The 132,383-nt window shown below is 35.0% G+C and overlaps 26 protein-coding genes, 1 long non-coding RNA gene and 2 pseudogenes across 38 annotated transcripts in view; 10 read left to right on the top strand and 19 right to left on the bottom strand.

The window, feature by feature from the left end:
• Positions 1–1,432: 1,432 nt before the first annotated feature.
• Positions 1,433–4,576, top strand: LOC108806236 (protein IQ-DOMAIN 28). Of its 5 annotated transcripts, none has more exons than XM_018578327.2 (6): positions 1,433–1,595; positions 2,085–2,428; positions 2,529–2,726; positions 2,814–2,894; positions 2,974–4,270; positions 4,341–4,576. In XM_018578327.2, the coding sequence occupies exons 2-6, from the start codon at positions 2,147–2,149 to the stop codon at positions 4,370–4,372; spliced, it is 1,890 nt and encodes a 629-aa protein (XP_018433829.1). In that variant the 5' UTR covers positions 1,433–1,595; positions 2,085–2,146; the 3' UTR covers positions 4,373–4,576. The 5 variants fall into 5 exon arrangements, with proteins under 5 accessions (XP_018433829.1, XP_018433822.1, XP_018433804.1 ...); XM_018578320.2 differs by having other exon boundaries at positions 1,433–1,599; XM_018578302.2 differs by having other exon boundaries at positions 1,433–1,604.
• LOC108806266 (probable serine/threonine-protein kinase PBL2) lies at positions 4,550–6,674 on the bottom strand. Its single transcript, XM_018578338.2, has 6 exons — positions 6,290–6,674; positions 5,864–6,213; positions 5,647–5,782; positions 5,419–5,555; positions 5,197–5,320; positions 4,550–5,106 (listed from the first exon to the last, which is right to left on the bottom strand). The coding sequence occupies exons 1-6, from the start codon at positions 6,342–6,344 to the stop codon at positions 4,628–4,630; spliced, it is 1,281 nt and encodes a 426-aa protein (XP_018433840.1). The 5' UTR covers positions 6,345–6,674; the 3' UTR covers positions 4,550–4,627.
• Positions 6,675–9,264: 2,590 nt separating this feature from the next.
• Positions 9,265–11,830, bottom strand: LOC108806276 (probable serine/threonine-protein kinase PBL2; annotated as a pseudogene).
• Positions 11,831–12,344: 514 nt separating this feature from the next.
• On the top strand, positions 12,345–14,141 carry LOC108808994 (UDP-galactose/UDP-glucose transporter 3). The gene is made up of 7 exons (XM_018581114.2): positions 12,345–12,502; positions 12,604–12,701; positions 12,783–12,913; positions 13,010–13,040; positions 13,144–13,247; positions 13,329–13,450; positions 13,554–14,141. The coding sequence occupies exons 1-7, from the start codon at positions 12,399–12,401 to the stop codon at positions 13,957–13,959; spliced, it is 996 nt and encodes a 331-aa protein (XP_018436616.1). The 5' UTR covers positions 12,345–12,398; the 3' UTR covers positions 13,960–14,141.
• Positions 14,142–14,247: 106 nt separating this feature from the next.
• LOC108808987 (transcription factor MYB124) lies at positions 14,248–17,177 on the bottom strand. Its single transcript, XM_018581101.2, has 10 exons — positions 16,832–17,177; positions 16,686–16,732; positions 16,492–16,548; positions 16,334–16,406; positions 16,176–16,231; positions 15,926–16,093; positions 15,544–15,841; positions 15,310–15,452; positions 14,946–15,228; positions 14,248–14,848 (listed from the first exon to the last, which is right to left on the bottom strand). Exons 1-10 carry the CDS (start codon positions 16,919–16,921, stop codon positions 14,750–14,752), a joined length of 1,314 nt encoding a protein of 437 aa, XP_018436603.1. The 5' UTR covers positions 16,922–17,177; the 3' UTR covers positions 14,248–14,749.
• An 11,363-nt stretch (positions 17,178–28,540) lies between these two features.
• LOC108841934 (uncharacterized) lies at positions 28,541–29,647 on the bottom strand. The gene has a single exon (XM_018614724.2). The coding sequence runs from the start codon at positions 29,367–29,369 to the stop codon at positions 28,776–28,778; it is 594 nt and encodes a 197-aa protein (XP_018470226.1). The 5' UTR covers positions 29,370–29,647; the 3' UTR covers positions 28,541–28,775.
• Positions 29,648–37,393: 7,746 nt separating this feature from the next.
• LOC108815311 (F-box/kelch-repeat protein SKIP11) lies at positions 37,394–39,468 on the top strand. The gene is made up of 2 exons (XM_018587956.2): positions 37,394–37,595; positions 37,925–39,468. Exon 2 carries the CDS (start codon positions 37,946–37,948, stop codon positions 39,194–39,196), a length of 1,251 nt encoding a protein of 416 aa, XP_018443458.1. The 5' UTR covers positions 37,394–37,595; positions 37,925–37,945; the 3' UTR covers positions 39,197–39,468.
• Positions 39,469–40,111: 643 nt separating this feature from the next.
• LOC130510842 (60S ribosomal protein L10-1) lies at positions 40,112–42,384 on the bottom strand. Its single transcript, XM_057007519.1, has 5 exons — positions 42,339–42,384; positions 41,635–42,136; positions 41,521–41,557; positions 40,426–40,470; positions 40,112–40,330 (listed from the first exon to the last, which is right to left on the bottom strand). Exons 1-5 carry the CDS (start codon positions 42,346–42,348, stop codon positions 40,262–40,264), a joined length of 663 nt encoding a protein of 220 aa, XP_056863499.1. The 5' UTR covers positions 42,349–42,384; the 3' UTR covers positions 40,112–40,261.
• A 428-nt stretch (positions 42,385–42,812) lies between these two features.
• Positions 42,813–44,706, bottom strand: LOC108814022 (uncharacterized). 2 transcript variants are annotated; one of them, XM_018586583.2, is made up of 8 exons: positions 44,529–44,706; positions 44,233–44,346; positions 43,973–44,139; positions 43,779–43,854; positions 43,633–43,705; positions 43,460–43,533; positions 43,280–43,373; positions 42,813–43,181 (listed from the first exon to the last, which is right to left on the bottom strand). In XM_018586583.2, exons 1-8 carry the CDS (start codon positions 44,647–44,649, stop codon positions 43,115–43,117), a joined length of 786 nt encoding a protein of 261 aa, XP_018442085.1. In that variant the 5' UTR covers positions 44,650–44,706; the 3' UTR covers positions 42,813–43,114. The 2 variants fall into 2 exon arrangements, with proteins under 2 accessions (XP_018442085.1, XP_018442086.1); XM_018586584.2 differs by having other exon boundaries at positions 44,233–44,343.
• A 159-nt stretch (positions 44,707–44,865) lies between these two features.
• Positions 44,866–47,252, top strand: LOC130510830 (uncharacterized). The gene is made up of 9 exons (XM_057007505.1): positions 44,866–45,030; positions 45,150–45,272; positions 45,364–45,561; positions 45,686–45,764; positions 45,976–46,121; positions 46,220–46,333; positions 46,438–46,569; positions 46,659–46,772; positions 46,876–47,252. Exons 1-9 carry the CDS (start codon positions 44,977–44,979, stop codon positions 46,939–46,941), a joined length of 1,026 nt encoding a protein of 341 aa, XP_056863485.1. The 5' UTR covers positions 44,866–44,976; the 3' UTR covers positions 46,942–47,252.
• A 339-nt stretch (positions 47,253–47,591) lies between these two features.
• On the top strand, positions 47,592–49,458 carry LOC108823585 (sphinganine C4-monooxygenase 2). Its single transcript, XM_018599930.2, has 2 exons — positions 47,592–48,024; positions 48,697–49,458. Exons 1-2 carry the CDS (start codon positions 47,794–47,796, stop codon positions 49,252–49,254), a joined length of 789 nt encoding a protein of 262 aa, XP_018455432.1. The 5' UTR covers positions 47,592–47,793; the 3' UTR covers positions 49,255–49,458.
• Positions 49,459–50,354: 896 nt separating this feature from the next.
• LOC108816328 (protein PHYTOCHROME KINASE SUBSTRATE 2) lies at positions 50,355–51,860 on the bottom strand. The gene has a single exon (XM_018588932.2). It carries the CDS (start codon positions 51,836–51,838, stop codon positions 50,513–50,515), a length of 1,326 nt encoding a protein of 441 aa, XP_018444434.2. The 5' UTR covers positions 51,839–51,860; the 3' UTR covers positions 50,355–50,512.
• A 462-nt stretch (positions 51,861–52,322) lies between these two features.
• LOC108840457 (uncharacterized) lies at positions 52,323–54,498 on the top strand. Of its 3 annotated transcripts, none has more exons than XM_018613285.2 (10): positions 52,323–52,602; positions 52,719–52,810; positions 53,019–53,126; positions 53,210–53,292; positions 53,384–53,517; positions 53,608–53,657; positions 53,760–53,852; positions 53,928–54,019; positions 54,119–54,225; positions 54,329–54,498. In XM_018613285.2, the coding sequence occupies exons 1-10, from the start codon at positions 52,387–52,389 to the stop codon at positions 54,371–54,373; spliced, it is 1,020 nt and encodes a 339-aa protein (XP_018468787.2). In that variant the 5' UTR covers positions 52,323–52,386; the 3' UTR covers positions 54,374–54,498. The 3 variants fall into 3 exon arrangements, with proteins under 3 accessions (XP_018468787.2, XP_018468795.1, XP_056863481.1); XM_018613293.2 differs by having other exon boundaries at positions 52,562–52,602; positions 53,015–53,126; XM_057007501.1 differs by lacking the exon at positions 52,323–52,602 and having other exon boundaries at positions 52,713–52,810; positions 53,033–53,126.
• LOC130510827 (uncharacterized) lies at positions 54,495–56,398 on the bottom strand. The gene is made up of 7 exons (XM_057007503.1): positions 56,118–56,398; positions 55,932–56,003; positions 55,539–55,606; positions 55,325–55,466; positions 55,126–55,209; positions 54,963–55,055; positions 54,495–54,822 (listed from the first exon to the last, which is right to left on the bottom strand). Exons 1-7 carry the CDS (start codon positions 56,334–56,336, stop codon positions 54,721–54,723), a joined length of 780 nt encoding a protein of 259 aa, XP_056863483.1. The 5' UTR covers positions 56,337–56,398; the 3' UTR covers positions 54,495–54,720.
• A 5,264-nt stretch (positions 56,399–61,662) lies between these two features.
• Positions 61,663–64,048, bottom strand: LOC108843219 (probable apyrase 5). Its single transcript, XM_057007489.1, has 8 exons — positions 63,454–64,048; positions 63,163–63,275; positions 62,958–63,065; positions 62,812–62,854; positions 62,566–62,694; positions 62,354–62,451; positions 62,059–62,255; positions 61,663–61,973 (listed from the first exon to the last, which is right to left on the bottom strand). The coding sequence occupies exons 1-8, from the start codon at positions 64,046–64,048 to the stop codon at positions 61,847–61,849; spliced, it is 1,410 nt and encodes a 469-aa protein (XP_056863469.1). The 3' UTR covers positions 61,663–61,846.
• On the bottom strand, positions 63,938–67,965 carry LOC108843009 (probable apyrase 4). 3 transcript variants are annotated; one of them, XM_018616274.2, is made up of 9 exons: positions 67,075–67,964; positions 66,555–66,667; positions 66,338–66,445; positions 66,027–66,069; positions 65,690–65,878; positions 65,522–65,619; positions 65,237–65,433; positions 65,054–65,154; positions 63,938–64,076 (listed from the first exon to the last, which is right to left on the bottom strand). In XM_018616274.2, exons 1-9 carry the CDS (start codon positions 67,673–67,675, stop codon positions 64,057–64,059), a joined length of 1,470 nt encoding a protein of 489 aa, XP_018471776.2. In that variant the 5' UTR covers positions 67,676–67,964; the 3' UTR covers positions 63,938–64,056. The 3 variants fall into 3 exon arrangements, with proteins under 3 accessions (XP_018471776.2, XP_018471622.2, XP_018471697.2); XM_018616120.2 differs by lacking the exon at positions 63,938–64,076 and adding an exon at positions 64,554–64,775 and having other exon boundaries at positions 67,075–67,965; XM_018616195.2 differs by lacking the exon at positions 63,938–64,076 and having other exon boundaries at positions 64,782–65,154.
• Positions 67,966–70,521: 2,556 nt separating this feature from the next.
• On the bottom strand, positions 70,522–71,838 carry LOC130510812 (uncharacterized). The gene is made up of 3 exons (XR_008944575.1): positions 71,637–71,838; positions 70,856–71,536; positions 70,522–70,746 (listed from the first exon to the last, which is right to left on the bottom strand). It is a non-coding gene; the product is annotated as an uncharacterized LOC130510812 (long non-coding RNA).
• LOC108814100 (E3 ubiquitin-protein ligase MPSR1) lies at positions 71,549–72,558 on the top strand. The gene is made up of 2 exons (XM_018586595.2): positions 71,549–71,683; positions 71,784–72,558. The coding sequence occupies exon 2, from the start codon at positions 71,842–71,844 to the stop codon at positions 72,457–72,459; it is 618 nt and encodes a 205-aa protein (XP_018442097.2). The 5' UTR covers positions 71,549–71,683; positions 71,784–71,841; the 3' UTR covers positions 72,460–72,558.
• LOC108834947 (uncharacterized) lies at positions 72,490–74,573 on the bottom strand. Of its 2 annotated transcripts, none has more exons than XM_018608261.2 (2): positions 74,370–74,573; positions 72,490–74,184 (listed from the first exon to the last, which is right to left on the bottom strand). In XM_018608261.2, the coding sequence occupies exon 2, from the start codon at positions 74,038–74,040 to the stop codon at positions 73,114–73,116; it is 927 nt and encodes a 308-aa protein (XP_018463763.1). In that variant the 5' UTR covers positions 74,041–74,184; positions 74,370–74,573; the 3' UTR covers positions 72,490–73,113. The 2 variants fall into 2 exon arrangements, with proteins under 2 accessions (XP_018463763.1, XP_056863452.1); XM_057007472.1 differs by having other exon boundaries at positions 74,258–74,387.
• Positions 74,574–77,845: 3,272 nt separating this feature from the next.
• Positions 77,846–80,371, top strand: LOC108834946 (KH domain-containing protein HEN4). The gene is made up of 6 exons (XM_057007460.1): positions 77,846–77,990; positions 78,333–78,943; positions 79,070–79,405; positions 79,475–79,729; positions 79,806–80,003; positions 80,084–80,371. Exons 2-6 carry the CDS (start codon positions 78,353–78,355, stop codon positions 80,117–80,119), a joined length of 1,416 nt encoding a protein of 471 aa, XP_056863440.1. The 5' UTR covers positions 77,846–77,990; positions 78,333–78,352; the 3' UTR covers positions 80,120–80,371.
• A 962-nt stretch (positions 80,372–81,333) lies between these two features.
• Positions 81,334–81,997, bottom strand: LOC130510801 (photosynthetic NDH subunit of lumenal location 2, chloroplastic). Its single transcript, XM_057007463.1, has 2 exons — positions 81,811–81,997; positions 81,334–81,554 (listed from the first exon to the last, which is right to left on the bottom strand). Exons 1-2 carry the CDS (start codon positions 81,976–81,978, stop codon positions 81,456–81,458), a joined length of 267 nt encoding a protein of 88 aa, XP_056863443.1. The 5' UTR covers positions 81,979–81,997; the 3' UTR covers positions 81,334–81,455.
• A 6,834-nt stretch (positions 81,998–88,831) lies between these two features.
• Positions 88,832–89,910, top strand: LOC108837141 (2-oxoglutarate-dependent dioxygenase DAO-like). Its single transcript, XM_018610209.2, has 2 exons — positions 88,832–89,188; positions 89,346–89,910. The coding sequence occupies exons 1-2, from the start codon at positions 88,842–88,844 to the stop codon at positions 89,908–89,910; spliced, it is 912 nt and encodes a 303-aa protein (XP_018465711.1). The 5' UTR covers positions 88,832–88,841.
• A 2,495-nt stretch (positions 89,911–92,405) lies between these two features.
• Positions 92,406–93,998, top strand: LOC130496261 (2-oxoglutarate-dependent dioxygenase DAO-like). Its single transcript, XM_056988218.1, has 3 exons — positions 92,406–92,780; positions 93,210–93,531; positions 93,631–93,998. Exons 1-3 carry the CDS (start codon positions 92,437–92,439, stop codon positions 93,874–93,876), a joined length of 912 nt encoding a protein of 303 aa, XP_056844198.1. The 5' UTR covers positions 92,406–92,436; the 3' UTR covers positions 93,877–93,998.
• Positions 93,999–95,468: 1,470 nt separating this feature from the next.
• LOC108856008 (probable fucosyltransferase 8) lies at positions 95,469–98,348 on the bottom strand. Its single transcript, XM_018629872.2, has 3 exons — positions 98,217–98,348; positions 97,006–98,144; positions 95,469–95,744 (listed from the first exon to the last, which is right to left on the bottom strand). The coding sequence occupies exons 1-3, from the start codon at positions 98,323–98,325 to the stop codon at positions 95,469–95,471; spliced, it is 1,524 nt and encodes a 507-aa protein (XP_018485374.2). The 5' UTR covers positions 98,326–98,348.
• Positions 98,349–98,846: 498 nt separating this feature from the next.
• LOC130512857 (fucosyltransferase 6-like) lies at positions 98,847–100,845 on the bottom strand. The gene is made up of 2 exons (XM_057011289.1): positions 100,573–100,845; positions 98,847–100,489 (listed from the first exon to the last, which is right to left on the bottom strand). Exons 1-2 carry the CDS (start codon positions 100,811–100,813, stop codon positions 99,036–99,038), a joined length of 1,695 nt encoding a protein of 564 aa, XP_056867269.1. The 5' UTR covers positions 100,814–100,845; the 3' UTR covers positions 98,847–99,035.
• A 1,665-nt stretch (positions 100,846–102,510) lies between these two features.
• On the bottom strand, positions 102,511–104,332 carry LOC130509705 (fucosyltransferase 6-like). Its single transcript, XM_057005895.1, has 2 exons — positions 104,156–104,332; positions 102,511–104,046 (listed from the first exon to the last, which is right to left on the bottom strand). The coding sequence occupies exons 1-2, from the start codon at positions 104,265–104,267 to the stop codon at positions 102,587–102,589; spliced, it is 1,572 nt and encodes a 523-aa protein (XP_056861875.1). The 5' UTR covers positions 104,268–104,332; the 3' UTR covers positions 102,511–102,586.
• Positions 104,333–107,735: 3,403 nt separating this feature from the next.
• LOC108834406 (phosphate transporter PHO1 homolog 3) lies at positions 107,736–114,050 on the bottom strand. Its single transcript, XM_018607773.2, has 12 exons — positions 113,356–114,050; positions 110,305–110,647; positions 110,179–110,227; positions 110,042–110,113; positions 109,812–109,941; positions 109,607–109,727; positions 109,229–109,487; positions 109,035–109,139; positions 108,732–108,926; positions 108,362–108,643; positions 108,149–108,285; positions 107,736–108,039 (listed from the first exon to the last, which is right to left on the bottom strand). The coding sequence occupies exons 1-12, from the start codon at positions 113,984–113,986 to the stop codon at positions 107,940–107,942; spliced, it is 2,424 nt and encodes an 807-aa protein (XP_018463275.2). The 5' UTR covers positions 113,987–114,050; the 3' UTR covers positions 107,736–107,939.
• Positions 114,051–127,387: 13,337 nt separating this feature from the next.
• Positions 127,388–129,349, bottom strand: LOC108843582 (phosphate transporter PHO1 homolog 3-like; annotated as a pseudogene).
• Positions 129,350–129,541: 192 nt separating this feature from the next.
• Positions 129,542–132,383, bottom strand: part of LOC108808698 (phosphate transporter PHO1 homolog 3) — a 76,797-nt gene continuing 73,955 nt past the window's right edge. Inside the window, exons 2-12 of one of the 2 annotated variants that reach the window (XM_057007404.1) lie at positions 132,038–132,242; positions 131,902–131,950; positions 131,743–131,814; positions 131,515–131,644; positions 131,309–131,429; positions 130,958–131,216; positions 130,757–130,861; positions 130,447–130,641; positions 130,058–130,351; positions 129,837–129,976; positions 129,542–129,716 (exon numbers count right to left, since the gene is read on the bottom strand). In XM_057007404.1, the coding sequence (XP_056863384.1) occupies positions 129,665–129,716; positions 129,837–129,976; positions 130,058–130,351; positions 130,447–130,641; positions 130,757–130,861; positions 130,958–131,216; positions 131,309–131,429; positions 131,515–131,644; positions 131,743–131,814; positions 131,902–131,950; positions 132,038–132,242 (1,622 nt within the window). In that variant the 3' untranslated portion in view covers positions 129,542–129,664. The remainder of the gene's footprint in view (positions 129,717–129,836; positions 129,977–130,057; positions 130,352–130,446; positions 130,642–130,756; positions 130,862–130,957; positions 131,217–131,308; positions 131,430–131,514; positions 131,645–131,742; positions 131,815–131,901; positions 131,951–132,037; positions 132,243–132,383) is intronic. The other variant, XM_057007400.1, reaches the window with a different exon arrangement.

The raw sequence follows: 132,383 nt of genomic DNA, 5'->3' as shown, positions 1-132,383 counted from the left end.
TGGTGTAGTGGTTTAAACCCTTTTTTTTGACCCATGTGTCACGAGTTCAAAACACATACATAACCCTTTTGGTTATAATAAACCTAGTTGTGACCCCTATAAAATCTAGACCTAGCTCCGCCAACTTGTCTAAATAGTAAATAATGACGAAAATAAAACATTAAAGAAGGTTTCAAGCGTAAATGAAAGACTATCATAAGCACCAGCTCAAAACATTTAAAGAAGAAGCTGCTCATGAAGCTCAAAACAAATTTTCTTTTTCTTTGGTCGCAGTTTCCAAGTTTTCTTGAGACTACCATAAGTAATCATGATTGAACGATATTTTATTCTTAACAAAAGAAAGGGAGGGGTGGGGACTGGAGCAAATGCGAGTAAGCACATCACATGCAAACTGCCTTGTAAATAAGCGACACTGCCAAAAGTATCAACTAATATCATATTCCAAATATATTTTTTCATTTTGCTCTAGTATAATTTAAAGCCTTTTTTGTTGGGCTTATGGGTTGTAAGAGGATAATGTTTAAACCTGGTACATATCAAACTTATTTATGCCCAAGAAATAAATACATCTTTAGGGTCCATATAATTAGGTATAAGCATAGATCACACAAAACCTAAGTATGTGTTAAAAACAAACTTTTTGCCATTAGTTTATTACTCCTTCTGTTTTTAAAAGATGCATGTTCTGGAAAAAAAATTTGTTTCAAAAATATGTATTTTTTATGTTTTCTATATAAAAATTGCAAATTTCAATAAACAATGCATGATTAATGTGATTTCTTAATATGTGTGAAAACTCTAAAACATACATTTTTAAAAAACAGAGGGAGTATTATTTATTATAAAGATATTTTATTTTTTTGAACATAATTTATAAAAAATAACTAAAAGAACATATTTATAAAAATATAATTAAGATGCAAAATTGTAGTTATTTCCAACAATCAAATAATTTTATTATTAAAATAAGTCCATTCCTCAAAACTGAAAATATAATTAGTGATATTGCCCCCCATAATATTCATCTCTAGATCCGCCACTGATTTTCCTAGGACATTAAATATTTTTTTTAAAAATCGTTTATGAACCGGGAAAACTATACATGCATCAGTTATAACTTACAGCTTAGAATAGACCAGTACATCGTTATCAAGAACTGGTTAAACATGTAAATAATTGATGCTTAAGTACTAGACGTCTGAATTTAGCGGACTAACCACTTGGATAATAATGACACTCGATTTAAAAGAAAAAAAGAGTTATCATCAACGCTATGGTCCAAGAAAGGTGAGGGTACTACTGTAAATCCAGCTCTATTGACTCCTTTAATTGGGCCCAGAAAGCCCTAATTTTAAACTTTGCCAACACATAGATGCCCAACGACACCGTTTTTAAACCGAAACTTAATTAATTGACTCTCTCTGTCTCTCTCTTCTTCTTCTTCTCAGAGGCTTAATGGGTATCACTGTCAGTGGAACCGTTGAGGAGTCTAATATCCACTGTGACCTACTCTGCTTTTAAGCCTCTTAATAGAGTCTTAGGTCATTGATCTTGTTCGAAGACTTTTAAAGGACAACCCTCGAAGAACAAGAAGAGTAGGTTCGGTACTGATCGTTCATTTTGAGGTTGACGTTTTTTTTTCCTTTTCCTTTTACACTTTTTTTTTTCATAAATAAAAAATGTCTGCTTTTGGTTTTGTAGTTAGATCTGGCTACTCGCTCTTGCTCACCATCTTCTATCTCTGATCGCTGATTTTATTTTTGTTTTTTTTACCACTTTCCTCAACTTAATTGCTTCGAAAGGTTTAGACTTTTTTTTGTTTGCTTTCATTAGAACTTCACCTGCTCTGTTTTTTTTTGTTCCTCATGATTTTGCTCTGCTTTCTTCAAGATCTCTGCTTTGTTTCACTTTAATTTAATAGGCTTTTCCCTAGTTTTGGAATTAATTACATGTTGAATAGGTCTTACTTCTTCATGTTCATTGGCTTGGCTTACTTCTCTGTGCTGTTAATCTGCTATGTTAGGGGGCTTAGCTTGTTTCTTTGTTTTGTGGGAAAGTCTCAAACTTTGGGCTTGTTGTTGCAGGTTTCTAGATTTAGCAACTTACTCAAATCCAGACGCATCTTGCATCTTGCTCTCTTAAAGACATGGGAAAGACTCCTGGTAAATGGATCAAGACTTTGCTTCTCGGGAAGAAGTCACCAAAGTCTAATCTGGCTGTGTCGGTGAAGGATGGTTTTTCCAAGTTATCCCTTGATCCTCCTCCTGTGCCTCCTTCATCACAACCGGATACTACTGCTTCAACTGCTCAAAATGTGGTTGTTGCCCCAAGCAACGGTGATGATCTTGAGCAGCCAATGAATGGCGTGGATGAACTCAAGCTTGAGCAGGCTGCAAGTAAGATTCAGGCCGTTTTCAGAGCTCGTCAGGTACTTAAATTCTCTTTTGCTTTAACAAAGAGGCAAATCTACTTAAAACTTGTAAGATTTTTTAGTAACTGATAAAAAATTGGGTAACTTTGTACTGAAGGCACGTAGAGCAATTCGAACACTTAAAGGTATCATCAGGCTGCAAGCAGTTATCCGTGGTCACCTCGTCCGAAGACAAGCTGTTGCTACTTATTCATGTATATGGGGAATTGTCAAGTTTCAGGCCCTTGTTCGTGGCCGCATAGCTAGATCTTCTTCTTCTTCACTTAACCTGATTCAGCCTCAGAAACCACATACGGTAGAATCTCTGATTCAGTCACTCCTTAGTGTTATTAATGTAGTTGCCTTATTTACTAATCATATGTAATGTTCTTTCTTGTATTAGGAAGTGAATGATTCTGAAGCTTTGCAAGTGAGCACGTATATCTGGATGGATAATCCCACAAAATTCATCATTGTTGATAAGGTATTTTAAACCTCTTCCTTCTTCATGGTGCTTTGTGTAACAATCTGAAAACATTTACAACATTGGCTGCGTCTTTCAGCTTCTGGCTTCATCACCAACTGCATTGCCTCTGAAGATTCAATATGGTCCTGAGGAGCCTAACTCATCCAAGGTTTGGCTTGAACGCTGGACACAGATGCATGTTTGGTCTCCTCCTCCACGCCCAGCTAGGAGGACTCTTGTTCCAAAACCTAAGACAAAGAAGCGAAATTATCAAGCAGTGGTGGATTCATCAGAAAAGCCAAGGTCAAATCAAGGTGTCAAGAAACAATCCGGCGGCTCTACTAGTGGAAAGGTCTCTAACCGCTCTGCTGCTACTGAAAATGAGAAACCTAAACGAAGTGTGAGGAAGGCTTCCTCCACGCTTGGTAAAGATCCCCTGAGAACTGAGAGTGACAAGGCGAAGCAAAAGTCAAGAAAAAGTAGAAGTGCCTCAAAGGAGGAGGTTAAAGAAGAGAAGCCTAGGCCTAGTCTTAAAAGATCTTCTCTTTCAAACACGTCGTTGAAAGTCACCACCCGTAAATCTGCTGAGAAGAAGAAAGATGCTGTGCAGATAGAGCCTGAAGTGAAGGTTTCAGATATTGTTGAAGTAGGAGAGGATGTTGAGTCAGCTGAAAAGGAGAAAGATACTGCAGATTCTGTGCCGGTAGCGCCTGAAGCGAATGTTTTAGATGTTCTTGAAGAAGGAAAAAGAGACGCTGTTGAGTCAGCTACAAAGGAGAAACATACTGCAGATTCTACGCAGATGAAGCCTCAAGTGAGGGTTTCAGAAGTTCTTAAAGTAAAAGACGCTGTTGAGTCAGCTGAAGAAGAGAAAGATACTGCAGATTCTGTGCAGATAGAGCCTGAAGTGAAGGAGGTTTCAGATGTTCTTGAAGGAGGAGGAGGAGACGGTGTTGTGTCTGCTGAAAAGGAGAAAGATACCACAGATGTAGTTGCTAAAGAGCTTGATGTCGAAGAAAAAGAGAAATCACCAGAGGAAGATGAACTCAGAACTACAGAGACCAATGATAAAGGTGAAGAAGACCTCAAATGCTCAGATGTGAAGGTAAGCTCTGGGAATGCTTCTGATAATTCAAAGCCAAGTGAAAGACGAGTGTCACTGCACGCAAATGATGAAGGGAGTACACATAGCGGGAGGAAAACCCCCAGCTACATGGCCCCAACTGCATCTACATTGCGGCGCCATTCCCTGCCTTCTCCAGCCAATGGTAAGCCGGGTGTTACTACTACTACTACTACTACTACTACTCCAAGGGCTAACAAGCTTCTCCTAGCCTCGGCAAAAGGATCTATCAATGGCGACAAATCTGTTTCTTCTTCGAAGACCAAAAGTGGTATGCAAGACTAATGCTACTCATTATATTAATAACCTTCTTAACTCATTTTGTTATTTGATTATTTCAGATAAGTCAAACAAAACAGAGTGGAAACGGTGAAAAGGTTCAGGCAAAGAGATTTCATCCCATTGTCAACCTTAACTACTTAGTGTGATCTTTCTCTTTCTTTGCGTTTTGGTTTGGTTTGGTGAGTTTAGAGAGTGTTTAGTCAGAATTCACGTTCATTTCATCCGTTGCTTCTGTTTACTCTTGATATATGTTTGACGACACATAAAAGGTTTGAGTAAATAGTTCTTCTCTGTATACATAGCCTGCACTGCAACATACACTACAAATACAAAAAGCTATTTACTTTCATCTTACACGAGGAGATTGAGTGTAAGAAGGCAAAGGCGATGCACCAGGAGTTACGTTCAGCAGAGGCCGATCTTGACTATATCTTCTAACCGGAGATTTCTGCATTACAGCAGAGGAATGACGAGCTCTTGGAGATTCTTCCATTTGAGTGTGTTTGGCTCCAGGTTTAGCAGCGGCTTCTATCTGTTCTAACGTGGACAAAACCACTGACATTTTAGGCCTGAGCTTTGCCTCGGGGTTTAAGCACTGCAGCGCGAGACTAGCAGCTGCGTAAGCTCCCTTGTGTGGATACTGCCCGCCTAGTTTTGTGTCCATTACGCGAAAAAGCTTACGCTTATCGTCAAGGTATGGTTTAGCCCAGTCCACAAGACTATACTCGACTCCACCGTTTGAAGTGTCCATGGCACGTCGTCCTGATATTAGTTCTAGTAGTACCACGCCGAAGCTGTACACATCACTCTTCGCCGTCAATCTACCTGTAGATGATGAAGATGGACCATTTTAGAAAGTGTCTTAAGAAACAAAACAAAAATACTCAAAACGTTAAGTGAGTTTTGAGAACAAACCAGTGGCGACATATTCAGGAGCTGCATAGCCCTGAGTACCCATGACATTTGTGGACACATGTGTTGCATCACCAGTAGGACCTGCTTTCGCCAAACCGAAATCCGAAAGCTTAGCATTGAACTCCTGCATTCATCCAGCCACAATACGGTTACGAGAGTCGAAGAGAATCAATCACAAAATGTGCTTGAAGAGAGAGAGAGAGAGAGAGTATGGTGTATTACAGAGTCTAGTAGAATGTTAGCAGCTTTGAAGTCTCTATATATGACTTGTGACTTTGCTTCATGAAGAAAAGCAAGCCCTTTAGCTGCACCTACTGCTACTTTCATCCTTATTGCCCATGTAAGTGGCTGCGCCCCACCTGCAAGAAACCATTTGACCGGACAAGATTATATAGCATATTGAAGAACCACATACACAAGATTAGTTTTTGTTACAGCAAAAAAACATACGTCTAAAAAGATGATTCTCCAAGCTTCCTTTAGGCATGAACTCATATACAAGAAGCCGGTTTTCTCCTTCCGCGCAGTACCCAATCAGTAATACAAGATTTGGGTGAGTAAGCTGACCAAGATAGTTTACTTCCGTCTGAATAGAAAAGCAAAATCTTAATACAAGACACACATCAATCAAGCACAGCAAGGGGAGAGAAGTAACCGGGGGGCTTACCAACCACTCTTTATGACCTTGAAAGCCTTCAGGTTTGAGCTTCTTAACAGCAACAACGATACCGGAACCAGGTCGTGAAGCAGCGAGGGTTGTTTCATCGATCCATCCTTTGAATACGCAACCGAAACCTCCTTCTCCTAGTAGACTATCATGACGAAAGTTCTTGGTTGCGTTCTTTAGTTCGTTGAAAGAGAAAGCTTTTAGGTTTGGCGATGAAAGTATCTCTCCTTCTGTCCTGTGCTGCGTAGGTAATGATCCTAAACTACTGTTTCCCGTGCTGTAAGAACTTGTGCTTAAAGGAACTGTGGAACGGCTTGTGTTGTTGCTCGAAACTTTTGAGGCCGAGGAAGCTATACAAATGATACGATGGAACATTAATACAAGTAATAACAGAGAAATTCGAAAGGCTTTAGAGGAAGTATTTACCAGAATTGTGGCTGCTGTTATCCACTTTAGCTGATGAGTCTAAGCAATTACCCATTTTAGATTAAAAAAAAAACCTAGTTTAGAGAAATAAAAGCAGCTTGAAAATTCTAGGGCAGACAGAGCTCGTGTTCTTGTGGAACAAGCAACTTGAAATTCTCGGGCAGATAAAGTTTAGGCGGTGTAATGTCTGCTAATATAATGAAAATGTTAAACAACAAGAAAAAAGAGAGAGAGGAAGGACCAAGGAAGGTGGAAGAAGAAGAAGAACATAGGATGATCATAGGCAAAAAACAAATCAATAATACAAAGTCGTTCTGTGTTTTTGTTTTGTACTAACAATGCTTTAGTCAGAGTTTCTTATTTTCATATGTGAGTGAGTCCCAGAATCGTTTTTTAGTAATTTATTATGACCTAGCAGCCATGGGACAGGAGACTTTATTAGTTCGAGTTCAACTCGGTTGCCTCATGCTCACGCCACTACATCCACGACCGTTAATTAATTGTTTAGAGAATTAGTTCCAGTAACAGTGTGGTAATTATTACAAGAAGGGAAAGTGGTGGTGGTCGTCGGCAAATAAAAGGTATTGTTCCCATCTCATTGTCTGGTTATCTTTTTTTTTTTCCCGAAAGATGGCTTATTATCTGGTTATCTGCTACCGTTTTTAGCCGCCAGAATTAATTAGAACAAGTTCAACTCAACTACAATTACATTCATTTCATATGTACGTAGCCTATTGTTTTGTAAATGTTTTCATTAATCCCAACTTATATGAGTTATGGAATAAACAGAAAACGAAGGTTCTATTTTGACTTTGTTGACGTATAAAAATCCGAATTTGTCAGTTTTGCTTGTTGTTTATTGTTTTTTTTCTTCAACCAATTATGGTCTTCCTTGACAACCAAAATATTATTTTTATTAGAGGATAATAAAGATGGCGGGCTGCCTATATCGTTGAAACTTTGATGGCTAACCTTTTTTTGATAATAACTTTGTTGGAGATTTTACAATAGTACATAATATTATTTGAGTCACGACCGATGATCAGTGGGATTCCCCGGCCCCCTAATAAGTTTTTTAAGTGTATACGTTTTAAATTTTGGAGTTATTTTTCCTAGATCTTTAGATTTTATGTTTTTAAACAAAACATTAGTTATGTTTCAGATGTTTTAACGTCCATTTTCAAGTCGTGGAATATCAAAATAATAAGTGGTTTAGACCTTTGTTGCACGTGACTCATTTACTACTCTCTAAAGAAATTTTTTCTAAATTTACTTTTTTTGTTTTATAATGATATATATTTTAAAATTTCAAGGTATTTTTAATAGTTAATATTGATAAATTGTATACTTTTAAAAAACATTTATTGAAAATATTTGAGTTGGTTAAATAGTATTGATTGATAGTTATTGAAGAATATATAATAAAATAAATAATAAATTTAATTTTAAACATTTGTTATTTTGTAAATATTCTCAAAATCATTTTTTTTTCTGGAAGAGAAGGGAGTATTAGAGTATTGTACATTTGTCACAAAATTATAGTCATCTATTACATAAAAGAAGATGTTAGTTTGAGAAGCAATTTATGAGTATATCGTATAAAGACATATCATCAACGCATGAATAACCAAACTCGTAGTTAGCGTCTTGCATAAAGTTATTTTTTCGTGTATTTTTTAAAATCTTAAATGGGGGATATCCATGGCCATGCATTGACCCCAAAAAAATGACGCGATCTTAGTAGTATTCACATTGCTATTGACCGGAGAATTCAAAGCGATGCATATTGAATATTATTTGGCACATGTGGAGAAGCACCAATTTGGCATTTTTTACAGAATTCGCTTAATAGAAGTAACCTTGTAAATTATATATAGTATTACTCCATCGCACATGTTATTATATTGATATATTAGAGAATGTGACCAAGTGACATGTATCCAGTAATGTCACGAAATCTTTCATATCCGCTCAATATAAATAAAATTATAGTATACATGTGTAAAATGAGTAATAATCACTCTTTTGACTCTTCAACCAAGATAGGTTTTCCGAAAGGATTATGTATGCTTTGCAGTTTCGCATATATAAGTTAATTACTATCCCCTGTATGACTTAGTATATGTTCATTAATTTTATTAGCATTTGTAATATAGATGAACTTTTTTTGGAACACTAATATAGATGAACTAAATTACTCAAAACATAGTGAAATTAATTTGAGTATTTACATGATTAATAGAGCAATTTACCATCAACAAAAAAAAATTATACCATCAACAATATGGCTGACAGAAAACTCATTTTTACTGTGGAGTTTCATTAGTCAGAGGGGACACAAAGAAAAACCGCGTGAAGTTTTCGTAGAGACAAAACGTCAAGTAGTTCCAGCTTCTATCTCAGACAAGGATATCAGTGTGACTGTGTGACCTGGATTTCACAAACTACTCCACGTCCCGTGGCCTATGAGACACCACGTCAGTTTATTCATCCAATGATACACTTCTTCCTCTGTGACACCAATAGGCAAAGCAACACATCCCTGTGCCGTGAGCTTCTTTTGATATCATGGTATTGTTGTTAGCTATCTACATTTATGCATGTTTTAGAGCTTTTGCTGGTTCAAGCTGTTGTAGCCTTCTCGTGCTCAAACTTTTGCTCTCCGGCTTTGGCAGTGGGGTCCATCATCTTCCCTGTGCGTGCTCGGTTTCATGTCACTGTAGCGAATTTATGTAAGCTTCTCTCTGCCTCTTCTCATTTACGGGAGTTTCTTGGTTTTGTTTGTTGTTTATTGCTTTTTCAACCAATTATGGTCTTCTTTGACGACCAAAATAATATTTTTCTTAGAGGATGATAAAGGTGGTGGGTCTGGATCTCCCATATGTTGAAACTTTGATGGCTAACCTTTTTTTTGATGATAAATTTGATGGAGACTTTACAATAATAATACATATTGTCTGAGTCACGATCGATAATCAGTGGGATTCCAATCTATTCAAAATTCGAATGTTTTTATATTATTTACTTTCTTCTTACACGCGGAGATTGACTCTAAGCAAAAGGAATGCACCAGGAGTTATTATGTACAGCAGAGAAAAGAGGAGCTCTTAGTGAATCCGTTTAAGTGTATCTTGACTTGTTGAGTCCAGGTTTAGCGGGCGGATTCTAGCTGGTCTAATGTGACTAAAACCTCTGACATTTTAGGCCTGAGCTCTGCCTCGTGGTTTAAGCACTTCAACGCGAGAGTAGCAACTGTGTAAGCTCCCTTTTGTGGATATTGCTTGCCTAGTTTCGTGTCCATTATGCGAAAGATATCCCGCTTATTGTCAAGGTACGGTTTAGCCCACTCCACGAGGCTGTGTATGACTTCATTATTTGAATAGTCCATTGCACGTCGTCCTGTTATTAGTTCCAGCAGTACCACGCCGAAACTGTACACATCACTTTTTGCCGTCAAGATACCTGTAGATGATGAAAATTGAGCTTTGAGAAAGTGATATAACCTGTTTGAAACTAGAGATTTGGGTTCGTGGTTTGCAGAACAAACCTGTCATGATATATTCAGGAGCTGCATATCCCCGAGAACCCATGAAAATCGACGTAGATACATTTGTATCATCATCTGCAGTAGGACCTGCTTTCGTCAAACCGATATACGAAAGCTTGGCATTATACTCCTGCATTAGTTCAGACACAATCTCAAACGGTTAAAGAGTCAAAAGAGGACCAATCCCCAAAAAAGTGGTTTGAATAGAGAATCTGGTCTGATACAGCGTCGAGTAGAATCTTAGCAGATCTAAAGTCTTTATATATCACTTGTGACTTTGCTTCATGAAGATAAGTAAGCCCTTTAGCTGCACCTACTGCCACTTTCATCCTTATTTCCCATGTAAGTGCCCCCGGACCACCTGCAAGAAACCATTGACCCGAAGCATATTGAACAGACACATATGCTTCAAAATCAAACTAAATGTTTGTTTTATTACACAGAACATACGTCTGAAAAGATGATTCTCCAAGCTTCCTCTAGGCATGAACTCATGTACTAGAATCCGTTCTTTTCCTTCGGTGCAGTACCCAATTAGTAATACAAGATTTGAGTGATTAAGTTGACCAAGATAGTTTGCTTCAGTCTGCAAAAAAATAAATAATAATAATAATCTCAACTTCAGCAAGCAAAAAAAGAGACACATCAATCAATCAGGGCAAGGGAGAAAATGAACCGGGGCTTACCAACCAATCTTTATGACCTTGAAAATCGTCAGGCTTAAGCTTCTTAATAGCAACAGCGATACCTGAACCAGGTAGTGAAGCATTGAGAGTTGTTTCATCAATCCATCCTTTGAATACGCAACCGGAATCTCCTTCACCGATTACGGTATCAGGACGAAAGTTCCTGGTTGAGTTCTTTAGTTCGTTGTAAGAGAAAGCTTTTAGGTTTTGTGATGAAAGCATCTCTCCTTCTGTCATATGCTGCGTTAGTAATGATCCTAAACTACTGTTTAGTCCTGAAGGAACTGTGGAATGGGTTGTGTTGCTCGAAACTTTCGACGCCAAGGAAGCTATAATAAATGATCGGTCAAACTCAAACAGAGCAATTTGAAAGGCTTGAGAGGAAGTACATACCTGAATTAGCATGTCGGCTGTTATCCACTTTAGATGATGAATCTAAGCAATTACCCATTTCAGATTTTTTTTAAAACTAATTTGGAGAGACAATGCAGATAAAAGCTCGTGTTCTTGTGGAACAAGCAAACAGATGATCAGGACAGGAACAGAGCCTCAGAGTAATGTCTGCTTAACCAAATATAGTCGTCGGTAATATAATGAAAAGGTTAAACAGTAAGAACGAGAGAGGAAGGACCAATGAAAGGTGAAGAAGAACAGAGGATCATAAGCAAAACAAATCATAATACAAAGTCGCCGCGTGCGTTTTGTCAGTGAGTCTTTTTAAAAAAATATTTTTTGTCAGTGAGTCTTCTTTTAAAAAAATTAATGATCTAGCAGCCTTAGGACAGGAGAGTTTTGGAAATTCGAGTTATATCCGGTTGCGTCATGCTCACGCCAGTCGCCAGTACACCCACAGGAAGGGTGGGTGGTGAACAAAAAAGTCGTGTTCCCATCTCTTTATTTTTCTTCCTACTGAAGCAGTCGGATTTAATTAGAACAATCAACCGTTTCAAATTTTGCATGCGAATGAGTTCTTGAGTAAACAAAATTTTCTTGTATATTCTATCTAAGTTAGAATTCATTAGGTTATATTCTAGAAAGATGTTCTTAGTCTCATTTAAGTTTGATCACAATTTATAATTACGATTCTATGATTTACCTTTTCTTATTTATGTGTTATATATTCTATCTGTTTATGTGTCATCACATGTTATGTCTTTTAACTTATGTTACACATACAGAAGAATAAACTTTTAATCATTCTACGGCGTTCTGCACAACGTACAATATATATTACATCCAAATTACGAAAATATGAAAACTTTCATATTTCGGTTAATATATTTTTTAAATCTACTCTAAATCTATCATAAATCTATAATAATAAATTATCTCTCACATTTTCCTTTTGTTTTTTTACCTTTTTAATATTAAAACAACTCATATTATTACTAATTTATATTAATTGATTAATTTTAGAGGTATTATGGTATTAACATGAATCTAAATCATATTTTCCTATATAATTTTTAAAAATTTTATTGAGATAAACCTAAGTTCAAAGTGTTTTTTCGATCTTTCCTAAGTTTAAAGTGTCCATTATACTATCATGAAATGAAAAATGATTTCACTCTACAACTATAAGAAGTGTGATCATTTGAACAAAATGAATAAATGATGCATGGAGAAAAATGTTAAATACAAGTGGATATGGAAATACAAGTGTGTTGATCAAAAAAAAAAGGAAATACAAGTGTGTGACCTGGATTACGCAATTAATCCACGTCATGTAACCACACGTGGAAAATCCACGTGTTTCTCGCTCCACCGACACTGTAATAAACTTCCGTTTTCACTTCAGGATTGATCTCAAATTTAACCGTAAACTAACGAATCGTCGCCGGAGTATAACCGGAGAATAATAATAAAAAAAAAAGCGATGGAAGCTCACGGATCCGGTCTCCGGCGAGTTCTGCTGCTTTCGTTCTGTGTCGCTGGGATCTGGGCTGCCTACATTTACCAAGGCGTTCTTCAGGAAACCTTGTATGTAGAAATTTCTCAAAATTCGAATCAATCAAATCTCTTTTTGTAGCTTGTTCTTAGATCCAAAAGGATTCAAATTTATATGGGTATGTGATGATTAGGTCGACGAAGAAGTTTGGGGAAGATGGGATGAGATTTGAGCACCTAGCGTTTCTCAACTTGGCTCAGAATGTAGTCTGCTTGGTTTGGTCTTATTTAAGTGAGTTTTTACCAATATACTATTTTTGTTTTATTTTATTCATTACATTAAATGTACATATAACTAAGAATGGATGAGCAGTGATTAAGCTGTGGTCCAATGGAGGAAGTGGTGGAGCTCCATGGTGGACTTACTGGAGTGCTGGTATTACTAATACTATTGGTCCTGCCATGGGCATTGAAGCTCTCAAGTATATCAGCTACCCTGCTCAGGTAAGCTTAATAATACCCTCTGTAGGTTTTTGATGATTCAGCCAAACGGATCTGGTTTTTAAAATGATTTTTTATGGCGATCTTGCTTTCTTGCAGGTTCTGGCTAAATCTTCTAAGATGATTCCAGGTGAGGTTCTTTGTAAATACCATTTAATACTTGTCAACATAACTATTAGAATCAAGATTCATCTGTATATCTTATATATGGTTTTTTTCTTCCTTTCATGTAGTTATGCTTATGGGTTCCTTAGTTTATGGCATAAGATACAGTTTGCCTGAGTATCTTTGCACCTTTCTTGTTGCGGGAGGAGTGTCCATGTTTGCTCTTCTTAAGGTAAAGCAGGTCTATAATCAGGTGCATTGGTTATGATTTGTCTCTGGAACATACTAAACTGTCTTTTTGAATGGTCTCTAGACAAGCTCGAAGACCATCAGCAAGCTTGCACATCCAAACGCCCCTCTTGGTTACGGACTTTGCTTCTTGAACCTCGCCTTTGACGGATTCACAAACGCCACCCAGGATTCCATTACCGCTAGGTTTGATTCCTGACACGATGTTATATTTCTAAACTTAACCAGTCAAGGACATCGACCTCTCTTACCCTTTTTTAAACTGAATGTAAACTACATGGATATACAGGTACCCCAAAACCAACGCGTGGGACATAATGCTGGGAATGAATCTATGGGGAACCATATACAACATGGTCTACATGTTTGGATTGCCACACGGGAGCGGATTCGAAGCTGTCCAGTTCTGCAAGCAACACCCTGAGGCAGCATGGGACATTCTCATGTACTGTCTATGCGGCGCAGTGGGACAAAACTTCATCTTCTTGACGATAAGCAGATTCGGGTCTCTAGCTAACACGACCATAACCACAACCCGGAAGTTTGTGAGCATCGTGGTATCCTCTGTTCTGAGCGGGAATCCATTGTCGTCAAAACAATGGGGATGCGTGTCAATGGTGTTTGGTGGCTTGTCTTACCAAATTTATCTGAAATGGAGGAAGCTGCAGAGAGTGCAGAAGAAGAAAAAGACTTGAAAGCTGAGAATTCTTCAAGACTTTGTTTTTTTGATTTGAGAACTTTTTTACTTTAAAAACATATAACACCAAGAGGGTCTGAAACGTAGAGAAAAGAAAAGCGTAGTCACATTAGAAATATGTAAACTAAAGCATTAGAGAAAACTTATATCAAGCCAAAATCAAAGCATGATTTCCACTCATTATATATTGTCTTTACAATCACATTTTGAAATACAATATTCTTAGGATTAACATTATATTCTCTTCTTTCACAGCTGTGAGAGAAGAGCAACAGAGACAAACAGGTAACACTCTGAAAGACTTGTTTATATCATATGTTGATAGAGATTTATGTACAAGAGATGATGAACAAAACAAATCAAGAAATCATGGGAAATTGCTCAGATGATGTATCTGACTATGACCCTTTAAGAAACAAACCAAAGAATTTTTTTTCTTAGGACAAACTGGTGCCTTCCTTTGTGGATATGGCTTCCTTATGTTTAAGTAAAAGAAAGAAATCTGAATCTGAGTATATGGCAGATTCTTGAGAGCTTTCTTTGTTGGGGGTTAGAAATGTTACCGTTAACATTCTAGGAACCAACAAAGAATTATATATTAAAGAAAGAGAAAAAAAGACCGTTGAGGAGGAAGGAATGCAGATCATGGCATGCCCGCTTCACAAAAAAACTTCCAGGCCGATATGGCTGCAGACACCTAAAGCAAAAGTGAGAAGAGAAAAAAAAAAGGACTACGTCTTCATAGAGATAAAACCGCGGTTTTAGGGATGATGATGGTTGGTTTGGTTCTACAAGCTATGTAGAAGGACTCTTTTGCAAGGGGGTGGTTGTGAAGGATTGGTACTTGAGGACTCGATCCCGAGTGTTTTTAGCAGGAAGCTCCTCTCCTGCAAAAGAAAACAGTCAGTCTTTTGAGACTCAGATGTTTGATCAAAGCCTAAGTATTCTACGAATGATGAGTGTGTGTGTGTGTGTGAGGCTTACACTTTCAGAGAACTGTGGACTTGGGATGCCATCTGCTAGAGACCTGAATAATGGCGTGACTTGAATAGGGGAGCTGAAGTTTTCTTCTCCGCCCGAGATGGGCATATTCTCATCAGGATTTTTCAGGACATCATCCGTTGATAGAAACTCCTCTCCACTTTCCTTACGTTCTGTCTGAGGATCAGGCAATGATGGTTGTGTTCTGTCACCAGACTGGTCCAGCATGATGGTTGATCCTGAACTATACTCGGAGCTAGCTGGTGAGTCATGGAGATCAGGTTGCCTAAACATCATCAAAATTAAAAGGTTATACAATCAAAACCTTTATGATGAATAAAAACATTTTGTAAAAAACTATATTCACCTCCAAGATGGGTCATTGTCTTCATAACTACTCCTCAAATCCCCTATAAGGTCCCTAAACTCCTCCAGTTGAAAATCAATGTCAGGTAATCCATATCTCAACAGATCATTTTCCTTGCCTTTATTCAGGAAATCCTGAAGAACCTGGACATATATAACAAGAGCTTTGTTATCAGGAAAGCTCATAACATTTCACTATTTTCATATGCTGAGAAGTTGTAGTTCTTGGTTTTACCTTCCAAGCATTCTCCATGCTTTGTTCCGTGTTGTCTGCACTAACTTTCTGCGCCAAGGAGGTTAAGAGTTCAGCTTGTTGCATCAGAGCTGTGACTTTAGGATCATCCTTCTTAAGAAACATCCCTTCACCACCATCACTCTCCTTCACATTACTTGTTTGATACTGTTCTTCCAAGCTATCAATACCTGTGGCATTGCGTGCCAATACCGAGAATGGAGATCTTGCCTGCTGATTCAGACAAGACTCAACTTTTCCATAGTTACTCATCTCTGTATGCTCTAGAATGTGACTTCTCCTGTATATAGTAAGCCAACAAGAACCATGAAATTGTGTGATTGGAGACTTATGTTTAGTAGATCAAAAGAATACAAAACTATACCTTGTTCTCTTGGCAATCGGAGCTTCATTATCGGCTTTTTGGGGTGTACTAATACCGTCTAAGAACAACATTCTCTTGTTGTTTGAGTTGTTCGAGTTAGCCATAGCTTCATGCTTGGCTCTCTTCTTACAAAGTGTTGTAAACCTGTTCTTCACAGCATTATCCGTTCTACAAACACAATAACAGAACACTAATGAATCACTTTGGTCCTATTATGATGACTTCAAGCACCATTTGAGCGGTTTTCTACCTGCCTGAAACCACTTTTGCTATCTCAGTCCATCTATTCCCAAACACTCTTTGTGCCTAAGAAAAACAAACACAAGAGCTTAAAGATCAGATATTAAACTCAAACACCAAATCTGAAATCTTATCCATGTAAAAATGAAGTTTATAAGTGAATTATACCTCACACAAAAGCATATCTTCTTCAGGAGACCAACCTCCTCTCTTGAAATCAGAGTTTAAATATGTATACCATCTGCAAACAAAAGATCCATAGCCATATTAAAGAAAGTAAATAAAAAAAAAAATAAGTTAAGCAGATTATAATCTTTTTCACCAACCTTCTTCTGCATTGTCTTGTGCTTTTATCCTTAAACTTTGATGCAATGATCGCCCAACTAATATCATTAAAAACACAATGGAAACAACAACAACAAACATTCTTTTTTAGAATCCCTCTCTTTAAAAACAAAAATTTTCAAAAAGTGAAAATAAAAACAGAGAAGTCAAATGAAAACAAAAACAAAGCTCTCACTTTTCAGTTCCATGAAGAGTAATCTGGTCTCTTAGTATAACATCCTCCTGCAACTCAAGAAACCCATTTCAGAAAACAGAGCAAAAAAAAAACAGAGAGATTCACAACACATGTTGTATGTGTATGTATGTGTGTATTCATCACACCTCTGCTGTCCAAGTAACAATATGACGTTCCTTCTTCTTTGAATCTTCGTTACTAATATTCTTCTTCTTTTTCTTCTTCGTATCTTCCATTTTTTCTTCTGCTCTTTCTCTCTGTAAGTTTAGTGTTTTCTTCGACGCTCCGTTGCCTTTTTATAAAAATCCAAGTCCTCCTATCGCACCCACAAGGACTTTTTCCTTAGAAAGAAAAATAAATAAAAAGGAAAAAAAACAAAACCTAATGAAAGACAAACTCTGAAAAGGAACTCACTCAAAGACTCTCTACTATATCTGCTTTATTTATTATTCTCCACTGTGAATCTGTGTTTAAACTCCTTTGATGCGAAATGTTTTACAGAGATGGAGCTACTGCATAATGATAATGGTTTCTTCCTATATATAAGAAAACACAAATATCAAGACATCGTCTGAAAAATATATATTTTTTAAAGTCATTCACGGTTCATGAACACATGGGTTTTACGTTTTACCAAATTCAAAATGCTAGTAAAAACAAAAGATATTAAATTAAAAGAAGACTTGGTTTTAAAATATTTAAAGAAAAGACTTAAAATAAAAAAATGAAAACCAACGGATGGGTGAGTAAGTGCGCGGGTATGAAGGAAAGTTTGAAAAAAAATGAATCGCTGAAACCCATGACCTTGTTCTCCATTACTGCATCCCCCTCTTCACCATTTATGTTTCCTTGTCCCTCTTTTGATTAAGACTATATGCTTAGTTTTTTCTTAAAAATATTTAAAATTTGTAGTATAAAACAAAGAAACACTTGCCATTATGTTACGGTAGTAGTGTCTAGAGTTTTGTGGAGAACATGATTGCCTTTATGGGTTTCCTACATCAATATAATGATCTTATGTGTTCCAATATGATTGATTTAAAACGATAGATAAAATGTATTATAACGTTTTAGTATACCAGATGATATTAGGACTGACATTATTAATTTGTTTCTAAAAAAGTATGGTAATGTTTTTAAAAAACAAAAGAAAAATGTATGATAACGTTTTAGTTTCAAGTACGAGTCTATGGAAAGTAATCTTTTAGTTGTTTGAAGTCCTTTAACTCTAATGCTTTCTCGTAAATTCCATCAGATATCTATCAAAGTATTTGTTTATTCTATTTTTTATTTAATAACATATAGATTCCAATTACTAAAAGAAAAGATTTTGACAATAGAAAGTAGTCAAGTGAATAGTAACACAAAATGATATATATATATATATATATAATACATTTTTAGTGAAAAGCTATGAAAATTATGAGTATATGGGGGAAAGAGACTATATAACATGTAAAAAAAATATATCTTTGATTTGGATTTGGAAAAGAAAAACAAATCATGATCGAGATTGGCAACACGTCGTTGGTGTTTTGTTAAAAAAGGGTACATGACAACTTACGTGACTCAACGGCCATTATTCATTTGGATCGGTTCTTATAGTTTCAAATTTTAAAATTTCAGAATTAATTTCTGTTTAATCTCAATGCATAAAAAGTCATGTACAATGAGCTGTTTCAATTTAATTTAGTCCCCAAACAGAAGCGCCCACCAGTCACGACGAATGCAATTAATTTTGGTAACTACTTGCTACACTGTCTTTGGTCATTTAGTGTGTGTGTGTAATTGAAATAAATAAATAATACTCCCTCTGTTTTTATAAGATTCATGTTTTAGATTTTTCACACTTATTAAGAAAAACATAAAATTTTTAGTTACCAATGCATTGTTTTTATTAATTAACAATTCCCCAAAATTTTGAACCAATAAGATTTTAGTAAATACAATTATATTTTTGGGAATATACAATTTTTCATTAATTAATGTCTTGAAAATGTAGAAAATGTATCTTTTTGAAACAATTTTTTTTTCTAAAACATGAATCTTTTAGAAATAGAGGGAGTAATTGAAATGATTATTTTTTCAAGTCACCAGCACTTTCTCCTGGATTTATCATTTTATCTACTCTTTTGAGAAAATAGTTTAGTTATAAATATAATGAACATGTTTCATAATTTCTTAGTATACAATATTAAGGAAGTCGATTATCACAGTTTCACTAACTGTTCCAGTGTTACTTTAACGAAGATGATCTCTTCCAGAATTTTTTCTGAAAAATCATTTTTTTGACAGAAAACAGAATATTTAATGATTTTATGAACTGTCGATCTTTAATTGGAAAATGAGATCCAATCAACACCATTGGCGCGTGGTGCCTTGGATTTGAGTCAGACAGCGAAGCATTTCTGACATATCACATTTTATGAACAGTTGTTGTAAGAAAAAATGTATATGTATTTTTTACTGTTGCTTAAATTCTCTTTTGTCCACACCCTTTGTGTATTTATATTCGCATTTAGTCGACTCTCTCAACTCTATAGTTTATGGTATCTTCTCAGTGTCTGTTTTGTATTTTACTTTAACAACTAGTGTAATTAAACGACGTATAGTATTGACATACGATACAAAAAGGAGACTTCTTAAAAAGGGTTTATCCAAAGTTAAACATTCTCTTTTTCTGTTAATGGAAGTCACTTTTTATAAGATTGATGTGGGTTTCTCTTGTCATAATAGTACAGAGGTTTAGTTATGATATGCGAGAGTTTTTTTTTTGTTCAGTAGTAGATTTTGGCAAGGGTTATGTTCCTTTTCCACTGTACCTAATGTATTTTTTGTTTGGTAAAAACAGCTGAAAATATTGATAATTTATTTGAAGGGCTGCTCTTCTTCCTTCCAAAGTGGCTCTGTGTAATCCATGCTGTGCATTTAGATGTTTGTATGTGCATGTAGCGTACGTGCGCGTTGTATCATTCGGCCATGTAAACAGATATATCAACGTCTGTAGAATATAAATATTTCACCAGAATGAAATACATGAAAAATAACGCGTAACTATACAACAAGACCTATTTTATTAATTAGTTATTTTAAATCACTACATAAGTACATAGGGCATATACTATTATTTATTGTATTATAGAGGCGGATGTAACAAATAAATACACCTGTCAATTATATGTTCATTCTCCAAGATTGAAGTTTTCTCGGTAGTTGACAAGTGCATATCAAAGAAAATTATTTGGTTTAGATTTTAGAACATAATATAAATATGTCTACAATTAGCTTATCAAGTTAAAAGAAGTGTTGTTTTAGACTTTAAATACCATTATATCCAGATTTGTAGCATATATTTGGAGAAATTACAAAATTTAACGTCCTCGGATCGGAGGTCATCATTTCTGAGCTCGACGTCTGTTTCCAGTATGTGGGTTATACTTTCATCTGCCTGCTTGCTCTACAAAATTAAAAGATTTGTCAATGGATCATGCAAATCACTTTGAAAAGTTTCCTTATTGCATTTTGATTCACATGTAAGTGTTTTTCAAAACATGATATATTAATCTTAAATTACTCCGAGCCAAATGCAAACACACTTTAACTATGACAGTCATTCATCTTGAAAATCACTTCATTCTAGTAACTGACTGCTTCATCCTGTTCACTCCACTACTATGATAATGACTTAATGTACATGCATCATTCACCACTATTTCTCAATGCATAATCATTCATCATCACCATCATACTATTTGTTTACGCGTAAAGGTGGATGACTAGTTAGTTGCATAAAATCGTCAAATATTTTGAAAAGGAGGGATATTGAATTGATTCTCGAGCAAAACATTGATGCATGTCAACGAATAAAAACGTACCGTACGTATATTTGCTCGTGATATCGAAATAAAACATTATATATTGTTGAATCCATACGAATAGAGATATCATCATTTACGTTGCGTACGCAGTGCAACTAATTAGGTTACCAATGTTTAGAGAATTTAGTTTGAAAATCTTGTGAAAATCAGCAAAAACTAGTCTCAAATAAATAAAGTTGTATACATAAATGTTATGGACAATGGGTCGGTGGCTTGAGAATGCACCCAACTACACAAACGATGAGAATTATAAGAAGCCAGAAAAGGACTAAAGTCTATGATAAATAATGGAACCCTATGCAAAAGCTTTCCTTTCTACTTCACATTTTACACTACAAACCCCCCATTCACTTTTTTCCCTTTATATTAATCCTACAAAGTTTAAGTCTTTATAATGTTCGATGACTTTTTTATTTTTCTTTTACTGTTAATCTTTTGTAGTATTTTTTAAAAAAAGACGAAACACATCATTTAATCGGATGCTGATTTTGTATTTGTTTGAATTGTCTCGATTCTAAGGTGTTACGTGGAACGCGTCATTTGTTCTCTCGTGTTTACAGTACATTTTTCTTTTGTAATAAACATTCTATATCAAATCAAAGTTTATGTGACAACGTTTGACATAATGGAACTAATAAGTTAAACCAAGAACCTAACGTTAAACACACAGACGGAGTTTCAATAATGTAAACCGAACGAATTAACGAAACAAACTGCATGGATTAAAGTAAAAAGTGCTTATATATACATAAAGAAAATCAAGATAAGCTAGTCATGTTGTAAGTTTGTGAGAAATACTCATATAAATGTATATATTATTCTGTTAGTAATATGAGAAAGTCGAGATCAGTTTAAATGTTGTAATTAATTTATAAATATTATACCTATTAAGGTTGATTTCTCTTGAATATATTCAAATATATGGGTTTTAAAAGGGGAGAAAGAAAAGTATTCCCTCCACAACACGGGTCGTTCTCAGTTCTTTATGCCATTTTGTGTGGCTTTTTGGATCTACTGTGATTGAGAGTGAACAGACATCTTCCATCAGCATCTACAGTCTTATTGGATCAACACCTAATGATTTTGTGTACCACCTAGTATCTGTAATATAAATAGCTCAGTGACTCAGTGTTATACCCAAGCTAATGCACCTTTACCAAATCATCATGTAGCCACAGACATAATTAAACTTAGTCAGTTATATTTTTACATCAAATATTTATTAGTTCATTTGAAAAGACAAAGACAACATTTTCAGTGTGGCATGTGTACCAGTCTAGAACCGATGTCAATACTTCTCTCAACTTTGTGATTTACTTTAGACAATAAACCTCTGAATCATTTCGTTTTATTGCAACATCCCAAAATTCATTTATCTGATTAACAGACATGCCTTGGTATCACGAGCACAAGAATCACTAAGAAGTTAAATTTGAATTTCATATTCTAAACAGATAAAAGAAAAAGAGAGATAACTTTCTAATACATACAAACCTTTAAAGTACGTTCAAATAAGTGATTGATCACTTATGGGTCCATTATAGTACAATAATACAATTAAATGAGCTAAGACCTAAGAGACATTGAAATTAATAAAATAATATAAACACGTTACCGCTTCCAAATTATGGTGGATTTATATTGAAGGTATTACAATTTACAAGAGTATGGGAAGGGGTCCAGTTAGAAAAAACGAGATTGAATGAAAGAAAATTTTCAAGGCTATGGCCAACCCTATGCGGACTTTGCAGCAAATATTTTTGACTAAGTCCCTGACAATATCGCCATTGGAAAATACATATTTACAGATAAAAGATAAATCATATATGTATACACAATATATTATTTAGCTTTGTTTCGAAAGAGTAGTTCCATCCTTATCCTCATCATGAAAGCAACATTACAATGTATATGGTCTACTTAGCATGCATCAAAAGAAAAAGAATTGAGCAGTGGTATCTCATTTTTCAAGTTCTTACTAGCTAATAGATTTAAATCATTATTTTCTTTTGCTTCTTTACATGAATTAAGCCATTATGTCTAGGTACCAATAACTTGTTAAGACCGTTTTACTGGCTAATATATTACGTAAATATTTAAACTTTAGTTTGTTTTTCGTCGAGCATTATATATTATTATATTATATATAAAACGTGAAATCTTCGCTAGCAGATAAGCCACAACATTATGTTTTTTTTTTTGTCAAAGCCACACATTGGCTTTATATATCTAATTTTGTAAGATATATTGAGTGAGTGTATAGATATTTTATACCTATGCCGTTTCAGAAGCTTAGGTATGGTTTAAATTATTTGGTTCAACTGCCGTTTCAGAAGCATAAGTTTCTTACCTCGAAGGTTGTGTACACGTGCTTTTATTAGTTACAATTTAGCAATTTAACGGAAAATAGGATATAAACTATATTCAATATATTTTACTGTTTTTTCTTAAATAAAATAGTTCCTTAATAGAGTTCGCTGCACGTATTCTAATAATTAGACGAACTAATCGCTGGCTGCCCAACAATGCAAAAACCAGTTTAAACTTGGTCAGAAATACAGTTTTTATAAAAATAGTGGGATCCACCTCTTAAAAACCAAGTTAAAAACCACCATTAATGATGCTCTTAGAATCTATTCTGATATATTTAAATATAATTCTACAAAATATAGAGCAGAAATAGAGAAATTGTATTTCATCTTCTAAATATAGGAAATAATATAAATAAAATATTTATGAAAAAATAAGGGTTGAAATGAAGTAGATTTACTTCTGAATGATATTATAATGGTAATATAGAGATGAGTTGAAACTTTTGTAAGGATAAATTAAATTTTGCTCTGATAAGTTTTCCAATTTTATATTTTTGGTATTTTTCTTGATTTATTTTTGTTCTTACTTCTATGATTTTTTCTATTATATGTACAAGAATTATTTAAAAGTAAAATGGTGATTTAAGTAATTTTTTTGATTAAGTGAATATGGTGACTACAAATATGTAAGTATCTCGATTGTGTGGACAACAACACTAGCATATATCTTGATTGAAAACACATAATCAAAAGATCAATCCACCATATATTACTAATTTAGAAACTAAACTAAACTAAGTATAAAGTGGGCATTGGTGGTGTTAGTTGTTGGAGGGAATGGCCCAAGTTCCCAAAGAGATTAATTATACTTCTAATCAGATGAAAACGTTCGTGGGGCTTTTCTTTTTTATGATCTCATCATGCCATGTGGGAGAGACCTCCAAATCACATACCACTAGGCAATAACCTCCACGTGGCTACCAACATATAAAGTATATACACGTAAAACAGATTTACGAGGAGAAAAAAGTTATTAAAACTCAGGGAAACCTACCAACTTTTCTACTCTTCCTATCCACATGATCGAGTTTTAACTTTTAAGTGTGAATTGGTGTAAGCTAAGCAATTTCTATTTTTTCATTAAATTTTATAAATCAACCTGAGAACGAGTATAAGGATTTCAATTACAAACTTTGAACAAAATTTCTCAAATCATCCTATTCCCAAGCAATTTCCTATCCTAAGAGCATCTCCATTGAGAACTCTTAAGGGGGGTTCACACGTTTTTCAAAAAAAAAAATATATTAAAATAATTAAATCTTGTGAATCTCTCTCTTGCAAAGTTCTTCCTGGTGAACCCCTCTCTCCTGAGGTTCATCACTGTAGCGTGAGCCCCACATGTCATGGCGGCCCACAATTAGTCTTTTTTTTTTTTTTTTTTTTAAGAAAAAAAAATCAAAAAAAAAATAAAAAAAATTAATAATTAAAAATTGAAAAGGTGAACCCCAAGAGAGGTTCACCAATGGAGATGCTCTAAGTAAGCAACCCAATTACCTGTTATTTGAGTGTAAAACAATGTCATAAACTAGACTTTATTATTTTTGTCTTGTTGTTTCTGCTTTATACAGCCAGCCACTCGTTCTATTTCTATTTATATAAGTTAGTCCTCATCTTCCCTATTTAATAAGGAGAAAGGGCTTTGCTTTAAGCATATCAATTATTTCAGCATTTATATGTGTGTTAATTGGTAACTAAGAATATATAAAACTGATAACTGGATGCGAGATTTCAAAGTCCGGAAATGATAATTCGTACTCTATGGCTAGTAGATAGTGGTTCGATTGTGACGGGTTCAAATATATCGATCTCAAGTTGAAGACTGACATATCAATATAAAATTGTGTAGTGATTGTATAGTACTAAATAAAAGTCTGAAATTTGATACTAGCTATAAATTTAATAAAGGATATAAATATTACTTGTGATACTGATATACCAATATTAATATATCTATACAATTTGCTAAGTGATTTTTAATCTTGAAGTTTACATTAAAAGTTTTTTTACATTAAAAGTTAAAGTAATTAAATTCTTTGGTATTTTAATGAACAATTATATTTAATTAAAGTATTTTTTTATAAATGATTATAAATTAATATAATAAAAATCATCCAGAAACAAAGACATTTTAAAATTTATTAGTTTGGATAATGGATTAAAAATAATTTAAGAAAAGTTGGCCAAAAAATTAAAAAACATATTTTAAAAATAAAATATGATCTCTGTATATACTTTGTTATTATATATATATAAATATTTCAATTATAAAATTTTAAAAATTAAATAATATAAATATTCATAACTAAATATTAATCAAATAGAAATCTTCATTTACATAATTCAAAGAGAATATTGAATGGTTTCAAAAATTTATTTATTATTAAAGAAATTAGTTATCAAAATATGTATAGATGTTCAGTTTAAACATTTTGAGGATATAAAAAAATTATCATCTCGATTTTTTAATTAGTAATATACTAATAAATATATAAAAAGTAATTATTGATTGTATCTACGGAAGAAACATCTAGTAACTATTACAAAAGGTAAAATGCAGAAATTTGATGCACGTAATATTTGATATAATTATTACAAGGTTCTTAAATTTGATACACGTAATATTGATACAATTATTACAATGTTCTTATCTATTACAAATGTCAGTGAGCAGAAATTAGGTCATATTCAAGTTACAAAAAAAAAATAGGTCATATTCTCTAATAAATATGTTCTAACTTTTGACCAATTCTAAGTCTAACAATTAATACTTTTAAATTTAATCTCTAAACACCAGCTTCTATATACTACGATTAGGCCGTGCTCGTGGTATTGAGTATCATGCCGCTCCATTATCATAATTACGTTGCCTTTAATCTTTCACTCGCCACATCGTATGGAACTCATATTTTATTTAACACAAGAATTAAAAAAAAACTATACCAAAAAACCTATAAAAGCCAGTTTATGAATTTATTTGCAATTTAATATATGAAAGCCAGTTTCAAAAAAAAAAAAAACTATAAAAAGTCTCGGTATGAATGTTTTCTCTTTTTGGGGTAAATCTCAGTATGAATTTGCCGGTCCGAACATTTTCTAAAATGGTCACTGGCCCTAAACCAAAATAGAAAATATGTAGAGAAATTTACAAAAAAAAAGTTATACGTAATGGAATTTTCTTTTTTTGCGCATATGTATGTCCTAATCTTGCTTCTGTGACTTGTGCCACGGACCGGGCAATACACCACTAACAGGACATCTGGACATATCTAGATTACTATCATAATTTTAATCAATCGATGGGAATTTCATTTGGTGGAAACACAAAAAATATTAATGCATTTGTATAGTTTCGCTAATTTGAACTTATGTTTATCCCATATGTACATATGGTAAGGAAATAATCATGTAAATTCACAACACGTGTGCAAATAATAAGCAAGCAATTGAGATTTTTTGGGAGGTTTTATTGGGAATTACTGTTAACCATATATAGTTGGAATATTTACGTTTAGCAGAGGTCAAGTTGCATGGGATTCCTCTCATGGGGCCTCACTTCAGAAATTTGAACCAGCTTTTCTAGAACCCTAAAACTACTCCCCTTCTTCTTTTAAAATATTTTATTCATGTGACTAGGCTACAAAGAAAAGCTTCAAGGAATCCGATGTCCATTTTAATTCTACTTAGATCTCAGTGATTTAATTTAATTCTACTTAGGCCTTAATAATCTGATTTCCTTGGATATATACTAGCTAATGTTTCTGTTTCTTATTTTCTATATTACTCTAGTTTTCATGGCCTTTCTTAAATTATCTTTGTTTTTACTGCCATTTATCTCCTTTTCTTCTTATTTGGCTAATATAGCTAATATATACATAGACTGATAGACTCCTCAAATTCGTTAAAGATCAATGTAAAACCGCTATAGATTTCAAAAAAAATTATTTTATACGTACGGCGAAAATAAGACATTCTTGCACACTTTAAGGATGCCTGTTAGGCTGAGGTTTGACCAAAATTCTACTATGCGCCGGCCATTTTCTGTTTACTTTCTTAAAAGACTGACCAATTCAGATTTAACCACTTTCCTTTTCTGGATAAAGTTTTCTTTGTTTTGGGTAAAGCTTAACCAGTTATATTATATGTGTATATCAGTATATGTATAAATGAAAAAGAGACAGATGTGCACGTATATGTATGTGCAGGCTGTTCCCATGCATGTGTGAAACAATGTGACTTAAAGCTTGGGGAGAAAGAGAGGAATCTTGTGTCTTATTGGAAATTGAAAGTTGAGACGGCCATCTATCTTACAGTATATACATAATGCCAATATACATTCTCCAACTTTCTATAAACTCACATCACGAACCAGCTTCTAACAATTTTACTGGTATGTAGTCTTAAAATTTGAACTTGGATCTAGCTAGTCAGATTCAAGCATTTCTATACCCATTGTTTGAATGGAGATCGGTTGAATTTAATATATTGAAGTTAATAGCAAAACTGAAGCATTTGAAGAAAATAATAACCGTCTCAAATGGAATAAAACGTAAAGTAGTTTATCTTCTTCTTTTTTTAAAATAAAAGCAGTTTATCTTTTTTTTAATAAAGTAGTTCATCTTATAACTGAGCTCCACCATATCAGCAAGTACTGTGTGTGTAATGTTACTCGCATAATTAAACAAATGTACAACGTCATAGGTAATGGAGTTACTGAAAACCATGTGTTAATTTAACCAATGGGATAAAGTTTAAACAAGTAATTAAGAACAAAAATGATAGTACTATGGTCAAACTTGGAAATTGTGTAAGAGTAAGACTACCTAAGATTTGATGAGAATGTGTCAGACATCAAAGCGAAGGTGAGTGCTTTAACTCATTGCTATCGACCAGCTCATCCATTCACAAAACTATTACTATAATCCATTTATTTCTCCAAAGTATACTAATACTTTAATTTCTAACAAATTTAACTGGAAGCTTAATACATGTGGTGAACACTGCATCTGGATTCTCATGTTTTTTCTTTCTATTCTCATGTTCTGTAAAAGACAGTTCGCTAGATGTTGCCATACAACGTGCAGCTGATCCTACTCATCTCGGTCAGTTCCTTGCGTCCTCAAGATAAATTGATCTGGTTACTGGTGAAATGTAAGATCAGATCAGGCTAAGTATAATATTCCGGAGGAGATTCCTTTTTATTAAATGGTCCTTCAATTGACAGAGGAACATCTGAAGACTTTGTCCAACTCCAAATATTAAGGCCTTTATAGAAAGTTGCGGTGATTGTTGGGATCCAATTAGTTAACCATATTCAATCAAAATATGTTGTCTTTTTTAACCATACTCATGTTGTCTCCTTTCATTAGGGCCGGGCTGAACTCTCCATTTTATTATTAATCTAAATCAGTAATTGCTCAAAAAAAAATCCATATTCATTCAAACTGATTCATTCACTTGTAAGAAAAATGCCAAAGGTCATTGCCTGATTAAGTAGTTGCCTTTCTTTATACACAACTATAATGTTTATAGTTCAAAAATTCTTACACGAGCTTCATTAGCTTAACATATAGTGTCTGCCTGCCTGATGCTTATGTAAACTCATAACTGGGGGAAAAAGGTTTAAGATTTATTGCTAATGTGAAAACAAAAGAAACTATAGCATTAGTATACACGCTGTCTCACCGTCGACTCTCTCATAGATAAGATAGAACATACAAAGAAGATGAAATCAGTAACAAATATCGACATGGAACGATACAAACTCTACTGAAAAAAAAATCGCAAGACAAGATTTAATATATTTTTTTTAATTTAGCAAGAAAAATAGAGAAACAACATTTTCAGAAGCCTTTGGCACCAGATTCTTTGACAACGGCAGGTTGATCAGCCATGGACAAGCAGTACTTAGCAATCTCTCTGAACTTAGGAACGCTTCTCAGGTCCACCTTCGTCCCGTCTCTCAACGTGATGATGATGTCACCCCACTCTCCGATGAACCTCGGCACAACCTGGACGTCCTTGATCACCTTGTACGAGAAATCGCTCCGTTCTTCTCCTGTGAGCCCCGATATCACCGTCACGCGGAGGTTGGTGAACCTGTAACGGAGGTTAAACGCTCGAGACACGGCGGCTAGCGTCAGTGGGAGCCACAGGATGGTTAGGCCTAATACGAGGTTGGCCAGTAGATCCCCGTAGTGAGCTCCGCCGTCGAAATAGACAGTTTCTTTCTTCGCCGCCGGTTTGGAATCGGAAGGAACGGCGGCGGATAAGGAGGAGGAAGCTAGGAGAAGTCTTCTGTGAATGTGTTTTTGCGGTAATTTAACGGCGGGAGGCAAGGAAGAAGCGGGGAAGGAGGAGAAGGTGGTGGAGAGGAAGAGCGATTTGCGAACGACGGAGGTTGCGGCGGTTGACGGCGGGATTGAGGAAGCAGCCATGATAACAAGCCTTCTTGTTCGTTGTGGAGTGAGCGAGAGAGAGGATGAGTTCTGTGTGTTATTTTTTGCATCCTATCATTGGTACACATTGCGCCACGTGGCCAAAGCTCTATCGAAAAGACACAATCTATCCACATGAGTCCACGTGGCACGTCTTTGTCTATAGTATTCGTTTTGATACACATTTTATAACCAAACCTGACAGTTTCAACTCCAGCGGAGATTTCGTCAAAGGCTTTAGCTTTGGTTAAAGCGTCTTTGCCTAGCACAAATCATGTAGCCAGCATTGATTTCACCACGTCTTGACCACAGAGAAGCTTGAAAGAGAGACGATAGTGATGAGCTAACTGATGATGAGAGGAACTAAAGAGTGTGAACGCTATTTGAAAGGTTCGAAAAAGCTTAGTGGGCTGTTTTATCTTCTGTGGGCTTTTATTATAAACTAGTTTTAATTAATACAAATACACGTACGGTTGACCCAATAAGGTATGAGATTATTTCTCAGTCCAGTCCAGCATAAATAAATAGCCCATAATCACAAATTGTTATTAGAAATTTTTATATGTTAAAACTAGGTGACTTTTCCGTGCTCATGCACGGGTATAAATATTTATAAAATACATTAACTATAACAACCGATTACTATATACTTTAAATTTAAATTAATTTATAATTTTTATGTATAAGTTATATTAATAATATTATATTACTTTAATTAGACATATGATTTTAGATATATTATATCTAGTCGATTTAGTTATTATTTAGGTATATTAGATTACATTTATTTCTCTGAATTCAACTATAATATTTTTTATTACAAATACATTAAATTTTTGATTAATTTTCTTATTTGCATTTAGATTGGTTCTTGTCTTCTTTAATTTTAATATAATCTATTATTTTAGATATAAAGTTGATTAGTCGAGTCACTCATATTGTGAGTATATTGAGTTACATATGTATTTTTTTAAATCAAACTCAAATATAGCTATTTTTATGGTTTACGTGGCAAAACTAATAAAATTAAGTATACAGGTTCCGTTTAGCAAAAATCTAATTGATAATTAATATATAATATTTATATAAATATAATTAAATTATATCAAATTAATTTTAGTTATCGTTTAATGTGCATATATGATCATAATATTTATCAAATTATATATTCATTTATATATATATATTATATATATATTATAAAATAAAATATGATAAATATAAATTTACATACATAAGTAACTCACACATTTTTGAAGCTCCCGAACACATATCAATATTTACAATAGTTAAAGTATTATATAAGTTATAAACAATTGTATGTCTTAAATTTAGTGAAAGGTAATAAACTAAAATTTATTTTAAATAATCTAAAAATGAGAATTCATATTTACTTTTGTATTTTGATTATGGTTATATTAAACTCCACAAACATAAAAATATAAAATTTAAAAGAAAATTTAATATTAGGAAAACATATAATTGTAATAATGAAAAATATAATATATCTACCTCGTTAAAGTACTGTATATAGTGTTATGTTATTTAAAATATTTTATAATTATATGATCAAAAGATCTTTATTGTTAAAACGATAGTTTTTATATCTCTTAAAAAATAAGCAGTAAAAATTGTGATTGTATTTGAGAAATTATATTATATAAGTAAAATATATTTTATAGATCTTTTTCTGTAATTGAAAGATATTATAGTCAACTAAATATATGAAAATAAATAAAATATTTCAATAATACTAATTATAAACTATTTTAGTCAATTAAACATATATCATTTTATGTTACTTAATTATTTTATGTAATCATGTAAAAATTAGATAGATATATCAAAATGTTTCTATTACTTTGAAAAATATATTTTGTATTGTTTAAAATTATGTTTTAAAATAAATAATATTTCGTTTTCTAATATCAAATTTATCTTTCTGAAGTTTATTTTTATAAAATCACAGTATATACAAATACATATTTTATTACTTCAAAAGTATATTTTATGTTATTTAAAAATTTTTTAAAACAAAATATTACTATCTTGTAAAATTTCCTTTTTAATGAAATCATATTATATTATATACATATATTTTCGTTTTTAAATATAAATTTTTACTTTTAAAAATATATGTTATATGGAAAATTTTTAAAAAGGAAACTAAATAAAAAACAATAATTAAGGGTATCAATGTAATAAACCATCATAAAAGTTAACGTAAGCACGACACATAGGAAACTGACTTGTCAAATAATATTATAGAGATAGTCTCTCTTTTTTAAAAAAAAAAAACATATGTTAAAATATTCTTTGGTGATATTAATCATACTAGTCTATACTCTTTAATTCTTTAGCACATAAATTGTGAAAATAAATTCATGCGAAGAGATAAGACATTGTTACTTACTGCGTATTCTTCTTGAAACTTTGCTTTTTATGTAGCAAACCCTATCACAAAAAATGTTTTTTATGTCCATGATGGATAAAACTTGGATTTTATCTTTCCAACCGTCCAAACATGTAAAAGTTTTCTCGTGATAATGTTCTTTTTGTATATTGACTTGCGTAGCATAAAAATAATTATAAAATTGTTCATGAACATGAGAATTACAAAGGAAAGAAAGTTCACGAAAGGAGAAAGAAATTAAAAAAGAAAAGGACGTGCGCCTAACATTTGTCTGATCTGATGTACCGGTAAAAAAACGCATAGAACATTATTATTATTCTTGCATATGAGCCGTTGGCTAAATCGAAACTTACGTCTCTCTTTCTCCATCTCCCGTTGTTCTCTCCATGGCCACGTGTGTCATTTACTTGTTTTTGCAAGCTGGCTGTGTGTCGTATACTTAGCTAGTAAACATTTAAGATTAACTTGAATATATATACAGAAAAATTCTACGTATTGACCGGATCGTATTCGTATATGTTTCGTGAATATACAATCACGAAAACAAAAGTTCATCGCTAGAAATACCAAATAAACTATAGTTTGACAAATAGAAAAGAAATACGAAGAAGACAATAATAGTATTTTTCAAAAGAAATACTCTATAAATGGTATCGATTTCAAAAGAGGTGAGTATGGGTCCCAATAACACCATTATCCTTACCATATATGGTTAAGAACAGAAATAAAAAGGTTTGACTACATGGTCTATCTACTAACGTATATATTCTATTTACTTAGTTCGATTTCAATTTTGTAGCATCGTCAAAGAAAGATTTTGATATTGAGTTGACGTCGATCCGGTGATCTACAACGTGTTTTCATCAATCCTACCTAATTTTCTGAAGTCATTATTTTCTTTTTGTCTTTAATTGACTCTATTTTAATTAGTCTATTCAAAGAATCCCAAACCGAGTTGATATCTCCCCTCTTTCCTAGTTATACTGTTAGTTATTAAGGGGGTGATTAGTTGAGATGTAGATTTAAAATTTGTGTTGTAAACTTTAATTTGCAAAATTAGTTTTTTTTTGTTGCAGATGTATTTATTATAACTGTAAATATATTTCTAGAGCCATATATTTTTCTACAACACAAATTTTTATTTTTGATTGTAACTTTTGCTTTATTTATAGGAGTTTTACAACTATTTTTATTTTTGATTGTAACTTTAAAATTTGATATAAAACATGATTGATAAATTTAAAAGTTGTAGATAAAGTTAAGACAAGAAAATATCTACAACCCAACTAATCACCCTCTATATGTATATAAAATGTGATTATCAGTTCTTTTTAAGATTAAATCATTGATAACATTTGCCATTGTTTCACTAAACATAAAATATATTTTACCCAAAACCCACTGTTATTTGGGTTAATTTCTGGATACTAGTGTCTCTGCACATGTTTTCTGACCGAAGCAAGAACAAAACATTATTGTATGCTAATCATGTACTATTTTTACATGTCTTAACCAAATGATCACAGACTTGGAGCTAACCAAGAGTACTGCAACTTAATTATGAACTTACAATAACGACAATAACAAAACACGCAAGTGTTTTGTTATGGCGATCCAAAAAATGACAGCGTTTTGATCAAAATTTGTTTACTATAGAATACATACTAATTATTTTACATTATCCAAATAAATGGCATGAACATAAAAATAGAAGTCTCTATTAAATTACTCGGCTGCATTCATCTTACATAAACTTTGATTTTACGAACAGCACGTGTTGGAACTAGACTTTGACTTGGATGATAAGCATTGCCAAATGAGGAGAAAGTAAAGATATTAGAAGCCGCCGCTCATTTTATACGTACCATTCTAAAACAAATTGCTAATACTACTTTTAGATTTTTTTTTCATTTGGCAAATGAGAAGAAAATATATAATTTGTTAGCCTAAAATCGTTGGCAATTTTGTCTTTTTTCCTCAATAGAGATTACAGATGTAGCGTCGGCTGTCATGGGGATGGCACTCATCAAGTAATAAAATGAAAAAAGTAAGTAACTTATTCAATTGTTAGTGATTCTCTTCAGCGATGTTATATTTATACCCTGACAAAACATAATACTCAGAATTTGGATAACACTTCCTTTCACATATATAATTTAGGAATGTTATGTAATCTATCGATTAAGACTCTTTAAATCTTTTTTTCTCTAACGATTAAGACTCTTAATACTAATGTGGAAGTGCCGAAGTGAAAAGAATGTGAACACACGATGCAAACAGATCATGTGGACAGCTCTTCGAACTTCACTTTCGGACACAAGCCAACAAAGATACACCCAAAAATACAGTCACCTATTTGATCATTTTTGCAAGAAAATTAAAAAGCAACAAATATCTGTTTTCCAACCAATATTCATTAAAAACTGAAAGAGAACAGAAAGGCTATATGAAGATAGATATGATTCATTCGATATCATACAAATTCACTTTTAAGGTTAAATGCATTTCTGAGATATTAATCATATCAAAATATTAAAACTTATAGTTATTGACCGGTGATTCTCACACTTGGTCAACTTTTGAAATTTCAATAGAAACCACCACGTCCACAAAATTTATGAAAATTGTCGCCTATTCTGATCTTTTTTTCTAAACGTCGAAACTCCTATTTTATTATCTCGGTTCTATATGGTTGGTTTCAGCCAACTCATTCAAACCTGATCCTGGGAAAATACAAAATTTTGATCTCGGGTTTCCTTCCCAAGAGAGTACAAGAAATGAAATTAATGAAGCAAAAGAGGAACTTATAACTAATCTGTTGAAAATCTTCAGATTCGGCCATTAAAGCTGGCCTATTCTGCATCTTAATTTGAGAAATTCTTTAGGATAATCCATTTTAATTTCTTTTCATAATAGTTTTCAAAAAAGAAAAAGACCAATTTTTTTTTCTATTAAATGATAAATATATATGTATAACTGATATAAATTTAAGGTTCAGAGTTAAGGATAAAGATTTCGGAATGAAATTTAAAATTTATTTAAATAAATAAATATTAAAATATTTTCAAAAAGAATTTTGAATTTTAAAAAGAAAATATGAAAAAATTAGAAAAATTTTGAATTTGAAAACATATAATTCAACTATAAATATTTTTTTTATATATCTATAAAGCAAGAGATAAAAATGTCTTTTGTTTTTTTATTAAAACTATTTTTATCATTTAAAAAAAAATGGTGACGAAAACTTAAAAATACACTATTTGAAAGATTTTTTTTTAATTTTTATTTTTTGGTCAAAACCCTTTTTGTTTTGTTTATCAAGTAGTACTTGTACATAAAATATACTCATCAGGCTACTCAACGAATCCATCTAGCTTCTTTTCATTAAAGCACATAATTCTCTTAAATTGTTTTCATGAGCTTTGTGTAAATACTTTATTGATACACCCCCAAAACTTTCTTATGTCAATTTTGGTCAGCCAAGTTTATGCATTTGAACCCTTGGCCTTATGAAAACAAACAAATAAGCATGGGCATTTTTCACACATAAGTAATTTTTTTTGGTGTGACACTCACACATAAGTAATTAGTAAAAGAAATTAAGAGGAAAAGAGGTTCGATAAGATTAGTCATAAGACATGAGTACTCTTTAGTCTTTACCAAGTGATAAAGCACTTTCGCTACCGTCCAAATAATGTTTAAAATGGCTGGCTCTCACACGTGGTAGTTAATAAGTGGATTAAAGCTGGCAGGATCCACAAAGTCACAACTCGTAGTAAATTATACTCAATAATCCTTTAGTTGCACGCTATAATCTTTCGGCGCGACTCAAGGTTTGATTTACAAAAAAGAAATATAATCAGTGGGTAGAATATGAAATATAAGGGTCGTACATTTGAGCTTCTATTAATAACAAACGAAATATTTGGTAAAATTTGCTAGTACATGTATAGTGAAGGTGTTAAAATGACCGACTCTAAGACTCTTCGTTTATAAAAATCATCAGCCCAATTCTAGGAAACTCCAATTTTTAAAACGTCACTAAGATCATGCAGAATAGTCCAATTATTAATCCGGGGAAATCATCGTCATCGTCGACGTAAATAATTCTAATCATACTATATCATTTCTTAACTTGAGGATGATCTATATCTATATATGCTTTGGAAAATACCTCGTTTTTAACGATAAAATAAGGCATGCAGCATTTTTCAAAAAAAAAAAAAGGCATGCAGCTGGAAAAAAATATGATAAAACACATGTCAAAGAAAGCGGACGACGCATATAAGATAAAAGAATCCACCACATAAGTTTTCTATAGGGGTCAACGGATTAACGCCCACCACATAAGTTAATGCAGTAAATACAGTAATATCTATAATAATAAATACTAATAACCAAGGTATTAAATTAAATAAGACACTAATTTCGTGGTTTATGCGCAAAAACATACTCCCACGTGCTCCGTGAACCTAGATTTACTTTGTCGACAGCTTTCTCGTATTCCTAATTTCTCTGTTCAGCTCTTCTGTTAAACATTCATGCTCTTTCCCGTACAGTTTTTATTGTAGTATATATTTTACTTTTATTATTTATCGTATTGAAACTATATATATTCGAAAAACATAAAAGGATTATTATATTCGGTGAAAAGAAGCACTATATTCCTAATAATAATTGTTCGGAATGCATATAATAAAGTCCTTTATTTGTCCTCCAATTCATATACCACTACTATATTCCATTTAAAATAGAAATTCAAACGAAACTAATATATCTGGCCTGTAATAGCGTGGGTGAGATTTTTTTTTGCTAAATGACCTTTTATAATGATAGTACAGACGGAATTGTTTGAAAGTGAATATAATTTGTAGTACATTGGTACTTCGGTAGGATGAAAATTGAAAATGTACCTTACATACATAAATCATATATTAAGATTGTCAGACGAAAATAAAACATTTATTTGAAATATATAAAATTGATCGACTCTTTATTTGTAGAGGAGCAGTATATGGAGATGTCAGATGTGTATGCATACATATAATGATTTATAAATTAAGATGTACTTTCTCTATTCAAGTTTAATTATCGTTGTAGAATAAAATTTTATTTCAGTTTAATTATCGTTATAGAATTTAATTTTATTTCAAAATATAGATCGTTTCAGTATTTTAGTGTAAAATTTATTTATAATATTATCCACTTTTATTGGTTAAAGTATGATTATTATGTATAGATAATTATGTTTTTATTTTGAAAATATATATTAAAGTTTTTTAATATGTATGTATAAATTTAAAATGACAAGTAAAATAAAATGAAATGAGTAGATATTACAAAGCAATTTAACATCCTTTGACCAGATGAAAAACATGTAAAGTACTGAAACTTTAGAAGATTTATACTGATTACTGAACACTAGAAAACAAAAACTAAAAAACAGTTTCAGTTTCTAGATTTTAATACGTTAAAACCAGTGTGGAGAAAAGAGAGAAAACTTATCTATCAACATAACTTCATGTAGAAAGAAAAAAGCTTTATTTAAATTAGTGAATTAACTAATATGTTTTCATCACTTAAACCCCCCCCCCCCCCCCCCCCCCCCCCAAAGAATAATTTAAAGAAGAAAGAGGAGAGAGATAGAAAACGTTAAAGAGAGAAAGTTGAATTTGAGCTACAAAAAGACTCATTACCGCTTCTTCACTCCGATTCGCCGAGAGAGATACGACAGAAACGGCAAGGAAAACGAAAACAGAAAATTTATAAACTTTATTTCTTTCTGCTTTCGTTAATCCAATAGAATTCAATCCGTAAGTACCTTTCCCTTGTTTTATATTTATACATATATATAATCTCTTCTCTTTTCTTCTCTTCTTCTCCGCTGAGAAGGAATCTTACCCAGATCGAGATCAGCCATTCCTACGTGTTCGATTTTTTCATTTCTGGGTGAATTGGATTTCGAAATTGGAAAAATCTGATTATTGAAAAGCTGACATTTTTATTTCTGGTTTTGTTAGTTTGATGATTCAGAATCTATCTAATCGTGATTTGAAGATGATTTATCGAAAAAATGAGAACTCTTTCAATTGAATCTGATTACTCTGTTTCTCTCTGTTTCTCTGCATTGGCGTTATTTTAGCGATTCCGAAAAGAAGAGAAGATGGTGGAAGATCGGACGTATCTGTTAGCGAGAGTTTTCTCATCTTCTCGTCTCTCAGAATCCAAGTGGCTCCACATGCATCCACCAGAAGAACAAGATTCCTCTGTATCTAACCTCAGAAACGCCAAAAGGGCTTTCGATGATGACAACGACGACCTCAGACGACAAAGCAAATCTCTCAAACTCACGGGAAACGAGCAACAACAACAACAATCAGATAACGGTTCGCTTATCAACGACATCGGCAGGGACAACTCGATCACCTGTCTGCTCCGCTGCTCCCGGTCCGATTACCCCTCGATCGCGTCCCTAAACCGGAGTTTCCGGTCTCTGGTCAAATCCGGAGACATATACAGACTCAGGAGACAGAACACGATAGTCGAGCACTGGGTTTACTTCTCCTGCCAGCTCTTGGAGTGGGTCGCTTTCGACCCCGTCGAGAGACGGTGGATGAACCTGCCGAAGATGCCTTCGGGTGTCACCTTCATGTGCGCGGACAAAGAGTCGCTCGCTGTCGGAACGGATCTGCTCGTCTTGGGCAAAGACGACGACTCTTCTCACGTCGTGTACAGATACAGTCTCTTGACTAACTCATGGTCTCTCGGTGAGAGGATGAACTCTCCGAGGTGTTTGTTCGGCTCAGCGAGTCTAGGAGAAGTTGCGATCTTCGCTGGTGGGTGTGACTCTTTTGGAAAGATCAGTGACGTTGCGGAGATGTATAACTCTGAGCTTCAGACGTGGACTACGCTTCCTAAGATGAACAAGCCGAGGAAGATGTGCTCTGGTGTCTTCATGGATGGGAAGTTCTATGTGATTGGAGGGGTCGGCGGCGGCGAGGAGTACGACTTAGCGACCAAGAAATGGACTGAGATACCGGAGATGTCTCCTCCGAGGAGTCGTGAGATGCCGGCGTCGGCGGAAGCGCCGCCTCTTGTCGCGGTTGTGAACAATCAGCTGTACGCGGCGGATCATGCTGGTATGGAAGTGAGGAAGTATGATAAAGAGAGTAAGAGATGGTTTACGTTAGGGAGGTTGCCTGAGAGAGCTGGTTCGGTTAACGGTTGGGGGTTAGCGTTTAGAGCTTGCGGGGAGAGGTTGATAGTGATCGGTGGACCTAGGAGTTCAGGTGGAGGGTTCATTGAGCTGAATTCTTGGGTTCCAAGTAATGATGGAAGCCCTCCTGTGTGGACATTGCTCGATAGGAAACATTCATCGAATTTTGTTTACAATTGCGCAGTGATGGGTTGCTGACGAAGTTATAAAGATTATTATTATTTTTTGTTTTGTTTTTGCAAAGTGGAATCAAGATTCTTGGCTGCTTAGGGAGGTTGAAAGTTGCAGTCTTTTCTTAATTCATTTGGCTCTAAAAGATTTAATTCATGTTCGGATACAAGTGTCTTGGTGGTTAAACAGGTTTTTTACAATAACTTTGGTGGAGAAGTTTCAGAATCCTAGAGTCTTTCAGTTTTGTTCATGTTGTTGAATTTGTATTTTCTAAATACAATGTATTTATTTTGTTTTTATTTCTCGAAATATCTATTATACAACATTTATTTATTTTTTTCGGCGAAAGAAATTGCATCCTGTATTTTTTTCTTGCAAGTAAAATATTCCAAACTCATTAAAAAAGATTTCATTTATTTTGATTCTCTGTTTTGTAAGTTCTGGACCTGTTATTGGTTTTTTCTTGTAAAAATGTAGGTCATGAAATTTGGCAGTTTAAAGCTGATTTACATGTAGATGATGACTTCTGTCAATCTCTATTGGATCAATCAGCTTAATATAATTAGTGAGATATTATTAAATCATAAATGTTAAAAATGACATCCACCTAACATTAGGTGTAGCTTAGCTTTACTAATTTAAAATCCGTGGCACGGATTCCGTGCACTTTCATACATGCTGGATAAAGTGTGATATCAAAAGAAAAAATGTTAGAAATGAACATTCCAATCACCCATCTCTGTTAGAAGTTGCAATATCTATATCCATGTTTCTTTTTACATCTCTTACTTAGAAATGAATTCAATGATTATACAATTAGGCATTGTGAGCGTTCGAGGAACATACATTCCAGCTCATTTTGGCCAATTTTTGCTCTCAAATCCTTTGATTTCGCAATAAGAAAAATTCTTGCAAAAGAAAAAAAAAGGAAATTGGCCAGCATAGAAAAGAACAATATCATATCAAAAAGGTTCGGGATACTGAATGAGGTCCAACTAAAAACTTTTAAGACAAGTACTTTCAAAGACAAGTTTCAGACTGACTAATAATCTTTCACAGGAGGAAAAGAGAGTAGACAAGAGCTCTGAAACTTCAATAGGTGGCTGGCAAAAATGCACTTCCCGGCTGACGGTTAGCCAAAGGCCCATGGCATGACAGGAACTGCACAAAGGAACAAAAAAACATTTTCAAATTCAACAGCAATAAACAAAGAATCAAAGTGTGATTAAAAATATTGATGCATTAGTGAGAGATACCTTAGCATTAACACCATCAGGAACAACACGCTTCTCTTGCCTCAACTTAGGTGCTGTTCGTTTGCTCATCTGGTGATCCATCTGGGTGAAGATGCAAGTTGATGTTCGTTTTGTACATTAAAATGCTACATCCAGATGGATCACCCAACTGCATTTATGAAAACTCAGCTCAAATTCTCATCCAAATGAGGGTGAGTTTTAACGGAGCATCTGGGTGAAGGTGAGTCTTCACCAAAAATTCCCGCCAAAACCGAAAAATGTAATTTTCTATCAAAATCGAAAAACACAATTTTTTTGTCAAAACCGGGAAAATGTAATTTCCCACCAAAACCAGAAAACGTAATTTCTCGCCAAAATCGAAAAAACGCAATATCCCGCCAAAATTATTCGTCGAAAGCGGAAAAAGACAATTTTCCGCCAAAACCGGAAAACACACATTTTTCCGCCAAAACCAAGAAAACACAATTTCACTCCTCAAAACTGAAAAACGTAATTCCCCCCCCCAACCGGAAAATGCAATTTCCCGCCAAAACTGGAAAAACGTAATTTCCCGCCAAAACCGAGAAAACACAATTTCCCGCCAAAATCAAAAACCACCAATTCCCGTCAAAACCGGAAATATAATTTCCCGCCAAAACCGGAAAACACAATTTCTCGTCAAAACCGGGAAAACGTAATTTCCCGCCAAAACCGGAAAAATGCAATTCCCGCCAAAATCGGGAAAACGCAATTTCATGCCAAAATCGGAAAAACGCAATTTCCCGCCAAAACCGGAAAAACGCAATTTCCCGCCAAAACGGAAAATCGTCATTTCTCGTCAAAACCGGAAAACACAATTTCTCGTCAAAACCGAAAAATGCAATTTCCGCCAAAACCGGGAAAACGTAATTTTAATTATTTTAATTATTTTAGTAACAAGTTCATCTCGATGTAGATGCAAGTTGAAAAAAAACAAACAAACGTAGTTGCATTGAGATGATTCATCTAGATGGATAAACGAAATGTAGAGACGAACAACACCCAGATGGAACATCTGGATAAGGCATCTAGATGGACCATCTGGATGCATCTTTCAGATGTACAAACGAACAGGGCCTTAGTGAAGTCTGCTCTGTTAAACTTCGTGAAACCCCTGTAAAACAAAAAGTCATAATAAATGAGTTTAGTTCCGATGTCGTAACAAACTGATTCTCAAAAGAGACAACGTACCATTTCCTGCTGACAATAATCTTTTGACGACCAGGGAACTTAAACTTAGCCCTCCTGAGAGCCTCCTGAGCATGATGACCATGAGCATCCTTACACCTCACAGACAAAAGCACCTGCCCAATCGCAACCCTAGCACAAGTCCCCAAGGCCTTCCCGAAAGCTCCCCTCATACCAGTCTGAAGCCTATCAGCTCCAGCGCACGAAAGCATCTTGTTGATCCTCAGGACATGGAACGGGTGAACCCTAATCCTCAGGTGGAAAGCGTCTTTCCCCGCGGACTTCACCATGTACTTGTTGCAAGCGATACGCGCGGCCTCGAGCGCTTCGCTGGAGACGTTCTCCTTCTCCCACGAGACCAAGTGGACGCAGAAAGGGAACTCGTCCACGCCTTTCCTCTTCATGCCGACATCGTAGATCCTGATTTTGGGATCGGGGACACCGCGGCAGTAGCGGGATTTAGGGTATGGCTTGCCCTTGATCTGACGGTAACACCTTGCCGGTCCTATAAATGATTTTTTTCAGATTCTATTAGCCGACATTGTTTTTTTCTTTTCAGACCAAAATGTACGGAAAGCATTAGTTTGCTCAAATCAGTGAATGTACTACTCTTATTACATAGCTAATCAACTCGTGTCAGAAGAAAGCTAATTAGATAACACTAACACAGTTGCCGAAACACAAATGAGAGAGGTCGAGAAACTTACTTCTTCCCATGGTGACTCTCCTCAACCTGAACACAGGGCTGCCGCTAGGCCGAAGCTTCAGAAAATGGATTTTTATTTATACCATCTGACTGATATTTTTCTAGGTCAACTAAAAGGCTATTAAAGTTTGGGCTTGAGAGGAAGTTCATATATTATATACAAAAGAGACTTATTACGGCCCACATAACTTCAAAGGGTTGTTAAACTTTCTTCATTGAATCCATCTCTCAGAAATAATTAACGTGGTTTATTGGATTGAATTTTTTTCTATTAACTGGAAATCTGAAAAAAAATTCAAAGTTATCCAATTACTGAGTTTCTTAAAATATATTGCTACTCAATATTATTTCAAACATATAAATAAATACTCGTTATTATTATTAATCACATACACAACATACAAGTAACTCAACTGACTGATTTTACCAAAAAAAAAAGATAACTCAACTGACTGGCAAGTGGCAGGCATGCAAATACCGAGATAACACAAGACTTTATAACAAACTCAAACATCAATTTGACGCTTCTTTAGTCTCAATTTTCAAACAATAAATTAACTAGTATTGTATTGCAACATGTGATTGTAAAGACACTGTAAATGTAATTCGATTTTGGTTTGAATACTAATCAAGAAGATAGACAAATGGGTGATACTTAAAGAGTCTCAATGGCCATGGCAGGACCAACCGTATTAGTAATGCCAGAGACACTCCAATAGTGCTCCAATACCTCCATTGGACCAGAGCTAAAACCACATTGGGCAAGCTCTTCGAAGCTTAGTGTTCTGAAACCAAAATCCGATCTTGTATGTCTGAGAATGTCTGCACATCTTTTCCCCATAACCTGATATGATTCAAAGAAGGAATAGAAAAGGTATGTGTTATCTGAAATCACCTATAAGAAAAAGAGAACTAAAGAAAGAAGGTATTTGTGGCGCGCACCAACAAGTAATACCGACGGAGTTTGCACCGCCTTTATCTGCTCCCTCATCATCTCCAACATGCACTGCTCTGTTTGCTTCTACGCTGATTTGCTCTGCGACATGACACATAATATTCAATGCAAGTGTATGTAATAAGACTAATTCAAAGGAAACAACATTTTAGTTTAGGATGAATAACCTAAAGCGCATTTGAAGATTCGGTCATCAGGCTTCTCGTATCCGACTTCTGAGGATACAATCACAGCGTCAAACCTGTACAAGTGCAAAACCAAAAAAAAGATGGCAAAGCTTACTATAGCATTCTCAGATTTCAGGATTAATAAAATCAAAAGATGGGAAAAGCTTACTTACATATCTATGACATTAAGATCCTTCAATAGCTTTCTAAGGCGGGTATCGAAATTGGATACAACAGCCATCTTAACTGCAACCACATTAGCCCCCAAAATTTCATAAATCAGCAAAACAAGGAGAGAGTTCGTCACTATAATAATAACCTCCGGCACTTTTCAGTAGTGACATTGTCTCATAAGCTCCTTCTGGGAGATGCCACGCCTCACCATTCGCGTAATACTAAGGTAATAACATTAGCTTTTAGGCATCAATGTGATGTACTAATTATTTAAAAAGCCAAAGAAAGCAATTCTTAATGGTGGAAGAGCCTATTTAAAAAAGCTTCGATAATACTAACTTGGTAGACATCTTCAAAGTAGTCATTATCAGAACAACCGGTAGCTTCGGAAACAACGAGCTTCCAAAAGGGTCTTCCATCACCCTGGTAACGCAACTTCTCAGGCCAAGGAGAAGCAAAAGCTCTCTTGAAACCTTGCTTTATCTCAGCTGGAGTTGTCTTGAGACCTGAACTAGTAGAGATGCAAATATAAAACAAACTCAGAGATCATCCGAGACAGTGAAAGAAGAAAATGTAACTGGTTTTGTAAAGAAAGCGACCGTATTTTTGGCCCAAGGAGGCGTAAGTTTCATGTACAGGTTCCGACAATTGCAAAAGGGTTCCTCCAGCATCAAGCAACAAACCATCATAAGCTCTCTTCACCCGCTTGTCTTCTTCACAGTGACCCAATTTATATATAAAAAAAAGTTTTTGTTCATCAAGTTCACATTTTGATAATCGTTTATAAGAACCCTTATTGACAGATAAGGGGTTGATCAGAAAAAAAATTGACAGATTAGGATTCACTTGAATCAAAATGCATTCTCACTGAAACAGAGGAGAATCAGAAACTAACCGGTGCTGAAAGAGACAGAAGAAGATGAACAAGACCGGAGAGAACCGGAAAATTTGCCGATTGGTCTCAACGCTTCAATTAGATTGCTTCCTCCTCGTGAACATCTCAAACAAGCTTCCATCTTTTCTCCAACCCCCCCAAATGTGAAAGATTTAGATGTCTACGGGAGATAAAAATCCGACATGGAGGCACCGTCTTTGTCTTGTCTGTGTTTGGTTCGCGATCCTGGTTTAATCTTTGGACCGGTTATAATTTTTGATTTTCCTTTTCGGTTCTTGGAACCTTCTGGCTCAGCTGGGGGTGTTTGTATTCGTCACAGGAACAAAAACCCTGAGGATTCTTTTTGCGTTCGCCGGCAGAGAGACATTGCGCGCAGTGAAGTTTGTGAAGCTACACCTGAATACTCTCTCTCTCTCTACGGCGAAACTCTTCTTCAGAGACCAGAGGTATGGCGACAGAGCTAGAAGAGCTTGTCGAGTTCCTATCGTCTCCTTCTCCTCCTGTAAGCTCTTTTTTTCTTTTTTATATAACTTTGGTCTCATCTGTATCTGAGATGCACCGACAACTATAGATTATAGGGTTTGTGTTGAATTCTGATTAAATGAAGAAACAACCGTGCAGGTGAAGAAAGCTGCGGTGGAGATTGTTAGCGGATTAACTGGTTCGGAGGAAGGTTTACAATCTCTATCCAAGTATTCCGAGATTCTACTTCCATCACTCTCTCGCCTCCTTAGTGAAAGCAAGGTCCTTTTGATTATATATAACCCTAAAAAAGCTTTTTTTTTAGATTTGGATTACTATTATTTATAAAGATTGGAACTTTTTTGAATTCCAGGAGGTCTCAGAGCCAGCAGCTCAGGCTCTTGTAAATCTTTCCCAGAACTCTGAATTAACTAGGAAGATGATTCAGATGGGTTTGATCAAAGTGGCCATGGACATGCTGTATAAGCCACAGTCTTGTATCACTAGATTGCTTGTCATGCTTCTAGTGAATCTCACTCAGTTGGATGATGGCGTTTCTTCCTTGCTTCAGGTCTTTTATGATCTTTTTTTTTAGATTTTTCATTAGATGAATTTGTGTAAATAGTGTCTGGGGGTTGGTAATCTAACGGTGAGGTAGGTAGCTAATTATGTTAAAACGTTATGCCTTTTGTTAGATTGAGGATGAGAAGATGCGTGGGCTTCATATCATGAAGCTTGTTAGGTCATTTTGCAGGTCTTCTGGAGAATCTGCTGGTAATGCTCTCAGCTCTTTATTTACTTATATTTGTGATTCTGACTCCTTTATATTTGCGTTTATTTCTTTAAGTAGTTTCCAGAGCTCATAAGGAAAGGTTATTTTTAGTTGCTTACTGTTAGTGTGTAGTGCCCCATTGTTGTTATCCTTTGCTTATCTGTAAAAGTAGGAATAATTTGGTGGATGTTTTAATTTCTATTTATGCACCAGATGATCAGTTTGAGCATGTTGGCTCAATCCTAGTGAACATATCGAAAACAGAAGATGGGAGGAAAATGTTACTTGAGCCAAAGAGAGGACTACTAAAACAGATCATTAGGCAGTTTGATTCAACAAACCAATTGCGTAAGAAAGGGGTGCGTCTCTAAAAAAGTTTGTCCTCTTTAATGAACATGTTACTTAGCCTGCACTTAGAACAATTTAAACAAGGCTTATTATGCATAATGGTTTTCAGGTTGCTGGGACTATCCGTAACTGCTCTTTTGAAGCCAAGAACCAGCTGGAGAATATACTCTTGATATCAGAGTTTCTCTGGCCCGCTCTCCTCCTACCAGTTGCAGGCAGTAAGGTTTGTTGATTTCGTTTTATAGCTGCTACTTCTTTGCAAGCAGGTTATCTTCTTTATACAAGAGAACAGCTTCTGACTATTCGTTTTTTTTTTACCTTGCTTAGATATACAGTGAGGAAGATATCTCAAAAATGCCACCTGAGCTTGGAAGTGCGCTTGCCATTGAGAGAGAGCCAGTTACTGATGCTGACATTCGTGTTCAGACACTAGAAGCTATATATTTGATCATCTTACAGGTATAACAATTATCTACCTCGCCTTCTTTTTTCTTCTAAAAGACATGTCCGCTGATGTTGTCAAAACTTTGTTTGGTTTGGTGTTGCAGGAGGCAGGACGAAGGGCATTTTGGTCAGTGAACGGGCCAAGGATTCTACAAGTGGGATATGAATACGAGGAAGATTCAAAAGTAATGAGAGCCTATGAGCAAGTCGGTTCTTTGGTATGTTTATTCTCTCTCTATTACACTCAGTCACTGGCTTGACTCTAGTCGACTTAAGATAGATAACATTGCTTGTTCTTGGCTGTCCTATATCTTAAACCAGCTTGTTGAAGAATCTGGAGGTCCGGAAGAATTTTCATCATCGGAGCCAACAAAAGCAGAGTCTTGAAAAGTTACATTACATGTGTTGTGTCTCTTTGCTCTTGTCCCCATTGTTTTTGTCCCTCACGAAAGAAGTGACTTTGTCATGTTTTGCTAACAAAGTTGCCTTCTTTTCTGTGGCACATGAGTCCTGACAAGTTCATCCTGTGCACTAGGCTTTGTTGTACCAATATATTCGTTATTTGTTTTTTTAGTGTTACATTTTCTCTTGTGTTTGGTTTGGTGTGATCTTATTTGGTATTAGACGTTATATCTTACTTTCCTAAGACGATTTGTTTGTAGTAATCCAACATTTTGCTATATATCTTTTCTATATTATCTTATGAAAGTTTTTCAGTTTAGAAACTATCAAACTATTACTAAAAAAACAAACAAAAAACAAATTATTACCACAACCCACGAGGGAGCCACCGATTTAGACAGAGAGAACAGAGAGGCAATTCAATGATTATGTTCTTTTACATTTATTCATAAAATCCTCCATGCATACCAGATCTTATAATTTTCATCGGATTATTCATTACTAGCACACATTAAAATCAAAACCAGGTTGGCGCCTGAACCATTCGTATAAGGCCACGTGGACAATCCAGAACAGTGGGGTCCCACCTAAAATATCGTTGAAAAGTCATAAAATTAGATCTTCCGCGTCTTCTTCGTCTTCCTCTCGACGCAGAACGAAAGAGAGAGAAAACACCGTGCTTTGACGAAGAAGATTCTCTAATCTCTTCGTTGTTAGGTTTAGCTCTTTTGACAAAAAAGGGGAATTAGCGAAGAGTGATGCGATTTTCTTCACCAGGCGGTGTTTGATTCGCTTATCGATTTGTTTAGTGTTATATATAGAGAGAGACTCTAGAAAATGATGATGATGGGTTTCGAGATCTCCGATGAGTTTCTGGGAACGTTCGTGCCGATTGTGGTGTATTGGGTGTATTCAGGGATGTACATTTGCTTAGGATCTTTGGAGAGGTATCGATTGCATTCCAAGGTGGACGAGGACGAGAAGAATCTCGTCACCAAATCCGCCGTCGTCAAGGGCGTTCTCCTTCAGCAGGCTCTCCAGGCCATCATCTCCGTTATCCTCTTCAAGGTCTCTCTCTCTCTCTCTCTCTCTCTTTTTACCTTTTTGCCTCTCTTTGATTGAAATGAAAGGTCGAGACTTTATGTGGATGAGTTAGGGATCTATTGAATTTAAATGAAGCACCTTTTGTTGTTTTGAAACTCTGATGAAACAAAAACTCAGATTGGTCCTGTTTTAGATTGAGATCGTTTGTTATCTTCTTTCCTCGAACAAGCCTAATAGCTTATAATGTGGTTGGAGGAATCCAATCTTTCTCCCTTATCATTCTCATGTCCAATGTTTACAGCTTTTATTTTTCTGTCTTCAGATTCATGACCTTGTAATGTTTCTCTTTATTCTGTTTGAGGTCTATGGTTCTCATGTTATGATGGTACACTCTGTACGTCTACATTTCTCATTTTTTTCTTTGTCTTTACAGTTGAAATGTGGTTAGATGAATACATTCTTTTCTCCTTCATCCTTCACTTGTGCAACTTTTATTCTTGTCCTTTCGTTACTTACTATTCCTATGTTCACCGTCATGACATTTGTGGTGTTCTCTGTACTGTATGGGAACAAACTGTTTGAGGTTTTTATGTTATCGTACATTCCACTCTCCATATATGTTTATTGGTGGAAGTTCATTTATTACCACATCCTTTTTTCCTGTTTCTTTTAACCTTTGTTTTTTTCTTTCTTTAGATAACAGGAAGTGATGATGCAGATGCGTCTACGACGCAGCAATTCTCCCTTCTACTCCTCGCTAGGCAGTTCATCATCGCCATGCTCGTTATCGACACTTGGCAATACTTCATCCATCGCTACATGCACATCAACAAGTTCTTATACAAGCACATCCACTCTCAGCACCATCGCCTCATCGTTCCCTATTCATACGGAGCTTTATACAACCATCCACTAGAAGGCCTTCTCTTGGACACCGTTGGTGGTGCTTTGTCTTTCCTCTTCTCCGGTATGTCCCCAAGAACCGCCATCTTTTTCTTCTCCTTCGCCACCATCAAGACGGTTGACGATCACTGTGGACTCTGGCTCCCCGGAAACCCCTTTCACATCTTCTTCACTAACAACTCTGCTTACCATGATGTTCATCATCAGCTCTATGGAACCAAATACAATTTCTCCCAGCCCTTCTTTGTGGTGTGGGATAGGATTCTCGGTACTTACTTGCCTTATTCGCTTGACAAGAGAGCCACTGGAGGGTTTGAGACACGGCCAATCAAAGTATCCAAAGATGAGTAACTTTTCTTCTTTTTTTTCGAGTTTCTTTATCATTTGCTCGCTAGAGAACCACTGTAACCTCTCTGTGTACTTGTAACTGTGTACATACAATCCCAATCTCTCCTTTTCAATCTGCGGGCTTATGTGTAAGCTAGCCACTAAAATTCATTTTGTAATATCCAAAACTTCAGATATTCTCTATTGGATCTGCTTGTGAGAGTCTCATTTATCTTCTCTATTAGTCAATGACATACACACATATACACACACTGTCATTGCTTCTTGCTGTTGTTGTTCTTATCCCTTACACATGAAAACTTAATCATTTTTTTTCTTCTATCTGGTTAGTTTCATAGACCAATGAAGTTGATTGATTGCTCAATTATTGATAAAAGTGGACCTTTGAAAAAGATACAATCCTTATCTTCAGGATCCAATAATACTTTAGGACAGGGTTGAATGTTCTCCTGACAAATCTGAGTTCATCTATGTTTCTGAAATATGTATACCAGTCAAATACCTTGTTCGATTCACCGAGTTTGTTTAAAGATCAAAAAGTTTGTTTCTTGGTGAGATCTGAATCCTGGATTTGAACTTTAAGATGTATTACAATCAATCTTATTCCCAAAACCTAACATTCCCCCAGGAGGTGGTTACCTTGACATATCATCATCAATGATACAGTTAAGGTTTCTTGTCGTCTACTACTTTATCTCATTATCAACCACATGGTCTTGAGATGAGTTCTGGACCAAAAGATTCTGGATGGCGTTTATGACATGTTAGGTAAAATGGAACTGTCATTGATTAATTGAGTTGAGACTCCTCATTATTGGCTCTTTTAGGCAACTCGTACGGAGTTCCGTTAAACCGTTAAATCTAACCCCCTAGTCAGGACCATATTTCCATTCTTTAGACGAGCACATGAAAATGAGGTGGACCATTGTGTTTTGCGACCAATCTATGTGCTGCATTAATACATGTCCCCTGAGTCAACAAAAGGTTATGGTTACACATTCACAGGTCACATGGAATTGCATTTTTTGGTTATGTCTTTTTTTTTAACAGATTAGAATTTAGAAACAAGTGTCTAGTGTTCACATGGTGCAAGCGATAGTAGATGAGTTCTAAAATATTGATTTGCAGTCTTCTGATTGATGAAAAATGAGTTCTAGGATCACACGATAATACATTTGAATATAGTATTAGTAAAACAAATCTTTTTCACTCAATGAACATTACATGTAAAGAGAAAGGCGCTCAGGGTTTTAGGGCATCATTAAATATACAGAAAAGGAGATTGCGTGCGGGAAACGGAACTGCTGCTTACTTTCCTCCTTGTCTCGATACTTGTTGGATTAGCTTCTAGAGGGAACCTTGGAACATAACTCGGTGTTCTGTTCACGTTTGTGTACGAATCACCTGACACTCTGACAGCTTTGTGACTCTTGCAGCCCAACAATAAACCACCACCACTTCTCGGTTTCTGTCTCTGAGGCTCGTTTTCTCGGTTTGATTTGGCGGTTATAGGGATTCGAGGGATCTGGAAAGACCGGTTCTTGACAGGACTCGTAGCACATTCAGACATAACAGAGTAATCCGCAACACTAGCTGTCACTACACTCCAAGCTATGCTTACCTCACTTGGCGCATAACAATCCGGTGACTCTGCATCGCTGCTTTCTTGCCTTGCAAGATATGGTTTTGTCTTCCCTGTTACACTCTCAATCTCAAATAGATCTGAACTTAAATCGCTCACACTCCCATCTTCCTCTTCTACTTCTTCCTCATGCTTTGCAGAGGTTGAGTATTCCCATGGAACGTTCTTGGAAATGATTCTCTTCTCAATAAGAGGAGATCCAAATATCTCCAGAGACTTCCTCTGCTCTAACGTTGCTTGTTGTTGTTGCTGCTTATGAAGCTTCATCTCCGAGGTAAGATCTCCAGAGAAACTCAACTGCGTCTTGATCTTCTTCAGACCAGAGGCTCTTCTCTTCTCGTCTGCGACGACGACATCCACTGCATTCCAGTTAGAGCAAACGCCTTTGCAGCCAAGATTCACGAGAAAGCTCTTCTTGTTGTTGCTACTCACCTTTTGGTTGCTACTAACATCCTTCTCCTGCAAGTAACTGTTGCAGCTAGAGCTGTTGATGTGGCTCTTCTTCTTCTTATTGTTCTCCAATTTGTTCTGAAGCAACAAGCTCTGGCTATTCCAGCTTGATTCAGACCGAAGACTCGGAGTTTCAGAGGAAGTCTTCGAGGTCTGCTTGAAGATTCTCTCGATTGAAGGAGACACAAGTGAAGAACTGTGGTCGGAATCCATATCTCCATTGAAGTACTTCTCAGCTCCAAACACACCGATCTCTATATCTCCAGAAGCTTTCTTGCTAAGTCCTACAACATCTTGATGCTCTTCCGGATTGGTGTCAGTGTTCATATCGCTTACGAGGTTCTTCTGCGTGAGAGCATCTTCCTTGCTTGTCAAGTAAGAGAAAGAAGTAGAAGAGGAAGAGAAAGGACCATGGAGAGTGTTACTACTATTGCTCATCATGAAATCAAAAGATGTGTTTGGTGTTGAAGAAGAAGATGACCTTATAAGTACCATTACTCTTTCTTGTTATTTCCTGTGGATGATTCAGATTTTGAGTATAAATAGAGGAAACATGATGAAGTTACTGGCTGTCTCTAAAGCTAAGTGTCAACTGTTCAATGGATGTGGGTCAACAACACTAACCATGACAATAGGGCCAATTTGCTTGTGATTTTGTACTAATGCTTGAAAAAATACTAACTATTTTTTTGTCTTGGTTATAAATAAAACCGATTTTTTTATTAAATGAGTGGATATCATCATTCTCCTAAGGAACAAAATTACAAATTAGAAATCACGAGGGATGCATACTTTGTTACATACTGACAAAGAAAAAAAATACATGCCGACAAAGACCTTTGGAGTTGGTCGTTGAAGGGATTGGGCCTCTATTGACATTAATGGGTTTAGGCCCATATTTAAATGGTTTTATATCGATACGGGTTTTTTTTCCCACCCGACATATTTAATCGGACCTTATCCTCTTCTTGATCACTCTTACCAATCTAGTTGCTTTGGTCGGAAAAAAAAAGTTAAAAAAAAAATTGGATTAGACGATTCGGATGGTTTCGCAGATGATCTCGTGTTTAACTAAATCTCCATCTCTTTTCTGCATCTCCGGTCCCCGGAGTTTAATTCCGCCGAAGACTTATAACCGCGGCGGTTTGTACCGGTTTTCTCCGGGATTCGCTGGCCGCCGGTTATCTACGGTTAACCGGAGGAAATGGAGATCCGCGTGCATTTTCAACTCTGGGAAAGAAACTGAAGGAGAGGGAAAGGTAGCTTGCTATTTTCTCCGACACTAGCTTAGCTTGATAAGCTTCTTCCTATCTGGTTTCCCGGAAAAATATTTCAGAAACAAAATTATAAAAGTTTGTTGCTTTTATGGTTACAGGGAGGTGGGTCGGAGTGGTTGATACTTGAGAGATGGGAAGTGCCATGGGAATGGCAGACAGTTTCTTTAACTTCGCTTGCTTGTGGTTTAAGGTACTCTCCATCAAAAACCTTACCTTTAGGACGAATTAGGGTTTAAGTTTGATAAAAGTAAACAACTCCACGGGTATTTTTTTTTTTTATTATTTGAAAGATGGTCTCTCTGTTTTGGTTAAAAAAATAGTTGACCATCACTCTCTATCATCTTAGCTTCTTAACTATTATAAATGTAAGGGGTGAGATTAACTTTGTTCCCAGGCAGTTTTGTTTTGACAGGATTAACTGAGATGGTAGCCATACCTTATCTAGGAATCGATGTTCAGAAGCTGAGCCTGGACGAAAAGGCTGAGATTTTATTCCTGGATCAAGGGTATTATTACCAATAAGCTGCTGCTACTACTACTCTTTTGTTGTGTAACACAACGTCAACATGAAATGCTTTATACTTTGCAGGTTAACAACTGCAGTGGTACTTGCTGTCATATTCACCGTTGCCAGAACATTTGAGCCACTTCCTCTAGACATTTTGCGTTATGGTACTTGCCTTTCTTTCTTTTTTTTTGTAGGCACTTTCTTTCACTGTTTGCACTTCTATTGGCTAATTTCTTTGTTTGTTTTAATCTTCAGATTTGAAAGAACCCTTTAACTTGCAAAAAGGATGGCTCGTGTGGAGTGGGATCGGTCTGGTTGGTGCTGTTGGCGCTATTGCGTTAACAGGTGTTGCTTTGTCCTTATTCAGGACAGAGGCACCAGAAAGAGAGGTTAGGAGAGAAGTCACTAATTTAGTTTATTTCTCCTTTATGAAATGTCTGATTGATAATAGTAATGAGGCTTGTATGATTTTTTTCTAGGTAGACTCTTTGATGAAGCTTCTCCCATTAATTGGATCCTCAAACATAAGGTATTACCCGCAAAAGAAATAACAGTTGCGATTGTTGTATCAATAAATACTAGAATATTTCTTTTTATTTATCACAACTTTTGCGGTGTAATGATTGGGCAGCACGTTAAGCTTAGTGGGGATAACTGGAGTCCTTGCTCCACTTCTTGAGGAGACAGTGTTTCGCGGTTTCTTCATGGTCTCTCTTACCAAATGGTAAAAAAAAAGGAAGGGTCTTTGTCTTCTTCTCATTTTTGCTTCTGAACAAAGAAAGCTAACTACATTTTTCAGGGTTCCGACCCCAATAGCGGTCATCATCAGCTCAGCTGCGTTTGCACTTGCGCACCTCACACCCGGTGAATTCCCACAGTTGTTTATGCTAGGTGAAAACACACACAACTGAAAACAATACCACTAGCATCTTCTCATGTTTATAAACACCTCTCTGACTTCAAATATGTCTCTATCTTCGTCTGGTTTAGGATCGGTTTTGGGATTATCGTATGCGCAGACCCGCAATCTCATAACCCCGATGGTCATACACGGTTTCTGGAACTCGGGAGTTATTTTGCTGCTCACTTTCCTTCAGGTAGAGAACACATTACATTACTATGATGATCACTACAATGTTAGAAGAACAGATCAACTCTTAACATATGTTTTGTTTTATCTTTGTTTTCTCTTCTTTTTAGGTCCAAGGGTATGACATCAAGGAACTATTGTTGCAGGGAAACTAGCAAGAGATTGAGTATTGAACTGTAGACTCGTCACGGTCGTTCCCCTATAAAGTGAAATGCTTGTAATGCCCACTAAAAAGCTCAATGCTAAATTACAAAAGAAAGGAAGCAAAAACATTCACATTTTCAGTTTATACAAAATGCACAAAATCAGAAACTCTCAAACTCTAACATAGTAACATACACAGAATCTTTCTTATTAGATTCGTTAAGAAAGCTCCGCACTAAGTTGGGACACTCCTTTGTTACGCTTTTAGCTTGCGGTAGTAGGAACTTCCTGTATAGATCCTCTGATGGTCTTCTTGTAGCTATAGAAGCTAGATTACACCAGCATACGAGATGATTCACTAGTAAATCAAGGCTCCAACGAAAAATATATTATTACTCATGGCTCTATGTCGACGTGAGCTAAGCACCAACGCAACCCGGGTTGCCAAAGCTGCTGCTTCCTGTGCCATCAGTTTTTGGTTTTAAGTAAAGACATTATTATTATTATTATTATTATTATTATTATTATGTCCTAAAGAAGTGTCAAAATGATTAGAAAAGTTTTGTAGTAAGTGTGTTAAAAGTAAAAAAAGAAGCTAACCTGTCTATGTATTCGGCGCCGATGCAAGATACTAATGGCTGATGCCATGATGTAGCAAGGAAGAAGAAAAATAGCAGCTCGGAGTAATAAAAGCTGCAAAGATATATTAATATAGATCACTCTGCATAATCTTTGTAATAGAAACTCGAGAGATTCAACTTACAGAAAGTATTGAAGAAGTGTCCTCATCTTCACCATCTGCATAATCCGGTACGGTCAGTGCGCATCTCAACAAAAGAGTCATCAACTGCATGCACAAAAGCAAAGCAATGAAAGGGATGTGTTATTATTATGGGGTCGGGTTTACAAGTCAAGTAAATAATTGAAACTTGTTATCGAGAAGAAGCTTTAAGGCTTTTTACAATAAGAGCAGATATGCGGAAGAATGCAGCAAGACTGGTATTACGAGCTGTATAATCATCATACTCATACTCTAAAATCTGACGTTCGGCTTCTGTGATTGCCAGGAGGTGTGGATCCATACCTGAGATTGTCCATCCTCCACTATAAACACACATATTATCAAGTTAGAACATATTACAAGTGTTTTTTTTATATGATGAAACTGAGCATTACCTAATGTCAATAGTGGTTTCTTCAGATTGGAGTGGAGGTTGAGGAGAGGTATATCCAGCTTGGTATGGCTGTATAAGACAAAGTTAAAAGGGGGTTAGATTTTTTAACTTAACATAGAACTTTTCTAGTTAATGCTGTATGAAGTTTGAGTTGAATTCTTGTTAAAAAAAAGGCTACAAATAAAAGAGTTGTAATCTGAATATATCAACAATGGATATCTTATTTAACATGATTACCAAAAAAAAAAAAACAATGGATATCGTACAAAACTGCAAAAGAACGTAGACATGAATGAAACAACTAGTCACTAATGCGATTGATCATCAGGTCTCACTCTACTCCTCAAGATAAAAAGAAAAAAAAAACAGAGGAGAAAAGCGAATACATACATACCTGATGACAAATCTCGCATGAAGTGTTTCCCTTTTCATTGCACCAACGTTGAACACATTTTCTGTGAGCATACTGATCAAAAAAACATACATTTCTCTTTTTTTAGCTCTTTCAATGACAATCATAGTTTCTTTCTTAGTAAGAGGATGAACAATGAGAAAGAAAAAAAAAAAGAAAGAAAGCTACCTTAAGGCTACCACTGCAAGCACACGGGCTCTCGAGATTCATAATAGCGGATTCCTCCTGACAAATACGACACTCTTCTGACCACATCTCCGTAGCAGAAGTATCTCCCTCGTAGATACCCTCCTCTAACCTGAGGCTAGACGGCTCCCAAGTGTCAACCGGAGGTAACGGAACCTGCCTCACCAGTCGATCCACATATACCACCATGTGTTCATTCATATATCGAAGTAAGGCGTCTGAGAGTTTCTTAAACCAGCATCGCGGAGCCTGTTTCAAGCCATAAAGAGATTTGCGAAGCCTACACACCTTGTTGGGATGAGTGTGCCGAAATCCAGGAGGCAATTTCATATAGACTTCCTCTTCCAAATCACCATGAAGGAAAGCGTTATGGACGTCCATTTGGGACACTTCCCATTTGTTTGCTGCAGCCAGCCGTAACAGAGATCGAACTGTAGTCATTTTCACGACAGGAGCAAATGTTTCTTTGTAGTCTTCTCCTTCTACTTGACTCTTTCCATTTACGACCAGACGAGATTTATAACGCTCAATTGTTCCATCAGCATTATACTTTATCCGGAAAACCCAAAGACAACCGATTGCTTCTTTTCCAGGTGGTAAATCTGTGATATCCCATGTGTGATTGTCTTCTAATGCAACGATCTCATTACCGACAGAGTCCTTCCATACTTTCAACTGCATCGCTTCTTTAAAATTCTTAGGCTCCGTATTGCTTGTAATGGTAACCAAGAAGGCACGATGGCTAGGAGAAAACTGATTGTCAGCAATATAATCAGACAAGGGATATAATGATTTACCTGGACCGTTCGAGGATGGAGGAGGCAAGGGCGTGAGATGTGTATTACCGTCAGCGCTTGTAGTAACATTGTAGAGATAGTAGTCTTGCAGAGCGGCTGGCTTAGTCTTGTCTCGCAAACCTCTACCAAGTGATTCAGTGGAAACTTGTTCAACTGAAGGAGATTGCGCAGATTGTGTTTCAATAACAACATCTGTTACAGTGGGAGAAGGCGGAATCGATGTTGCCGCAGAAGGTTCAATTTCAGCAAGAGGCTCTGTTTCTGGCGCAGGATGCTCTGTCTCAGCAAGAGACTCTGTTTCAGATGCTGTTTCTGCTGTAGGCTGTTGTTCTGTCTCAGTAGTAACTGGAGAAGCTTCATCACTGCTCCCCCTGTCGTTAGACGGCAACTGCAACCAATCATCATCGCAAGGCACTGGATTTGGCCTGAGAGATGGAGTCAGCTTTGGTTCCGCGTATGGGAAGACATCTTCTCGAAAAATAACGTCTCGAGATATCACGAACTTTTCACGATCGATATCGTAAACCTTCCAACCTTTCTTTCCAAAAGGATATCCGAGAAATACACATAATCTACTTCTCTGTCCAAATTTGTCTTTATCACGAGAAGCTCTATGAGTGTAGCAAGCTGAACCAAAGACTCGTAAGGTTTGATAATCTGGCTTAACTCCATGAAGAACCTCATAAGGAGAGCGCCCACGATGAATAGCTGTAGGCGTTCGGTTGATTAAATGAGCTGCAGTCAACACCGCTTCTCCCCAAAACTTAACCGGAAGACTTGCTTGGAACAGAAGAGCTCGAGAAACATTTAAGATGTGTCTATGTTTTCTCTCGACTCTACCATTTTGTTGTGGTGTTCCAACGCAAGAGGTCTGATGGACTATGCCGAGCTTCTTGAAGAACGAAGTAAGCACCATAAATTCTGTTCCATTATCGCTACGTACCATACGAACCGGCTTCTTAAACTGTTTGTCTGCATATGCAATGAAGTTCTTGAGAACGTTTTGAACCTCTGATTTTTCTAAAATAAGATATGTCCAGACTGCTCGTGAGAAATCATCCACAATGGTTAGGAAATATCTAGCGCCACAAGACGAAGGAATTCTGTACGGACCCCAAACGTCTACATGAATCAGTGAAAAACAATCTGTAGTTTTATTCATACTGTCATAAAAAATCTCACGAGTTTGCTTGGCTCTAAAACAAGTGTCACAAGGACTGGAGCCAGCAGATTTAGATGAAACAAAAGGCAAATCCGAAAACACAGTAAAAGATGGATGTCCCAAACGCCGATGCCATAAAGCTTGATCTGAACTGAGAGAAGCTCGATGACTCTTTGCTGAAACGATATCCATGAAGTAATACACACCATCACGCTCCTCACCGGCTCCAATCAAAGTCCTCGAGAAACGGTCCTGTATCACACAAATTGTGTCAGTAAACATAGCCAAGCAATTTGTCTGTTTTAAAAGTTTTGCAACCGAGATCAAGGTGCAATTCAAATCTGGTACAAATAAAACTTTATCCAATGTAAGTTTTGCAGACAATCGTAGAGATCCCATATGTACTGCAAGTGTTCTGTTTCCATCCGCAAATGCGACAGAACAAGGTGCTATGGTCTCGATATTGGTCAATAAAGATCGCTCCCCTGTCATGTGGTGAGACGCACCCGTATCGAGAATCACATCACCGTATTGTTTCTTACCAGAAAGCTTATCAGATGCAGAGACATTAGCCTTATCCTGGAGCAGTTGACTGAGCGCTCTCAACTGATCCGGCGTAAACTCGGTGAATGAAGAAGAGTTGGAGCTGGTTGCGTGTGCGTTGTTTGCTTGACCACGACCACGTCCTCCGTTGCCACGAGTACCTCTGCCTCTAGAACCACCACTCTGTCCACGACCACCACCATTGCGTTCTGTGAACCACTCAGGAAAGCCAATAATTTGCCAACAATCTCGTTTTTCATGTCCCGTTTTGCCACAATGAGAGCACAACATACGAGACCTCAGAATAGTATTTTCCACTTTGTTTTGACTTTCGCCCTTTTGTGAGGTAGGACTCTGTCTAGCCACGAACCCCACTGCTTCCTCCTTTTCTTCACGAGATCGTGTAGCTGTAAGTCTCTGCTCCTCGCGTATCATCTTGTTGTAAATTTCTCCAAGCGAAGGCAAAGGATCAAGACCAATTACATTGGTGCACATGCTTCCAAAGCGTGAATCATCTAGTCCCATTACAAACTGATGAATTCTTTCTTGCTCTCTTTCTTTGGCAATTGCCGCAGCTGCTCCACAGGAACAAACATGAATAGGTTGATAAACCTGCAACTCCTCCCAAAGTGCAGACAACTTGCCGAAGTAGTCCAACACGGACTGTCCTTCCTGTCGACACGAGGCTAGTTGTGCTTTAAGTTGATGAATACGAACCGTATTCCCCACGGAAAATCTTTGCTTGAGATCTTCCCATAGCTGATGTGCGTCCGCAATGTATGTTACTGTAGATCGCACCTTTGGTTCAATGGAAGCTCGGATCCATCCAACCAACATCGAATTTACGGTCAACCAATTTTCTAGGTCGCCGCTCTCTGCATCAGGCTTCTTCAAGATGCCCTTGATGAATCCCAACTTTCTCTTGGCCTGAAGCGCGTTTAGCATCTCCGATGACCACTCATTATAATTTTCTCCATTTAACAAAACAGAGGTAATCACAGCTCCAGGGTTATCTGAGCTATGTAAGGCATAAGGTGAGGGAGTTTTCGTCTCCTCCTTCTTCACAACTTGTGAGTCACCCATGTCGATTTTGATTTTTGAGTCAGAGTTTTAGGAATCTCCGCTCTGATACCATGTAAGTTTAGATATCGAAAGTGCTTGCTTTATTAGAATGGCAATGCCTTCATATTTATACATCACAAGAGTCGGCTACTTGGCCTTATCTCTAACGACTACTTCCTGAACAATAGGAGTGTCAAATATATTCTAAGACTTATCACAATCTATTGATCATTATCTCCAACATAGTATATCCACGCCAATATATCTCTATGTTTTTTCTTACAACAAGAAAGAAACTGGAAAAGATCGGGAAAGAGATGTATTTATAGCATGAAGGGGGGAGCTATTTCGTTCTTGATTTAAGAGCAGAAAAATCGTGAGGAACGTTAGCAGAGAGACTCAAAGAACTTGTGGGGAAGATAGAAAAACTTTTAAAAGATATTTCCCATGAAACAAGCAAATGGAGAACAGCTTTTTTATAGATAGAAAATTAGATGGAGAGAAAAAGAGTGAGATCACGACGTCTGAACGTAGGGATGTTAACAGGGGTAAACCCAGTCTGTTTAGACCCACCCCATTTAACACCCACCCCATTTAGAACTCATATAGGTTTAGATCCATATAAGTTTAGATCTATTAGGACTATCCATTTAAAACCCACGAAATTTACATGTATCCATTTAAACCTAGACCTATTTAGATCAGATTATTTTATTTTTTTTATTAGTTATGAATCATTTCTTACCAAAATCTTAAAAGTTAAAATCGAATTTTTCCGTTAAAATCGTAAAATCGAGTTTTCCCGTCAAAACCGTAAAGTCGAGTTTACCGCCAAAAACCAAATCGAGTTTTTCCGTCAAAAAATAAAATCAAGTTTTCCCGCCAAAAACGCAAATAGAGTTTTTCCGTAAAATCGAGTTTTCCCGCCAAAACAATAAAATCAAATTTTCCCGCCAAAAACACAAAATCGAGTTTTCTCGCAAAAAAAAAAAGCAAAATCGAGTTTTCCCGTCAAAACCGTAAAGTCGAGTTTTCCGCTAAAAACCAAATCGAATTATTTTGTCAAAACCGTGAAATCGAGTTTTTCTGCCTAAAACCCCCGCTAGCTAAATAGGTCTAAATTGGCATTTTTTTTTTCAAACCCACATAGGCCAGCAGGTTTCAAACCCATATTAACATCCCTATCTGAACGGCTCCGTTATTTTTTACAGCCGTCGACTATATTTTCAACAGCTCTCCTTGACCTTGGTAGTTATGTAATGAGAGTCATTAACAACATTGATTATAGTTTAGGTAGGAAATAGAGAATATACAAGAACGAACATACATACATACATACATACATACAGCTACAAGTTGTTTGATTCAAAGTAAAAACATAACTCAGTCAAATAACTTGAAGTATAATCATTGTGTAATCATTTTATTATTTTGATCCGAAGATGAGTTCTTAACAAAACAATTCAATGTCATCATTTTATGCCTTTTCGATTTTATTTTGCCTAAACAAAATGTCATTTTCAAATTTAGTTTAGACCTTGTGTTTGTTTAGCTTTTTCTATTCTTTTGGTCATCCTTTTCTTGTATTTTTCTTTAAAAGTATACATGATGAGTATTATTTTAGTAGAGTAATACTCTGTTGTTTTAATAGTATAGTACACATTTTTAAATGATAGTTGTATTAGAATGGACAAGGTTAAAGGAAAGATACAAGTTCAACTACCAAGAGTAAGTAGTATATGATTCATTAAAATAAGTAGAACATCTTTTGTTTTACTAAGTAACGTTGTTGACTGTAAATGTTCATCTACAAACTTGTTGACTGTATTTATTCTCTTATTCTATAGTCCTACTTGTAGTATTTTGAAAACTATTAAACGATTTGTTATAGAAATAATCTGACACGGTCACGTCTTCATATTTCTATATTATATAATCTGACACGATCGACAGGGATGCTAAATGAAAACAGACGCTCTTAATGTAAAAGCTTTGAAAATCCCAAACACAATTATAAGGATCGTAGCTATACTTATTTCACAAAGAAAAAGGAAACAACAACAGCTTAACGTACAATACATGACATCATAACTTACATGTTTTATTGGAAACATGAAATATCATATTATGTATTTGGATACGTAACTTCAGCCAAGCATTTTTCTGGATCTACCACTGTAAGCAGAAGTGGTTGTGTCAGTGTTTAGTATAAACGCTCCCAATGCCCAATCTAGTGCTATTCCTTTGTCTCCTGCTTTATTTGCAAACTCGATTCTGCACACAAAAACAAACATAGGTCTTGATCAAAACCAGAATGATCTAACTGTTCTTGATGAGTTTATGCAGTAACATATAGTACCTATCATCATCAAGAGCAAAACCAAGACTGTCGTGAAGCAATGAGATAATATACGCTGATGAGAAGCAATATCCATCCAAATATTTTTCTTTAGTTGTTGGGTATTTCTCTTTCAACTTCGACCATTCTTCTCCACAGAAACTCTTTCCAGCTTTAATCATTTCAGACAGCCAATCTTTTTCGTCCAACCCAAAGAACTGTTTCAGACACAAACATAATAGATCATCATGCTCAGACAAATTCTCCACAAATCTTGGCGTAGACCAATATGAACTTCATGGGATTATATCATTACCTTGGAGGTGTGGTAGAAATTTTCTGTAGCCAAAAACTTTCCTTGAAGATCAGGTGTGAATGTTGATCCAATAGAACAATGCGCATAAGCACAATTCTCTGTACACAACAACAGCAAAAAAAAACACTAAAGGTGAATCCACAAGAAATGAAGAAGACAGTTGACGCCGAGCAGCAATATGTAGCTATATACTAATAATATAATGCTATTACCCTTTCCTTCTTGCAATTTTGCCAATGTAGCGGATCGGCATGCTGAGTAATTACCAGCAGCCTGAATTGAGTTGTTATCATACATGTATCCTTTAGGAGTACAAGGATCAGTAACTATTCCATCTTCAGCTGCAAGGGATTGAAACACTGTATGAGTTTTGAGGGGAAGGAAGCTTACTTAACAAAATATTCAAGTTCTGTAGACAAGTGATCACTGATCAGTTTAAGGGTTTATCAACAACTAACCTGAGTTCTGGAGTGATTTCAATAACTCTTCCTGTGCTTCATCCTGAAAAGGCAACAAAACTTAGTAACTTCTTGAAGTTAAATAAAGAATACAATTAAATCCTTTTTCTTAACAAGTTCTAATATTCTCGGCTCTCAGAAGCAACCTGTCCATAGTGGAGGTAGCTGTGACTGTAGATTTTGTAAGAAACACCTCCATAAGATATAGAACGCGAGAATCCAGGAGGTGCAGTCTCACTTGACACAAATGTCACCTATACAAATGCACAAACAATAATCAACATCGACCACATATATATAGCTGAAGTCTCATTAATTAATACCAAATTTGAGAGAGGGAGGAGACTAAACCTGGGCAGAAGCCCCACCGAGTTCAACAATCCCAGTTGTATGCACCGGGTCACCTCCAAGAGAACCAAGTGCATAGTTCGCAACCACCCAAGCATACATTCCTTCATCAAATCCTGCATAATTCTTTTTCCAATATTTATCAACTCAAACATAGATCCAAAAAAAAATACTAACAACAAGTGTTACACTCTCCCTATACTCCCACAATATTTGAACTGTAAACCAATGACACTAATCTTAAACAAAAAATATAAACTTGGTCAAATGAAATAACTGAATCCTAATACTAACCGGAGATAACCGAAGCCCATTCGTCTTGAAACTTAAACCCAGAAGATCTAAGAACTCCTCTCGTAACCTCAAGAATCTCTTCCTGAACACTAACATCAAGCAACCTCATCCCAGCGGTCGCCATCAACCTGATCTCGCTCCTCCCCAGCATCCCTTCAGGAACTCTCCCTTTCGCGAACTCCACCAGCTCCTTCACCGAGACGCTCGCTCCTCCCGGGTTATCAGCGTAGGAGGACAGACCGGGACTCAGCTTCAAGCTAGCGTAGTTCTCCTCACCGAAGTCGAATACCGGTTTACCGGATTCGACCCTGTACCGGAACACGTGAGCTCGTGACCCGGAGCTTCCGGCGTCGATGACCACGCTGTAACGGAACGAGCTTCTAAGGTTCCATCCGGAGAAGAGAATCATGTAGAGAACGAATAGACACGCCAGCGTGATAGCGAGGGAGAGGAAGGAGGCGAGGATTAGGAGGAGGATCGGTTTCGTGGGCTTTGACTCGGACTTAGTGGTGAAGATGTACTTCGTCGTCGAGGTCGGCGAAGATTTGTGGTGGACAGGTAGCATCTGAGCCTTGAGAGTATCCTCCTTCTCCATCTCCGGTTTTATTTTGTTTTTTTCGAACCTGAAAACGGTAATGAGATTTGTTTTGTAACAAACACTTTAAAAGTAATCGTAACGAAAACTGATGAGATGATAATGAGATCTTAACGTATTGAAATAACGTAACGCAATGACATATAATTCGTTTTTTTTTTTTTTGTGAATCCGAAGTTTCTTCGTGTTTGTTTTATAACCTGGATTTATTATAATCCGAGTTCGAGAACGGCAGTGCGAAGAAAGCCGCCGGTGAAGCTCGTAGTCGTAGCTACTCTCAGTCTACTGTTTTTTTTTGTCGTAGTGGAGAAGACGTTGGTCATTGGAGCTGGTATTTAAAAACTCTTAAAAGGTCACAACATGTCAACAATAAACATAACCTACTCGGGTCGGGTGGGTCGGGTCGGCTTGTCGGGTCATTTAAAACCCACGTGATTAAACAGAAAACCACATACCGTCTATTCACGCGTGGACCAGTTCTATTTCTTAACGAACAAATGGAAAAAGCCCACGCTACTTATTTCCAGTTTGGCTTTATTTACAGACTACTTCTGTACATATACGAGATATGGCATGAATGAACGATATTAGTTGTAACGTTTCGTTGATTACAGTAACACATCAAGATTATTTATTTGTAGACACCTGTTTGCAGACTGATTTACCATTTGGTCCACTGATGAGTGTTTTTTATGAATCTGTCCACAGATGTGTTTTTCGTGGGGATCTACCATGAAAGAAATGAGTTGTCATTTATGTAAAAAAATGTTTGAAAATTCATACAATACATTGAAAACCCCAACTCTAGATCAACTTGGTTTTCAATATTTTTACATGTACCTAACTTAAAAAGAGAACAATGAAGACTTGACTGCAGTAAACGTGAATACAAATATATGATTATCATTTACTTTTGAAACAATATTTTTTCATTGTAACTTAATATCATATATTTTGTATTTGGCTACGTTACTCTCTACTCAAGAAGAATTTTTCTAGACTTACCGCTGGAATCAGAAGTGGCTGTTGCAGTGTTTAGTATAAACGCTCCTAATGCCCAATCTAGTGGTATGCCTTTCTCTCCTGCTTCACTTGCAAACTCGACTCTGCAGACAAAATAAATAGTTTTCTTTTTTTTTTATCGAAACCCCAAAGCCAAAAAAGATTGTGCAGTAAGTTTTTTTTTACCTTTGATCATCAAGAGCAACACCAAGACTGTCGTGAAGCATTGAGACTATATATGCTGATGAGAAACAATACCGAAGCAAACTCTCGTCTTTAAATGTCGGATGTTTCACCTTCAACCTCGACCAGTCATCTCCACAAAAACTCTCTCCGGCTATAATCATTTCAGATAGCCAATCTTTTTCTCTCAACCCAAAAAACTGATCCAGAGAGAAGCATACAACCAGTGTTTAAACAACTATCCACGAACACAGATAGAATATTGACGTTCACAAACAATTGTTTTACCTTCGAAGTGTGGAAGAAATTCTCTGTAGCCAAAAAACTTCCTCGAAGATTAGGTGTGAATGTCGATCCAATAGAGCAATGCTTATAAGGACATTTCTCTGCACTCAAAGTAAATCTCGTTAGATATAAAGAAAATTGATATTCTGCTGTGCCAATAAGTCTCTTTACCTTTTCCTTCCTGCAAGATGGTGAATGCAGCGGATCGGCACTTTGAGAAATTACCAGCCGCTTGAAGTGAGTCTGTAAATTTGCTTTCCCCAGGTAAGACTATTCCTTCCCCTGTAGAGTTTTTGTCGAGGATGTATCCTTTTGGAGTACAAGGATCAGTAACTATTCCTTTTTCTGTAGAGTTTGCAGCTGCAAGGATTCAAACACTGTGAATTTTGAGGGGAAAAAAAAAACTTATTTTCAATTTGCCTAAACTCAGAGGTGAAATTATAACCTCTGCAAAAATTTCAAGTGCAGTCAACCAGTGATTACTTTAACAGAATTATCAAAAACCAACCTAAGTTGTTGAGTGATTCCCATAGCTTTTCATGTGCTGCATCCTACAAGGCACACATACATTAATAGCACCGTCAACATTAATAGGGGTTAAAAACATTTTTTAATGTTGCATGTTCTACGATTTTGACGATGTGATTAAACTCATAGATCAACAAGCAGCAAACAGAGATATAATTAAACTCATAAATCAACAAGCAGCAAACAGGGGAACAATTACACAAAGTTTCATAACACCAGACTTCTAAAAATGATGAATCGAAGAACAAAAGTGATCAAACGAAAAAAAAAAGCTCTGCTCCTAAATGTTACCTGTCCAAGGTTGAGGAAGCTGTGGCTGTAGATTCTGTACGAAACGTTACCATAAGTTATCGTACGCGAGAACTCAGAAGGCACATGCTCACTTGACACAAACGTCACCTAAACGAATGCACAAAAACAGTCATCAACGCCTACAATCGACTAGTTTACACAAAACAGTTGTGGTTTTGTTCTAAGTCTCACAAATCTGAAGGGAAGAGAATAAAACCTGAGTAGAAGCCCCACCAAGTTCGACAATCCCTGTTGTTTGCAAAGGATCACCTCCTAGAGAACCAAGTGCATGGTTGGCAACTACCCAAGCATATATACCTTCATCAGATCCTACAAAAATTATCCAGAGCTTATTTCACATGGCCGGATCTGGAGACAGCCTAATAAAGCATTGGTCTCGGTCCCCAAAATATTTGGAAGGATTTTACATAGATAAAATCCCTCAAATTGTGAAAAGAAGAAAATTTTTTAAAAAAATTTAAAAGATATTTTGGCCCTTGAAATCTGAGATCTCTACTTGAAAATTTCTACTAAACATTCAGGCGGGACAAATAATTCAAATGCTGTGTGGTGCGGTGCGGTTCTATCAGTAATAAAACATATAGATATATGGTATATGTGAAGATTTTTGTTACTATTAACTACGGTGCAGATCGTAACATTCAGAGCCTCAAACAGTGCAGCATTGTCAATGACAGTGATCAATCTAGCTCTAATCCTAAGTAGCAAACACTAACCAGAGATAACCGAAGCCGACTCGTCTTGGAACTTAAACCCAGAAGATCTAAGAACTCTTCTGGCGACTTCAAGAATCCGTTCCTGAACACTCAACTCAAGCAATCTCATCCCAGCAGTGGCCATTAACCTAATATCACTCTCCTTCAACTTCCCCTCCGGAACTCTACCTTTCGCGAACTCCACAAGCTCCTTCACCGAGACGCTCGCCCCCTCCGGATTATCAGCGTAAGAAGACAAGCCAGGACTCAGTTTCATACTAGCGTAGCTCTCGTCACCCCTGAAATCGAAAACCGGGTTTCCGGATTCGATCCGGTACCCGAACACGTGAGCTCGGGTCCCGGAACTCCCGCCGTCGATCACGACGCTGTACCGGAGCGAAACTTTCCGGTTCCTTAGGAAAAATGTGTAGCAGACGAAGAACAACGCCAGCGCGATCGCGAGGGAGCCGATGATTACGAGGATGATCGATTTTTTCGTCGGTTTACACTTGGATTTAGCGAGCGATGAACGTTGGCGGCCAGGTTGAGTGTGATGAACGTGGAGAGGAGGATCCATATCGGATTTGTTTTTCAACCTGGAACGAGCATGAGATCGTTGCATCAAGGTTTACGGAACCGCCGCGAGATCGGACGATGACTCATGAGATCTGGACGTGATTGAAGAAAGAGTCCAAGAAGTTTGGAGAACAGGATTACCGATTTTTTTTTGTTTCCTGTGGATTTTTTCGGAGATTTTTTCTTATTTATGTGGATTGGAGTTTGGCAATCGGAGATCGATAGGGCCGTCGAAGATCGCCGCCGATGAAGCTCGTCGATGCCCTTCGTCACCGTTTTCGAACTAGAGGAAAAGAAATGGTCACTGGGGCGCCTTTTTACGAAAGTTTACACTTGGGGATTAGGTGAGCCTTTAGAAAATCATTACACCTTTTTATCAACCAATCACTTTTTTTCTTAGTAAAAACTTAGAATTAGAAAAGAAATTAGAAACCATGATAGCATAAAACTTTAAGTTAAAAATATCTAAAACTTTTAAAAAGTTATATAATTTGTTAGATTATTTAATATTATAAATATTAAGTGCATAGTTGAATAGAATTTCACTTTGTTAAATTAAGATTTACAATTAATTAAAAACTATTAAACTTAATTATATACAAAGAAATATTTTCACCAAAATAATGAAAACTATTCAAAGAATATTAATTATAGTTATAGATGTTATTCCATGAAGTAGATTTTTATGAAAGATAATTATGTGTTGTCTTCTTTTTGTTGTCTATGTAGTTGAGTCTCCCTGATAAGGAGAAGGCTTAAGGAAAAGATAACACGCCTGTTAAATTATCAAGTTCTGAACATAACTTAATTAAGAAGGATTCACTTTCCTCATCCATTGGAAATTAGACAAACATCACACACTCTCTCATTCATTAAAATATAAAAAACAGACAGAAGTGTTGAAAACTCCATGTTTGAGGAACAAAATCATCCCAACACTTTAATCACAATGAATAATTAAGAGATGTAAGAGAAAAAGGATGAGCATTGTTTTTTTGTAAACTAAGGATGAGCATTGTTTTAGAATAGATAGTTGAAGATCTTCAAATTGGAGTAAAGCCAGCATTGTTTTACCTTTCGCTATGCTACATATAGGATGAGCACGTTCAGTTGCTAAAGAAAAGGATGAGCACGTTCAATATACTCTTAATTCTTTTTCAGTAAAACCTTCCAGTATCCAATATATTTTCCCTTCTCGTAAGTCATGCAAGATAAATGTATGGTTCACTTTTAAGTAGGCAACTAGGAGTTTACTAAAATAACAGTTTCAATTTTTAACCAACTAGATATGTGATTTTGAAGTTGTTTCACATGGTGTAAAAGCAGCATTATTGGTGTCTTTAGGTGAGTTCTAAAGGGAGGGAAGACCACAAAAACAGCAGAACCAAAAAGGATAAAAAAAAAAAATCGTTAACTAAGAAACATTTGCAATGCGTCCTTAGCATTGTTTGGGGATCCCACGATACGTGGTAGTCCACAATTGATTGATTTTTAACTTTTTTTAATCAAAAAACTGAAAAAAAAAAGATTTGAAGGACTTTTTTTGAGTTCTACCAATAATAATATCCTAAGTTTGTAACGGATGCCCAATATATATATATATATATATATATATCTATATTTTATTTTATTTTTGACTAAAGATTTACGTTCAATAAATTTCTTCCCAAATTTTTGATTAATTAAGCATATTAGAAATATCCCTGAGAATTTGTTTGAGTTAATATTTTTTTTTTTTGCCAAGAATGTAAATATCATATTAATGATGTTTAGATTATACAAAAGTGGAATCTAGAGCTGCTCTACCTAGGCAAAAATAATAAAAACAGGGTAGAGCAAAAGAGGATAAACACAAGAACCCAAGAACATTACAGAATCCAAAAAGACAGTAGGAGTCGAAATTTCTTTCTTTTCCTTCTTGCCAAAATAGTGTTCTTCACATCTCTATAGATGAGTGTTTGAGTTAATATTCTTTTACTCTTCCATTGGATCTACTTCCAACATGGACAAGTACTATCATTTACTATCACTAAAAACTATGACCAGAATCATAGGTAAACACGTATCAACGGGGAGTGGGTTGGTAGTGGTTTGATATCATTATAATTTTTTCAAACTATTGATATCATTATAATTACTCGTGCATTTTGATATGTTTGGCATGTTGCTTTCTTTTCTTTAAGGGTTTTAATATATACTATTCCTAACTCGAAGGCATAAAGCCAAAAATAATTGTCTCTGACAAAAAAAGGACATGTTTAACGCTGATCGTGGCCAGATCCTCAGTTACTAATTAATTACGATCAAATACTTTTGAATCTTTGACCCTTTCTTACAAAGCATTCATTAGCGAATTATTAAATGTTAGTATGTACATTAGTAGCTAGATATATACATGTGAATTGTTTAAACTTGGTTCATGTGCTTGATATTGTTCCTTCCCAAATTTTTTATTAAGTCAAGCATATTAGAGATGAATCTTGTTATAATATTTGTACACATTGTTAAATATATAAATAGAGGCAATTGCATGCATAATGAAAGGGATACATGTTTTTTAAAAAAGTTCGTTCCTAATTTATACCAAGAGATATAGTATGTTACAAAACTAAATATTTTTGTATTCTTTTTCAAAACAATAATAAGATGATTAAAGAGAGAACGTGCGAGAATTTTAATAGATCACGAGGGTACTAATGAACACCTAATTAATGAAAATGTATCAAGGAGATGCTATTTGTCTTTATAAAATTTGAAGCCAAAATGTTTCAAGTATGCACTACAAAAACGAAGAGTACACAAAATGGGAGTAAAAGTTGGTTAATCCTCAAGTTTCTAATATTTTCATGCTACCTCTTCAAGCTGCAGACAATATACTTAGCTCTTCAGATACGTACTCTGCTTTATCTCAAGTTCATCATTGTTTTTACAGATATGTACCCCGTAAAATTTAAAATTCTGATGTTAATTAATATAAGTAAGAAATATACAGCTAAAATTAATTTGTTTCGAAAGCATTTGCGCAGTGGTCAGGAGCCTATTGCGATACAAAGCGTAGTTGCTGCTATCCAATATCCGGTAAACATGCGGCAGATTTTGGCATCCACGGTCTTTGGCCTAATTACAAGGATGGTTCTCATCCATCAAATTGCAATCCGACAGTTTAAAGGACGTATCTGAGAAAACGGTCTAGAACTGTGAAGGAACATAGAGCTATACCACTTACTTTGGTGAGAGAGCACAAAGTTTTAGACGAGTTCCAAGACAGTAAACTGAAGTGAAGAGATTAAAGTCAAAGCAACCATGCGGAATACTCATTCGAGAAGTACAGCTGTGCAGATGTGAAAGAAAAAAAACTTTTTTTCGGCGATATGAAACACTTTAGAAATGGAAAATTAATAAATAAAAGGGAAAATTTTCAACGTGTAATCTAAATTTTCATTCGAGAACACTTTTCATTCTTGTGTAATCTAAACCAATGTGTTGAGGAGGTAATCTAAATTAACTCTCTTTCAAAAAAGAAAAGATAAATAAAAAGGAAAATTTTCTAAAATAGCAGTTTTAAAATTATCCAAAAAATATCTAGTACTATATTTTTCAAAATAAGACTAATTTGATTAAGAAAAAAAGGAAGAAGCTAAATTACTTTAATACTTAAATTTTATCACATTTTCACTTTTAAAAACCAAACCACAAACACATACATTAAAAAACTATAAATCCAACTATAATTTTTTTTAGTAAATGTTATTATTTTTAATTATACATTAATTTTGTCATAAGATATGATTTAGCGATATGCAAAAGTATTTCTCTAAATTCAATTATTCCCAGCGAATTTATGTTGACCAAACTCACAACGTAGATAAGCCGTTGTAAAAATATCTCTGTCTTTGTTTCTGTGTCCCTGTAACGAAAGAGGATAAGACTTTGGGATAAAAAAATATTAAATATATTTAAAACACTGATTGGATTGAAAAAAGTGTGTTTCTAGATTCTTCTGTAACCTTCGTATATTTCCTTTTCGCCAGCCTCCTCGTGATTCGTGAACACGGTAAAAACCCTTTCAGCTAACATATATAATCTTTGCTCCTTTCTTCACCGATTTGTATCTCTAATTCTTACAGTTTCCTTCTTCTCTGTCTTCTTGTCAGCTCTCTCAAGAAAGATCCTTCCTTTCATTCTTACGATCTTTGTTTTGGTGCTTACGTTATGTCTTCGGAAGCGGAGTTTGCAGAGTTTGCGGCTTTGTTCGAGAGGATGATCAGACGAGGCGAAGGTCTCTCTCGATTCTTGCCGCTGATCTTAGCTTTAGCAGCTGAAGCCGACGAGGACGGCGAACCGACCGATCAGACGGCCGGACACAGAGAGTTCGTCATCGATCCGGCGAACCGGAGAGTCGTGATGATCAGATCGGCTTTGGGGGAGTTCTTGAACGGCGACGACTTTTCGGAGAAACAAGGGAGGTCGCCGGCGTCGAAATCGTCGGTGGAGAGTATGCCACGTGTCGTGATCGGGAAAGAGGAGGAGAGAGGAGGAGGAGGAGGAGGATCGTGTCCGGTTTGCCTGGAGGAGTGGTCGGAAGGTGACGTAGCGGCGGAGATGCCGTGTAAGCATGTGTTCCACTCGAAGTGTGTGGAGGAGTGGTTGGGGAGGCACGCCACGTGTCCGTTGTGTAGGTACGAGATGCCTGTTGAAGAAGTGGAGGGAGAGAAGAAAGTCGGGGTTTGGATTGGGTTCGCTGTTGGTTCTGGTGAAAGGAGGAACGAAGGAGACGGAGGAAGAAGAAGCGATGGTGATTCGAACTCTCGAGATGGAACAGAGGCTTAGGTTTAAATTTTTTAGGAAGAAACGTGTGTATATTCTTTTCGTTTTTTTTTTTTTAAATTTCGAATGTCTTTCCAGTTTCAATAAAGATTGGTTGATGAATTTGAATATCCACGTATATGATTCGTTTCGAAAAAAATTCATTACGAAAAAACAAAACGGAGATTGCATTCATTGTATAGAGGCTTAGATGTTGATTGCTTTCTGTAAGAGAACAAAAATTTGTCCATAAGTCCAATATAGTTTTAAGCCGGCACTGGGTAAGAGTGTGGATGTTTTGACCACCCAACTATCATTTTGGCTCGCAAACATTCTGAAATATAACTATCCAACATATGCTAGGAAACTGTTTCCACCACAATCGAGTTTACTCGGCTGTCTAGATATATTCGTTTGGTACAATCTTACTCGGCTGTGCAGGTAAACCGAACTAAAATAACTTATCGATTGGATAATAAACCGGTTAATTAAGATGATCGCCACTCGCCAGCAAGTAGATGATTACAAGACAAAAAAACAATCAAAGCTCTAACAAATTTGCTTACAGGTCTCCAGAATGAATACTTTACAGTCCTTTGGTGTGACACTTGTCAAAAGTTCAAAAGAGGTCAAAGAAACAACCTTTTTTATTTCTCTGCTTTTCTTTTCCAGCTACCATTAAACCTTCTCTTTCCCTCTAGAAGAATGCACAAGCGAGACTTGATTAGTAAAAGTTTCCATAAACGAGCTACTTTTCTTGATTTTTCTTGGATAATCCTTGCTTGAGCTTCCTCTCAACGAGAGGTTTCTCCTCATCCTGTTCCTGTTTATCATCACCATGGTGTTTCTCGGCGGCACATAAACAGCACTTTCAACACAGTCACCAACCTGAGCACAGGCCCACTGTCTATCTTCACAAAACGGTTTAAGCCTCAGGACAATGTTGTGTGATTTAGACGACTGCTCTCCTTTCTGTTTGATACATATTGGACAAGGCGGATCACTGCGGTGAGCCTTTGGAGTTGATCCCTCAAGACATTCAGCGTGAAAGACGTGTTGACATGGAAGCACTCCCGTGACGGGCATGTCTCGGTTTCTTACGATGGACCGAGATCCACAAGGAGACTTCTGTGAGATGTATCTGTCACACAAACCGCATCTAAATATACTCGAAGCTGCTCGTTGTGGTTTGGTAGAGTTATGATTATTATCCCAATCAAGAACTGCCTCCATAGAATCAATGCTGCTTGTTGTTGTCCCGCTGCTCCAGCTGCAGGCATCAACTGCCTCCATAGGATGAACCGGCTTAGACAGGAAAAATCGCCGGTTTGAGAAGTTGCGGTTAGTTTCAGAGTCACCAATATCATCAGAACAAGACGAGAATGAACAATGAAGAGTCTGAGAAAGGTCGGGACTAGGAAGAAGATTAGCGTTTGATGATGTGGAAGATCCGTAGAAGCTAGCACCAGGGACATCCCATCTCGACGAAGGTGGAGAGAAACTTGTATTAGTCCTCCAATAAGGCTCATGAGGGCCAAACGAAAAGTCTCTACTTGCAGAATCTGGCCTATCTGATTTTGCAGCCACACAACATAGCGAACCCATCTTTAGCTTAGATTAAACCCTTTGGCAGCACTCAAGCAGGCTTACAACATCTTGGCTTCTCTAGACATATCTCCACACCAAACTATGAGACAGAAACATATGTGGATTCGGATTTGTTCCTTGTCTTTTTAGCTTAGCACACCTCTGAAATCAAAATAGCAACAAAAAGTTTCAAACTTTCATTCATCAAAACAAAACACTAACAGCGAAAATGTACCTAACGAAGTACTCTCTCGATCATCCTAGGACTAGTAAAGATCTGGTCTTTAGTTTTCGAGTGACAGTAAAATTCGCAAGAAGATTTGAGTGAAGTAAATAAAAGGGCTTACTGCCTGAGAACTCGGAGAGACATATCTGGAAAGAAGACCACTGTTGTCGGAAGAAATGAGCCTACTTGCCGCGAATTCGATCGAAAAAAACCTAATTCTTGGTAAGGGGGAGATTTTTGATACTCTGCTTCTTCTTCTTTACTGTACTGTTTGGAACTTTTTAGCTTTACTTTTCGTTTTTTTGTTTTATCTTATTTGAATTCAATTATGAAGCAAATGTTAGATTAAATAAAAGTCTCCCAGCTATATATATATAGCAAGCAAATCAGTAATTAATGTGATTCAAAAAGTTGAATGCATTTGGTTGACATACGGAAATTCGTAATGCATTTAACTTTTTTTTTGGTAGAAAAAAATGAATTCGTTGAATTTTAGTCAAAAAAAAAAATAGTTCTACATTAAATATTGAATAACTATATATTTTCCTGAAACATTTGAATAACTATATCTTCTCTCCATTTTAAAATGATGCATTTTCTAGAAAAAAAATTGTTTCAAAAATATTCATTTTTATATTTTCAATATAATTCATTTTAACTAATAATGAAAATTGTGAAATTCAAAAATATTAATTGCATTTTAAAAGTTTTATTAGTTTAAAAATATAGAAAATATAAAATTACAGAAAACTATGTATTTATAACTAAGTTTTAATATCATCAAAATGTGAGAATTCTAAAATATGTATTACTTTGAAATGGGGAGAGTATATTCAAATTATTATCAGGGGACATGCATGCATTTCAAATGGTCAATCAATTTTCTAACTGGAATTAATGAATTAAAGACTAGAGAGATTCACAGTTGTGCAGCTAGTTTGATTCTCTTCTACTAAAAGATTAGGTGAATTAGGCCTAACTTTAGGCTGCAACTGGTAAAGGTAATAAGGAGTTAATGGAATCAAAACAAATAAAATCATGTGGATGGAATAGAAAGAAAATGGAATCATTTTTTCTTTTATCAAATTTCTTATGGATTGATTGTTATAACTTTTTAATTGATTTTTAGGATTGATGAAATGCCTATTTCATTCTATTATGTTAAACAGTAAAAAAATTGTGAAACTAATGAAATAAATCATTTTCATTATTTCATTCTAAAAATTAATCGGAGATGGCATCTCAACCATTTCTCAAGTTTTTTTTAAAAAAAACTCTTCCTGCAGATGTTTGATACTTTGATTGTTAGTGGTCTGATTTATTAAAAATAAATAAAATAATGTTATGATTAAATATTATTTTAAGCAATTAATCGGTGAGTATTTGGAGTTGATTTTACAAAAGTTAACGAATTCTTTGGATAATTTCAAGAAAATATTTACGTGTTAACCGGATGAATTAAGGAATGAACATTTTTTCATTCCAAAACAGTTCAGCAATTATTGAGATGTGGAATATTTTAGCAAATTGTAAAAGACCACAACAAGTACCTCTCTCTCGCTCTATGAAAGTCCATCACGATACATGCATAGGGGGCTGCTTCAGAAAGTATGATGGGGCCTCTGTTTCCTGTCGGAGTGAACGTCGACTCCATTGAGGTATTATGTGACGTTGACTATCAAATTTCTACGCATATTCGCGCCCACTAGTAGTTTATACACATCCTACCAACTGGAATACAGAATAATTTATACCCGTTTGTCTCTATTTGTAATTTTGTATAAACAGATAATGTTTTTTTTTGTTTTTTTTTTTGAAAAAAGAATGTTTTTTTGTTATTATTTATATTTAGTTATGAAAGTATTCAATCTAGCACATGCTGAACAAAGACTTATTCAAACTAGTTGGGTAATTATATTTCAGGAAATTGTACACAATAATCACTTGTTTGATCAATAATCCAATCTCACAACTCATAATAATTTAGTTATTTAAAATATTTGATTAATATGTAGAGGTATTTGATCAAACAAGTGTTTATACAAAACGACAATGATATATGAACAAGACCGGTAGTTAGAGATGTCAAATGGGCGGGATAAAAATGGGTGGCCCGTGTCCAAATTGATATGGTCTAAAATGGGCAGGTCCATTTTGGCCCGTAACTAAATTTTTGTCTATATGGACAAACCCAATTATATCATGGACAATACTGGACTTAACCATTTGGACAATGGGCGGCCCAAAAATCTAAAATGTCTAGGTTTAGTAAATTGGAAAAAACTCAATATTTTTTTCGACATTTTCCTGAAGCCTAAATGTTTGATTTATAACTGTTTATGTGTGATTTTTGTTATGGAAAACATAATTTCTGCCAAAACTGAAAAACATAATTTTCCGCCAAAGCCGGAAAAAAATATAGTTGTCTGCCAAAACCGGAAAATACAATTTTCTGCTAAAATCGAAAAAATCAAATTTCCCGCCAAAACCAAAAAACCAAATTTTCCACCATAACCGAAAAATATAATTTCCCGTCAAAACCGGAAAAATCAATTTTTACCAAAACCGAAAAACCCAATTTCCCACCAAAACTGAATAATTCAATTTTCCGCCAAAACCGGAAAAACGCAATTTCCTGCCAAAACCAGAAGAAAAAAAACATAAATTTTCGCTAAAACTGGAAACACAATTTTCCGCAAAAACCAGAAAACACTATTTCCCGTAAAACCAGAAAACACACAATTTCCCGCAAAAACCGAAAACATAATTTCTCGCAAAAATTGGAAAGATACAATTTTTCGCCAAGACCGGAAAATACAATTTCTCGCAAAAACCGGAAAAACGCAATTTCTTGCCAAAATAGTAAATGCAATTTATCTTTTGTGAATTTGTGTGTTTTTATGAAGTCTAGAACATGAAGTTTAGAACTTGTATGAATTTTACTTATTAAAACTGAAAAATTGTGTTGTTTACATTAAGTGGTCATATAGGCCCATGGACAGTCCAACAAATGTAATAAATATGGTTTTATTTGGTTTTAGTCTCATTTGGACATGGTTCTATTTGGGCTTCGACCAAATATGTCCAGCAAAAAAATAAAACCCATTCGGACACGCCCAAACCCGCCCGGCCCTCCCAATTGACATCTATACCGGTAGTACCAACAGGTCCATCACAAATTGTCAAAAAAAAAAAAAAAGAAGAAAAACTAAAATAAAAACTGCTACATTCATTTTGTCAAAATAAAAATTGCTACATTCATGTCGTCGCTAGCAATGCAGTACCAAACTATAATGCTAGTTGGACAATAAAGTCCAATGTAGTTGGTAATGATAATAATTTCATATAAAGACATTTGTGTATTAATTTTAATCAGTAGTACCATCAATTGTTTTTTGAAGTAGTACCATCACTAACCTTTGAAGAACAAATAAAACGATTAAAAGTATAAAACTCATATACTAAATTACTTTTTAATTTCAGGAACATGTATTTAGATGGTTAGACTATGAATAATACGTGCCGTCACGTCCCGAAGAAAGGTTAAAAGAGATTAAAAGTAAAAAAAAAAAGCCACAAGTCACGCTTAACCTTCCAGATGTTATATTAATAGACGTTAGGTCCAGTTATTGTACTTCTCTGCTTTCATACCCCAAGAACCATCATTGAAGCAAAGAGAAGCGGCTACATTCTCCGGCAAGTTGGACGGATCGATCGCCGATCATTGACCAACTCGTCTCCGGTAAGTATCTGCATGTTCAAGTTTCCTCTAATGTTGGTATAGAATCGAACTCATCATGTAAACTGGTTAGTTCTGGTCTGGTGATGTGTCATGGATCTTCATTGCTTGGGTTTTGTAATGGTTCTCGTGAGCTCAATTCTCACAGAAAACTAGTTTCTTGGTATAGATTTAATCTAATGTTCTGTTCGTGATTTCTTGCATAGTTGACCGCCAAAAGTCAAGGTGTTGTCTTCATCTAAATCTACTCGAGTGGCCAAGATCTGATCATTATAGTAGAACTTTGTCATCATATGAAAATTGATAGCATCGATTCTCATATTGTTTTTTTGTTTCTATTTTCAGTTTTCCTGTCATTTGTTGAAATGGCTAGTAGTACTGTGAGGAACGTGCATGGTAAGAGATCTAGTTTCCAATCTGAGTTTACTGGAAACGGAGCAAGCAAGAGAAGAAACCTTCACGATGAGACAGATCGCAATGTCATTGGTTCTGAAGACACCGTGTACCGTTACTTGTGCCCTGTGAAGAAAACAGGGAGCATCATCGGCAAGGGCGGTGAGATCGCGAAGCAGATAAGGTCCGAGACTAAAGCAAACATGAGGATCAACGAAGCTTTGCCAGGTTGTGAGGAGCGTGTTGTTACCATATATTCCACTGGTGATGAGTTGAATCGTTTTGGTGACGATGGAGAGCTTGTTTGCCCTGCCTTGGATGCTCTTTTCAAGGTTCACGACATGGTTGTAGCCGACAGTAACGATGAGGATGATGATGGTCTTGGCGAGAAACAAACGGTTACTGTGAGGATGCTTGTGCCTTCAGACCAGATAGGTTGTGTTATCGGGAAAGGCGGGCAAGTGATTCAGAATCTTCGTAACGAGACCAATGCTCAGATTCGTGTTATTAAAGATAATCTACCTCCCTGTGCTTTGACTTTGAGCCATGATGAGCTTCTTCAGGTGATACACTCTCACACAGACTTTTTTTTATTCTATTTTAATTCTAATATTAGCTCAGCTTTTTTTTTGAGCAAGTATATTAGCTCATGTCTATGTGTGTGTTTGTTGGTTATTTTTTTTTTTCAGATAATTGGAGAGCCTTTGATTGTAAGAGAGGCTCTTTATCAAGTTGCTTCACTGCTTCATGATAATCCGTCACGGTTTCAGCACTCTCTTCTGTCTTCTCCGAGTACATTAATGCATCAGCCACTAACGAGCTCTCACAGAAACTACGTGAGAGATTTAGCCGACGCGACGGAGTTTTGTGTTTGTTTCATCTGTCCAGCTGAAAACGTCGGAGGAGTGATAGGAAAAGGAGGCGGTTTCATCAATCAGATCAGGCAAGAAACTGGTGCAACGATTAGAGTCACTACCTCGGAAACTGAAGACGATGATAGCATCATTTTCATATCATCAAAAGAGGTAATGAACACCTATTTGCATATATCTATCTCATTACTTAAATGCACAAATGTTTGTGTGTGTGTATAGTTCTACGAAGACCAATCACCAACGGTGAGTGCAGCCATACTTTTACAAGAGCGATGCAGTGAGAAAGTTGGTAAAGATACAAATGATTCAACAATCTCCACTCGTTTACTTGTGTCGAGTTCCCATATCGGGTGCCTCATTGGAAAAGTTGGTGCTGTTATATCCGAGATGAGGAGTGTAACGCGAGCTAATATCCGTATTCTTCAAAAGGAAAATGTACCAAAAATTGCTCGTGAAGATGAGGAGATGGTTCAGGTAAACTATAGACACACACACATCATTCATATTTAGTGTAATACTAAGCCATTAGTATTCATTTTGTTGTGATCAGATTACAGGAAATCCTGATGCAGCTATGAAAGCTCTTACCCAAGTGGTCTTGCGGTTAAGAGCTAACGCTTTCGACATGAATCATGGACTTGTCTTGCTACCAACATCGTTTCCATATGTCTCTCAAGTATCCGAAAGTTCAAATAAATCTAAATACGCAAAGCGGGATGGTTCCAGAGATCAAGACTATAGTAGACTGGTATGTACTGGTAACAATGTACCAAATGTTATGCATTGATCTATATTAATTTTAAAAGTGTATATGATTTGTTGTTGCAGAATTCGAATTCCAAGAGAAGAAACCATGTTTCTTAAATCGAAAAAAAACACTTTGGAAAGGTAATGCTTTGTGGTTTTGGAGTTAATCAAAAGACAAAAGAAGACTGAGAGTGTTACACGGTTTCAAGGAACTTATATGTTGATGCAATCTTTTATTACTTGTAACTAGATCTTAACTAGATCTTGACCCGCGCTTTGGAAGCGCGGAATATTTTACGATGAAAATTTTCACTAATAAAACAAATATTTTGTTAACTTTTAAAGAGTGTGTATTTAAAATATTTTTGTATTTAAATCAGTGTTTTTAAATTCAACCCGATTGTGATTATACCGGTTATTCCGAAGATCTAACAATTCAATTTAGTTTTTTAAAATATTCATATTAAAAAGTCACTAAAACCCGAGACTAACCGATTGAACTGATGGATGACCAATATGTAATTTAATTTGATTGAAATTGTAATATTTTCATAATTTGTAATCTTATAATCCAAATTTTAAAGTTCATTATTTTGTAATTTATGAAATTATGACGTTTTTACAAAATTTTAAAGAGAAAATGATAGATATAAAATAACTAAGATTAATTATTGTATTGTTTGGAAACATTGATAGTAGTATATAAAATATATTGTTTGGAAACATTGATAGTAGTATAAAGAAATAAGTATATTGTTTGGAAACATGGATAGTAGTATAAAGAAAGGAATATTAGTGATTTAATGTAGGTTTAACTATAAAGTATAAATGTGTATTTAATTTAAAAACTTACAAAATAAATGTTAGGTCCAACAGAATGTTTCTGTTTTAATAAGATAGATAGTGAAAAATAAGAAAGGTTATCTATTGAATTCGCTTAAGAAATGTAAACATAAGAGTGTGTCTTTTCATCTTTTCGTTTCCTTTTTTTCTTGTTTACTTTCTTATACTATTTGAATTATGGGGTTATTTGATCAAAAAAAAAAAGAATTATGGGGTTATTTGTTGAATTATCAGGAGTGTTTTTCATTTCTTTTGTTTGAAAACAAACATGTAACACTTGTATGTAATCGATAGCTTATATTAAAGGGCTAAGGACATGCGTATGATGCCAAGAAGAGGATTCCTATTGGTTGATGCCTTGATGGTGGATGTGACAAATTCGGGCAGGCAATGAGATGATCAAACACAAGATGACAAAAAAAAAAAAGTTGAATACTACACTTTTGCTTTAAAAATTTATAATACTCTTCACTGCAATAAACTATTCAAAGTCCTAACCGCTTCTTGAATTTCTTCACATTATATAAGATGTAATATGACATAACATAATGTAATGAGTACAGAGATTTCATGTGAAGAGAGATATATATCATATACAACACAAATACAATTAAGCAAGAAGCTCCACCACGTCGTCTATCGATTTCAATGTCTTCTCGTAGTAGAGATACGACTCGTAAACCTTTGGCGTCCGTACGTAAAAGTCCAACTATTACATCAAAGACATTTTGAACTATTATAAAACTCCTCCAACTATCATATGCTTTTAATAAATAAAAAATCATATGCTTTTAATTTGATTTCCACTTGCTTGTTTATTATTGAACCAATTTTTGTAAATCAACATTAAATGTGAAACTATTAGTATATAGCTAGTCAATATTATTAAATTTTCAGAAGAAATAATATTTTGTCAACGTTGAACATTATATAAAACGCATTAATCATTAGTTATTAACTTTTACCTCACTCATGTTTTCCACTAGTTGGTTTGCGGCTAGAACGTAATCATTCCGGCGACTCTCCGGCAAGATGTTCATGGCGTTGGTCAGATCCTGAGACAGATAAGCCTGTTTTAATCGTAAGTAAAAGATGACGTACCTCCACGACATATGGTCCAACATCTCCCTCATGTCTTTTATATAAGAGTATTGGCTGAACTGATTTTATTAATATGTACGAGACTGTATATATACAGATAACAAGAAGTAGTCTAGGTATTATACAAAGACTTAAATACCCTATACACATATTCTCTACACACCCCCTCAAGATGGAGGGAGTTTGATCACTCCAATCTTGGACATAAGCTCATTGAATCTCGACCGTGCCAATGGTTTAGTAAGAGCATCTGCGAGCTGATCGCGTGTCGAGACATGCTGTACCCGAAGTGCACCAGATTGAACATTATTGCGCACGAAGTGGAAGTCAAGTGCAAGGTGTTTCATCTTTGAATGGAACACTGGATTAGCACTTAGGTACGTCGCTCCTACATTGTCGCAGTAAATGGTAGGAGTAGAAGGCATCCGCACACCAAGTTCCTGTAGTAAAGAAGAGATCCAGCTTAGTTCAGAAGCTGTATTGGCAACGGACCGGTACTCCGCTTCTGTGGAAGAACGCGCAATGCCAGTCTGTTTCTTAGAGGACCATGCGATAGGAGTTTTGCCGAGATAGACGATGTATGCATTTGTGGACACAAAATCGTCGGTGTCCCCAGCCCAGTCCGCATCAGAGAATGCATGAAGATGTATAGGCGAGCTGGTGCTGATGAAAACTCCATGAGTGAGAGAACCAGCAAGATACCTTAGTATACGCTTCGCCGCTTGCCAATGAACGTCCGTTGGGCGATGCATAAATTGAGATAGTCTGTTGACGCTGTAAGCGATGTCTGGTCTTGTGTAGGATAGGTACTGGAGGCTCCCAATCACCATCCTGAACTCTTTGGGATCGGCAAGAGGTGACCCCGAGAGTAAGGAGAGCTTTGGCGTGGTTGCTTGAGGTGTGGAGACAGGTTTTGCGTCGAGCATATGAAGCTTGGTGAGGAGATCAACAATGTATCGCCGCTGCATCATGTGTAGGCCACGTTGGGTACGTGTTACTTCAATGCCGAGAAAGTAGTTGAGGTCTTGAGGTTCTTTGAGAGAGAAGCGTGAAGCTAGAACGTGTATACAAGCCGTGACAAGAGAAGATGTGCTCCCGGTGACAATGATGTCGTCAACGTATACCAAGATGTAGAGGACATGGCTCTCGTGGAGGTAAATGAAAACAGAAGTATCCGCTGTCGAGTTGTGGCATCCCATTTGGAGAAGAAAAGTCTTTAGTTCCTCGTACCAAGCCCGTGGCGCTTGCTTAAGACCATATAATGCTTTCTTTAGGCGACAAACATGGTGAGGGCGGTCACGATCTACGAAGCCGGGTGGTTGGGAGACATATACTTCTTCTTTGAGCGTCCCATGGAGAAAGGCGTTGTTGACATCGAGTTGCTTAATAGGCCAAGACTTCGACACTGCCAAGTGTAGAACCAGCCGGATAGTCACTGACTTAACCACGGGACTAAATGTTTCACCGTAGTCAACCCCATACTCCTGGTTGTATCCACGTGCCACCCATCTAGATTTGTACATGCCAATCTCACCATTAGCCAAATATTTTATAGTATGAATCCATTTCGAACTGATCACATTTTGATCCGGCGTTGGTGGCACCAATTCAAACGTCTGATTCTGAATTTGAGCATCGTATTCCACACTCATGGAACGACGCCAATTCTCATCTCGCATGGCCTGGTGGATTGTGGTTGGGATTTTTATTTCAGGTTTGGTGGTGGTGGCAACAAGGGTAAGCTTTTTGGTTGGTTTGGATATGTTGTTCTTGGAACGGGTTCTCATAGGATGGGCGTTTGGGATTTCTGGTGTGGGATTCGATGGAGCCGGGATATCTGGTGTGGGATTAGGTGGTGCAGGAATAGGAACAGGTGATGTTTGGGAAGGTTGTGGGTCGGCTATTTCTGGTTCACTGGTCTGTGTTTGTGGCTGTATCGTCTCCGTTGCCGACAACGTCCCTGTTGAAACCTGTCCAAAACCCATTTCATTACTCATACCTACCGTAGCAGGAGGAGTCGGCGATGCTGGAGGCACCGTTGAGTGAAGTTCCTGAGGCGGGGGAGCGAGTGAAGGCGAGCGTACGAGTGGTGGCTGGTGAACGGGAACAAGAGTTGGGGGCGTAAAGGCTGGCTGAGAAACTTCTGGATTGATATCGGGTTTGGGAGGATCAGTGAAGGGAAAATCAGACTCCACGAAGGTCACATGTCTGGACGTATAGATGCGACCAGTAGGCTTATGAAGACAAAGATACGCACTTTGCGTTAGAGAATATCCGAGGAAGACACACCGATAGGAGCGCGAGTCTAACTTGTGGGCGGTATACGGGCGGAGCCAAGGGTAACACGCACATCCGAAGATACGTAACTTCAAGTAGTTTGGTGATCTTCGAAAGAGCATGCCGTATGGAGATTCCTTGGTAAGAACCGATGATGGCTGGCGGTTTATCAAATAGACAGCTACGGCGAATGCATAGGTCCAATACTCTGTTGGCATAGATGCTTGATGGAGAAGGCTCAAGCCTGTTTCGACAATGTGTCGATGTTTCCGCTCAGCTATGCCGTTGTGCTCCGGAGTATGTGGTGGTGAAGTGTAATGAGATATTCCTTGAGCCGCAAGAAACTGTCTAAGCGCCACAAATTCTCCGCCGTTGTCGGAGTAAAGGTTTCTGATGGGTAGATTGAAGTGTTTCTCCACAAGAGTTTTGAACTGGGTAAAGATATCTCGCACTTGGGATTTTCGTTTGAGCGGGTATAGCCAGGTATAACGGGTGAAATGATCAACAAAGATAACATAATACTTGTATTGATCGATAGAAAGTATGGGAGAGGTCCAGACATCGGTGTAGATATATTGGAGAGGTTGAGTTGAAGAGATAGAGTTGGTATAAAAAGGAAGCTTATGAGTTTTATTAATGAGGCAATGGGAACAAGGCAATTGTTTTTGAGAAGCAAAAGAAACTGGTAATGAAAAACGAGAAACAATGGTTTGTAAAGTAGAGATAGAAGGGTGTCCCAAGCGCGAGTGCCAGTAGGCTATGGTCGTTTTTGGTGTTGGGGAAGCAAAGAGAGAAATGGTATTGCGGGAAGCTACTGGCCACTCGTACAACTCGTCCTTAGTTTTGCCTTGGAGCAATCGGTCCCCCGTGCTCAGATCCTTCACCTGAAAGTGGGCAGGAAAGAATTCAACAGAAACATTGTTAGCATTACAGAAACGATATACGGAAATAAGGTTCTTTTGCAAGTTGGGTACGTAAAGGACATTGTTTAAAGCATAAGAACGAGAAGGAGTGGTAAGGGAAGTGGAACCAGTATGCGAGATGGGAATCGTCGAGCCGTCAGCTATGGTGACTTCTTCCCCTCCAGTATACGGCTGGTGCAAGGAGAGGTTGCTCAAATCGGTGGTCAGATGATGTGTCGCGCCGCTATCGAGAATCCAGTTGTTTGGATTATAAGCTTGAGTCATCGCCATGTTAGCTCGGGGTTGCCACGAGGTAGGCGAAGGAGTGTTGTTGCGCGCCGATGCCTGCGATCCTGAAGACAGGCCTGACAACTGTGAGCACTTGCGAGCACTGTGACCGTACGTGCCACAGATTTGACAACGACCTTGATATCCCCGTGCGTGCTGAGCCGGACGAAGCGAGAATTGCTGCTGCTGCTGCCAGGTTTGATGGTTGCGGTTGTTGTTGTTCCGGTTCTGTCCATGATAGTTGCGATTGTTGTTGCTCGATGAACCGCGAAACTGAGCCGCATTAGCAGTAACAGGAACCACAGCTGGAGTCGGACTCTTGGTTTGTAACTTGACTTCGAAGTTAAGAAGCTTCTCATGGATTTTCCGTAATCGATGGGGTCATCTCTCGGCTTTCAATTTGATCAACGACCTGCTTGTACTCTTCCGGCAAACCCTCGAGTACATAGTCGACCTGATCTTCAAGCTCACATGGCTTTCCAAGAAGTGCAAGCTGGTCAAAACGGGTTGTGAATCCCTGAATATAGGCGTCTATGGACATCGTCCCTTTCGTCCATGACTTCACTTGTTGGCGCAGTTGTTGGATATGCGCACGACTCGGCTTAGCGTAGGTGGCGGAGAGAATTTCCCAGATCTGAGCGGAGGTTGTCGCGGTGGAGAGGATGGGCTGAATGGTGACTGTGATAGCCCCAAGCAGCGAGCTATAGATAAGCTTGTCTTGGCGTTTCCAGATGGTGTAAGCCGGGTTCGTGGAGAGAACACCATCGGTGGTGATTGTCGGGTTTGGTGGAACGGAGGAGCCGTCGACGAAACCAGCGAGATCATAACCATCTAACAGGGCGTGGACTTGGCGAGACCACATCAGGAAGTTTGAAGACGTGAGTTTAGTGACGTTAGTCATATTCACGTTGAGAAGGTGTTGGCCATCCGAAACCAGGATGGTTTCATGAGAAGATGCAGGTGAGGTCGACATCAATGGCGATTTGCAGAGAAGAAGATGTCGATGGTTTGGAGGAGAAGAGAAAAATAAGTGGCGGCCAAATAAAAAATTAGGAGATCCCTAGGTATCTCAGCTCTGATACCATATAAGAGTATTGGCTGAACTGATTTTATTAATATGTACGAGACTGTATATATACAGATAACAAGAAGTAGTCTAGGTATTATACAAAGACTTAAATACCCTATACACATATTCTCTACATTTTAATCCTTCAGCCGTCTGTTTTATACGAGCCGCAGCGTCCTCCGGCGATAACCCTGGCTGAAAGTATTTCTCCTTTATGAATGACCTCGTCCCCCATTTCTCCTGTGCTAATGCTGATGACGTGGGGACGATGGCCGTGAGTGTTATAAGCGTTGACAGGGTTCTCCGGCGAGTAAAGCTGTCTTGTTGGGATTCTCTGACGCAGCAAATGACAGGGTATAGTGGGTTTACGCGGCGATGGTGATTTGGCCGGCGTAGATAAGGTGGTGGAGTTTTTGGTGGTGAAGGAGCTCATTTGTTTTTGTTTGTTTTTTCTCTTCCTTTTTTTAAATTGTTTTAAGGATAGGAAATGGGAGGAGCTAAAAATGTTATTTTTCCTGTCATTATCTTTTTTAGTAAAAAAATGTTATTTACAACATTGCATGTTATCCCTAGAATCCTATATTTATATCTATCTTATTAAAACAGAAACATTACCAATTCTTCTAGGTGGATTTTAAAGTTGGACCTTATGTAATTAATGTTATATTAATCTACTTATTATTAGACATGACTTTTTATAAATAATTAATATCAACCATTACCATAGTTTTTCACTTTTTACCTTATTATTATATCCACTACGCATGTTTCCTTATATTGCATATATTTTACTATAAGCTAGATACATCCACTAGCATATTATACTATAAGATAGATTATTAATAATAAATCTACTAACATATAATATTATACGACAGATTACTAATAATACAATATAGTATCTGTATTCATTAACTTGCATCTATCAATATTAGCTATACTATGAAGACGACTAACTCTATACTTTGAACCTATAAACCATGATATACTAATTTATAACAAAAATGATAGTACTGTTACAAATTAGTTTTTATAAAAATTATATATAGCAGCAATTTGTTATATAAGATTAATCAAAACCCAAATCTTTTTTTTTCCTGTTCAGAAAAAAAGAACCTACGAATATATACCATTAAGTTAACCAAAAATCTTCCGAATAAATAGTAAATCTCACCAAACCAAAAAATGAATTAAAAATATAACAAAAGATATTATGTTTAAATTGAGCTCACTGGGTCGGGTATAAATCTGTTCATTTCAGGTATGAGTTCTTCGAGTTCTCAACATTTGGATCTAAGTAGGTAGTTGGTTTTTTTTGTCCGGGTCGATTTTTTTGGTTCCGGATCATTCAAACTTTTTTATATTATAAATCTTAAATAATATACAACATGTATATAAAATATGTGAATCAAAAGATAAACCCGCGCATGCGCGCGGGTCATGATCTAGTTTAATATTATTTTCAAAACGAGTGAACATGAGCACGTAAGACTAAAAGCTCAGCAAGGCTGCGTCATGCATTTTAGTAACGAAGGAGCGCTGATGAAATGAAACAGCTCCATCAAATATATCAAACCGAGGTTGGATATTTCAAATACATTCGGGCATGTCAAGAATCTCAGATCTAAACTCTATCGGCATTCAAATACATTTTACGAACTTTGTGGCTTTTGCATATATGTATGTATATTAAATGGAATAGTATCTAGATTTTATGTGTATTTAAGATTTTATCTAGGAAGTAAAAACATACAGTATATACTATTGAGTAACGTCCATGTGTTAACCAGAAAAGAAATGAATTTCACATCAGGTGTATATCCAGCTAGACTTTTGGATAACGAATTCATGCATTTTGAAGATTTCTTTGGAACTAGGCACATGAAAACCTTTCTGTCTTTTTTTTTTCTCTTTTTGCTAAAATTTGGGACGTAACTGATGTTTACCGAAGAATAAATTAAAATCATATTTTTGGTTAGCCTAATTCATTACTAAGTTTTCTTCGGTTTATGACGTAACTGATGTGTAATTAAGTAGCAAAAGGTACACGTGTTGTTTATTTAGCCTTATTCAGTATTGAGTAACGCAAATTGATGTTCAGCTGTCAGAATCGTCACGTTTTAGATCATTAGCCACTTGAAGATCATTAGTCATGTGAAAAAAGTTCAAAACCTTTTCTTGTGATTCATTCATTGCACTTCTTTATATCGAATTCAGACTACTTTAGTGATTTGATCAGAAAGAATTGTCTTTTGGTGAAACTAATTATTATCTTCTTTATATAAACATTGGACCTTTGGTTGTTGGTGTTGAGTAGAGAAAAACTTATCTTTCCAAACTCTCCATATTGAAGAGCACAATGGCGGAAACTGATGGAGTTATTCCGACGATAGACTTGGAAGAGGTCGTTTCAGATAAGATCTTGAACCAGAAAATCCGTGAAGCGAGCGAGAGATGGGGATGCTTTAGGGTGATGAACCATGGAGTTTCATTGTCTTTGATGTCTGATATGAAGAAGACCATTATGGATCTCTTCGAACGTCCACACGAGGTGAAAGTGCGTAACACTGATGTGTTACAAGGGATTGGTTACAGAGCTCCATATGATATCACTCCTTACTATGAAACATTAGGTCTCTATGACATGACTTCTCCTCAAGCTGTCAATACTTTTTGTGACCAGCTTGACGCTTCCGCTGATCAAAGGTTTCACTTTATTTTCCTGGTCTTAAAAAGGTTCATGTATCAACTTGTAGTTGACCTAGATGATATATTAGGGTATCCAAGGGGTTATAGGTTCGAGTCTCTTTGGAAAGGGTATGTTCTCTTAAATTTATTTACTGATGAGATTTTGAGGTTGCAGGGAGATTATGTTGAAGTATGCCAAAGCTATTGATGGACTTGCAAAGGATTTAGCAAGTAGGTTAGCAGAGAGCTACGGCTTGGCTGAGACCGAGTTCTTCAAAGGATGGCCGAGCCAGTTTCGGATTAACAAATATCATTTTAAACCCGAAGCAGTGGGGAAACTCGGGTTTCATCTACACACAGATTCTGGTTTCTTGACGATTCTTCAAGCCGATGAACATGTTGGTGGACTTGAAGCCATGGACAATGCTTCAGGAAAGTTCTTTCCCATAATGCCGTTGCCAAACACGCTTGTTGTCATCCTCGGGGACATGGCTGCGATCTGGAGCAACGGAAGATTGTGTAATGTGAAGCATAGAGTGCAATGCAATGAAGCAACCGAGAGGTTTTCTATCGCCTCTTTTTTATTAGGACCAGTGACTGATTTGGAACCACCAAGTGAGTTTGTGGATGCTGAACATCCCCGACTATACAAGCCTATTAGTCACGAAGGGATACGAAACATTAGAATGACCAAGAACTTGTCTGATGGAGAAGCTCTCAAGCTTATAACCTATGAATGAGTAGACCTAAATGAGAGATTAAGATGGTATGGTTGTGACAAATCGAAACTTTAGTATTCTTGTTAAGTTACCCTAAGATTGAGAAATAAAGATGTATCTTTATCCTATGAATTTTCGCAATGTATAAAAATGAATAGTTTCACATTGGTATATTTGTGGATGCAATGCAATACTTCTCTTTTTTTTTTTGTCAACGATGCAATACTTCTCTTTGTTCTCTGTTTATTGATCTACTCATTCTTTCTGATTAGACGCTACATATTAATCCATGCTGGCCCATTATATCTTCGTATCGCATGACAAGCAAGATATCTGGGCCGTCGCATAAGTGAAACCCATTAAGCCATTAACAAGACAAGGCTTTTTTATATATTAAGATGATGGAAGTGCATGGATGTTAAGGTTTGACCTGATTCACATTAATATACGATAATTTTAGTGTTATTCAAACATAAATTTAAAAATATTTTAAAAATTCAGTGTTATTGAACTTATTATTTTATAAAATATTCTGAAATCCACTGTTATTAAATAAAATATAATTAAAAATTTCAAAATGTTTTAATTGTTTTTAGAATATCTGAGAGAAATTTTTTAGTTATAAAAATTAAAATCGAATCACATAGTGCTAGATAAGATTCTAGAGTTGTTTAATAAAAATTGCACTAAATTCTCAGATTCTTATGCAATCATCTAAAATTTCATTAAAAATCAATTTAACTCAAATTTCAGATTCAACTAGATTAGGACCCGCCCTAAAGGGCGGACATTGATTTGTTAAATTTTAATTTTAATATATGCTATATATAATATGTGTATATAATATATATATTTTGTGTAATATTTATATATATATATATATATTAGACATATATATATTATTTATATTAAATATATATAACTAAATGGTGCTATATAAGCAAAGGCGGGATGATTTCGAAATATTTTAGTGATAAGCAAAGGCGGGATGATTTAGCAAACGTGAACTTTCCATTTAATTAGTTATGATTCTACTGGTTTGAAGTTCAATATTTCGAAATCATCCCGCCTTTGCTTATATAGCACCATTTAGTTATATATATTTAATATAAATAATATATATGTCTAATATATATATATATATATATATATATATATATTACACAAAATATATATATTATATACACATATTATATATAGCATATATTAAAATTAAAATTTAACAAATCAATGTCCGCCCTTTAGGGCGGGTCCTAATCTAGTTTAAAACTTGTTAAAGGTTATTATATACTATTATTTTTTGTATATAAACATTTTAAGCAATATATTGCTAATAGTTTCAAAATAAATAAAAAGATAATGTATGGCTGTAAATATAAAATTTTAACTTATGCTAATACATTTATTTTAATATAAAAGTATTATATAGTTTTCGAAGTTTAATCCATTATAATGATGATCAATAATTTATTTAGTTAAAAAATAAAATAATTTTTTTTGTTAATTTACCTATTTAATATATTTTTAATATTTAATTCATATAGCACTTCTATTTTTATATAATACGGAATATATCATAGAATCTATAAAAAGTTAGTATAAAGAATTTTTTATTTTCTTTTTATAATAAGTTTTAGTTAAATTTACTTATAATAATATTATATTACTAATTTCGAAATATATTAATGTGTTATTTATAAAAAATATTTAAATTTTAAACTAAGATTTTGTTAGATTCTTTCTCAACAGATTTTATTATAATTAAAAAAATCAATTTATAGTTGGTTTATTGTTAATATATTTATAGTTGGTTTATTGTTAATACAAATAATCAAATATGTCATATTGACTAATTCTTTAAGTGGTCCTACTATGACTTGTTAATAGTAGATAAAAATAGAACCCTAAATTAATAGATTAGATACATCACCCTAAAAGTTTGTATATACTAATATTTTTGATAAAATAACAATCATATGATATCAAATAGCCCATCAAAAATCAAGAAAATCTTTGACTGTCTATTGAAGATTTTAGTGAAAACGAAATGCATGTATTATATAATTTATTCCTCTTACTCTATGATGTTCTTTTGAATTTGATGACTTCCACTTTAATTCTTTTAGCATTTCACGTGATCCACGTTTAGATCAATAGCCACGTAGACTTCAAGCCACGGATAGTTCTTCAAGAATGCTCTTTCCCATTACAATGTGAAGCAATGAGGAGTCGGCTCTGTAACGTGAGGAATTAGGGTTTTTGAGCGGATAGGGTTTAGTGTCCAAGCCACGTGAACCACGTTCTTTCCTTTTTTTTGGACACTTCATCATTTAGTTACGATCATAAAATTTTATAAACATTTTTAATCTGATTTGCTGTAGGTTCCATCACGAATCCAACTACCTCATTGAGTAGATTAGATTAGAAAAATGATCATAAAGTTACGTCATTCTTTCGGAGGATGGTCCTCTATAAAAGTTTGTGCAAGGGCTTGTCCTGAAGATGAAGAAAACAAAACATATCCTATACTTACCAAGAGAAAACATAATGGCGGATCTCAATGAAGTCATTCCGACAATAGACTTGAAAGAGGTTCCAGATGAGAAGTTGAACCAGCAAATACGTGAGGCGAGTGAGAGATGGGGATGTTTCAAGGTGATCAACCATGGAGTTTCTTCGTTTTTGTTGTCTGAGATGAAGAAAACTGTTACAGATCTCCATGAACGTCCACACGAGGTGAAAATACGAAACACTGCTGTGATACTATCAAGTGGTTACATACCTAGAAGTGAGTTAAATCCTCTTTATGAATCATTCGGTCTTTTTGACGTCGCCTCTCCTGAAGCGATCAATAACTTTTGTGACAAACTTGAGGCCTCTGCTGAACAAAGGTTTGTTTGCTTTTCACTCTTATCTAACCGCAATTGATTAGATAACTCTATTCATTTATATCTATCTTCATAAAGTATTTAAAAATCGAAATTAATCCTATCCATTTTAAATAGATATCTCTATTGATTTATATATATATATATATAAATAAATATAATATTTGTTTATTTTTGACTAAAGTTTAAAAATTTACTTTTTAAAATAAAAAACATATTGGGACATGGTTATAGTCTGTTTTCTTTCTTAAGGTCCTTGTTATGTGTGCCTAATCTGCTTTGAGGTTTAGGTTTTGTTAAATAAAATTTAATATATGAAAAGTTTAGAAACCAAATATTTTATTAAAGAAATATCCGATTTATGAAGAATCTTTGATCTTATATGTCTTGACAATTCTCGGATTTTTGTTTTCCTTTTCTTTTTGGTGGTAGAGAGATCATAATGAAGTATGGCAAAGCTATGAATGGTCTTGCAAAAGATTTAACGAGGATGTTAGCAAAGAGTTATGAATTAGAGGATCCCGATATATGCAAAGAATGGCCGAGCCAGTTTCGGATGAACAAATATCATTTCAATCCTGAAACTGTTGGTCAAAGTGGTGCTATAACACACACGGATCCTGGATTTTTAACAATTGTTCACGGTGATGACAATGTTTGTGGACTTGAGGCCATGGACCATTCTTCAGGAACCTATTTCCCCATAAACACGTCACCAAACACACTTACTGTCAACCTTGGTGACATGGCTAAGGTAAGAGGAAAAAATCATCACTAATAGTTCAATAATGTTTTTGACCTTAAATCACAAAAACTGGGTTTTAATTGTTGGTTTCTGAAACTTTCTTAATAGATATGGAGCAATGGGAGGTTGTGCAATGTGAAGCATAGAGTGAAATGCAAAGAAGCAAAAATGAGGATTAGTATCGTCACCTTCCTATTAATACCAATGGATGAAGTTGTTGAGCCTCCAAGTAAATTTGTGAATGCTGAACATCCACGTCTATACAAGCCTATCAGCGATGGAGAACTAAGAAAGATTAGGCTCAGCAACAACATGCATGACGGCGAATCTCTCCAGTTTATAACCCTCAAATAATTATATGACCTTTATGCAATAAGGAGGTTGTCATAACTCATACAAATCAAAATCTATGGGTGGTGGCTCCAAGAAATGTTTTGTTTCCCCCTAATAAGAATTACAAATAGAGATGAATCTCTTATGATTATTATTGTGTAATATAATGATTATATGAGATATCTTTAAAAATCTGGAAGCGATATTCTTGCTAATTAAAAAAATAATTCCTGTCTATCAAATTTCAGAACCTTGAGCAACATATCCAAATGTAGACCATGCGGTTGTGACAATATTATCAGTCAAGCTAAGTAGATAAATCTCTGCGAGGGCTTTGTGGTTGTGAAGCTTCTTGTTTCGTGCATTTCTTGACTGAGCGGATAAACAACGATTATGTCTCCTGTGGAACTGGGCACTCCCAGTACACTCCCTTTAGGTAACTAGAATACTCCGGATTCAGAGATGTGACTAAAACTGCTCTAAGTTTCGGGGTTTTCGATATATTAATGACTTGTGGAGGAGCAGATGCTTCAGGTAACACCCAAGGGACTTTCCGGATTAACGATTGATCTCCTTGGTGGCAGAAAAACATCTGGTCATAGTGTTGTGAACAAGATGGAGGTAAAGATATGATGGGAAACCTTTTTTTATTGAGGAGTTAATCACATGATGCTTCAACATGTTACCGTAAGAATGTGGTGAGCGCCAGTTAAACCTATCTATCTGATTTTTCAATGGAAACTCAAGAGGGAGTAACCAGGAAGTATCCGGAAAAGGCTCGCAGAAGAGATCCTTTATATCGTTCCTTTTGTCAACAAGATCCGATGGATGGTGATTGAAGATGTTAGAAAATGCAAGTAGAAGCATGGAGCAGACTACAAAGCAAGTGATGAATGTTCTGGTGGACTTCATTCTTCTAAAGAAGTGATGTTTTCTCTGTTGTTTTTTTATGGGTCTGTATGCATGTGCATTTTGTGGTTTCAGTTATAATAGTTGAAAGCGAAGGACATGGACTCTCACGCTCTGATCTGAAAGACTGAAACTAGTTTTTTCTTCTCCTGTTAATTTTTAAAGGAGATGATAAAAATTTATGGGTTTTACAATAAAATTCTGTCTTTGTAGTGGCAAGTTTGGAGAAGGGCCATCAAAAGTAAAACATCTCGAAAAAGTCTTCTTTTTGGTTGCATCTTTCCATGTTTAAACTAGCAAACTGATACTTTTTTTTTTTTGAAAAAGGGCTTCAAACTGATACTTTTTGAAACAACCTAATAATAACTTGTATCTTTTTCAGAAGTACAAAACGAAAACAATCCAAACCACGTTAGTTTCCTCATAAAATAACTAGTCAAATCGTGACCATCATTAACATGTAACATATCTAGTGTTTTGTGGACAAATCAGAATAGAATGAGCATCATTTAGAGCAGAGTATTTTGGATGTGACAAGAACAGCTTAAGTGTCTGACTTTCTGATAATATTGACTTTGGATTCTTCTTGTGAAACTACTCGAGTAGTACACGATAATATTTGGTTCATATAAGCTTAGATCATGAAAATGAATTACTCTGTTTCAGGCTACACTGATGAACGTGTAATAAATGAGAGCTTACAATCAAAACACATCTGCGGAATCAACTAGCTTAATCCCCGTGATCCACTCCTCACAACGCGTAACAAAACGTGTGCTGCTATTCACTGTCTCAGCTTGACAACCATAGAGCGGAGGAGGTCTATGGAAACACGGCTCCATCGACACGGCTTTAACGCATGGCGGGTCTGGAGTTGAGTGGTTCGTTGGCCTGTAGAGTATCCATGCTTTTAATCCTCCGAGACCTTGAGCAACGTATCCGAACGTAGATAAGCCGCTTGTGACAAGTTTATCAGTCAGTATTAGAGATATGTTGGGCCGGAAGATATGTATCTTACGGACCAAGTCTGTGAAATCCGTGAAACCCATAAAGACCCTCAAGACTAAAAGGAAAGACTTGAAGATCAAGTTAACCTCAAGATATTCTTAGCATATTTCTATTAAGTGTTTAGGAAAGTTAGCATTGTCTATTGTTAACATTATGTTAATGTTAGCGATATATATATGTGTCTTGTATTCTCATATTAAACACAACATAATAATATATTCATTTTATTCTACTTTACATGGTATCAGAGCATTCGATTTTTAGGGATCAAAATTAAAGCTTCCGCATTATAAGTTTTAAGCTTTGATGATTATGATCACTGGTGGTGTTGACGATGATCAAGAAGATGCCGAAGACGATCCAGATGATGATGACGTGAAGCAACGTACACTTGAAATAAGTTCACGTGATCTCTAGCTAATAGGGTTTGGTTTTATTAATTAAGCATGTTAGTCACTTTTGTTTCTAGACTACGTGCTAGTTTTTATTTTATTTTTACTAATGGTTTGGTTTTGGTGAGTGCAAGAGAATACAAGGATTTAAATAATGCTAAGGGTTCATGGTTTCACAAGGGTTATTGTTATCTAAGATTTTCTATAGTTTAGAATTTCTTAAGATGTTTATTGTTATTCCATAGTTTGGGATTTATTGGTTATAGTTTAACCATTACGGGGGAGTTCTAGTAGAACGCTCAAGATTTTAGGTCAGTTTGTTTAGTCCAAGTTATGGACTGTCCGAGATAGGACAATTGTTTCTGGAGCTGCAGTTGCGCCCACGGGATATATTCCCATTGTCAAGACCAAAGAAGAGCTGAAGTTTTCATCCCCCATTGTCCAAGTTGAAGTTTATTCCCGAAGGAATCTACTAATTTGTTTTCCTCGACATAGTGTCCACGACATAGATGGTCTGCTTTGTGATTGCAGATTTATGTGTTGCATCCCACGTTTGTCGTGCGGGGGAGTATTAGAGATATGTTGGGCCGGAAAATATGTATCTTACGGACCAAGTCTGTGAAACCCGTGAAACCCATAAAGACCCTCAAGACTAAAAGGAAAGACTTGAAGATCAAGTTAACCTCAAGATATTCTTAGCATATTTCTATTAAGTGTTTAGGAAAGTTAGCATTGTCTATTGTTAACATTATGTTAATGTTAGCGATATATATATGTGTCTTGTATTCTCATATTAAACACAACACAATAATATATTCATTTTATTATACTTTACAGTCAGGCTTAACAGGTACATCTCAGCGAACGCCTTTTGGTCGTGTAGCTTCTCGTCTGTCTGCTGATACATCTCTTGGCTTGGTTGGTGAACTTGTACCATCTCTCCTGTCGAACTCGGGCTTTCCCAGTACATGTTCCTTAGCTTCTCCGAGTACTCTGGGTAAAGTGATGTGACAAGAACAGCTTTGAGCTTCGGGCTTGTTGATGTATTATTAGTGGCAGCCACTTCAGGTAATAGTTTCTCTCGTTTGGTGCATTCTAGGATCTGGTTCATGACGTGCTCCAAGTATCCGGCGGGGTTGGTTAGAACTCGTACTTGAACTCCGAGTGTCTCGTCTGCTCTTGATAAGTAGGCGTTGTAGAACCTAGTGATCAAACCCCATACTTGGTTTGTAGGGTGGAGAAGGTAGCGACCTAAATGGTGGAAGACGGTATCTTTCTTTGGGAAGAGCTTGATGAGTTCGGTTTGGAAGCTAGGGATCATCCAGAGAGATGGAACAGAGTACATGTTTGAGTTGAAGACCAGCCAAGAGACTTGTCTGATGAGATTCTGATCTCTTTCACAGAAGAACATCTTATCATGATCCTCATAGTCGTGCATAAGATAAAGACTGAGGTAGGACGGGGTGGTTCTTATAGTCGAGTTAATGGCATGAGTCTTCACCATTGTTCCGTAACAGCGTGAACTATCTAACTGACCCATCAAAGGAGAATCAAGAGGGAGTAACCAGGAAGTACCAGGAAAAGGCTCACAGAAGAGATGTGTTATGTCTGTGCGTTGGTCAACGAGAAGGACTCTCTCTGTCAAGAGAGCATAGAGGAATGCAGAAACTAGAGATAGTATTCTGTTTCCAAGCCCGTAAGCAGCAACCCACACAATGTATCTGCATTCACCAGCGGATCTAGGGTCATGGCCAAGCTGCTCTGCTGCTCTCTTGAAGGCTTCTGTGCCTGGACCGCAACGCTTGTGAAGCATCTCATAGCTTCTTAGCTTGGAGACAAGATAGTGAGAAGGCTGGTAAAGTGATGGCTTGCGGTACAATGAAGACTGGTACCTACTCAAGCAAGAACCTTCATCAAACTCTTCAGTAAGCAGCCCTCCTAACAGTTTATCCTCCCTTGGTTTCCCTGAATCCCTTGGACCTATACAAGAAAATAGAGGTCAAATTAAGGAGCATTATTGGTTTAACAAAACCAAAAGATGAATGATTTTACCGTTGACGGTCATAGCATCAAGAAGCTGGTGGTTGAAGATGATGAATAATGATAGTAACATCAGTGACCAAAGTAGTAAGCAAGTGACAAATAATGTCTTTAGCTTCATCTTGAAACCCAGAGGTCAGAAATTTTTCCTAGAAATTTTTTAGTAGTTGCAGTTATTATAAGAGCTATCAAAGGGTTCAAGTGTGACTAAAAACACTAGTACTTCTGATTATGGTAGAAGGATCTTGTTTTTTTTTTTATAAATGTGATGATAAATGTGTACTGTGCTATGGTTGAAGGTGATGGTGATGCTTCTTGTCTTTTTGTTAGTACAGTCTCTATCCGATTCCCATGCCTTTTTTAATGAGTGTGAGGGACCTGCCTCTTCCTCCTCGAAACGTGAACCACAAGTCTCTTATCTCCCATTGATAAGTAAGCAAGCATTGTAGAATTTTATTATACCGAACCCAACACTTACCTATTACTATTAGGCAGGGATCCTCATCAATATTTGAGCTTTATTAGTAAACCGAATCTCAAATGAACAAACAAACAAAAAAAAAACACTTGTGACAACTAAATTATTTATATGCTTAACATATTAATACAGAGGAAACACTTGTAAACCCTAAAGTGTAAGATCTTCTCTTAAGCACATTAAACATCATTATAGAGGAAAATCAAAAGAAAGATAAACTTGAAGTGTTTCAAAAAAAAAAGTGTTTCAAAAAGATGAACATCCAAATTTTAGCAAAAAAAAAAAGATAAACTTGAACATGTGGTTCATTAACTCAATAATCCGACGAAATCAACTAAAACAAACAAGAACTATTACAACTCATCAAATAGCTTAATCCCATCATGCTCACGATCCTCACATTCCCTTACAAAAGGAACAACCTTCCCCGAGTAAGTTCCCCAATCAGCGTCACATCCATGAGAAGGAGGAGTAAGGTGACAAGGGTCAATAGAGGTGGATCGTATACAAGGAGGATCAGGAGCCGTGAAACCCTTTGGCTGATAGAGTAACCATGGCTTTAACCCTCCGAGACTATGAGCAACATATCCGAACGTGGACCTTGCACTCGTGACAATCTTATCAGTCAAACTCAGAAGATACATCTCCGCGAGTGCCTTTTGGTCATGAATCTTCTTGTCCGTTTGTTGAAACTTTTCTCCACTTGGCTGATAAACTTCTATGATCTCTCCTGTCGAACTAGGTTGCTCCCAAAACATGTTCTTTAACCGGTCAGCGTACTCTGGATCCAGAGATGTGACAAGAACAGCCTTTAGTTTCTGGTTTGTAGATACGTTGACTTTTGACTCTTCCTGTGCAACGACTTGAGGTAACAGTTTCTCTCTTTGTGTGCACGACAAGATCTGGTCCATGACGTGTTGTAAATAACCTGCTTGGTCGCTGAACACACGTACTTGGATCCCGAGTGTTTCGTCTGCTCTGGCTAAGTGAGCTTTGTAGTACCTAGTGATCATACCCCAAACTTGATTCGTCGGGTGAAAAAGATACCTAGCCAGATGATGAAACACTGCTTCTTTCTGCGGGAACAGCTTCATCAGTTCCGGTCGGAGCGTTGGACTAAACCACAGTGATGGAACAAAGTAGACGTTGGTTTTGAAAACCAACCAAGGGACTTTATCGATCATAGTTTGATCCTTTGGGCAGAAGAACATCTTATCTTCATCCCTTGAATCATGTAAGATATCAAGATATAGATGACTCGGGGTTGAGTTCACGCTAATGGCATGGTTATTCAACATTGTTCCGTAACAACGAGAGTATCCTCTGCCGTAGCCATCAATCTTCTTCATCAATGGGAAGTCATTAGGGAGTAACCATGAAGTACCTGGAAACGGCTCGCAGAAGAGATCACTTATATCTTTGCTTTGATCAACAAGAACGACTCTCTCTGTCAAGAGCGCGTAGAGGAAGACAGAGGTAAGAGTTAGTATTCTGTTTCCAAGACCGTAGACCGCAACCCACACGGCGTATTTGCATTCACCAACAGACTTGTTTGCATAGTTCTTCTCATCACCATGACCAAGATTCTTTGTTGCTTCCTTGTAAGCTTCTGTGCCTGGACCGCAACGCTTGTGAAGCTTCTCATAGCTTCTTAGCTTAGAGACAAGATACTCAGAAGGCTTGTAAGGAGATGGCTTGCGGTACAAGGAAGACTGATAATACCTACTCACACAAGTAGGTTCATCGAAACCAGCTGTCAAAAGCCCTCCTAACAGTTTATCATGGGGTGTTTCGGATCTACTTGAACCTAGTAACCACAAGAAAATATAACTTTAGTCAAAAAATACCTAAAAATATTAATGATTTTGTTTTATTTTGTTGTTAGTTTACCGTTGATTGTTGCAACAAGAAGTTCTTCGTTGCTTGCTGCATCAAGAAGTTGGTCGTTGCTTGTTGCATCAAGAAGTTGGTCGTTGAAGTTGTGAGAGAAAGATAGTAAGATCACAGACCCAATGAGTAAGCCACCAAAGATGACTGTCATCAGAATCTTCGTCTTTAAACACGAAGCCCTGAATACATCTCCGGAGTTCTGAAACATGTGATACATGGTTACTTTAGTTTGGTCAGTCATAATCCAGCGTGATTATAATTTTTTTTTTTTTTTTTTGTCGACCGTGATTATAAATTTTATTGTGATCCAATTAGTGGATGAAACTTGATATTTATAAATAAAGAGTTCGAATATTCCAATGTGCCAGTGTTAGGTTGTGTCTATAAACGAGTTTCGTACGTGCTACTGCATTTGTTAACGTATAAAAAGTCTTAGTCTTCGTTTTATCGATCATCAAGCTGTATTTTAGATTTTAATTAACGTAAGAATTGGCGATTGAGAGACTTGTTTTGAATTATCAACAAACGTCTTCATGTTGAAAACTTGGAATCTATAGTCTATACTACAATAACATCACATGTCATGTATTATCTTATAGTTGACAGGCCGAACACGAGCTTCCTAGAACGGCCTAACTCGGGCCTCCAAATCAACTGAAGATACAGTAATTTTCTTGAATGCTTTTACCATATGACAACTTGTCTTTCAAAATGACGACTTTTATAAAATGTTAGAAAACTTTGCTCAACTAATTCTACATCAAATTTAAAGTAACGGTGGAATCTTTAGAGGCATAACTAATGATAGAAATATTGATGTGGGTTTAGTTCTTGAGCAGGCTTCTCCTCCATTACACTCTATCAATATTGATATAATCAACATTTAGACCCAAAAAAATATTTGATTGACATATCATTTGTATCAAGCGATTTGTTTTATTCGTGTTTTGGATATATATATTGAGGTGTAAGCTTAAATATGAAAAAAACGAATAAAAAGTAATAAACAGTGTTTAAACTCATAACGTACGTACCTTTTTCCATTGATCTGCTTTTGGTTGAATCGATCTTTGATAATATGCTTGTTCTTCATCGTCTGAATCAAGTGGTTGCTTGGTATCCATAGTGTTGTTCATCAGGCAACAAACAGAAAGAAAGTGTTCTTTTTTATTTGGTTAAAACAAATAGAACTTAAGAAATTTTCATGAAGACCATAAACCAAAACAGAGATTATTTTTCAAGAAAGAGAGCTTCTTGGTATTAAACGTTCGTATCTATATCAAATCAGTAAATACACGCATTAAATTTATATTAATTAGATATCAATCTGCTAATTACTAAATAAGGTAGAATTAGAAACAGGTAAAGGTAATATTGACTATTTTCTACGAAAAGTTTGACAGATTATTTCCGTATTTGCAACGGATCTGTACTAATAAGTATCCATAGGAAGCTTAGCGGATTGAATTCAAAATTTAAGATAAATTTTTAATTTAATTTAGTGATACCTATTGACATTTTTATAGGTAAGTTAATATTTAATCCCTGGCAAAGAAAACAAAAAAAGAAGGTAATATTGACAATGACGATTATATACTTGACCATTTACTAAATAAACTGTTAACTTGAATCAATTATTATATATATGTTTTAAGACATTTGTTATGAATTAACTCGAATCAACCCGAAAAAAAAGAAAAAAACAAGAGCAAAAACGTATTGAAGCAAATCGATACTAGTTTTATATTATTATATGAATGCATAATTTTACAATTCTCTAATTCACATTATAACAGTTTCAAAATCTAATTTCTTCGATTTAGAAATACATACTTATCATATATAAAAAGGTATTTTTTTTTTAAATCCTACCGGCTCAATGGATACTGTTTTGGACTGGTTCATAAAGATTTAAGTCAGTTCTACAATAAAGACATAATCTATAAGAAAATACATTTACCTTTACATAAAATAAATGTTCTTTTAACCCTCTCTGTTTTCACTGGGATAACATCTATAACTCATCTTTAGTATCATCAAATAGTTTAAGCCCGTCATGCCTAAGATCCTCACAATGTCTAACAAAAGGAAGGACTTTGGCCGAATTAACTATCCTTCTAGCTTCACATCCATGAGTGGGAGGAGTCAGGAAACAAGGCTCCATGGATACAGCACGAACACATGGTGGATTAGGAGTCTTGCCTCTCGCTGGTTGATAGAGTAACCATGGCTTTAACCCTCCAAGACTATGAGCAACATATCCAAACGTAGACCTTGCGCTTGTGACAATGTTATCAGTTAAGCTCAGAAGATACATCTCGGCGAGCGCCTTTTGGTCGTGAAGCTTCTTGTCTGTTTGCTGAAACCTTTCTCCACTTGGCTGATAGACTTCTATGATCTCTCCTGTCGAAGTTGGCCGTTCCCAATACATGTTCTTTAGGTTATTAGAGTACTCTGGATACAGAGATGTGACAAGAACAGCTTTAAGTTTCTTGCTTCTTGATGTATTGGTGACTTGTGATTCAAGTGTAGTCAACTCAGGCAAGAGTTTCTCTCTTTGTGTACAGGCAACAATCTGGTTCATGACGTGTTGGAGGTATCCAGCGCGTCTGCTGAAAACTCTTACTTGTATCCCAAGTGTTTCGTCTGCTCTTGATAAGTAAGCATCGTAGGATCTTGTGACCATACCCCAAACTTGATTCGTCGGGTGAAAAAGATATCGAGCCAAGTGGTAGAAGACGGTTTCTTTCTGCGGGAATAGCTTGATTAGTTCGGTCTGGAAAGTTGGATTAAACCATAGAGATGGAACAAAGTAGACATTGGCTTTGACAATCAACCAAGGGACTTTATCGATCATGGTTTGATCCTTTCGGCAGAAGAACATCTTGTCTTCATCTCTCGAATCATGTAGGATATGAAGATACAGATGCGGCGGGACTGAAGTCGAGTTAATGGTTTGATTCTTCAACATTGTTCCGTAACAACGAGGGTATCCTTTGTCGTAGCCATCAATCTGCTTCATCAATGGGAATTCATTAGGGAGTAACCATGAAGTACCTGGAAACGGCTCGCAGAAGAGATCACTTATGTCTTTGCTTTGATCAACAAGGACGACTCTCTCTGTCAAGAGCGCGTAGAGGAAGACAGAGGCAAGGGTTAGTATTCTGTTTCCAAGACCGTAAACCGCGACCCACACAATGTATTTGCATTCACCAACATGTTTGTTTGCATAATTCTCATCATCATGACCAAGATTTTTTGTTGCTTGCTTGTATGCTTCTGTGCCTGGACCGCAACGCTTGTGAAGTTTCTCATAGCTTCTAAGCTTAGAGATAAGATATTCAGCAGGCTTGTAAGGAAATGGCTTGCGATACAAGGAAGACTGATACCTACTCAAGCAAGAATCTTCATCGAAATCAGAAGTTAAAAGATCTTCTAACAGTTTGTCCCTAGGTTTTTCGGAATCCTTTGAATCTATAAGAAGAAAATGGAACACTGTACTAAGTCTAAACTCTGATAAAAAAAAGTAAGTCTAAAGGATGATTAGTTCTGAATAAGAAATTCAAAAGAGAAATGAACATACCGTTGACTATAGCGCTAAGAAGGTGGTGTTGGAAGACGTTTGAGAAAGATACTAACATCACCGACCAAAGTACTAAGCAAGTGCCGACTGTTAACATAAGCTTCATCTTCATACTCAAATCCCAAAAAAGTTAATTGGAGACTTGAAATAGTTGATGATATTACACTGACATGTTGTTGTATCAATTATTATTAGGAGTTATGAAGAGTTTAGAACTCTTATTGTGACCAAGTCAATGTAAACTTGTATGTTTATAAATATTATAAATGTGCTATGCTGTGAAATTGGACAAACTCTGAAAGCGACTCCAATAGTTTTCTAATGATTATTTCATATATTTGTTACAGTAGAACAAATTGATGTAGGTGACGACATTCCGTGTATGTATATGGAACAATCAAATTATTAAATTAACAAAGAATTGTCAAATAAGAAAGTTTTGTTTAATTTAATCAACAAATATTGTGATGTCGAAATCTCAACAATAAACCAAGTGATGGTAGTCATGAGTTCGAGTTTCTCTTGGAACTAAATTATCACTATTTAGTTTGTCTTGACTTAGGTTTCGGTTCAAATGGTTTATATGATGATCCATAATAGATGATCAATTCATTCTCTGACACCAGTCGAAAGACATTCCAAACTTATATCATGCAGTGCCGTACGTTTTCGGAGTAGTCCACTCTATCACTAAGTGCATTTTTCACAGGACGAATCGGATCAACCGATAGAATTTATATAAAAAAAATTCTCAACAATATATTAATTATTTTTCATTCAGTTCTTTCCTTGATTTTCTTGTTGACAAATCACATTCAATTTTAGTGTTTCCAAGGTTAAGTTTCAGGTTGTTTTGCCCCAAAAAAAGTTTCAGGTTGTTATTAAATTCCGGGTGTTGAGATGTTTGTCATATGACTCATCCCAAATAGTTACAAGAGTATATAAGGTCAATGATTTGTACTTTATTTAGACATAAATATGATCAAGTTTATGACAACCTGGTATTTTGGTTAACCTGCTAACTAAGTTAGTTTACTTATAAGTTATAACCAAGCGACTCCCAAATCGTCAAAATGAGAAAACAACGGGAGAACATAATTCTAGAAAAAAAATTGCAACTACCATCCAATAAAATTGAGAAAACAAAGAGAAACTTGTAGATCTTTGTTTGACATGTTGTATGAACATAGCACCATATAAACTTAGTCCTGAAATTGAGTATTTATAAATCAGTTAACAACTAAAAACACTTCAAAATTCTAGAATACATTTTTTTAGTGTGAAATCAAGTTTTATCTCTTATATTAATCCAAAGAGTTTATTTTCCACCCCCATAAAAAGGTTCAAATACAGTATTTATAACTCGCTACACATGTATTTTTTTGTCACGACTAGCTACATAATTTTATGGAAGCCGTCTCCATATGTATGGAAGTCACTGCACACTGAAGAAATGCATGGATGTCCATTCCGATTATTAGCAGGCGATTCTCCCGGCGGAGAGAGCTGCTGAAGAAGAAGTGACGAATAAGCAAGTTGAGGGTTGATTTATTTACAATTTTCACTACTAACAGAAAAAAATTATTCAAAAACTTATAAGAGCCATTGATTGTCGAGTTTGTTCCTTAATTAAAGACTGTCACTTTGTGAGAGAACAAGTCTCACATTGACTGAGATCGATTCTTTTCACTTAAATGAGTCGCTCTTCTTTGTTTCGAGAAAACATTTAACAATAATTCATAGAAAACTAGTGCACAAAATTAAAACTTTTAGTATGTTGTTTTGTTTTAATATAAATTAACAAAAAATAACAACATGTTTATATATGAATAGTACAATTACATCAAGTTATAAAAGTTTTATAATATTATATACAAAAAAATATTGTCAAACATCTATACTCTATATGTAAACTATAAAATATAAGATATACAAATGAATTTTTTTTATAAAATCATCGGTTTATAAGTTTATGTTGAACAAAAGTTAAATCAAACATCCCGCGGAAACAAGCTCACATTTTAGGTTATATTATTAAAATTTAAGTACATTTTATATTTACTTGAAAATATGAATAACAATATAAAATGAGTAAAATATTGTTTGAAACATAGATAACAATATATTAAAAGAAAAAGTAATGGACTTAACTATCATTTAAGAAAAATTGGCAGTCCATTATATTATAAAAACTATCTATATGAACTAGTTTTAAAATATATGAAAATGGCTCAATCTAATTACTTAAAAACATATTTTGTCTAAAATAATCATAATTTTTTTTGAAAGTTTATATACATATTTCAAATAAAATAATAATTATTAAAATTTATTTATATCAAAAATTGATTCAAAATAAACATATACTCAATAAATTGATTTTTACTAAAATATTTTCCAATAACCCTTATAAATTCAATATATATATATATATATAAATACTATAAAATGCTCAATCAAGATACCAACTTAAATTATGGTTTTTATATTTCACATTAAATTTTAAAATATATCTGATTATTTGTATGATGGTAATATAAAATACTATTAATTATATAATTATTTATATGATGATACGTATAAAAGTAGAAAATAGTTTAAATTCCAAGATAACACGAAAGAAAACCAAAACAAATAATGAGAAACTATTTATCAGAACCAATTTTAAAATTTACGAAAATAGTCTAATATAACTATCTAAGAAATGATGGGGTTAAGTTTTTTTTTTTTGTCACCAGGGGTTAAGTTATTAAGAAAAATTAAAAATCCATTATATTATGAGAAACTATCTATCAGTTTTAAATATATTAAAATAGTTCAATCTAATTACCTAAAATATATTTTGTCCAAAATAATCATAAAACAAAATTGAAAATTTATATATATATTTCAAATCAAAATAATAATAAAAATTTGATTTATATCAAAATTGATTTAAAATATACATACACTCAAAAATTAATTTTTACTAAAATATTTTCTAATAACCATTATAAAATGTTTTCAATATATATAAGAAAAATGCAATACAAATCTCAATTTCAAACATCAACCTAAATTATGATTTTTGTATTTTACATTAAATTTTTAAAATATAATATACGTGATTGTTTATATGATGGTACATAGTACTATTAGTTTTATGATTATTTATATGATGATACATATGAAATACAATTAATTATACGATGATACATATATGATATATAATAGTGACATGAAAAACAAATAGTAACATGTTTTTATAAAAAAAATACATCCGCCCATCAAATCCAATAATGATTAGTAGTAAATTTAAATTTATTAAAAAATTTAAGTGAAGACTAAATTAATTATTTTGTCATTAACTTTTTAAAAGTATATAGTTTTAAAATATTTTGTAATGAAATCTTATTATTTTCTATGAATTATTTTCCTTTTCTTTTAATATTTTCAAAAAAAAATTGTTATTATTTTTTACCGGATCAACGGATCCGGAAGACTACGGAAATCGAATCAAAAATTGATTATTTGTACGGAACAAATCAGATCACATATATCTTTAGAATTTCGGATATCCGTTTAGTGTCCATCCCTGGGATGACAAGAGATTTTGTTTTACTTTATTGATATAGATAGATAATTCCTCCCTTACATTTTTCATGTGACACAAAATAAAAAGTGAAGACCAGAAAATATAAGACATTTTTCATGTGACACAAAATAAAAAGTGAAGACCAGAAAATATGAGATAGTGCAAACAGTTTTGGTAATTAAAGAGTATTTTGACCGTCTTATGAAACTACTAATCGTCTTTATGTTCATCTCTGTCGTAGCTGAATGGTAATGGAACAGACTTGAAGGCTCGGTATTTCCCAGCATTGTTCAAATGCTCGTTCTCTAACCTGTTTTCCACCAGACCAAGAACAAAACAAAAAAACAAACAAACAGTTATTAACGGAACAATAACAGATTGTGGAATGACTGATATAAGTTTTGAATGTTCTTTTTCACCTGAAGAAATTCCATATACCACGACGAATTATCTCAAGACTAGCAACAACAGCAACCATGGTCTGTTTATGCATGAAGGAGAAGTTGAAGTCCATAACCGTTTGAATCCATGCAAATCTCAGCAGGATATTCAAAATCTGATACGTGTGCTAAACATCAGTTTTGCAATGAAAACATGTCACGATGGAAAAAAATTGTTGGTTCTCGACTCACCATGGCGATGAAGTATACTTTCTTCTGGGGAACGAGGAGCTTATCCCGAAGCCAGCGGTTTTTGGATGTCCGGTTTAGAAGACCCCAATCATGGATAAAGTCCCAGTAAGTACAAAATATGGCAGCTGCGGCTGAAGTGATAGCGGCTAAAACTCTCCAAGCGATTTGACCTTTTTGGATGCTGTAAGCAGTTCTCAAGCAAATTGCCACTATAGTCAAAAAGTACTTGAGCCCATTCCATCCTTGCTCCGGGTTGTTCTCTTCAAACAGACGTCTCAGACACTGTATTGCGTACATGTTTAGTTATCAAACTAATGAATTAATGCTAGAGTTGTCAGATTTTTATTTTAAAGAAAAGAAGCTAATGTACCTGAAGGAGGCGAGAGACATAAGGGATGACAGCAACAATGAAAAAGAAACCTCTGTACGCATGAGACTGGTTACAAGTGTTCGTCCGGTGTCTGAAGTCTCCCCAACCATAGTAACAAATGTAGAACTCGATGCTCCGAAGAGCTTGAACCTGGCTAGTTAATTGATCTCCCAAGAAGAAATCAGGCAATGTTACCTGCAGGAAGCATAATTGGGGGAAAATTGGATGGTTAAAGACTTACTAATAAATAATAGGAATTTACAAGATTTCTTCCTCTTTAGTCAATGATCTTATTTGGTTTACTTTGTAAAGAGGAGCGGCCACGCAATGAAACAGACAAGTGAGGAAGAATATGCGGTTGGACCGGTAAAAAAAGTTGAATGGCATGACTAAAACCGAAAATATACCCTGCACATATGGAAAACAAAATAGAATATTTACATTGCCTGTGTTTTATGGCTGGTTTGTTTTAGGAAACATAAAAACTCCAAACTTACAAGAAGTAGGATCAGAGGAAGAAGTTCGGTAAATGCTTCATATTCTTTTGTTACAGGATCTACCTCCATGTCAAGATTTGCAAGAACACAAAGCAATGCAAGGACGCCAGTGCTGAACGCCACAAGGAGGACTTGTCGGTAACCCAGTTCAGTTCCTTCCTTGAACCCAAATATGAAAGGATAGTTCACTTTGTATCGCCTCCAATAGTATATATTCCCCGCAAACATGATGATGTGCAACACAATAAAACCGAACAAGCTGCAAGAAACAGCAGAGAGACGGCATTAGCATTTAAAAATGAAAGGAAAAAAATGACAAGATCATTACTATCTTCTTTTTTTTTTCTTTTTTTGATAATCTCATTACTATCTTCTTACCTATAAAGTGGGAACATAGTATCCATGTATTGTGCCTGGCCTTCCTCCTGCAAGATATTTCGGGTGCGAATGATCGCGGCAAGAGCCACTATAAGAGAGAATATGCATCCAGCTGAGAAACCTGAAACCAATATCCTCATAATAATTAAGAACTACAAAGTTTTTAACTTTAAAACACACAGTTGATGCAAGTTTCTGACTTTACCTGTGGAGAATGTAAGTCTGTGTCTCTCTCGTTTTGCTTTAGGCCGTAAAATGTTCATTCCTTTGGTTCGATTAGCATTTGCAAAATGTTTTATGAATGTAGCTTCAACATGCTCCATGAGTCGCACAACCTGTTATATAACAAATTATCCAGAGAAGTTGGAAAATAAAAAACAGAGGACTCGACAAGGATTATTTTCCTGTTGGTTCAGAATCTCATAAACATCTTACGTCATCAGAGCTTCCCAGGTATGAACTATCAACCATTTTCATGTAAGGCTTTGTTGCATCCCTCGAAGTTATCTATAAAAAAAAAAAAGAAGTTTCAGTCATGTTATATAACCCCAAGTCAAAGTCTCAAATATTACCTTATCGTACTTCTTCAATATCTTCGAGACCGCCTTTTCATTCATAAAGCTTCATATACATGACTTAAACCCCGTCAATCATAGACAAATAAAACATATTATAGAAGATCACAGTCCCGTACGCACCTGTAGCTTTTGAGAAGCCGAAGCTTTTTATAAAACACGCTGAAAGCTTCTATGAGCATCTGCTCGGCTTTCTTCAGATTTTCTCTGCTATATATTAACTGGGTCGGCTTTGGTACTTTGAGTATTCCTCTGACGGTGGAGCGAGGTGTGTCTATGGTGTTGTTGATCCTCGCTCCATCCAGAATATTTAACGGAGCTGGTCTCGTCCTGCTCTTATTAACTTCATCGGCAGGCTGTTCTCTAGCTCCATTATCTTCTGCTTCTTCATCATCTTTTAGTTGTCCACCTCTGCTCGACTCTCCTTCCTCTACTGTCTCCATATGAGCTTGACTTCCAACTTCCTCTACAAATTTAAATTTCGGTTTGGTTACAATACTACATACATTATTTATATATTTTGTAATTATGATATTTAATTTTTAATTATTTATATAACTTTTGTTGTTTAATAAAAGATATTATATATTTTTCTTAAAAAATATATTATATTATTTATTTTAATTTTACATCTATAATCGCAAAAACTGAAGCAAATTAACTTTTGATTTTAAAATGGTATGCAACAGTAAAAATCATTTATCATGATTGTTATTGTAGGTCATCAATCACTACCACACACTACCTGATGCAGATAAATATATAGAATATTTCCAAATATTTTATTATTTATTTATTTATTATTTAGATATTTATCTTTACTATTTTAGGATTTTATAGCTTTCTTATATATAGCCGTCTAGGCTTAACTTTGTATTCAGTTTATGATGATTTAATAAAAAGAGTTTTCCAGAAGATGTTTTGATAAACCATTGAGAAGAGTATTCTCAAACCCTAAAGAAGTTTTGATAAACCACTGTGAAGAGTATTCATAATTCCTAAGAGCTTTTAATTAAGCACTGTGAAGAGTATTCACAAACCCTAGATTCATATATTCTTGGAATAAACGGATCTAATTCTATCCCTAGAAGCTTCCGCTACATCAGTTGGTATCAGAGCCAAACGGTTTCATTATCTTGATCGCAGATGTATCTACAACAACAACCACTAGCTGAGATCTTGGAAAAGCTTAAACAAGATCATATCTTGGAAACGCTTAAACAAGATCTCAACAAGATTTATAAGAAGTTAGAACAAGATTTCTGCACGGCATTAAATAAGTTCGATGAAGCATTAAAGAAAAGAGAAGCAGCACGAGCTCAAGATGTGCAGTTTGATGATGATGATGACGAGGAGAGATTTATCGAAGAAGATATTTGTGTTGTCGACTCTGTCAATAAAGATGAAGTTTGTGCAAAATTCGGACGGGACGAGATCTGTGTAAAGTCTGTGCAGAATAATTTTCGTGCAAAAATAGGGCGAAGTTATATTGATGAAGATTTTGGGCAGAATCTTAATTATCTGCTTTGTGCAAAGTTTGTGCAAAAACAGATTTTTGAAGATTCAAGTTACAATCGGATTCGTGCAAAAATCATGCGATACAAGTTATTGAAGATTCGAGGAAGAGTTTTTCTTGAAAAACGTTTTGGATTCGAATTTTACGACCAAGATTCGAGGGCGAATCTTCTCCAACCCAGAGAGAATGATGCAGATAAATATTTGGAATATTTCCAAATATTTTATTATTTATTTATTTATTATTTAGATATTTATCTTTACTATTTTAGGGTTTTATGGCTTTCTTATATATAGGCGTCTATGCTTACCTTTGTATTCAGATTATGATTCAATAAAAGGAATTTTCCAGAAGAGGCCTTGATAAACCACTGAGAACAGTATTCTCAAACCTTAAAGAGGTTTTGATAAACTACTGTGAAGAGTATTCACAACCCCTAAGAGCTTTTAATTAAGCACTGTAAAGAGTATTCACAAACCCTAGATTCGTGTATTCTTGGAATAAACGGATCTAATTCTATTACATCACTACCACAATCAAATCATTAGAAGTTGGTACACAATTTTTTGCTCAAAATATTATCTGCGATCAGAGCCGTACTTATAGTGTAATCAAAGAGGTATTTGCCTTAAACCTACGAAATAATATATAACTTTTAAAGTCACTTAGAGCATCTTCAGCCACCTCTGTTTTGTATATCTTTATTATAAAGTTAAAAATAGAAATATGGGTTTTTTCTGACAAAAATAGAAATATGGTTTCTACTCCAATATAATATATATAAAATAATGCTATTTTTTCTCTATAAATTTAGGGTTTCTGAAGACATCTTCGGTCCATTTTTATTTTAAAGATTTCTATGGTAGAGGTATAATATCAATAGGGTTTTTACTCTGATATGTTCCTCAGAAAAGAAATAAATATAATATTTGTCTACTATAAATGAACACATCATAGTAGAAATCTTATCTACAGATTTTCGTTATAACAAAGATATTTTAAATAAGTGTGGGTTTAAGATGGTCTAAGTATAACAACAAAAAGTATTCTACGCCAAAAAGTATACTTTAGCAAAAAAAGTATACTTTAGAAAAAAAAACAACAAAAAGTATTCTACGCCATATATTCTGGATACACAAAATATCAAATAATAAAAAATAAAAGTATGGTGCCTGATAAAACGTTAAGACAATCGTTCTTCTTATTTTAAATAAAACTATTTTATGACGAAAAAACTATTTTAAAAAATAATAAAATTTCTAATTATATAAATTAATTGAAAATTATGATATCATTAATTTATAAAAAAAAAATTATATGAGTACAACGTTCTGATCTACTCCATAAATATAGAATCGTGAAGAAACAAATCCATTCCATATCTTACAGGAATAAAAGTTTGATTTAAATCGACGAAAGGTGGAATTTTAATTCTGTTGAAAAAAATGGCAGTTGAGTTTTAGAGCGATCATGACCTAACAACTTTCAAATATCACAAACTACTTTGTTTATCATTTAAACCCGGGGGGGTTAAGTAATTCTAATCCGGTTTAGGAACTGTCAAAGTTAATTAAACTGTACAGAAAAATGGGAGCTCTCATTGTTTGCTGTCAGAAAAAGTGATGCCAAAGTAGAGAGGTGTGTGTATTAAAGCTTACTGGACTTAGCACCCGCGGGAGAAGAAGCATAGATAGCCGCTTTGGAAGTAGCGATGTTGGAAGTCAATCGAGTGAGCTCAGCCCCACGGTCCTGCAGACGCGATCCACTCCCTTCTGGATTCTTAACTTCAGCACGAAATGCTATCAAAGCTTCCATCTGTTTGTTAAGCCCCTTCTCCTCTTTCAACACTTTATCAACTTCCTCTTTGTAAAACTTACTCACTTTATTGAACTCCTCATCGAGTCTCCGGAAAAACATCAACTCGTACTCTCCTCCTTTCTCATTCACCATCAGGAACGTAGTTTCATAGCTGCCGTCAGCGTTGGTCTCCACCAGAATCGGCCCAGTGGTCGCCGTCATTTGTAACCCTTCCTCGACGTCGTGAGAATGGCCGCGTCTTTGTCTTCCCTGAATCGAGAGTAAACCGCTAAACGTCTTGTACAAAGACATTCTCCGGTGTAATCCTCCGCCGTGGTGATTATTGGCGCCACCAAGAGTAGGTGCATCGGCGGGTTGTCTGCGTTTGAACACGTTGATTTCTTTGAGACATTTTTTGAGAGAACCGTAATCCAAGTAAGCTTGTTGCCACTCTGGCACCATCTGAGATGAAAACTCCTTACCGAACTTCATTTCGACTCTGTCTTAGATTTTTTTTTTGTTAAGTCTATATTTTTTTTGTTTCTGATGAGGACTGAGGAGCAGAGTAATGGTCTATATATATACACCTATTCGTGGGTGGAGAGTGTCAAATTTAGGATTATCAAATATTTGTAATTTTTTTTTGTTTTTTGAAAGACTCGTATGTTTTGTAATTTAAAACTAAATGGTAATGAACTAATTGACTTTTATATCTACTATCTAGTATACTATAAATCCAATATTTATTCAACTATGGATGTGAAACTTTTGTGTCATTTATAGTCTCTTACTCAAACATGAACAATATTTTATAACTTTTAACCGGTCCAAAATATTTGTTTTTCAAGATACAACAATTTGCAATATTTAGTTTTTACTACAACTATGATTTATACAGTTACTACCACTATATATGGTGATCATTTCAGAATCTAAAACAAATAATTAGACGTTTCCGTTTTTTTTTGGGGAAAGGGCCTCTTTAGAGGTTTCGGTATTTACATTAGCACTTGTACATTAGCACGTTTCCGTATACTTTTAATCAATATAAAATGATATAACACTTTTCATGATTTAGAAAAAAAAATCTATTGAAAAATTGTAAATTAACCACGTTACTCCATTAACCAGTATGATGTAGTGGCGCTTGAGGGAATTGAGAAACCCAATAAGGCGAACCCGGGTTCAAACTCCACCGGCCACACAGATATGAGTTATTGCTTTCGACTCATTTGAATGCCCAGGAGAGGGTCTATCCGTGGACTGTACCTCCATTCGAGAATTAGGTTTGTGTCATTATTGATCCGGGTTTAACTTTTTGTTTGCAAAAAAAAAAAAACCAGCGTGGTCTATTTATTATATTCGAGTGGACGGACGACCCTAGCTAGTCGCATTTTTTGAAAAGACATCATTTGGCGGAGGTCGATGGTATTCTTGTCATTTCATCTAGGAACCAAATTGAATAGTTAACTAGTTAATGAAGATGATTACGCAACTATGCAAGTAATATATGGTAACTAACGTTGCATGGATTCATTCAACGTAAACCACGTACGCATGAAGAATGAGAAAAAAAGAATAAGAAACACAAGACTGACAAATTATTGATTACTACCACATGAATAGTTGTTCAAGTACGTCAAATAGTTGGTGAATTATGGAGGCAAAGGAACAATGCTCTCCATAACAACCAGTACAACACTCACCTCTCGCAAACCGAAACTTTCAGATTACTGGACAGAGATGTGAGGAACACCATCAGTCCATCACTACAAGGCGCAACAAGCGCTCATTCACCAACCTCATGGCCTTTTGGATAAGATAACTAATTCTCACAAATAGTCAAGCGCTCATTAATTTTGCCAGCACCGGTCTTTACTTTCATAAGGTAAGAAAAATAGGCTGTCACGATGTTTCGAACCTAAGCCTATGGACTCAATACATTGTTATGTAAACCACTACACTAAAGACTATTTATGTAAACAAAGGCCGTTTTTGTTAATAATATAGAGGGCCGGAAGTCAATGCTTATTTGCCTTCCCTTTAGAACTGGCACTGATTTTTGCCAAAAAGATGTATATAAAAGCTTTTTCCTTTTTACAAAGACAAAATGTTTATTTTGATTAATGACATTTACAATTAGCGGAAAAAATGTCAGTACAATTTTTAAACAACAGCCAAAAATTGTGAAACAGCCGGGCATAAAGAAAAAGAGGGGACATCATTAAGATGTCTGGTAAGATTTTAGACTATCATTTAACCCCATCTCTTAAATAAGATTCTTAGCTTCGGCTAAGAGACGGTTCTTAATTTTTATTATATTTTAATTAAAAAAGCTAAAAACCGTCTTTTAAATAAGAGATATAAGAACTATCTTTTAACCGAAAATGTTAAAAAAACAAAAAATGTTAAATCATAGGTTAAGAAGTCCGACAAAAATGTTAAATCATAAATGCTAGAAAATGATATTGTAAACCATCTTCCACCATAGCACTATTTTATATCAAAACTATACATTTGAATCTAAGTTTAGTATTAAAAAAATCAGTTCGAACTATACATAATACAAAATATCACAATACTTTTTTATTATAGTATTAAATATTCAAAAAACCCTTTTAGTTATTTAATGTTCTGATAAATACTTATTATCCTTATCTTTATATATAAAGTAGGTTTTTTTATCTTTTTGGGGGGAAAAATGCCATGTGGCATTCTCTTTTAACCATTAAAATATTTTCTCAATTTATATTTAATGGGTTTTAATTGGTGTTAATTGTGAAAGGCATTGAATTTTTAAACTTTCTTTCATAAATGTCCACGAGTTTATAACAGTGTTTTAAATCCGATCCGGATCCGCGGTTGAACTGGTAGATTTGGTGACCCAATGTAAATCAGATTTTTTTTTCAGCAAAATTTAATTCATATTAATCGGATTTAAGTTTTGTAGAAAATCCAAAATTTAAGAACCAAAGAAAAAATATTTGATGGAATTGTAGTATTTTATAAAACTATTATTTTGATGTTTAAAAACATTTTAAAATATTAACTTTAGTTTTTATATATTTATTTTTATTGCTAATATATTATTATATAATAAATTTAATTCATATTAATCAGCGGTTGATCATTTGACCCAACGACCCGGTAAATCGTCTGGTTTAGTATCCGAATCAAATTTCAAAACATTGCTTCACAGGGTTTCTTAGAATTTGATGTTGACGATGGAGAATAGGACCTCTACGATTCTTCTTCTTTAACACAATCGACGTAACCGTTCATGAATCCAGAAATCTCACTCATCCCACTCTCTCATATTGAATATTTATTTAATTCATGCTTCCTTACCTTCATTGCCTATGTATAGACGGTGTGAGAGTTCGGGTGGAAATCCCTTTACTTTTTCCATTTCAGATCATGTCGAAGTCCCAGTTTCATTGTTCAGAGTTAAAGACAAGCCGGTATAGAAATGTTGTTAAGACTAGAATACAACAATTTTGGCAAGCCTGAAATGTTAAGAAAGAGACAAGCTGTTGGGGTTGATATGTTGTTGCTTGATGGAAAAGTAAGAAGATTTGGTGAAATGTTCCACTCCGGTTAAAACAGAATTTGTCCATTAAATAGAGGAGTTTACCAAACATTTATATTTTTTAGCTAAAAAATATATTTAAATTTATCAAGATTCGTTGATATTTGCAAATAAAGGTAGACAAACAAGAATTTCGTTATCAGACGAACATAATCTTCCATTATAACAAAATTAATATAGAAAATAAATTTATGTTTCTTATTTTAAAATACATATTTTTAGAGGCCTTCAAACTAAACTAACACGTACAACTCGCACCTCCATATTTAAAAAATAAACGTGGTAATCTGAAAAGTATATATTAATACTCATCAATTAGTTTACCAAAAATTGATACTTCACCCTTATTTTTTTTATAAAATTTATAAAATATGAAACTTATTCTATCTTTCTATTCTTTGAACTACATATATTAGTACAAGTTTAATAGGTCATAAGTATTCTAATAATTAATAATATAAGTATGTTCTCTAAATAAAATGTCAACTTTGCTTTATTTCTAACTAAATTGACTTTGTTACGACTATCAGCTTTTTATTCTATTTTTATTAATCAATTAGTAACAGCCACTTATGTTATTTCTCTTTGAACTAAATAATTTCAAATAAAGTAATATACTACGTTCGTTAACCACTATCAAAAATTTTAGAAAAAATATCATTTTCTTTTAACATATTTTCATTTTCATATTTTTAACATATTTTCTTTACTAAGATCATATAATAAACTATAAATTCATGTAAGAATAAAACATACAGACCCGGCGCGTAGCGCCGGAAAACCACTAGTAACATATAAATTCATTGTTATTCACAGATTTAAATTCTGTAACTAAACTTTATAACTGATCTAGTGTTTTGTGAGTATATCGAAATTAAAAAAGAGATTTTTTAAGACAACAAGTACATGAAAACAATTTAAAAAACGCATAATAAGTTGCTACAAAAAAGAACACATAATAAGGGGCTGACTGGTTTTTCTGCTACCACCCGCAAATGCAGCTTTTGCAGTTCATAGCGGTTGTTGGCGTTTCGAAACAATCACAGAAAATGCTACAAATTGCTCAAACTGCTCTGAACCTTTTAAAATCAAAAGCTGGTTCCAGTTAGCGTTTGCGGTTGCGGGTGGTTGCGAGAGGGTAAATTTTTTTTCTTTAAAAACAGAATAAATAAAATAATACTAAAAATATCCAATAAAAATTTTCAATTGAAATAATAGAAATTGTAAAATGTATTCATATTATATTTCAATTTATATTATAAAAATTCAAACTAAAATATTTTCTATAAATTTTTAAAATTGAATAATATGATTTTATAAATATAAATTTTATATTTATCATATTAATATGATTTTTAATATTTTTATAATTACCTAAAATGTAAATATTGTTAAATTATTATTTAACAGATGTTGCGTTTGGTAGTTTACCAGTCATAAGAATCCCGTAAACGTAACAATTTCTAACAGCTGTACCAGTCGTACAAATCTCTAGAAAACGCTTAAAACCGCAACTACCCGCACCCGCAAACTCCGGCAACCGCAACCGCAACCACTGCGGTTACACGAGTCAGACCCTAAGTATCCAATATTACTATCATGGATTGCAATATCAACAACTTAATATCAAATAGATCAAACTGAAGGAAAATAAAATCTAAAAGTAAACAAATTCAAGATAAAAATCAATTGTCACCAATGATCAAGAAGATATTTCGTATTATAATTAGTTGGACGGAGCCTAAACATATTTCTCAGGCTATTAGATTATTGTTTGATTTTATCTTATGCCTTGAAAATTATACTTTTTGTATCCATTTTTCTGTTTTCAGTGTTTATTTCTGTAATTTGTTGTATTTTAAATCAGTTTTATGTGTTTTAAAACTTTTTTATATTTGACATTAATTAATAATTTATATTAACTAAAATTTAGAAAAGTGTTCACAAAACTAAATTTAGAAAAATATAAATTTTATGATAAATATTTAATAACATAATAACATTAAATACAATTTATTTTTATTTTTGTGAAAATATATTTAATTAAACTTCTTAGACACTAAATTAATTCAAAAAGGTATTTCGTAGTTTATAGCATCACACTGTTAAATGTAAATGTTTCGCACTATAACCTATGAATGTCTTAAGTGGACTATGTATACGCAATTCAGCGGGATACATTTTGATCTCGATTCATACATAAGTTTTAGATTACAAGTGTTTATAGCGCTTCAAGTGTATAATGAAAAAAAAGTGTATAATGAAAAGAAAGTACAAATGTATCCATTTAAACAGATAAAACAAATATGCGGGACTGTCAAATCATCAGAACCACACCTTAAGCTGTTTGTTATTGATATCTTAAACGCACATACCTTAATAATGGTGTGGTTAGAAGATATTTTTGAATTTGTATAGTATATACATAATACACTCATACACATATATATTACTTTAATTTAGAAACTTTTGAAACTATAGAAGTATTAATTTTATTACAGAATATAACTATGTTTATTGTTTACAAAAAAAAATTATCTTAATAACTTAAAATTTATAATTATACAGCTAAATAATTATTATACTTTTGTATTTTTAATTAATTCTATTATACTCCATAATATTTATAATTTTTATCATTCAAATATTTATTCCACTGTAAGTATCACTTTATTATCATTTAAATTTTATTAACAATTTATTTATCCTATAAAACCGTACTTGATTATAATGTACTATATTATCTGTTATTATGCATCATCTGATCCGTTTTTACCATTCGAAGTCTCATTCTTTTGTTTTTACAAAATTAATAAACAACAGGAAGTGCAGTTCAAATTGTATACAAAATTTTAGACCATTGATTGAATCAAAAAACTTTTATCAGGTGAGGTATGTTGTTTAGTATAAGATAATTTTTTTATCAGTTTATAGATTTATATTACATAATTTGAAGAATTTTTTACGTTTGTTATCATTTTTAATTTCATTTATTAAATATAAAAATTAGGTTTAAAATATATTTAATCAAAATTTTATTTATAAAAATAAAATTATTATTTTAGAAATTTAAACTTTAATCTAATATGCATAGTTTAAAATACAAAACAATTATCATTTTTACTATTCGTTTTGCTCCATGGATAATTTTTTTGTTACCATCCATATTTGATTTTGTACTGTTTTTTAGTTTAACTGCTAACTAGATCTTGATCCGCGCTTTGGAAGCGCGGAATATTTTACGATGAAAAATTTCACTAATAACTTAACAAATATTTTGGTAACTTTTAAAGAGTGTGTATTTAAAATATTTTTGCATTTAAATCAGTATTTTTAAATTCAACCCGATTGTGATATATACCGGTTAATCCGAAGATCTAACAATTCAATTTAGGTTTTTAAAATATTCATATTAAAAATCACTAAAACCCGAGAATAACCGATTGAACTGATGGATGACCGATATGTAATCTAATTTGATTTAAATTGTAATAGTTTCATAATTTGTAATCTTATAATCCAAATTTTAAAGTTCATTATTTTGCAATTTATGAAATTATGATGTTTCTACAAAAAAAATTTAAAAAGTGATGGATATAAAATAACTAAGATTAATTATTGTATTGTTTGGAAATATTGATAGTAGTATATAAAATATATTGTTTGGAAACATTTATAGTAGTATAAAGAAATAAATATATTGTTTGGAAACATGGATAGTAGTATAAAGAAATGAACATTATTGATTTAATGTAGGTTTAACTATAAAGTATAAAAGTGTATTTAATTTAAAAACTTACAAAATAAATGTTAGATCCAATAGAATGTTTCTGTTTTAATAAGATAGATATTCTATAGTTTATAAAATTGCAGTTATACCATACCGATTTATATTATCTATTTTACCCGTATAGTTTATTCAACGGTTTTTCGGAGCTATAAAAGCATTGCGTATAGCGTCTGGTTAGAGAAACAAAATCAAATTCTAACACGTCTTTTTTTTTTGAATTTCCTAAAATCAATACTAACAGTAGTCAATATCCATCGACAGCTGTGAAGTCTATTCACAATGTTTCACATCATCTTAATTTATTTATTTATATTGATAATATATACCACCGATTCCAGTATATATGTATACATATGGATAATATAATAAAACTGAGATGTTAAGGGAGCCAAAATTTCAAAAATATCTATTTAATAATAATAATAATAATAATAATAATAATAATAATGAAAAAGCGATAGTGAAAAGAAATCTTCAGTAGATATTCTTAGATAATAAGAAAGTGATATTCAAACTAGGGTTTAAAAAGATGATCTAGCTAACGAAAAATTGTAGACACTTTTTTTTTTTTGCTAAATGGTAAATATCATTGATCGCTAATGAAGGTTCGGTTACAAAGCTAGCTGCAACCACATTCTGCCATAGCTATATTGATCCTAGTGATCGCAAAAAAAGTAAAAAAACCACTAGGATACAAGAAATTAACTCCAAGCTACACACAAAGGAACCTTGAAGTTAATAGGTTCAGCTCAAGTAAAACAACAATATAATCCCCTAATGGAAGCCTTCTTGCATAAGCAAGAGAATAGCCAGTGAAGATCAGTCGAGTACTCACCGAAGTGGCTCCAATCAGGCATCGACGGATACGTCTTGCATACGCTCCAGAGCTCCGCTGGAGGAGGACCTCGACCAAACATCCAAACTATCTCGACTGAGAGACAAAGACTCTTCCTTTGCAATGCTGTGAAACACTGAAGCTCGAGTTACGGTCAAGTGTTGGCGGTACAAACAAGCTCCCAAACCGTCCACACGACACACTAGATGCAGCAGAAACAACGAAAGAGCACAATGCCAAACTTGTCGGAGCTTTGAATAGGGGCATGAAGCACAGCAGGAGACAAAACTCTCCTAAAAGCATGGATCGCACAAGGTAAAAGAGAACTCCACCGAAAAACCTGCGCGTCTCCACGTGAGGTTGTCCTCAAACCCTAGCAGAGGATGTCGGTAGCAAGAAAGGGAGTCGAACATATCACCCTAGAAACCATGGTTGCTGTCACTTGAGCTAAGGGAGAGGTCCCCAACGAGATCCTCAGATTCGCCGTTTCGTCTCAGACCATGGAAAGAGACGGGGGAGTTCTACAATTGCGACCGACGGAGGTGAGAGGAGAGAGCAGAGGAGACGTAAATTCGGAGAAGAAGAGGCAGCGACGCCTTCATTCCGACACATCTCCGCAGTGGAACTGACCCAGAGCCGCCTTCAGACAAACCTTAGATCTACCCAAACGACGGTACCTCCTGTAAGCAAACGAACTGTCTCGATATCGCCCTCTCTCCAGAAATGCTGGGAACGCATGCAAAAATTGTAGACACTTGGCGTCTCTTCTGAGGCATTCGATAAATTAGAATGCTACAGAAAAAAGAAGAAGCTTAGTATAATTCTTACGCAAATAGAACTTTATTCAAAAAAATGTAGACTATTAGCATATGATTGGAATGTTATAAATTAGAGTTTCATTGAATATTTAAAATGTATACGTTCATCATCTTTTTTGAATAGTAAAAAAAAGTTTATTTTGATAAGAGTATTAATTGAATGGTATTAGAATGGTACAGAAAAAAATAGAAAATTAGTATTATGATTCCTACGCAAATAGACTCTATTAAAAAAGTGTAGGCTATTAGCATATGATTGGAACGTTATAAATTAGAGTTCCATTGAATATTTAAAATGTATACGTTCATAAAAAAAATGAATAATAAAAAAAATTCAGAGATTTTGGTGATAGTATTAATTGAATGGTATTACATCGTTTACTCCTTCAATAAGCATGAACACAATGTTATTATTTAATGTACTCCTTTTTTTTCTAAAAAGATGCATGTTCTAAAACAATATTCTAAAAAATATTTTTTTGTATTTTTAATATGTTTTTTTGTCAACTAATAATAAATAATTATAAACTTAAAACCTTTAATTATATTTCTTAAAGTCTTACTATTTTAGAAGTATAAGAAATATTACAAAACATAGTATTTAAAACTAAGTTTAATACATATCTTATTAAAATAGAAGTATAAATAAAATATTAATAATTTAATAAACGTTTTTATCTTTTCATAATTTAAAATTAATTTCTTAAATTGATCCTAGACTAAAATATTTAATTACACTTTAATGTCACTGAGAAATTACCTAATCATGACTTTTAGCATTTTTTTTCAAAATAAACAAGTACAAAACATACTTAAATTGATTTTAAAATTAGCTAATGTAAAAACATAAATTTAAAAGAACTAATTACTAAACATGAAAAAAAAATAAAGCTATATTAATTGCGGAAACAACCTTAAAACCATGACAAAAATAAATTTAGATATATTAATGTTCAATGATTGATAACTAATTTATAAACATGACAAATAATTCATAAATCTACCACCTAAATCTACTTAGATACCCATTTACTAAATTTAGAATAAAATATTTTTAAAGCTATATAGTTATATTTTCATTAATAACTAAAAGATAAAAGTCATAAAATGAATATTTATATAACATAAAAATAAAATATAGATTAATATAAAATATATTATTTTACGTAAATTTTCATATAAAATATGTAAAATATCATTTTAAGTATATTTTCAGATGAATAATATATAAATTCAATGTGATAAATGTTGAAGAGAAAAAATATATAGCACCAGATTTTAAATAGTTTATAAAATAATTTTATTAAACATTATCATAAATTTCGATCCACAAATAAAAACAAAAATACATTCGTGGATGTACGGATCAGATTCTAAAAATGTGGGTTATTCGGATTATAAGAAACAAGATTAATTTGATCAAAAAAAGAAAAAAAGAAACAAGATTAATTAATATAAATTATAAAATTATTCTGTTTAAATATCATATTAGTCAATTAGTTAATGCTGTAAATTTTTTAAATATACATTATTACATAGATGAATAAGTATTTATTTATAAAAGTAAAAAAAATATTTGTTCAGATGCTTGAATCAAATTATAATATTTTGTTAATAAATAATTTTTTTTACATATATTATTTTAAAACAAAGAAAATATTTACTAATCAATCAATACTTGGTAGAATTACTGTAAGATTATTTATTTATGTGGGGCTTTTTCCAATAAAATATACAGTTTGACTTGAACTCGTATTTTATACAACCTGTGTTTCTAGTTGGTCTTGCTGTATTAGTAGCTGGAGAAATATCGGAATCAGAAGAAAAAGAGCTAAACAACTTGGAATTTCCATTCGAACGGAAAAAGAATACTCTTTAAATGACAGAAATAACAAGCAATAGTTCTAGTGGGCTTTAGCTGCTCGCTCAGACTAATGGCCCGGCTAACGCCTCTCACCACCCCATTAGTTTTACGCTCATTACACTGACTGTTCCTCGTAAGGATGTGAACTCCTACTCGGAAGGTACGCACAAGCTATATTTGCATGCATAGAAATAGAGTTAAGCCAGAAACCGATTAATTCAATGAACTTATTTCGAACGGTGGAGCATGTGGTTTAATTTGATGCAAAGCGGAGAACTTTACCAGAGCTTGACATGCCGCGATCAAAACTATGCTAGGTGTTACTCGGACGACGATTTCGGACCTAGCTAGTTACCAAAAAATCATGGATTAATCGGAGAATAGTTTTAGTATATGTGTATTTTATGGGTTTATATATTAAATATGTAGAATGATAACAAGAAATTAACATGGTTAAGTGGTCAGCCACACATATATCTTCCTGCACGTTTTAGGTTAAATAAAAGGGAAATGACAAAAAAATAACCATATCTTCTACCTTAGACCTTTCAGACAACTTCAGATTTACAAAATAATGATTATTTCAACTTCTCCGAGTTCCAGGCCGTAACGAGTTTTTCCGGAGATTATTCAGCCGTCTAAACCGCATTTTCGAACACGGAATACAACTAAACTATACTAGCTAAGGAAAAGTAATAAAATAACCAATTAAAAATTCAGAATTTTGTTGATCAATTCCTCAAGCAGTGTAGTTCCTACCACCAATAATAATACATAATTATAATAGAAACATTTTTTTTGAGCAACGTAATAGAAAATATAGATAACTAAACTAATAAACAAAATATCAAAATGGATTCCACGACGTTGGTGGTAGGAACCAATTTCATGAAATCTATTTCTTGGTTATTAAAACTGGGACCATCTTATTTTTTCTTATTCAGAAAATTTTAAATAAAAGTTCAAAAAAAATTAAACATTTAATAAAATTAACTTACAATAATTTAAGGGAAAAGAAAAGGATACCCTGACGTCTTCCCCTTAACGTCACCCATAATACCGACATGATTTCGTGAGAAAAGCATTTTTCTCTGTCGTCATTACCATGTTCCTACTTGACCGCCGGGCACGACATATATATTTAGGAATTTTGTTCTGGACTTACGACTAGTCTCTAAGTCTACTGTATATTTTAAATAAGTATATATGTAAATTTAATTTTTTAAAAAAAATTAAATGTTAAAAAAAAATTTAAATAAGCGGCAAAATATATAAGAGTCTTATTGGCAATTTCAATTTATTTTTAGAGCATCATTATTAATTACTGCGTTATCATCTTTTCTTTACAAAAAAGTTGTTCACCTCATCTTTTTGCTAAATTTTATGTTCTTGACTTTCTAAATTTCTGAGTCAATTATAGCTTTTATAAATAATAATTAATGGCTGTAACAGTCGCATTGATTAATTTTGACATTTTCATATAAAAGACAAATATTGATTTTTTTTTCTCTCAAAAACATTAAAATATTGTTTAGAGAGTTTTTTCAGATTTTAAAAGCTAAATTTATACAAAACAAACATATACTAAAAATATGATCGACATTTAAATTCCGACTCCGAGATGACGATACATTTTGATAAGATGTTCTATATCGGTTTGTAAAGTATTACGATGGGGTAGTTTATGTATATGTCATGAAAATGGACTATGTTGGAGTTTATGTTACGTGATGAATGTGAATTTTCTGACTTTGTAAAGATAAAGATAATATATGCTTGAAAATAAATAGATATTTTCCATAATATATGCTGGTGCGCGGATCCAAATCTTGATAGTAGATTAAAGTTACATTAGTTCGTTGAAACATCTTTTTAGGGGGGATTATTGGTAAAATAATTTCAGAGAAGTTATTAAATTTTGAGATTCCATTGTTATTGGTTTATGAATTTTTAAAATCTGAGTAGAATCCATTGTTATTGGGGTAATGACTTTTAAATTTCACTTAAAATCTTTTGTTATTGGAAAAGTTTAGTTTTCATTGATTTTGAGATTCTATTAAAATCTATTGTTATTGGGATGCAAATTTTCTTTGTTTAAACTCATAAGACTCAACTTTGAGAATATCATCTATACCCATAAGATTTTTGAAATCAATGTAATAAAATACACTCACATACAAAAAAAAGATACAAAATTAAAGAATGAAATAATACAAATCACAACTTTGACATAATACAAATCACAACTTTAAAAAATAGAAAATAAATATTAAAAATTAAAAAAAGTAAAAAAAAATTAAAATAGTTTTATTAAAACGTATTTTTAATTTCAAAAGAATTGAAAAAAAACAATTTGAAAAAAAATCGTAACCTTTTATATAAAAAGTTAAAATTTTTAAAATATATTTCAAAATTATAAAAAAAACATTTTATTTATTTATTATTTTGTATTATTTATATATTAAGAGGATATAATAGCATTTTGCCTCTTTAATGATTGAAATGATTATTTTCACTTTTTTGTACCACCATTAATTTCTTACCTTAAAAGTTTAACAATCAATGGGATTCTATACACAAATTATGAAAATCTATGTGTAAAATTTATTAAATCTTGTTAACTTGTAAAATCCTCTCAACTATTAAAATCATCAAAATCCACAAAAAATCATGTTCCAATAACCCCCCTTAGTTTCTTCCAAATTAAAAGAAAATATGAAGAATTTGAAGAATACTATATTTTATCTACCCGGTTTAACCTTGTTACTATAAGAGATTGAACCTTATGTCTATATGTGTTTCAAAAAAAAAAAAAGAACATTATGTCTACATTTATCATTGACGACAAAAAAAATGAAGAATAAAAAAGACTTAATCAAGTGGTTTTAGCCTAATGATAAAGAGGTTTCAACTGAAACTTTTTCATTGGGTTTGATTTGGCTTGGTTACCTAGCTGTGCCATACTGATGGATTAGTTGCATACTTGGAAACATGATCTCGTAAAATTAGTTTTTGATTCTAGAAAACTTTTTTGAACCCTACAATTATACAAAATAAAAATAAAAGAGATAAGATAGTGTAAACACGTTTGGTAGCTAAAGAACTATCTCCACCGTCTTTTGAAACTACTAATCGTCTTTATCTTCATCTTCATCGTAGTTGAAAGGTAATGGAACGGATTTGAAAGCTCGGTATTTCCCGACATTGTTTAAATGCTCGTTCTCTAACCTGTGAACCAGGCCAAGAACAGAAAAAAAAAACAGAGAGTTACTAACTGAATATAAGTGGAACAACACACTTGTAGAAATCATTAGCATAAGTTTGAGGGTTCTTTTTCACCTAAAGAAATTCCATATACCAGGACGAATGATCTCAAGACTAGCAACAACAGTAACCATAGTCTGTCTGTGCATGAAGGAGAAGTTGAAATCCAGAATCGTTTGGATCCATGCAAATCTCAGATTCAAAATCTGATACATAGTATTTTTTTTTTTGCTAAAATAAAATCTGATACATGTTCTAAACATTAGTTGATGTCGAACATCTTTTGATGTAATTTTTCTCTTTGAGACTCACCATGGCGATGAAGTAGACTTTCTTTTGAGGAATGAAGAGTTTATCCTGTAGCCAGCGGTTTTGAGATGTCCGGTTTAGAAGATCCAAATCATGGATAAAGTCCCAGTAAGTACTGAATATTGCAGCTGCAGCTGAGGAGATAGCTGCTAAAACCATCCAATAGCGATTTGACCTTTCTGGATACTATATGCAGTTCTCAAGCAAACCGCTACTATGGTCAAGAAGTACTTGACTCCATTCCACCCTTGCTCTGGGGTTTTCTCCTCAAACAGCCGGCTTATGCACTGCATTTAAGTGCATGTTAAGATACTGAATGAATGCTAGAGATGTTGAACTTTTTCTTTTCTTTTGGAGAAAATAAGCTTAATGTACCTGAAGGAGGCGAGAGTCGTAAGGGATGACAGCAACAATGAATAAGAAAGTGTTGTACACATTAGATTTGTTACAAGTGTTCTGTCTGAAGTCTCCCCAACCATAGTAACATGTGTAGAAATCGATGCTCCGGAGAGCTTGAACCTAGCTAGTTAGTTGATCTCCCAAGAAGAAATCAGGCGGTCTTAACTGCAGAAGCAAATGAGAAAAAAGGCATTGTTCAATACCTTTTACTTTAACATGAACTTACAACAATCTTTATTATTGGTGGTCAACGAGCTTATTTATCACTGGTTTACTTTGTATAGAGGAGCGGGCGAGGCAATGAAACATACAAGTGAGGAAGAAAAAGCGACTCCAGCGGTAAAAGAAGTTAAATGGCAGGACTAGAACCACAAACAAAGCCTGCAAAGGTGGAAGACAAACATCATAATAGACTTATACTCTTTGGTTCTGGGATTAAGCCTCCTTGTCAAGATTGGCAAGAACACAAAGCAATGCAAAGACGCCAATGCTGAAACCCACAAGCAGGACTTGTCTATAACCAAATATGAAGGAATAGTTAGCAGCATACATTATCATGTGCAGCACGATAAAGCTGCAAGAAACAGCAGAGAAGACGGCATCTAAGCAAAATTCTAACTCAAACGCTCGATTTAAATACTTGGCCAAGATTACTAAGCTTCTTACCTATACAGAGGAATCATAGTATTCATGTAATGCTTCTGGCCTTCCTCCTGCAAGAGATTTCGGGTGCGAATGTAGCTGCAAGAGCCACTATAAGAGAGAAAACGCATCCAGCCGAGAAACCTAAAACCAAATATCCTCATAATAAGAACCACAAAGTCTCAACTTCAAAACCAAATTGATGTGCAAGTTTAAGATTTTACCTGTGGAGAATGTAAGTTATAAACTTGCAAAATGCTTCGCTTTAGGCCGTAAAATGTTCATTCCTTTGGTTTGGTTAGCATTTGCAAAATGCTTTATGAACGTAGCTTCAACACGCTCCATGAGTCGCACAACCTATCATGACTGAGGACTTGACAAGGATACTTTTCCTGTTGGTTCAGAATCTCATAAACATCTTACGTCATCAGAGCTTCCAAGGTATGAACTATCAACCACTTTCATGTAAGGCTTTGTTGCATCCCTTGAAGTTATCAATGATTCCACTTTGATCAAATATATAGATAACCTCTAAAGTGTTTAAAATGAAATATTTTATTACAGCTCTCGAAACATACGGGAATAGAAAAGATAAGAAAGTGCAAAATGTTTGATTGAACTTTGGTAATCAAAGAATACATTCACAGTCTTCTTATGCTACTAAACTGTCTTCGATCCATCTTTGACATTCTTCAAATGTTCATTCTCTAATCTGTTTTCCACGAACCAGACCAAGAACAGAAAAAAAAAGAGAGTTGTTAATTAACTGAATATTAACGGGACAAAACAGATTGTGGAATCATTAATATGAGTTTTGAAGGTTCTTTTTCACCTGAAGAAATTCCATATACCACGGCGAATTATTTCAAGACTAGCTACAACAGCAACCATCGTCTGTGAACTATGCCTGAAGGGGAAACTGAAACCCAGAACCGTTTGGATCCATGCAAATCTCAGCAGGACATTCAAAATCTGAGAGATACATGTTCTAATTAAACATCAGTTGCTGTGAACATCTTTTGATGGAATCAAAATTTCTTTTTTGAAACTCACCATGGCGATGAAGTATACTTCCTTCTGAGGAATGAGAAGGTCATCTCGAAGCCAGAGCCAGCGGTTTTCGGATCCCCGCTGTAGAAGACCCCAATCATGGACAAAGTCCCAGTAAGTACCGAATATTGCAGCTACAACTGAGAAGATAATGGCTATAACCCTCCAAGCGATTTGACGTGGCTGGATACTGTAAGCAGTTCTAAAGCAAACCGCCACTATAGTCAAGAAGTACTTAACTCCGTTCCACCTGTGATCCTTTCTTTTATCTTTATCATCAAACAACCGTCGCAGGCACTGCATTGAGTACAAGTTTAGTTATTGAATAAATGAAGGAAGGCTAGCTAGAGATGTTAAGTTTTTCTTTTGGAGAAAAGAAGCTAATGTTGTACCTGAAGGAGGCGAGAGAGGAAAGGGATGACAGCAACTATGAAGAAGAAAGCTTTGTACGCATGAGAATCGGTACAAGTGTTTTTTCTGCGCTTGAAGTCTCCCCAACCATAGTAACATATGTAGAACTCGAAGCTTCGAAGAGCTTGAACCTGGCTAGTGAATTGAGCGCCGAAGAAGCTATCAGCAAATGATACCTACATGAGAAATGGGAAAAAAAAAATGGACGGTTCAAGACCTACTAATACTGTAAATTGGAATATACAAGATTCTTTCCTTCTGGTTAACAAGCTTATTCGATATCTGGTTTACCTCATAAAAAGGAGCGGCAATGCAGTGAAGCAAACATGTAAGGTAGAATTTTCGGTTCGCGTGATAAAAGTATTTGAATGGAAAAAATAGAACCCCAAATATACCCTGCAAAATTGGAAAACAAAACATAACAAACATGGCTGATTTTTTTTTTTTTATTACAAAACAGAAAAATTCCAATTTCCGGATTTTGGAACTCACAATAAGTAGGAAAAGAGGAAGAAGTTCGGTGACTTTTTTATAGTGTTTCGTATTGGGATCCACCTCCATGTCAAGATTTCCAAGAACACAAAGCAATGCAAAGACGCCAATGGTGAAAGCCACAAGCAGGACTTGCCTGTCTCCAAGTTCTGTTCCTTGCTCGAACCCAAATATTTTGGAATAGTTAACTTTATATCGCCTCCAGAAGTATAAATTTGCAGCGTACATGATGATATGCAGCATGACAAAACCGAACCAGCTGCAAGAAACAGCAGAGAAGACATCAACATCTAAGAAAAATCAGTGTAAATATCTAAAGAAGAAAGGACAAGTTTTTACTAAGCTATTTACCTATAAAGTGGGAACATAGTATTCATGTATGCATCCTGGCCATCGTTCTGCAAGATATTTCGGGTGCGGATAATCGCAGTAAGAGCCACTATAAGAGAGAAAACGCATCCAGCCATGAAACCTGAAACCAATATCCTCATTATAAGCCCCGACAAAGACAAAGATAGAATTTCAAAACCAATTGATGCAAGTTTCTTATTTTTTACCTGTGGAAAATGTAAGTCTATGTCTCTCTCGTTTCTCTTTAGGCCGTAAAGTTTTCATTCCTTTGGTTCGATTAGCATTTGCAAAATGCTTTATGAAATTATCTTCAACACGCTTTGTGAGTTCCACGACCTCTCGTAACAGAGGAGAGAAGATGAAAATAAAAACAGAGGATTTGACGAATGAAAATACTCTCTACCAATTGGTTCAAAATCTCATAAACCTCTTACATCATCAGTTCTTTTAAGCTCTGAAGCATCAACATATTCCATGTAACGCTTCCTTGCATTCCACGAAGTTTTCTATAAACATACATTTCGTCGAGCACAGTCATTTAATATATATATATATATATATATATAACTCTAACTCAATGTCTCAAACCTTACCTCATCATACTTCTTCAATATCTTCGAGAATGCCTCTACATTCGAAGAGCTTCGTTTACAATATCGAAAACAACATCAATCATAGACAAATACAAAGAGATTAAATTTTTTGGAATACTACTAAACTTATACACACCTGTAGCTTGTGAGATCCAGAAGTTCCCGATAAAACTTGATGTAAGCCTGCTTCAATTTCTTCCTTTCTTTCCAATTCTGAACGGTTAATTTTAACTTCATGCACAGGCTCATATTCACTTCAGCCGACGATTCCATCGCTCCATTTAATTGCCTAGGTCTGCTCGACTCTCCCTCTAGTATCTGAGCTTCTTTATCAACTTCCGCTACAAATTTGAAATGTAGGTTGATGTCAAGATTTTTTTTTTTTTTTGAAATGTAGGTTTGGTACGTTTCGCCACGATTTGTATCAACCGGAACTTAATTGAAACCATCTTTAATAAGGTTTGGTACAGTGCAGTGCTAAT

Source organism: Raphanus sativus, chromosome 1, assembly GCF_000801105.2.
Source record: "Raphanus sativus cultivar WK10039 chromosome 1, ASM80110v3, whole genome shotgun sequence".
NCBI classification, from domain to species: domain Eukaryota; kingdom Viridiplantae; phylum Streptophyta; class Magnoliopsida; order Brassicales; family Brassicaceae; genus Raphanus; species Raphanus sativus.
This window is presented reverse-complemented; position numbering and strand designations above follow the sequence as displayed.

What these genes read in the sequence shown, in the direction of transcription:
- LOC130510827 (XM_057007503.1), bottom strand. Translation starts at nt 56,336, where the DNA reads ATGAATGAACACATGGTGGTATATGTGGATCGACTGGTGAGGCAGGTT. An exon ending in GAAACCACTATTGACATTAG is followed by an intron (nt 55,467 to 55,538) that starts GTAATGCTCAGT and finishes GTGTGTTTATAG; the next exon opens with TGGAGGATGGACAATCTCAG. An exon ending in ACACTTCTTCAATACTTTCT is followed by an intron (nt 55,056 to 55,125) that starts GTAAGTTGAATC and finishes ATATCTTTGCAG; the next exon opens with CTTTTATTACTCCGAGCTGC.
- LOC108837141 (XM_018610209.2), top strand. Translation starts at nt 88,842, where the DNA reads ATGGCGGAAACTGATGGAGTTATTCCGACGATAGACTTGGAAGAGGTC. An exon ending in GACGCTTCCGCTGATCAAAG is followed by an intron (nt 89,189 to 89,345) that starts GTTTCACTTTAT and finishes TTGAGGTTGCAG; the next exon opens with GGAGATTATGTTGAAGTATG.
- LOC108806236 (XM_018578327.2), top strand. Translation starts at nt 2,147, where the DNA reads ATGGGAAAGACTCCTGGTAAATGGATCAAGACTTTGCTTCTCGGGAAG. An exon ending in CCGTTTTCAGAGCTCGTCAG is followed by an intron (nt 2,429 to 2,528) that starts GTACTTAAATTC and finishes TTTGTACTGAAG; the next exon opens with GCACGTAGAGCAATTCGAAC. An exon ending in AGCCTCAGAAACCACATACG is followed by an intron (nt 2,727 to 2,813) that starts GTAGAATCTCTG and finishes TTCTTGTATTAG; the next exon opens with GAAGTGAATGATTCTGAAGC.
- LOC130509705 (XM_057005895.1), bottom strand. Translation starts at nt 104,267, where the DNA reads ATGAAGATGAAGCTTATGTTAACAGTCGGCACTTGCTTAGTACTTTGG. An exon ending in TCTTAGCGCTATAGTCAACG is followed by an intron (nt 104,047 to 104,155) that starts GTATGTTCATTT and finishes TTCTTCTTATAG; the next exon opens with ATTCAAAGGATTCCGAAAAA.
- LOC108834946 (XM_057007460.1), top strand. Translation starts at nt 78,353, where the DNA reads ATGGCTAGTAGTACTGTGAGGAACGTGCATGGTAAGAGATCTAGTTTC. An exon ending in TTTTCATATCATCAAAAGAG is followed by an intron (nt 79,406 to 79,474) that starts GTAATGAACACC and finishes GTGTGTGTATAG; the next exon opens with TTCTACGAAGACCAATCACC. An exon ending in AAGATGAGGAGATGGTTCAG is followed by an intron (nt 79,730 to 79,805) that starts GTAAACTATAGA and finishes TGTTGTGATCAG; the next exon opens with ATTACAGGAAATCCTGATGC.
- LOC108814022 (XM_018586583.2), bottom strand. Translation starts at nt 44,649, where the DNA reads ATGGAAGCTTGTTTGAGATGTTCACGAGGAGGAAGCAATCTAATTGAA. An exon ending in ACTACTGAAAAGTGCCGGAG is followed by an intron (nt 43,706 to 43,778) that starts GTTATTATTATA and finishes ATGTGGTTGCAG; the next exon opens with TTAAGATGGCTGTTGTATCC. An exon ending in AATCTTCAAATGCGCTTTAG is followed by an intron (nt 43,374 to 43,459) that starts GTTATTCATCCT and finishes GTCATGTCGCAG; the next exon opens with AGCAAATCAGCGTAGAAGCA.
- LOC130496261 (XM_056988218.1), top strand. Translation starts at nt 92,437, where the DNA reads ATGGCGGATCTCAATGAAGTCATTCCGACAATAGACTTGAAAGAGGTT. An exon ending in GAGGCCTCTGCTGAACAAAG is followed by an intron (nt 92,781 to 93,209) that starts GTTTGTTTGCTT and finishes TTTTGGTGGTAG; the next exon opens with AGAGATCATAATGAAGTATG. An exon ending in ACCTTGGTGACATGGCTAAG is followed by an intron (nt 93,532 to 93,630) that starts GTAAGAGGAAAA and finishes CTTTCTTAATAG; the next exon opens with ATATGGAGCAATGGGAGGTT.
- LOC108843009 (XM_018616120.2), bottom strand. Translation starts at nt 67,675, where the DNA reads ATGCAACGATCTCATGCTCGTTCCAGGTTGAAAAACAAATCCGATATG. An exon ending in TTGGTGGGGCTTCTACTCAG is followed by an intron (nt 66,446 to 66,554) that starts GTTTTATTCTCT and finishes GCATTCGTTTAG; the next exon opens with GTGACGTTTGTGTCAAGTGA. An exon ending in ATTTCTTCCACACTTCGAAG is followed by an intron (nt 65,434 to 65,521) that starts GTAAAACAATTG and finishes TCTCTGGATCAG; the next exon opens with TTTTTTGGGTTGAGAGAAAA.
- LOC108841934 (XM_018614724.2), bottom strand. Translation starts at nt 29,369, where the DNA reads ATGGCTGCTTCCTCAATCCCGCCGTCAACCGCCGCAACCTCCGTCGTT.
- LOC130512857 (XM_057011289.1), bottom strand. Translation starts at nt 100,813, where the DNA reads ATGACTGACCAAACTAAAGTAACCATGTATCACATGTTTCAGAACTCC. An exon ending in TCTTGTTGCAACAATCAACG is followed by an intron (nt 100,490 to 100,572) that starts GTAAACTAACAA and finishes TGTGGTTACTAG; the next exon opens with GTTCAAGTAGATCCGAAACA.
- LOC108834406 (XM_018607773.2), bottom strand. Translation starts at nt 113,986, where the DNA reads ATGAAGTTCGGTAAGGAGTTTTCATCTCAGATGGTGCCAGAGTGGCAA. An exon ending in CAGACTTACATTCTCCACAG is followed by an intron (nt 109,728 to 109,811) that starts GTAAAGTCAGAA and finishes TATTGGTTTCAG; the next exon opens with GTTTCTCAGCTGGATGCATA. An exon ending in AAGTATACTTCATCGCCATG is followed by an intron (nt 108,286 to 108,361) that starts GTGAGTCGAGAA and finishes CACACGTATCAG; the next exon opens with ATTTTGAATATCCTGCTGAG.
- LOC108843219 (XM_057007489.1), bottom strand. Translation starts at nt 64,048, where the DNA reads ATGGAGAAGGAGGATACTCTCAAGGCTCAGATGCTACCTGTCCACCAC. An exon ending in GCTACCTCCACTATGGACAG is followed by an intron (nt 62,855 to 62,957) that starts GTTGCTTCTGAG and finishes TTGCCTTTTCAG; the next exon opens with GATGAAGCACAGGAAGAGTT. An exon ending in GAAATCACTCCAGAACTCAG is followed by an intron (nt 62,695 to 62,811) that starts GTTAGTTGTTGA and finishes AATCCCTTGCAG; the next exon opens with CTGAAGATGGAATAGTTACT.
- LOC108856008 (XM_018629872.2), bottom strand. Translation starts at nt 98,325, where the DNA reads ATGAAGCTAAAGACATTATTTGTCACTTGCTTACTACTTTGGTCACTG. An exon ending in TGATGCTATGACCGTCAACG is followed by an intron (nt 98,145 to 98,216) that starts GTAAAATCATTC and finishes TTTCTTGTATAG; the next exon opens with GTCCAAGGGATTCAGGGAAA. An exon ending in CTGAGATGTACCTGTTAAGC is followed by an intron (nt 95,745 to 97,005) that starts CTGACTGTAAAG and finishes ATATCTCTAATA; the next exon opens with CTGACTGATAAACTTGTCAC.
- LOC130510801 (XM_057007463.1), bottom strand. Translation starts at nt 81,978, where the DNA reads ATGAGGGAGATGTTGGACCATATGTCGTGGAGGTACGTCATCTTTTAC. An exon ending in TAGTGGAAAACATGAGTGAG is followed by an intron (nt 81,555 to 81,810) that starts GTAAAAGTTAAT and finishes TTGATGTAATAG; the next exon opens with TTGGACTTTTACGTACGGAC.
- LOC108815311 (XM_018587956.2), top strand. Translation starts at nt 37,946, where the DNA reads ATGGTGGAAGATCGGACGTATCTGTTAGCGAGAGTTTTCTCATCTTCT.
- LOC130510842 (XM_057007519.1), bottom strand. An exon ending in ATTATTGTCAGCAGGAAATG is followed by an intron (nt 41,558 to 41,634) that starts GTACGTTGTCTC and finishes TTTGTTTTACAG; the next exon opens with GGGTTTCACGAAGTTTAACA. An exon ending in ACAGAGCAGACTTCACTAAG is followed by an intron (nt 40,471 to 41,520) that starts GCCCTGTTCGTT and finishes ACAGCACCTAAG; the next exon opens with TTGAGGCAAGAGAAGCGTGT.
- LOC108814100 (XM_018586595.2), top strand. Translation starts at nt 71,842, where the DNA reads ATGTCTTCGGAAGCGGAGTTTGCAGAGTTTGCGGCTTTGTTCGAGAGG.
- LOC108806266 (XM_018578338.2), bottom strand. Translation starts at nt 6,344, where the DNA reads ATGGGTAATTGCTTAGACTCATCAGCTAAAGTGGATAACAGCAGCCAC. An exon ending in CTAACATTCTACTAGACTCT is followed by an intron (nt 5,321 to 5,418) that starts GTAATACACCAT and finishes GGATGAATGCAG; the next exon opens with GAGTTCAATGCTAAGCTTTC. An exon ending in TCCTGAATATGTCGCCACTG is followed by an intron (nt 5,107 to 5,196) that starts GTTTGTTCTCAA and finishes CATCATCTACAG; the next exon opens with GTAGATTGACGGCGAAGAGT.
- LOC108834947 (XM_018608261.2), bottom strand. Translation starts at nt 74,040, where the DNA reads ATGGGTTCGCTATGTTGTGTGGCTGCAAAATCAGATAGGCCAGATTCT.
- LOC130510830 (XM_057007505.1), top strand. Translation starts at nt 44,977, where the DNA reads ATGGCGACAGAGCTAGAAGAGCTTGTCGAGTTCCTATCGTCTCCTTCT. An exon ending in TATCGTCTCCTTCTCCTCCT is followed by an intron (nt 45,031 to 45,149) that starts GTAAGCTCTTTT and finishes ACAACCGTGCAG; the next exon opens with GTGAAGAAAGCTGCGGTGGA. An exon ending in TATATTTGATCATCTTACAG is followed by an intron (nt 46,570 to 46,658) that starts GTATAACAATTA and finishes TTGGTGTTGCAG; the next exon opens with GAGGCAGGACGAAGGGCATT.
- LOC108840457 (XM_018613285.2), top strand. Translation starts at nt 52,387, where the DNA reads ATGGTTTCGCAGATGATCTCGTGTTTAACTAAATCTCCATCTCTTTTC. An exon ending in ATTTTATTCCTGGATCAAGG is followed by an intron (nt 53,127 to 53,209) that starts GTATTATTACCA and finishes TATACTTTGCAG; the next exon opens with GTTAACAACTGCAGTGGTAC. An exon ending in TCTAGACATTTTGCGTTATG is followed by an intron (nt 53,293 to 53,383) that starts GTACTTGCCTTT and finishes TTTAATCTTCAG; the next exon opens with ATTTGAAAGAACCCTTTAAC.
- LOC108808987 (XM_018581101.2), bottom strand. Translation starts at nt 16,921, where the DNA reads ATGGAAGATACGAAGAAGAAAAAGAAGAAGAATATTAGTAACGAAGAT. An exon ending in TTGTTACTTGGACAGCAGAG is followed by an intron (nt 16,733 to 16,831) that starts GTGTGATGAATA and finishes CTTGAGTTGCAG; the next exon opens with GAGGATGTTATACTAAGAGA. An exon ending in GCATGGAGAATGCTTGGAAG is followed by an intron (nt 15,453 to 15,543) that starts GTAAAACCAAGA and finishes ATATATGTCCAG; the next exon opens with GTTCTTCAGGATTTCCTGAA.
- LOC108808994 (XM_018581114.2), top strand. Translation starts at nt 12,399, where the DNA reads ATGGAAGCTCACGGATCCGGTCTCCGGCGAGTTCTGCTGCTTTCGTTC. An exon ending in ATATCAGCTACCCTGCTCAG is followed by an intron (nt 12,914 to 13,009) that starts GTAAGCTTAATA and finishes GCTTTCTTGCAG; the next exon opens with GTTCTGGCTAAATCTTCTAA. An exon ending in CAGGATTCCATTACCGCTAG is followed by an intron (nt 13,451 to 13,553) that starts GTTTGATTCCTG and finishes ATGGATATACAG; the next exon opens with GTACCCCAAAACCAACGCGT.
- LOC108816328 (XM_018588932.2), bottom strand. Translation starts at nt 51,838, where the DNA reads ATGGTACTTATAAGGTCATCTTCTTCTTCAACACCAAACACATCTTTT.
- LOC108823585 (XM_018599930.2), top strand. Translation starts at nt 47,794, where the DNA reads ATGATGATGATGGGTTTCGAGATCTCCGATGAGTTTCTGGGAACGTTC. An exon ending in TCTCCGTTATCCTCTTCAAG is followed by an intron (nt 48,025 to 48,696) that starts GTCTCTCTCTCT and finishes TTCTTTCTTTAG; the next exon opens with ATAACAGGAAGTGATGATGC.